The sequence below is a fragment of the Acipenser ruthenus genome, chromosome 7 (genome assembly GCF_902713425.1).
Source record: "Acipenser ruthenus chromosome 7, fAciRut3.2 maternal haplotype, whole genome shotgun sequence".
In the NCBI taxonomy this organism is placed as follows: domain Eukaryota; kingdom Metazoa; phylum Chordata; class Actinopteri; order Acipenseriformes; family Acipenseridae; genus Acipenser; species Acipenser ruthenus.
The window spans coordinates 4911502-5055680 of NC_081195.1; the positions used below are offsets into that span (position 1 = coordinate 4911502).

At 36.3% G+C, this 144179-nt stretch overlaps 1 protein-coding gene across 4 annotated transcripts; it reads left to right on the forward strand.

Moving 5' to 3' along the window:
* The first annotated feature begins 60001 nt into the window (after window positions 1–60001).
* Window positions 60002–120320, forward strand: LOC117414934 (transcription elongation regulator 1-like protein). Of its 4 annotated transcripts, XM_059026176.1 has the most exons (15): window positions 60002–60892; window positions 62211–62515; window positions 64627–64773; window positions 65198–65378; window positions 74526–74720; window positions 103733–103846; window positions 106062–106153; window positions 108182–108270; window positions 111708–111862; window positions 112486–112503; window positions 113448–113517; window positions 114053–114170; window positions 118062–118151; window positions 118918–119036; window positions 119351–120320. In XM_059026176.1, the coding sequence occupies exons 2-15, from the start codon at window positions 62246–62248 to the stop codon at window positions 119505–119507; spliced, it is 1815 nt and encodes a 604-aa protein (XP_058882159.1). In that variant the 5' UTR covers window positions 60002–60892; window positions 62211–62245; the 3' UTR covers window positions 119508–120320. The 4 variants fall into 4 exon arrangements, with proteins under 4 accessions (XP_058882159.1, XP_058882160.1, XP_033880681.2 ...); XM_059026177.1 differs by lacking the exon at window positions 103733–103846 and having other exon boundaries at window positions 60003–60892; XM_034024790.3 differs by lacking the exon at window positions 112486–112503 and having other exon boundaries at window positions 60004–60892.
* The last annotated feature ends 23859 nt before the right edge of the window (window positions 120321–144179 follow it).

Sequence of the window (144179 nt, forward strand, 5' to 3'; positions counted from 1 at the left end):
GGCACTGTCCAAATTCCTTCATATTATCTAAAGTGTTGAAACATCGGAACTCTATGGAAAGTATATAAGGAAAAAATAGTGAATTGATGTATTTATAAAGGAAGGCCTATCAAATAATAGTATCAATAATAACAGTAATCGCCACAAAAACATAAAATCCAATTTTGCTCACATTTGCAAAGTAAAAAAAAAAAAGGACAAAATGTTAACCACAGATGGCAGTATTCAGGCAAAAATGGAAATATCTGATGTAAAAAACCTTTAAATTCTGTCGGTTGCTTTGTTACAGACTTCAACAAAGCAGTTGTAGTTTAAATATATTTCCTTAAAAGGCATGTTTGAAGGAGACAAAGTTGAATCTGTATTTCTATGATAAAGAATTATGACAGCTTCACATAATTGTTATTTACACTGATAGGCATATTTATGCAGGAGTTTGTTTGCTCAATTAATTATTTATACAATTTGCAACTTGCATTTTTTCCTAAAAGCCCAACACATTCCCTACTGAATAATGAAATAAACCTTGTGTTTCTGTAATGACAGTGTAACAGGAGAAACAAGCAGAAATATTAATGTATATACACTTTTTCAAGTAAATCAATATGCCATTACAATAGAATACATGGACCTTAATCATGATGGAAATATGAAGTACAGATATTTAAAAGAGACAGGTATATATCAAAATAAATAATAATAAGAAAAATACAAATTCAATTTCTTGCTCCGAGAAGTGGTGGGAGATTAGAAATGTCTAGACTTTACAGAGTTAAAATGTCTGTTTTAGTATAACAAATTATATTGATACTAATTAGTATTCAGCATTGAGTGTTTGCAACTGTAAGGGGCCTTTATGCATTTGTACAGTTTGTGTATCGCAAAAAGAAAAGATGATAACCGCATACTCAGTTGCAATCCCAAAATAATTTATTGAAAGAAAAAAGAAAAGCCGACGTTTTGACACCGGAGTGTCTTCATCAATAAATAATAATCATCAACATCACCCCCATGCTCTCCGTACATTTAAATGTTGTGAATATTAACTGATGGGCAAACTGCCCTGACCAAAAAGAAAAAAAAAACAACTTCCTGTAACAGTGTGCGTAGGTGGAGGTTGAAGAGGTTTGAATGACAAGAGGGGGTTTGCAATGAATAACTCCTATAAAGTAGATGCATTATGGAATCTTGAGTGTGAAATGAACAAGAGTTCAACCACAGAACTCTACATTTGAAATATAATCCAATCGAATACCATGTGTTCATGTTCATTTGCAAGAAACAATCCCATTTTGAGTCAAGCTTTTAGCCTAAAACGGTAGAGAATGCCAACATTGATCCCAAGGCTGACAATGGTTGGAATGTGTCTGTCGCTGTCTTTGAATGGAATGGAAAATTTGTCCAAAAAAAAGGACTCAAGGACTATATATATATGTATATATATATATACAGTACTGTGCAAAAGTTTTAGGCAGGTGTGAAAAAATGCTGTAAAGTAAGAATGCTTTCAAAAATAGACATGTTAATAGATTCTATTTATCAATTAACTAAATGCAAAGTGAGTGAACAGAAGAAAAATCTAAATCAAATCCATATTTGGTGTGACCACCCTTTGCCTTCAAAACAGCATCAATTCTTCTAGGTACACTTGCACAAAGTCAGGGATTTTGTAGGCATATAGTCAGGTGTATGATTAAACAATTATACCAAACAGGTGCTAATGATCATCAATTCAATATGTAGGTTGAAACACAATCATTAACTGAAACAGAAACAGCTGTGTAGGAGGAATAAAACTGGTTGAGGAACAGCCAAACTCAGCTAACAAGGTGAGGTTGCTGAAGACAGTTTACTGTCAAAAGTCATACACCATGGCAAGACTGAGCACAGCAACAAGACACAAGGTAGTTATACTGCATCAGCAAGGTCTCTCCCAGGCAGAAATTTCAAGGCAGACAGGGGTTTCCAGATGTGCTGTCCAAGCTCTTTTGAAGAAGCACAAAGAAACGGGCAACGTTGAGGACCGTAGACGCAGTGGTCGGCCAAGGAAACTTACTGCAGCAGATGAAAGACACATCATGCTTACTTCCCTTCGCAATTGGAAGATGTCCAGCAGTGCCATCAGCTCAGAATTGGCAGAAAACAGTGGGACCCTGGTACACCCATCTACTGTCCAGAGAAGTCTGGTCAGAAGTGGCCTTCATGGAAGACTTGCAGCCAAAAAGCCATACCTCCGACGTGGAAACAAGGCCAAGCGACTCAAGTATGCACGAAAACACAGGAACTGGGGTGCAGAAAAATGGCAGCAGGTGCTCTGGACTGATGAGTCAAAATTTGAAATATTTGGCTGTAGCAGAAGGCAGTTTGTTCGCCGAAGGGCTGGAGAGCGGTACACGAATGAGTGTCTGCAGGCAACAGTGAAGCACGGTGGAGGTTCCTTGCAAGTTTGGGGCTGCATTTCTGCAAATGGAGTTGGGGATTTGGTCAGAATTAATGGTCTCCTCAATGCTGAGAAGTACAGGCAGATACGTATCCATCATGCAATACCATCAGGGAGGCATCTGATTGGCCCCAAATTTGTTCTGCAGCATGACAACGATCCCAAACATACAGCGAAAGTCATTAAGAACTATCTTCAGCGTAAAGAAGAACAAGGAGTCCTGGAAGTGATGGTATGGCCCCCACAGAGCCCTGATCTCCACATCATCGAGTCTGTCTGGGATTACATGAAGAGAGAGAAGCAACTGAGGCTGCCTAAATCCACAGAAGAACTGTGGTTAGTTCTCCAAGATGTTTGGGCCAACCTACCTGCCGAGTTCCTTCAAAAACTGTGTGCATGTGTACCTAGAAGAATTGATGCTGTTTTGAAGGCAAAGGGTGGATTTTTCTGCTGTTCACTCACTTTGCATTTAGTTAATTGATAAATAGAATCTATTAACATGTCTATTTTTGAAAGCATTCTTACTTTACAGCATTTTTTCACACCTGCCTAAAACTTTTGCACAGTACTGTATATATATATATATATATATATATATATATATATATATATATATATATATATATATATATATGTGTGTGTGTGTGTGTGTGTGTGTGTGTGTGTGTGTGTGTGTGTAAGTCTCCTCCAGTGAGAAATCCCACTGAAGGAGAAATTAAGACAGCAAGTCCCATTTCAATTAAGTCCAAAGCCCCAAGGAATTCTCAATAAAAGCAATAGTCTTTATTTAAAGATATTTAAAACCACGGTAAACATAATAATGGCTTACGCGTTTCGACCCGTAGCTCTTCCTCAGAGCACAATAGGGATTTTGAACAAAGGAAGGAGCCACCTCCCTCTAAATAGCATGAATAACATTTGTGTGGGATAGCAATCAATTAACACAAAACATTTTCCAACTACCATAAAATTCGGTTATTCTTACAATTAGAGTTCAAGGACATCAAATTGCATCCCTCATTCCATCCAAAATGACTAACATTTGGAATATAGATGTCCAGTGCACCTCTCAAAAGAAAGCAATCAATTAATCTATTACTGCAATCAAGTCATTCATTTAAAAAATGTACAACAATTATTAGACTCTATACACTGTCACACCCTTAGATACTATTTTTACAATTCAAATTCAGAAATAGAAAAGTCAATTGCACATTCAATCATAGTAGTTCTACTATTTCTCATTCAAACGCCCTGTACGTGTTTCTTAATATGGAACCGCAATCATTCAGCACATTATCCAGGTGACACACAGTAGAATTGTTACTTTCCGAGGTCTTTCAGTTAGTATGATCCATCAAATATCGCATAACATTTAAATCACAATGACAATACAGTCATTGCGATTTAAATTAGGGGACACAAATTCAACTCCTCATTAAGTCCAAATGGTTCTGGTGCTTGTAATGCAAGTATCCAATGTGCCTCTCAATGCAGAAGGAGGTCAACTAGATTGTCACCCCGAGTAGGGACATCTTAATGAATGTGGAGAAGATCCATGTCCAGCTTTCCTATAATGTTTCGCAATAGAATAATCTTGGTTGCTATTTCTAATTGCCGCTTTATGTTCAGCAATACGTAATTTTAAAGCTCTTTTTGTTTGGCCCACATATACCTGTCCACACGGGCATGTCAGCATGTGAATTATGCCAGTGGTATTGCAATTGATAAAACCTTTAATTTTTAACTGCCTTCAAGTCTTGCTCTGTATTATTATTTGTTTATTTAGCAGACGCCTTTATCCAAGCACAAGGAGGTTAAGTGACTTGCGCAGGGTCACACAATGAGTCAGTGGCTGAGGTGGGATTTGATTTGAACCGGGGACCTTCTGGTTAGATGCCCTTTTCTTTAACCACTGGACCACACAGCCTCCTGTAGACATGGATGGCTGATCAATCAATAAAGTCTAACCACCAGGAACATTTTCTTATGTTCCTGACAGAGCTGTTTGGGTGTTTGTGAAGAAATGCTCAGGATTTGTAAGTAAAATCTGCTAATTTGCGAGCTGCGAGCTGCGCATTTCACTTCAAGCTCTGACTCGTAACAGATAATCTGGCAAACAACAGAACTGGATGGTGATCAACCACAATTTATTATTTGTAATCAAGACAACTAGCATCTACATCAGATGCCACTATGCAATTGCAGTGATTGTGTAACGTGAAAATATGCTGTGGCATGTTTAATCATTCAATAATCTGGTTTAGACAAAAAAATAAGATAAATAGAAGTTGTAGCCTGAAAGCACATTCAGGAAACTGGGATCAATGGAGTGACATGATGAATGTGCATCCGGACCGGTGACCCACTTCAGAATGGTGTCCTACATGGTGTTTTAAGTAATATGTTTTGATAGTGGTGATCTAACTTTGAGAAGAATCGCTACCATTATCCAGCATGAACTAATGTTGAGAGTGACTTCAAGTTCCCTTTTCATTTTCCAGTTTCTGATTTTAAAGAAATGCAATTCATACATCTTGAAATGATTTTTAATGTTGCACGCTAATGCTATGCTACATATTTGCATATACATTTTTAAAGTGTATTGTATTGGACCACTTACTTGGGACACATTTGTTCATGCTACTGCTGTACTTAATAACCAAGGCTTCAATACTCTATGGTACAGTATATTGTACGACTAAACATCCAGTACAGTACATGTCAAACTAGTATTATGTGTTTGAAAATGCTTACTGGTTAATGGCGTCTTCAAGTCAAGGTCCAGGCAGCTAGTCCCATGTGTGCACTGGTGTTGAAACATAAATGGTGCATTGTAATATAACACTATAACACACTGAGAGTTTTCTAACATTCATTTATTGGTTGGTATAAATGGGCTTCATCAAAGTCCAAATGAATATAGTGTTATAGTGTTATGTCAGATTATCAATTACACTAGTGTAGCATTTAAAAAAGAAAGTTGAGTTTGAAACCTAGAGGATTATTTTACCAAATGTGATGATATACACAGTACGTGGTATAAGTATCCATGGTAGTAGACAGTATTCTTTGCATAACACTTCAACCATACTCCTTTGCTTTGGTACACCTTCAGGAAATTAGCCGTAGGGTACATAACATAAGAAATGCTGGGAATGAGGGGAGGCCATGGCCTATGAAAGCTCATTCTTTTACAGTTCATAATTTTTTACCAGGATCACATTTAACTGCTTCTTGCATGAACCCGGTGTCTGAACCCTTCAGTCCTCCCTGATCCACACATTTATTATTACCAGAAAACATTACCCTCTAACTGAGTACTCTGTGAAGAATCTGAAGTAGTAACTTGACATGGCAGCTATACGCTTTAGTATTTTTAGATTTTAATCCGTGATTTTAATGCAAATTACTTTTATTTTTTACTTGTCCTCATGGCTCATACCTTAGATTAGCTAAATTCACTGGTTTTCAATTCAGGATTGCTCATTGAGTAGACAGGAATGTTCATCCGAATAAGGGGAACGCCTTCCAGGGATGGAACATGGAACTGTTTCGCCAGGTCAGATTGGTCAGGTCTCTCCAGTCTGCTCACTCTCAAAATTAATCCTATAGCTGAAATCAGTATTATTTTTAGGTCTGTGCACTAAACTGAGAAACATACTGTATCAAGGTAAATGTGTTCGAGGCTATGTAACCAGTGGTTTAAGAGCAATAAGCTGCTTTTAATACTCTTTTGTCTTGCAGTCTAATCAAGTCCTCTTCATCATGACTGAGTTTCTATCTACATTATCATTAAAGGTACAATTAAAAACTAATCACACAAATCTTCGATTCTGTAAATCATTCAGGGGCTGCTGGGTTCTCGCCAATTTGTTTACTACTGGAGCCATTAAGAGCATTATGTAGTGCCAATATGAACAGCACTTAATGTCATTTTTCATGTTCTTGAAACTTATGCCCAGATTGTATAGGGGATCATTATCACATAAAATGAGCTTTAACCCAACTTGCATCCCTTTTAACTGGCTCTTTTTTAAATTTTTTTATTTTTTACGATACAGCTATCATTTTCAGAGAGATACTGTATTTGGCAAAAGGTTAACCTATATTCACCATGGGCTATATTCTCAAAGCTCTTTAATCCAAATCATGTTAATGCATTTCATTCAGAAAAGAAAATCAAAGAAAAGAACTTAAATCATTTCAGTATATTACCTACAACAGTTATATGATTTTTTTTTTCTTTCATTGCTTTTGAACTGTTGGCAAAACTGAATAATGTTGCTGAAATGGTTGGAATTTATTAAAAAGGAAAACTGAGCAATTCTTTCTGCAAGACTATTGTACTAGAAAGGATTATTGGAACTTTGTTTTTATAAGTCAAGTAGCAGCATAGTATCAAACCTCCCTTTTGCAAAGTAAACACATATTCAAGCCACATCAAGCAGATGAAGCAGGTCTCTGGACACTGTAGCAGTCTGCTGGGCTAAATCTCCAGAAGTCAAGTAAACCGCCACCAGAAGAGGCTGAAGAAACACAATCATCATTAAGACGATTGTTTTATTAAGTATAAAACAAATGATGAAGGCAGTTTGCAGTCCATGAAGGCTGTTCTATTAAGAAAGTACATCTTCAAAACATGAAGGAGAATAAAATGGTTTAGCTGTCTGGATCATTAAGTAACAAGTCCTCTAGAGACCTCTCTCAACATTTCTGAGGCTTTACTGTTCAAATGACCAGTTCATTTAAAAAAAACAAAACAAACACTGCAAAAAGTTATTCCATTTAACATTGATTCCAAATGGCCCATGGGAGTTAGCATAGCACACCGTTTAATGGGCATGAAAATCATTCATGTTGCGTTATACACTTGATTTTTTTTTTTATGTCTATATAATGAATCCTAAAAAGGCCTTTAGAGACTATGGCCTGTATATAATGTGTGAAATGTTATTGTTTAGTTTTTTATAGCTACAAGTACGGCATTGAAGGCAAATCCACTGGAAAGTTTTGATTGATAGCATGGAAGCACAAACGCATTAAACTCACATGAATCAAATATTAATTGTACATCTTAAAAGCCAAGTTTAATGATTTGACCTACAACGACATTATCATAAAACATTTAAAATGACTCACTAAAATCCAAATTTTAATTTTATTCTGGGTACCTAAACTATGCAAGTGCATATCCATAAATTTGGATGATGAATTGTGTCAGCATCTTATCCCCCAGCACAGAGGAAGACATTTCAATGAAATACATTAAATATAGTAATCATGCACAATAAAAATAACATAATAAGGTCATTAACCATAGCGATCTAGTGTGTACATTAACTCTTTATGGTATTGGGGTGCGGGACAGACAGATTGGGTTTGATTTTGTTATTTTTCCTTTCACACACATGTATTGTTGTTACAGCATATAGGAGGCTGTGTGGTCCAATGGTTAAAGAAGTGGGCTTGCAACCAGGAGATCCCCGGTTCAAATCCCACCTCAGCCACTGACTCATTGTGTGACCCTGAGCACATCTCTTAACCTCCTTGTGCTCCGTCTTTCAGGTGAGACGTAGTTGTAAGTGACTTTGCAGCTGATGCATAGTTCACACACCCTAGTCTCTGTAAGTCGCCTTGGATAAAGGTGTCTGCTAAATAAACAAATAATAATAGCATGAAACTTAAGATCTTAGCTTTGAGTTTGTAACACAAGTGTGTTAAACTCACTTTTAACAAGGGTCTTTTTGTATTTCATAACAGATTTATAAACCAGGTATTTGTTCCTGTTTTCGTGTATATTCGATTAATGAAACGTTTATATTTGTAGGCCAGTAAACTGAAAAAATGTAAAACATCAAACATAATGCCTCATTGTAATCTCATTGGCTTCAGATCGTCTCTCACATCTGCTTCACTGCAATCTCATTGGCTCAAGATCGTCTCTCACATCTGCCTCACTGCAATCTCATTGGCTCCAGATCGTCTCTCACATCTGCCTCACTGCATTCTCATTGGCTCCAGATCGTCTCTCACATCTGCCTCACTGCAATCTCATTGGCTCCAGATCGTCTCTCACATCTGCCTCACTGCATTCTCATTGGCTCCAGATCGTCTCTCACATCTGCCTCACTGCAATCTCATTGGCTCCAGATCGTCTCTCACATCTGCCTCACTGCAATCTCAATTGTATATGATAGGTATGAGATTGGAAAGGGGGTGGGGGGACGACCATTCTAATAATCTAAACAGGAATCTAAATACTACTGATATTGCTGATGTTTTCTACTAGTGGTGATTTATTTAAATGCTTCTTACACTCAGTAAAAAACAACACAAATGCAGTGGGAAAAGGTCAACGAAAGCAGAGTTTAAGATAATTTAAAAGTAATGACTATTATAATGCATTAAAGCCCAAGGTAGCGCCAGCTTACTGTGTACTGTATGTATATGACATCCTCCGTGAAAAGAACTATACATATTGTATGTATTTTTTTATTTTTTTTTAAATACATTTAGTGTGCCCAATTATTTTACCCCCAATGTTCTCCCCAATTTGGAATGCCCCATCTTTCTTTTTTTCCATACACAGATCAGGAGACCTGAAGGTTTAGTGGGCGTCCTCCGATCCCACGATCAAGCCTGTTTCCTCTTTACACTGGAGAGTGGATGTCAGCAAGCTACCAACCTCTGGAGGAAGGCCAGCCTTACAGGTGTCCACCTTTGAGTTCATTGGGTGCCTGGCCAGCGCGATGAGGAGAAACAGTCCCTGCCGGCTTTGCCTCCCTAACCCACGGGAGCACCAGAGCCAATGCGACACTCTCTTCATAATCCCCAACGTTCTACTTTTTTTTAAAAGAAAAATTGTATTAAAATGTGTCATTTTAGAAGTAGAGGACTTCAATCACAGTAGAAAATTGCATACCGTATGAGTACACATTGCTTTGAGCAACAACAAGCAACCAAAAAAAAAAAAACATTACTGCAGAAGCAATCTGTATCCTGAAAATATAAATGAGCAATCATACAGAAGAAGGGAGAATGAAAATCCATATCCAAAAAGCATGTGCAGTTATATAGCTAGAAGGGATATTTCTGCCATGAAAAAAAAAATTGATTAGTCTTCATATCTTCTCCTGATTGTATTAAAGAACTGTAAACTCTCAAAAATGATATTACTTTGCAATGTATGTCTGCATATTTCTCTACTGAATAATGTGGATAGCTCATCAAGACATGATTTGATTGTTTTTTCTATATCTTTTTTTTTTTTTCAGTAGATGAGAAAAGTGTGTGGTATTTAGTAGTACTGTGTTACCAATGACTGGATCTATTGTTTCATGTTAGAAAATTGTTAGATCAAAGCATGATTGAGAATTGCCATGTACAGTATCCTTACAGACAGACACATTGTATATTGCAATTACAAAGTAAAGCATTAAGGACTTACTGTATAGCATTAGTTTGTCTGAACTGAATTTTGTAATCACTATTTTTGGAAGTAAATTCTAGAGTTGGGGTCAATTCCTTTTTTCAATTCAATTCCAATTCCACCTCAACCTCAACTGAATCTGGTCAATTCCAATTCCGATTCCACCCATACATATTCAATTTCAACTCCAATTCCAATTCTACTGCCTTCAATTCCAATTCAATTCCAATTATATTTCCTTCAATTCCAATTCAAATCCATGAAATAATACAAATTGTGTAGATGCATACAATAACTCGCATTCATATGATATGTACATCTTTCCTCTTTTGTTGCAATTGTTCTTAATATAGAAATAAATATGATTTACAGTAGTATTATGATATATAGTATCATCATAATGTATATCCATAAGACCTGGGACAATAAGTTGTAAATGTGGTTTGTGAAAAGTAACTATTATTTGAAAATAATTAAATACATTTTACAGAAAATAACTATTATTTGGAAAATAATTAAATACAAAAGTATTATTTGAAAATAATTAAGTACATTTTTGCAGAAATAAATAATTTTTTGAAAATATTTCAATTCAGATTGCAGAAGCTATTATTCAAATTATATTTAAAGACGGTTTGTGGAAAGCAATTATTATTTCAAAATATTGAAATATGAGTAAAGTAGTTGAAATAAATTGAAATACTTTAAACTCTTCAGAAATATGTAACTGTAATATACAGCAATTAAATCCTAATTATCACCATGCATTCTAAGCAGGTTAAGACCTGGGACCTGGCAAATACCTACCGTTCCCCAGTTTGTCAGGAATGAAATATTGAAATATTGAATTTCCGCAGGCAACGGCGGGTACTTCGGCTAGTAGACTATAAATTAAATATAACTTTAGCCAATTCATCACAATTAGTATTGATATAAAAATGGGTGAAATGCATCAAAGTTTATTTTAAAGTACTTCAATGCAACTGATTTGTACAGACCTGGGTGGAACTGAATGGAATTGAAATGGAATTGATGAATTCCACTCATTTCCAATTTCATTTCAATTCGGAATTGACCCCAACTCTGGTAAATGAAGTATCTTCTTCCTACATAGGTTTCTTTATGGACGTTGGTCTCATACATTTTGTGCTGATAACATAATTCACTATTCGTTAAAATATAATTTACTTAGAGAGGTCAACAAGTTGTGTCTTGTTGATTAACATGTGGCCATTATAACAGATGTATTGTAATACTTATCTGGACACTCTCTCAAATGTATCTCTTTGAGAAGTAACAGTTTATTTTACAGAATTAATATATTAAGCGATGAAGAAGAGCAATTGCCCAGACAAACAGATGCATCTCATCCCCTGAATGCTCATGGTTTTCTGCCTGGAATGCTGTTTACTTGCAGTCCAGACTGAAGAAGATGGTAATCTTCTCTTTTGTGAGCAGTTCTTTGGCTGCACGGTGGCTGTTCAAGTCAGTAGCATTTCCCATTCCCTTTTTACTTCTGCTGTGTTGCATTTTCCCCTTTCATACAGCTCCTCTTCACCAATCAGATTTCAATCAGATACTTCTATTTACTATTCAGGGATTGGAGTCTTTTTTATAAACTGTGTACATGTTTATGTAGAAGTATTTGTCAGTCAATACATAAAAAGTTAATGGCTTGCAGTTGGAATTATGTTTGGATTTGAACAATTGATACAGGGCATTGAAGAAAGTGCTTTTGGCTACAACAATAAAATAATAAAAAAGACTTGCAATGGGGGTGAAAAAACTATATTTTAACTTTAATTGCATGGAAGTTAAGTAGAAACTGAAAAACAGCATTGTATCGTTAACCTGGGGTTTCAACTACATGTGCATGATCTTTCAAGTGATTTAAATATAATTTAAGAGTATAAGGGAATTAGTGTGATTATAGCATACATTATTGACACCACTAAATTCAAAATACTTTATAATTATCATTGCAGCACAGTGGAAAATGAAGCCCAATTGCCTTGTTCTAATGTAATTGCATTTATTTTCCAGTTCAACAATTGCTCGTTGTACCATGATAAGGACAGCTATAAAGGTACATTTATATCACATCGGTAACATTTTGTGCATTACCTGAAACATGTAAGCACTCTTAGCACAGCCCAAACCTGTTGTTGCCAACAGTGCTTTTTCCTTGTGTCAAGCTATTATGGTTACATGTATTAAATTCATGAGAACATGTATAAACTGTCCCATTTAAAATGTGTACTACATCATTTAATGACTTAAAAAGATAACTCAATATATTGTTGTTTCCTCCGAATAATTATCAGAACAGTCCATATATTTCCATGAGCTTCTATAAGGCTAGCAGCTCTATAATTGTATCAAAGTCCACCTGATCTGTGACTCTAACCTTAAACCCAATCAAGTATTACAATGAAACAGCTCATTACTGTCCCGTTAATTTACTGAGAGGCAATAATTGCAGTACAAATACATTACCTAAGCCTTATTTATATGCATGTTGTGCAACATACACATACAAGTACCTATATAACTTATCTGCACTCAAAGAGAGCTGTTGGTACAGCCATATCTTTTTAAATCATTGATCCAGCCAAATAGTTTTAAGACATAAGCTGATTCTTTTGTTCAATAGCTGGACCTTCATCAAGATAAATGTGTGCCCAGGTCTAATTAAAGTATTATTACTTTACTCTGTACTGACTTTATTTCCAAAGTAATAATCATGACTTTTAAATGTATAAACAATGCTAGTCCTCAAAAGTGTATCTAAATGTCCCTAGCTTTATAACATGGCACATTCTGCATTTTATCACCGCTGCAGATAGGAATACGTATCTAAGGTGGCTGCTGTAAATGTCTCCATTTGAATCAAATGTACTGCGTTCATTTTTAAAGATATAAGATACAGATGGAATTTGCACAGTTTATATCGGTTGCATTAAATAAAATGAGATATTCTGTGCTTTACCAAGGAGAAGATATATTTTAAGAAGTTCAAAATGAAAGAATAAAAAATAAATTAAAAAAATGTAAATGGGTCCTGTTTTGAAGTTAGTTTGTGTTAGTTACGAGAAGGAGCAGATAATGAACAGCTTCCTGGTACCCTGGAAGATCACATGGTCTAATTGCACAGTTTTACTATCCAATTGCTTGCTTAACTACAATACAGGGAGTGATTAGGAACCAGAAAAAATCAATAGCTTTTCAGCTATGGATCTGAATTTGAAATGGCTGTGTATCCTGAACTAAAGGATAAAAACCAAAAACCCTAAGGATTTTAAAGCCTTGGTTTAAAGCCCAGCCACCGAAGGTTCCATAAAGGAACAATATGCTAATGAGGAAGCAGCACAAATGTTGTCTGTTTCTTAAGAGACAAATTACAGTAAGAGGTACTGGAGGAGATCCTTTACCTTTGCATTGGCTTCAAAATAGGATCCTAACTATTGTCACCATTTTATTTATTGGGGGGGGGGGGGGGGGGGGGGGAGTATTATTAATAATGCCTTCTCCAGTGGTGAAAAGTTGTTTGAAAACTCAGTGATGGATGATTGTACTTCCGAGAGCAAAAATAAATAAATAAAAATAAAATAAAATTACCTATTGATTTATAGTCCCCTTTTATCTATCAATTTAAAAAAAACACACATAATGAGAAGTTTTTTGGGCTTTGAAAAACTCACATAGCAGTTTTCAATACTACAAAATGTTATTATGGCAAGGTTTGGGTTCATTTTAAGCAAAACAATCAAAATAATATAATAGGTAAAATACATTTCATGCTATATAAACAGATTTATTGAGTCCTAATTAAGTTTAATTTTTTTTACTGTACTCAGGCTTACCTGTTGGCAAGTCCTTCAAAAGTAGAATTTTCGATTACATTGCAAGAACAATAGAGAAAACATATAATTTCAAATGAACAAATCCTCTACATTCATCCACTCTGTCTCTGGTGTAATGGTTTCATACTAATGCAATCACAACTAGAATATTCCACTTTTATTGAGATAAACAGCAGTGCTGTATCTTATGCCCTTTCTCTTGGGGCTGACAAGAACTAAAAGTAAAGATGCAATATCAGTTGTTTTTGTTTTCAAATTATAAAATGGTGCACACATTATACTGGAGCAATTCCACTTAATGGATCTTTCCTACTGAACTCTGAGATGACACTTTCACATTGCAGTGTGTTTTGTTTCTTCTAATATGCATTGTGATTAATGTGACTGGAAAGAGGCTGAAGATGCAATCCCTTCTAATTCTGTTTGTCAATGTCATAATTTGGTTTTAAATGAAGACATTTACTTCCTAGTCAAGGTATAAAGAAGGTGTTGATCTTAGAATAATTAAGAAAAGAAAGCATTGACTTTTTTTATCTGGATGAATTATTCTCTCCTTATCCACTATATAACAGCAGAATGACTGTCTGTAGTCTATAATTTAATACATTGCACCTATTCATTAAAATATAATACATGTCATTTATAACTACTCTATATTCAAAGATCATTGACAAAACCAATAGTCATAGACAAAAGTATGAGAAAAAAAATGAGAAAAAACCACAAAGAAAGTGATTTCTATAATTTCTAATTGTTCAATTGAAATATATAAATTAAAGTAGAGATTCAGTTTTATAATAAAACATTATTACATAACATGCATACAATGAAAAATAACATGCAAAAACTAATTTCATACTTTGACAAGAGTATTTGGGCAATCAACATATTTTGTATGAAACCCATTCGTTGACTAAAAAAAAAAACACATGATAATTATAAAATAAATAAATACATAATCATCAAGTGCTAAACAACAAACTGGAAATTTGTGATTTAAAAAAAGCAACAAAAATGGTTAAAACTAAAGCATACAGCAACAAAATGGTAATGATACAACTAAACAAAAAAGGAGAAACTACCAGGAAAATAGCAGAAAGACTCAGTTTACCAAAACGCACTCTGTGGGCTATTGTTGACAAACACAGGAGAACAGGAACTACTGCAACTAGCTCCAGGTGTGGAAGACCAAGAAAGATTTCTGCAAAATCTGGAAGAAGAATCATTCAAGCAGCCTGGCAAAATCCTCGGATTACTGCACAAGATTTGACACAAGAATTGATAGAAGATGGTCAAGAAATTTATGAGCGAACAATTTAACGATACCTTAACAAGATGCAACCCTTTATTAAAAACCACACAAAAGAAAGCCATTGGAGTTTTCCATTGAATGCTTGAAGAAGCCTGATGATTTCTTCAACCAAATTTTATAGTCAGACAAATCCAAAATATAACTTTATTCACCAAGAAAGCGACAATATATTTTAAAAAGGTTCATCATGCCCATGTGCTTGTTTTTCTTCCTCAGGCACTAGAGACTTTTGTATTCTAGAAGGATCAGTGAATGCTGCAAAATATCAAGACATTTTACACTCTCATTTGTTACCCAGTGCTAGAAGGCTTATTGGACGGGAGTTTGTATTCCAGCAGGATAATGACCCTAAGCATTCTGAGAAGTCTACAAAGGAATTTCTGAAAAAAAGGAAGATTACAATAATGGATTGGCCATCTCAGTACCCAGACTTGAACCCCATCGACTCAAAGTCGATTGCTGAACTTAAAGCTATATGTGTTGAAGAATGGGCAAAAATATCTCCAGAATGATGCCAGGAACTGATTTCAAAATACAGAAAAAAAGACTGCAAGCTGTAAAGGAAGCAAAGGGTGGGCACACAAAATACTAATTTAAGGGTGCCCGTTTTGTCGAAGAATGAAATTCGTTTTTGCATGTCATTTTTCATTGTATGCATGTTATGTAATTTTTTGTTATTTTATTATATAAAAAAAAGCTGAATCTCTACTTCATAGAACAATTAATATAAAGCTGAATCTCTACTTCATAGAACAATTACAAATTATAGAGTCACTTTCTTTGTGGTTTCTCGTTTTTTTTTGTTTTTTTTAACTGACCAAATACTTTTGTCTGCGACTGTATAGAAGCCCTTCATAGGTAAATGGTGTGGGTTTTTGGTGTGGGGTTAAAATATCATCTCTGCCAAATCCTACCAGAATGTGGCTGGTGATTAATTGATGATCAATTAAGCCCAGCCACATGCTATAAAAGGAGAGCCAGCTCCTTTGTTTGGAACTGTTTGGAGAAGAGGTTTGAAGGAAAACTGTGCGTTTGCTGAGGTAATTGTTTTGCGGAAAATGTAACCCCATCCCTGCCAAACAAATTCAAAATATATAATTTGTATTCATACAGCTACAAAAACCCACACCATCTACCACTACAGGTATATTGTAAGTACAGCTGAAAAGCAGTCTAAAGCTTTTTTTCTGCATGCATTTGCAGTAAAAAGGCAATGCATTGGGAGAGATTAATCCCAATTGTACAATTACTTGTATAAAAAAAGGTAACACACAACCTGGTACAATTTTGGCAGCCATCTGTGTTTATTTTTATTTGACAGTACTTACAGCATCCCTGTAAATTATCAGTCACATTTCTATTTTCTTTCTTTCAATAACAAGGGACTTGCACAGAAGCATGCCACAATATATGATTCAGAAGGTAGGCAGCAACAAACTGCCTTTGGATCTTTTAAATAAGGAACCTAGTCACAAGGATGAAAATAACAACACTATCTTTACTGTGCAACAATATGTAATGCATCAACAATAACTATCATACCATAATGAGAATGGAAGAAAAGACAGGGGCTGTCTTTAGATCTGAATACTAAGCATTTTGAGTGACAATATTCAAGATAACTGCTTATTTTCCGAGGAAGCGATTCAATGAAATGTATGGCTCACTATTTGTGTCATTGTCCCGCATGCCTGTGTGGCATTATAAGATAAGGACAGAGACATAGGTCTGGTAGCAGCAATGAATCTGTACGCCGCTGTAACAGGAGCAACAGAAGCCCTGCCACTGTGGTTTGAGGGATTTATAAATGGTTATCTGCAGACAGTTTGTCTGCATTTGTTTTTAGATGCTTCCCCTTATGTTTTTCATATTAGATTAGTTATCAGTCTCAGTATCAGACTCAAAATCAAACATTTCCATTGCTGTGATTAAATACCTGTTTATGAGGAATTAGGCTTCATTTCTTGGTACCTAGCATTGTGATAAACGCAGCAAATTGATGACATCGTAAAATGTGAGACATTCTCTAGTGCCTATTACAGACTGCAACCCATTAAAAGGGCATACATAAGTTATAACAAACCAGCTAAGTTACATGCCATTTGAAAATTCTAAAAAAATATGTGAAACGGTGAATGCTGCAGTAGTGAATTCAAGGATTGTAAGTCGCCCTGGGTAAGGGCGTCTGCTAAGAAATAAATAATAATAATAATAATAATAATAATACTTTGCTAATTAAAAGTGTGCCTTCAGCAAATAACATACAAAAAGAGCCACCACCTTGCAGCGTTCCTCGTCCCGTGTTTTCCAGCAGGCCTTGCACAGGTAGCAGTCGAGCACCCTCACACAAGGCTTCCGGCCAAATTGATCTTTCTCTCGGGCCCTGAGCACCCATCACAGTTCATTAAATCATCTGCAGGTGCAATCAATAAATCATTCATTCATTGCAGATTCTCCGTGCTAAACTGTGTGTTCTGTTAAACTTGATTATGTGTTGCATCCAGACTGGAGCTGTAAGGTTTGAATCCTATGTAACACTACATTTTTACATGTATCTAGATAAGCGATTATTCAATCAAGAAACATGGTTTGGACACTGTATGAGCTATTAAAAGTATCAGAATATGGAGTATACAAAGACATTTGTCTACATATATATATAGTAATGTATTTAGACCTTTTCAGCCAGAGTCTGTGTTGTTCTTCAGATAAGTGTCTGTCCTTTTAATTATACATGGTACACTGGAAGGTCTCTTTAAATGCCATGGCGTAATTTTATTAACAAACTGAGTTCACAAACAAACAAAAAACAAAACCTAGCCCTTCTTCAGGCACTAACTAAACAGGTTAATGGTACTCCTATCTAACACAGGGCAGGGTAAGCCTGTTCCCCTATTTAAACCAGTTCCACAAATAAACTAATCCAAATGACCGTCCAGCACTTTCGTTGTCAAAACCCGTACCTTTGTTTCGTTATCAGAAAATCCTTCTTTATCAAACACACCGTTTCCCCCGTTCCCCGTTCCCCGTTCCCCGTTCCCCGTTCCCCGTTCCCCTGTTCCCCTGTTCCCCTGTTCCCCTGCAACCCCCCCCACCTTGAACACACAAAACTGACCTTTTTATTCCCCAACTTGATCAGTTACATCTAATCAGCATTTACCCATTAATTATTCAATTAAGCAATTGTTACCTTTGCTATGATGCAGAGTATGTGGCTATCACCAGGGTCCTAAAGCCTCCAAATTAATGTTCGGTATATACACATCATCACTATATATACAGTACATATATATATATATATATATATATATATATATATATATATATATATACAGTACATATATATATATATATATATATATATATATATATATATATATATTGTAGAAACTTTTTTTGCACAAAATTATTAAACAACAATCTCAAATATTTTCATGAATATCAAACTGTATGTATTATTAAAAAAATCCTTATTTAATCTGTGCAGCATTCATCAACTTGATGCCTTGTGGATGAAATTGCAAGTGGCAAAGAAACCAAAAATATCTGCATGTATAACCTTCCAAATGTGCCTTTCAGAGTCCTCTCTAATGAAAAATATAAAATCTATAGGTATAGCTATAGTATGCAAAACAAGAGGATCCATTTGGCTGTTGTAAAATCAAGGACCTGCCAGCTATTCACGGTGCAAAAAATACAAACAATAAATACATTATTCAAATGAAGGCACATGAATTATATTTGTCAATTAGGGATTTGTTTGGTTCTTTTTCAGAATCTTCTGGTATCCTTTTGATTACGGCATGTCCACCATACCTCTACAGCAATTAATTATCTTCTGGGCCTAAATAATACGTTAATGTGAAATGCACATTTTATATTAAAAAGGAACATATTTATTAATGGTTATTAATATTATTGAATTATTCAATTGTGGTTTGTCACACTTGAGAATTATTGTATTTCTTGTTCTTATTGTATGACTTATATTGTAACACTTGAATGTATTTGTATTTGCTTGCGATTGTAAGTCGCCCTGGATAAGGGCGTCTGCTAAGAAATAAATAATAATAATAATAATAAATTAATACAATAATGAGGGTATGTTTTGACTAAAGTGAGAAATTGTACCTATATGAAACCCTTAAAGAAAAAGCATGTGACTCTAGTGAGTTACTGGTAGTATAATTTACATGGTATCAATGCTTTGTCTTGCTTGCTGGTCCTATATTTATTTCTACTTGCAAACGATATGTGCTGTATACTGCATAAGGCTGTACGTACCGTATGTACAGAGACTTCAACAAATCAGTGCACACCCAATGAAGGGTTGTAGCCAATCATTATCACACTTCTTTATATCAAATAGCATATCAAAGTTTGTTCTCTTAGGATACAATAGAAGTCTGAAGCAGCTCAGCCAGTGCCTGGATGGTATTTCCAATGCTGAATATGTGCAAGAGTTCTAGGATGTAGTTACAATATTACTAAACCACAGACAATCCCTGTTGGTCGATAGTACATGATGCAGAAATTACCATTCATCAGAGCTCCTTAGATGATTACGATGAATACAAGAGCACAGCAGGAGGATGATGATTTCAAGGGCTGCATTTTGAAAATCAATATCACTGGTTCATAAAGAAAGATGATAAAAAAATGAGTCAAGATATATGATAAATATACTAAATACAGAAGAAATATCACCATTAACTTTTAACAGCGTTCTACTGTAAATCTCCCAGGTGTTTCATTTCCCTTGGACAAACAATACATTCAGCACTATATGTAACAACATTTTTCAACTCCTTCATTCAGCACCCTCTCAAATACATTAAAAGCCTCTTTGTTTTCTAAGTTCCAAGGTTTTTACCCTCAGAAAAAAAATAACAGGGTTCGAGCACAGCAAATTATTTCAATGCACTCATTTTGTAATCAATCTTGACATCGTAATCTTTGCTAACAAATACTTAATTGGCAGGAAATGTAAATCAATTAATAACATCATCCGAATGGAAGCCAGTCACCTTCCAGAATCATTACTGTGAAGCTGGTACTACTCAATTGAATTCTCATCCCATCTGTTCAGAGACGTACAGTATTTGGAAATGTAGTTGTATTTTTGGTTCCTGGGTAGTAAGTGTTATTTCCTAATTGCTTATGCCTCAAAAGTATAGAAAATGGCTATTATTCCCCACAAACTTTGCTTTTGTGACCAGGACAGTGATATTTTGAAATGTACCTATTTTCCAGAACATTCCAGATAGATTCAGTGCTGAGTAAACTTGGAGTAACTTCTAGAACTTTCTAGAACTTTCCAGTAATATAAATAGTAGTATAAATACAGGGGCCTTAAGCCCACCAGTTCAGTTTAGTTCAATTTGGCGGGAACCCACTGACCACTCAAGCAACTGTTACTTCTGCATGGTGGACCCTTCCAAACGTCAGACTGGCAAGAATGCACCTGCTATCACGTATCCGGACCTTCCTTCATCCATCGCCCCGGTGCCACACTGCCATGAGCTCCCCGTACCCACTCTTCCGGAGAGAGAGCAGCCGTCTTTAGAAGAGAGCAGCAAGTCAGAGAGCGAGGAATACGTTGTAGATCCAGGTGACAATTTCAGAGGTGGAGCTGAGGAGAGAAACCCATACTACCCCAACCAAAAAGACCTCAACGACTTGATTAGAGACCTTGGTCTCACCAAGTCCAGTGCCGAGCTTTTGACGTCTAGGCTCAAGCAGTGGAACATGTTGGATGAAAGTGTGCAAGTCGCAGATCAGTGGAAGCGTCACCAACCTTTTCCCAGCTTCTTCACCCATCAAGATGGGCTCGGCTTCTGCCACAATGTGACCAGTCTGTTCGAGGCAATCGGAATCGCCTGTAACCAGAATGAGTGGCGCCTCTTCATTGACAGCTCATCCAGGAGCCTCAAAGCCGTGCTGCTCCATAATGGTAACAAGTACCCTTCTCTTCCCCCGGCTCACTCGGTGCACCTCAAAGAGGATTACAACAGCATCAAGACCTTGCTGGACGCCTTGAAGTATGATGAGTACGACTGGGAGGTCATAGGAGACTTCAAAATGGTGGCATTCCTGGTGGGTCTCCAAGGCGGTTTTACCAAGTTTCCCTGCTATCTTTGCCTTTGGGACAGCAGGGACACCAAAGCGCACTACCATAGGCGGGACTGGCCACAGCGGACCGAGTTCTCTGTGGGGAGGAACAACGTCAAGTGGGAACCACTGGTGGACCCCCGGAAGGTGCTGATGCCACCACTGCACATCAAATTGGGCCTTATGAAACAATTTGTCAGAGCTCTAGATAAGGAGTCGGCAGCCTTCAAGTACCTTCAAGACTTCTTCCCTAAGCTGTCTGAGGCAAAGGTCAAAGCCGGTGTCTTCGTCGGACCACAGATAAAGAAGATCCTGGAGTGCAATGAATTCCCCAAGAAGCTCACTAGTAAGGAGAAAGGCTTCGGGGCTTCCTGGGCAATCACAAGGCCAAAAACTATGTGGAGCTGGTTGAGACTCTGGTGAAGAACTACGGCACAATGGGCTGTAGGATGTCCCGCAAAGTCCATATCCTTGATGCTCATCTTGATAAATTCAAGGAGAACATGGGAGCGTACTCGGAGGAGCAAGGCGAGCGCTTCCACCAGGATATACTGGACTTTGAACGCCGCTACCAAGGACAGTATAACGAGAACATGATGGGAGACTACATTTGGGGGCTGATTCGTGAAAGTGATTTACAGTATAATCGTAAATCTCGAAAAACTACTCACTTCTAAATCTTTTGTAGTCATTTTTGTATTACTTTAGTATAAATACATGTTAATTTGGATTCATATGTTGTTTTTTTCTGACTTTATGTGAACGAAAAGACAAAAATCCGCCCGTTTTCTCATTGGAAATAGGTAAATTTCAAAATATCACTGTCCTGGTCACAAAAGCAAAGTTTGTGGGGAATAATAGCCATTTTCTATACTTTTGAGGCATAAGCAATTAGGAAATAACACTTACTACCCAGGAACAAAAATTGTGTTACATAGTGTAATCAAATACATAATCATCGAACCGTAGATAAATACCTTCTTTCATCTACGGCCCTTATCGTTCGTCATTTGTTTGGTCCCCCTCCTCCCCTGCCTCCATCTTGCAGCATGCCTTGTCGGGGGCAGGTGACAATCAAGTGCCACTTGTCCGGCCCGCTGCATTAGACATTGATCTAATTCATATACTTCTTTCATCATAGTTTGACAGCATAAGGGTGGCTAACGAGCTCCAAATATCAATGTCATCTTTCATAGGCATGTTTATCTCTCAAATCAATACATTGTTCATTCATTTCATTGGCTTGTCTCCTTTCTGAAATGCTTTATTCAATTGAAATGCAATGTGCCTGGGCACATGCATGGGGGATGTACCTGAGGACTGGGAACCAGAATGTGTTAACATTTGGCTTTTCTTGATTTTAAAATGAGTCCCAATTGTGAAAAATCTGCCCTCCAACCATCTACTCTGAATCATCATGCTGATCAAGACATTCATTCTCTGGTCAAGGTCACTGAAAAAAACACTACTGTAAAAAATAACTTGCTAAAGGAATGAGATATTTCAGTAGTCTGTACAAAAACTACCGAGACAATCATTCACTGTTTTAAACCATCTATATACAGTAGATATGTATTAAAGTTTAGTGGTGTCCCTTATAAATGTTTAGCATATTTTATTTGCATGGCAATGGTGCAATTTACTTTTCCTTCCCTATGCTGTTTAATATAATAATGTGGTGTGCTTTACCAGATGTGAAGTTAAAGTATTTAAATGACTACCTCTGGTGGAAATTCGATTTTTAAAATCAAAGTCAACGACATCTAATAATTGGTTATTAGCACTGGCAGACTGCTCTCACTTTCCCTTACACTTTCTTTCTCAGTTGCCTTTATCTATCTCATTAAAGGAAATCTCCATTGTATAGTCTAGATGTTCCATTAACCCCCTAATTAGCACCGATGAAGCTGCCATTTCCTTCTCTCAATAAGTGAGATACTTTTTTTTAACTGAAATGATGGTTAAAACAAGTGTAAACTAGACAGCAGTGTGGAGTAGTGGTTAGGGCTCTGGACTGTTGACCAGAAGGTTGTGGGTTCAATCCCCAGTGGGGGATACTGCTGTTGTACCCTTGAGCAAGGTACTTTGCCTAGATTGCTCCAGTAAAAACCCAACTGTATAAATGGGTAATTGTATGTAAAAATAATGTGATATCTTGTAACAATTGTAAGTTGCCCTGGATAAGGGCGTCTGCTAAGAAATAAATAATAATAATGATAAACTTGACCATACTCATATAACAAAACCTAAAGAGAGAACACATACATCTTTGGTTCATTTTTCATAAACGATGGCATACACATCTAAAAGCAAAATATTTAAATTCCAGGTACTGGTACAAAGATTTCTTATGCAGACAGGTAGAACGATATGGAAGATGAATATATCATTTTAATTAGGATGAGAAATTGAAATAGAAATAATGAGATTATAATTGAAAATCCCTTTGTGATCAGAAGTACAAATTTCGATTTAAAGGACAGTAAAAACGTGCAAACTTCCCACATCTCTAGTAATCATTTGCCTGTCTGGATGTCTTGATACTTAATATCATGGATGATATGATAGGGGGGCTGTAATTTACATACATTTAGAACACATACAAATACAAAGGCAAGCATCAAAGACTGAACAAAATATGCTTGCAATATGAACACATGCACATTAAACAAGGGAGAAGAAAGATAACAAGCTAGCTTTCATTGAATATCAGTTGGAATTATACAAGAATGTCTGTTATTCTCATTCCAATGGAAAATATGCAGGGTTATCATGCTATGACGTTATTTCCCATTATCTGATTATCCATCAAAAAAAAACAAAAGCAAAAAAAAAAAAACCCTTCAGATTGGTAAAGAACAATTATCCCATCCTTTATAAGACAGAATAACTATGCAATCTTAGCCATGCTGCTGAGAAGGTGTCTGTCTATAGATTCTACCAACTAAAAGTGCATGTATAGAAGTAATGTCAATGTGAAATGAAGGTGGCTATATGAACACAGATTTAATGTTACTGTCCATTCTGTGTCTTGCTGTATTTTATTACCCCTGGCATTTTGCACAGTGCTGCCCTTCACAAGTATTTCATACAATCTGATGTAACATGACATCTTCCATTCAAGCTGTTTTGTTTTTTACAATTCTGTCACTCAAGACATATAATTCAAGACACATCTATCTATTTTAGTACATATTTTCCTTTTGCAAATAACTCATCTGGACACAAGTGCTGCTCCAAATAAAATAAAGCCAGACACCCACAAACCATTAATGCTGGAGTGCAACTTTAAGAACTGACAGGGTTTGATGATGAACAATGTTTTACGCATCCTCTTGAATTTAAGAAGAAAAAAAAAACATTATTCAAGAAAATCCACGCAAGTTCAGTAACCAGTGATGTATTTGGATTTGCAAGTCAGTTTCAAACAATATTAATCATAACCTAAAAAGGTTCTTCCAACACTAGTATAATGAAAGTTTATATCCAACACTTGATGCATTCAGTTTTCCTGCTACATCTTTAGGCTGTTTGATTCCTCCTATGGAGACAAACAGCTATTATCATAACTAATCCTCTAACTAATCCTCTTCTGGTTAGTAGTTCAAGAATGAGGTGGCATTTCCAAACCTTTTTTGGGAAGACTTCAAATCATTGTCTTTGTTCAGTTATACCCTAGAGGAATATGTATTGAAGATTCCTCCAGGAGAAAACGAACATGTGAATTAAACACGTGATGCAATATAGACACATCTCATCTCCTCATCGTTAATGTTCTTCCTTATGGATAAAAAGGCTAATCGCTGGTGTTTAGAAAATGATTGTGCTCATTATTCAATATGAAAATGCATGCTAGCAGATTTAAAATGCAACTGCAGGCCTACTTGCTTCACTGAACAGAGATTGTTCTCTAAGATCTGCGCTCAGTAATTCTGTCCATTCTGATCTGATACTGAAGGAAACAGATGCAGTATTGGATTGTGTTCATTGACGTAAAAAGTTAATCGTCATATCCAGATTAGTTTGATTTCTTGCAGTGCAGTTCAAAAATGTATTTACTGCATGAAGGTTATATTATGGCCTTGAATCATGTTAAAATGTAAATATTTATTTTTCTTTATAATTCATTAAGTTGTTTGGGTATCAGCATTTGTCGTACCAGATGGTGCGCTTCAGGTATGTAGAAGCTTTATCATAATTGTAGGGTTACTGAAATAAAGGCTTTAAGAAAACCAAGGTAAGGGATGCCCATCCACTGTTTACCTGTTGGGGTCTCCCTGTTTAGTAAGATCCAGACTTTGGCTTACTTTTGAAAACTCACATTGATTTACAATATATACAGTGTATTTAATTTTTTTTTTTTACCAAGCAAAATAGGACTAAATACTATAAGCAAACGATTGCAGTAAATATTTGTATATGATGCTTTCGACTGACTGTATTTTGTCTGTTTCAGCTACCTTACAGACTGCTACTGCCTTTTTTTTGCACTTTCTCTCCCTGATTTCTCCTTTTAGTAATCTTCTGTTCGTTATGACTAAATAAATAAATTCAATGTCTGTTGGGTGTTTCATATTATACCAAGAGGCTTGGTGGTCTAGTGGTTAAAGAAAGGTGCTTGATACCAGAAGGTGCCCAGTTCAGATCCTAGCAGCCACTTGACTTGCTTTAGAACACACATTTGTTGCATGAGGCAGTTCTGCAAGGTACAATAGGTAGGGCATACCTAAGATGACCTTGGTATATATATATATATATATATATATATATATATATATATATATACACACACACACATACACATATATATAAATATATATATATATATATACACACACAGCTGTGGAATCAGTTATCATTCTTACACGGACAGCAAATGTACCAAATTAAACTAATGACCCTTCTACATGTAAACCAGCAGGTGTCAACATTGTATATATGGCAAAAGCAAGATTGAAATAACAGAACAGAAAATGCAGGTTAAACTTTTAAAAGCTTATGAATTTTGATGTTTCAGCTTAAATTGATCTAGTTATATGTGACATTACTATTGATGTACAGTTATAATGATGAATACCATTCACAATTAGGGTTATAGGTTTAAATGACTTATGCCAGACTGAATACAAATGTGTGTTTTGCATTTTGTTATCATACCACTGAGTTTTAGGGATAATAAAGTCAGCACCCAGGAATTAGCTGTTGTGTTGGTCAAACCCTACTCAAGTCAATTGATCTTTTTAATTAAATTTGCTGCAATGAAAGCCTAAGCCCTCTTATACTAATTCTCACAGATCTGCCTTTAAAGATGCATAAAACAGGCTGAACTCACAGAGGATCTGCCATTGCTGCTGTCGAGAAGAATCAATAGAGTACCAGCTGGATTTGTGGCATAAGACAAATACTGAGGTTACTAAATGGTACAATCATCTTTATCGTATTATTTAGCCCATGATTACCTAAATGTCTTTAAGGTTTCTTAAGCCTTTACACTAATACACTAATAAAAAAATAATAATAATAATTTAATAGGTGCAGCTACAAGCAAAAAATAAATATATGTTGTTTTCGCAGTAGCGAGACCTCCTCTGGCTACTATCGCTACTATTTGCCTTTACATTACAGGAATATGGAGTGATTCCCAAGACTCCTGAATTATAACCAATGTTACCCCAAAGGTAGCATTTCTACTAAATTAAGCCTGCAGTAAAAGAACAGCAAGCCATTATCTTCGCTGCACACACTTGTTCCTACAAAATAAGAACCAAAACACAAGAGTGAGAGGGATTGAATGTTTTGGAAACCAGGGCCAAATGATTCAGACTTCTTCTTCAGAGGGAATTGAACTAGTCGGGACATGACCGCCAAACTGCATCTTCAGAATTAAAAGGGTATTGTGTTTGGAAATAGTATTGTTCACTGCAAGGGTGATGGGGACTTAATAACAAAAGACAGTTGGTAGTGTTATTTTAAGGCAGTAATGAACAGTAGTTTCCAGCCAAACTATTCCCAATCTAACCAAAGAAAAAAACAAGTACAGTATAAGAAGAATACAGTACATAGAAGATTCCCCTTTATTATAAAATCTTACCATTTATAAAGATTATTTTCTTCTTTTGTCAAGGAAGAAGAGAATAATGATCCTATGATCTCCCATTTTTAATACATTGTTTAAGCATCTCTTTTGTATAAATCCAGTGAAAAGAACACAACGGATGTGGACTTCTTTTGTATTATTATTAGTTTATTTAGCAGACGCCTTTATCCAAGGCGACTTACAGAGACTAGGGTGTGTGAACTATGCATCAGCTGCATTGTCACTTACAACTACGTCTCACCCGAAAGACAAGGCACAAGGAGGTTAAGTGACTTGCTCAGGGTCACACAATGAGTCAGTGGCTGAGGTGGGATTTGAACCGGGGACTTCCTGGTTACAAGCCCATTTCTTTAACCACTGGACCACACAGCCTCCGCCAAGTACTGTACACATACCAGTATGACGACTCCCAAGTAAGAGTAAATATATGAGCACACTGCTAATCAACACTTCTGTACATTTTTTTAGAGGTGCACAGTGATTAGTACAGGACAACAATTTTATCAATTACTTTTTAATTTGCTTAAGTTGTTGCTGTTATTTGCTTGTATTATTTTTGTCTTAGTTTCGGTCCAGTTTGCGGTGAAGAAAATAAAAGCACAGATTTACATTTACAAACTCAGTCTCAACAGCAGGCTTTTAAAATAGGTCATCAAAATAAACTCTTTATTGTAGTCTTTCCTCCTGTTTCATCATCTTAGTGTTCTTTGTTCTTCAGCCTCGACACCTGTCTGCAGCTTTCATTCTCACTGTTTTTGTTTTGTCAGAATTGATGATAAGGCCTTTGACAAACTCCCTTCAGTGTTCCATGTCATTCTTCATGCTCAAAACCTGTTAAATTGCAGCTGACCTCATGACTTTTCAAATGTTTTCATTGCATGTTTTGCACCCTGGTTCACCGTCCACTCATAAGCACTGGAGAGCCAGCTTTGGCATATTTGGTTTATGTGCAGAAAATACTCCTCATCTTCTGTCTTCCTTTTGACCTTCACAGCCTTTTACGGAATGCTGATACTGTGCGCAACAGCTCTACTAACAGAAGAAACAATATCCACTACCATCCACTAACACTGCAATTCATAAGGTCTAACTTTCATTTTTGATTTGAATATCTCAGTTTTGGCAAATACAAATATAACCCAGCAAGTTGCGTCCTTGAGTTTTCCATCTCCAAGAGTGCCAAGAAAATGAATTCCTCCACCTGGTCTACATTTTACCCATTCAACCTGCTGCACGAGTTCCCCATATTAAGCCTTCTTCATTACCATGATTGACCTGCGCAGAATGACAAAAATAGACAGCTGGTGTTTTGAAAATGATTGTAATGTTTGGCATGGTTACAGAATAGGTACCTAAATAAAACATTACAACTGACCTTTATTACACAGGTTTGACCCACAAAAAAAACACTGGCCTTCATTGAATCAGTTTGGGTGTTTTCTAGTCCTGTAATAAAGGTATTCCCTTACAAGCAGCTGATTGACTGATACCCTTTTCTTCTGTTATAAACTGAATTTTGGCATGAGGGGGACATTAGTAGAATTTCCTCTCAGTTTAACACCAATGATTAGTGAGTCATTTTCTTACTTCCTGTTTAGTTTGACTCTTACACCAATAATAGCAGGGAAACCTTAATGCAAATGCCTACAGCAGCATATACAGTACTTTTTACAGTACAGTGCTTATGCACATGTAAGTAAAGATGACCCTAAGTAAATTGTGCTAATAAAACCTTTGCATGGCTGCAGCAAGCTTTAATCACCAGCTTCAAATAAACAGAAGTATATTTTGAAGTAGAGCTCAGAGACATGCCCCATATTAGCATTTATGTTACTGCACAGTTTAATGGATACAAAGAAAAATGCAGAGTGTAACAACAGCTGACTTTGTGGACTCTTACTCAGGGCAGAAGGCTTTATTTGTTTACCATTAAAAACATTGTACCATTTGGGTACAGTATTACAAAGCAATCCCTACTTGGCAACTGCTCCTTTTACGCGTCAGTAATATGTAACACATTTAATCTAAGTAGCTTCTATTGTACTTAAGTTAACAATTGAGGTTTAGGATGTCTCTTATTGTATAAGAGATGTCCTCTCATGCAGTTTGGGTGAGAACTAAGTTGAATGGTTCTGGCTGCTCAAACTGCTGCTGTTTTAACTTTGGAATTATGCTATAGTGTTCTATCAGATTAAATCTGTTCACAGGATACGATTTTAATAAAACCGTCACAATGATATCTCTGGGGCAGGCTATTAGAATCTATCCCATTTGTAATTGTTTTATACATTTGGGGAATTTTGTTGTTCACATGCAAACACAATCACCTGTGTATGAATCATAATACAAAAAAGCCTTAGAATTTGAATCATAATTCCTTTAAGTTTTGGTTGAGTCTCTTCGCAAGTATAAACAACTCTCAGCCAACGGTTTTTAATACAGTATACATTGCAGAAGAACAGAGTGTTGTCATGGATGAATATCTCTGTAAAATGATCGTCTTCTATTTCAATTATTTAAAAAGTGTCTACTGGTGAACTACTTAACTATGGTTAATACATATATTTTTTTCGAAATATTATGTGATAAATACAATAGATGAATATCATAATTCTTCATTCTTGAACCTGGTACTACTTGTCGACTTGGCGTCTTTTTTGTAGGGAAAAGAAAGAGATTAACGACTACTCTATTTCAAAGATGGGTGAACTCCACAGAAGTCGTATCATAAAAGTACATTGTGCTGCTGTGTGTATTGTCATTATAAGCTCATCTTTTTAATCTTTTCAATCGTACTAAATAGGGATTGGAAAGTCACCAGTGACCCAGCATTGGAATTCTTGTTTGGAATAGAACATGCATAAAAGAATACAAGACATTTCACAAGAAAATAACAGTAGAGATTAGAACAGATGGCAAATGATGTTTTTCCATTCACCCCTCACTCATTTTGTCAATAGCAGCTTGCTTTCATTCTGCCAAACACAGCAGCTGCCAAAAGAACCATATTACATCTATTTCTGTTTTATCATGAGTCGTAAAGTACGTACAACGTAGGTGCTGCTTTGCATTGTTACCATTATAAAATTGAAGTTTGACTGCTACAGTTCCCTTTCTGTAGAGCAGCTACCTGCTTTATCCCACTGCCACCTAGTTATAACCATCATTTGGGTGTATGTAGCCAACTCAATTCAGTTGGAAACATATCATTTTATGCACAGCTGTGTTTCAACTTAACATCATTCTGTTTTAAATCAATATATTTGCATACAAGTTTTAGTTGAAGATAATTATCTCCCAGTAGCACAGAAAGAAAAGAGAAATATGTTGAATATAATAGTTACCTTCATTCACAGCTACACATTACCTGCCAGGAATGCATGTCTAAGACCAAATCATTTCCCCCCTGATTTTCTCCCCAATTTAGAATGTCCAATTATTTTTTGCCTCTCACCACAGCAATTCACCACACAGCTCAGGAGAACTAAAGGTTTAGTGGGCGTCCTCCGATCCCACGACCAAGCAAGTTTCCTCTTTTCCCAAGAACTCGAGGGCAGATGTCAACAAGCTACCGGCCTCTGGAGGACAAAGGCAGGCTTGGGCTCACTATGGGCCTGACCGGTAAGATTCGTTGTAACGCAGTGAGATGAAACCGTCCCTGCCGGTTTTGTCTCCCAAACCTGTGGGAGTGACAGAGCCAATGCGACTTCGCACAGCCAGGAAGCTCACCTGCGCTCACCTGACTGTATGACTGTATACCATGGAGCCACTCGGGAACCCTGAGGATTGAATCCTTGTCTCCAGATTCAGTGACCAAAGCATGCTTTGCCAAAAGAGCTGGGCTCCATTTGCGTATAGCAGTGACAGATGCATCTTTATATTATTCAACTCAAGTCAGCTACTGCAGATAATTCATTATATTGGCTTAGCAGCCTCTAGTTTTGTATTTATTTATTTATTAATTTATTTTATTTTTTATAAGTTGAGTCTACTGATGAAATGATCAATGTGTGAACCAGTGGTGATGACTCAGGTTTCTCAATAACTGACATTGTAATAAAAAGAAGGAAAGGAAGGCATGTTTTGGCAAGGTCAGGAAAAGTCCCTTGGAGTCACAGTCACTTTTTTACAGTACAGCTACATTGAAGCAGATAACTAACAGGGTCGAACAATGTCATCTATAGTTCAGGATTATTTTCAGTACTCTCCTGCTCACCTACAATGCCCTTCATCACACAGGTCCCGAGTACCTCCTCAACCTGCTGACCCGCTATGTCCCTGCCCACAAGCTGAGGTCCTCCGACTCTGGCCTTCTTGTTATCCCCAAGCAAAAGAGCACCATTTAGCTTCATGGCTCCGACTCTCTGGGACTCTCTCCCAGCTTTGGTGCCTGATACTCCCACCGTCGCTCGCTTTAAATCAGCTCTCTAGACCCACTTGTTCTCTCTTGCTTTCCATGCTCTTTAAGCCTGATATCTGCTATTAGCTGCTGTGTTGCTGCTACTATTTCATGTTTTATGCACCTTCCACTGTATTTAATGTACTATTTCATGTATTATGCACTTTCCACTGTATTTAATGTATTATGCATTTTTTTTCTCTGTATAGCATGTATTATACATTTATCTGTATTTAAAGTATTATGGATTTTCTTGTTGTTACTGCATCTTGTAAAGCGCTTTGTGATGGTGGTCCACTATGAAAGGCGCTATATAAAATAAAGATTGATTGATTGATACCACACTTCGCTATGTAACTAAAAATCTGCCATCATCTTTTTATTATACTTAGGTAAATTGCAGGCATTTCTATGTGTTTTTCAGACATTTACAGCCTGATTTTCAGAAGGCGCATTTTTAAAGAGAAAATAGAGGTTGCAATGCATTTGCACTGCAAGCTTTTTTGCCACCTAATTATACGTCTCGATTTTTAACAGGGGCAGGTTAATTTCTCCTTTTCGCAATGCCCTTTGTGAATCCTGCTTATCACTGATTTAATTGAAACGACAATTGATTTTCAGGCTCATTAACAAGCCAATTTTCACATTTCAATAGTCTGGACTTCCATTTAACTGAAACAACAAGGCAGCGCACATGTAGTCACAACAATTGGAAAAAAGAAAGGAAAAATACATTGTTAGCCTCCCAAGTTGAGCTTTTACTCGATGATAAAACTGTTATTTTCAGCAAAAGGTCCGGACCAGTGCTAAATTTAAAATACGGAAGGATATAACCGAAAAAATAAACGCAACCTCTTCCAAAAAGAAATAAAGAAGTCCAAAAAAGATTCTGGGACCTAAAGTTGTGATGCACCCCCTAGTCTCTGTAAGTCGCTTTAGATAAAAGCATCTGCTAAATGACTAAATACTACTACTACTAATAATACTAATATTAATAATAATACAGCGTGCCTATAGAAAAAAAAAATCCGATTGGTAGAACAAAATGAAGGTTTTTCAGGTAAGCCTAGATTTTTTCTGTTTAACAGAAACAAACTCAAACCATGAAACACCAGCTATATCCAAACTGCCTTTCCAAAAACTGGTTCTGTACAGTAATTTCCGATTGCAGATGAAACACAAGCTTTCTGTTGACCTTGCAATTTTAAAAGCCATCTGTAAAAGGACATCTGTTTTGAATGTTGCTGATGTTTTGCTTAATAAGCTGTTATCTACAGATTCAGCTGTACCAATTATGTCTTATTCGGTGTGCTGTTAGAAGTGATTTCCATCACTCACAATTGGGATGAATTGTGAAACCACATTTAAGTGTTCCAGCTTTCACTGAAGAAATTGTAAACGTGGTTGCTTTTTTGCAGGAGAATCCGCCCATAACCAACACGTCATCAGCAAGCGCATGTTATTTTCTCATGTCGATTCTTTTGTTTTGGCCGCCAAGTCACGCGCTGGGAGGCTGAAACAGGAGTCAAAAAGTATTCAACCACGGACTAAGGTTTCCCACGACATCAAAAATTACCTTACCTGAGTGCTGAGTGGTTCGTATTTAGTTCTGCGGGGTGCGTGGCAGGCTGGAGAGGTTGGGCTCTTTCCCCCTGAGCGCCCATCACAGCCATCGGGCACTGAGCACCCATCACAGTTCATTAAATCATCTGCAATTGCAATCAATAAATCTTTCATTCATTGCGGATTCTCTGTGCTGAATTGTAAACTTTATTTGCTTTTCTGCAGGAGAATCTGCCCATAACCAACACGTCATCAGCAAGCACATAAATAATCCATGTGTTATTATCCCATTTTCCTTCTTTTGTTTAGGCCTCCTCCTCCCCAGCCACTACCTTGCAGCGTGCAGATTCTCCATGCTGAATTACATATTTTCATCCTTTCAAAAGGGACTGCAAAATTCTATTTATTTTGGGGTAAAATATATTGCTGAAGCAGATGACATTTACATTATCATGGCAGCTTTATAAAACCGTTCTGTCTGTTCTTCCTAATTTCTACTTTCTGTCCTAATAACAGTCAATACACACTAAGAGAGGAGTTTACATTTTTATCTTTACATTTACAGGTTAAAGTACAAGCTAGGGTATTGTTATTTCTATTATTGCCTCTAACATGTATCAGCATTTCACCTATTTAAAGTTAAATCTGTTGACTACATTTTCTGACGCAATTGAAGTAGCCACATGCAATCAGTGGGTGTAAAAGATGTTGTGAAATTCCAATGTTGACCATCCCATGACAAAGACCTGCTTGTCATATTCAAATATATAAAGTTGGTTATTTGGGGGATCCAGGGGGAGTGCTTCCCTGAGGTTTATCTGTCCAAGAGGATTGAGATAGAACTGCTGTGGTTTGTGGAGGTATCACAGTTAATGGCATTGATTACACCCTTCAAGCCATACTATAATACAGTAGCACACACATACACACATTCGAAGATTTCCCTCACTTGATCCAGAGACTTTAGCCACAATCACATGGATGAATTAGCAGAAAAACATTCCTCGAGACAATATGCAGTGAAGGTTCAGTGCTTTCATTAATGCTCAGGCTGAATACAGCATGTCTAAGCCTTAATAACAATGTATATTTATCTCACTAGAAAAACATTTTTCTCACAAGACATTTTTTTTAAAGATGGTCAACTATGAGATGATCATAACAGTTAAAAGAGGTAACAGGCAAACACAAAATCAGTGTAAACTTCATAGAAGTGAACATGGGTACTGCTATGTGTGTGTCTGAGTGCATTCCATTGCATACAACATGCCTGGGTTCCGCTATGTGTGTGTCTGAGAGCATTCCATTGTGCACAACATGCCTGATTTCTCTAAAGTTTCTGCAGCATATTGATGCAATGGATAATGCACGGTCCACTCTTTTGTAGCACACCTACAAATATGATAAGAGACTTGCAAGAATGTTGTAATATGTGGCAACAAGTGGTTTCAATTATTGGCTATATCACCCCTTCAATGCTTTTTTTAAGATAATGTCATTGTTTATTTAAAGTGTTTAAAGTATTGCATAATTGCTTCCAATTTTATATTTGTAGATCACAATTTAGCTATTTAAGAATTTAAGTTATTAATGAAACTCTTGATATACCAGCTGCAGAAGTAATCCTTTGTCTCCTGATGTAAAATATTCCTTTTGTAGAAACATGGGGTTGCAACAAATTAGTTCCAGATCAAAAGTGCCACTTGGTTTGTAGGTTGATGAGCAGTTCCACTATAATACATGTAGATATCTAATTTGAAAGGTTATAACCTTAGACAGGGAAGACTTGTGTTGATGATGATTAACACTGTGATGTACATGAATGGCTAGGATCAGATACAGAAGTGACCTTTTCACTAAAATTCTTATTGCAGATTTAAATGTTGAAACTTAAAGCATTACTGATATAGAACTACGGTATTCTTGACCATTCCAAAAGCTGCTACATGGTCTAATAATAGATATGTATTTCTGTACTCACACCCCAAGCTTGACCAATTCAAAATAATTGGAAATGCACTTGTTAGAGTTTTATGTTGGATTAATAAGGTTCTGAAGAGGAAATACTTTTCCAAACAGTTATTTTTTCCTGCTTCAAACAGGGGGAAAATATCCAAGCAAAGAAATGTAATATATTGTTCTGACAGGCAGGGAGCCAAGGAAATTAAATGCTTTCAGTCACTAGACTGTTCTTTCATGTTTGTAGCCATGCACAAAAGGCAACAGCACTATACAATGGTTATTTTATTTCATTGCCATTCCAACAGTCATCAATTGCTTATTTCAACATTCACTTCAAATTCTTCAAAGTTATTTGTTTTTAAAAACAAATTATGTATGATTACATTTTTCATCAGTGCACTAGGTATTTATTTTTGTGGTGTATACAATACTGAAACTGTCAGGGAGCAATATATAATGCAGAGAATATTAAACAGGCATTATTAACTCAAAGTGCAGATTGAACATATTTTGTAAATTGGCATAAAACCATGTCAGTTAGCAGATTAAATGTCTCTTTTTATTTTTCCAAACACAACCATTGCACGCACTGTACTCTGTACTTTTACTGAAACCAGTTTGAGAGTGGACCCCAGGCAAGGTTGAGCAGTGTATCCTAAATTTGCATCATTTTGCTCGAGAGCATGAGGTTCATATATAGGTTGGATGCTACAGGAAAACATGATGTGCATGACGAGCCACCTGCAACTATTTGTAGTTGATCTCCCGGCAATGTCAGTGCTGAAAAGTGATGTGCTACAGCTATATGTCTTCCAGGATTATCTCACTTTGATGGCAAATAAACACTGGTATGTTACAGGAGTAAATCAATAATTAAAGTCTAACATTTACATCAGGGTATTGCCAAAGCCTTATTACAATATATTGAACAATACATTCTTCGGTTTTTCCATTATGACATGTTGGATGTTAATATTAAATTAGTGCTGGTTACTATACATCTGATTGAGGGGAAAGAGAGTATTAAATACATTTATAAAATGGCTTGGAAAAATTAAATGCTGTGATTGGCTGAACAAGATCACGTGAGAGTGTAGTAAGATTTGGCTTATGCATGGCTAGGGGTGAATCACCTCTGAAGATCAAAGTGTGTTTGGGTCAACAGCTTAAAAAAAAAAATATCGCCGATTTAGAGCTAAATAGATATTCAACATTTTTATATTCCTTTTTATAGTCAAACACTAACATAAATGAAATAGAAATGTAAAAAAAAATAACAATTCAAAGATAAATCAACTGCAGTGAATTTATTTTCTTTACAATCTCAAAATGTTAGAAAATTGTCTATTCTAGCAACTCGATTGCCAATCGAAATTTTTTTGACAGCTCGGGTTGTCAGTTAGTGACAGATGGCGTTTATTGTCAATTTGAGTTGCTAAGAAAATAATGATTAAAAAATTGCATATTACAGTACATACACTGATATATTATGACTAGTTTAAGAGTGTTGAATTACACAGGGTATTATTAATCAAATTCCCTAAAGGAGTTATTTTTTTTCTAAAAGGACAGCTTACTATGCCTTAAAGTAACTCTTACTTAAAATTGACTTTTGAATTCATCTTAAGGAATTGTTGTTACTCAGGATATCCAATCTAGCAATCAGCTTGGTACACACGAGCATGCTACATTTGTGAACTGCAGTGATTTGTCTATGAACTACATTTTTTGAATTGCAGTGAAAATTTTATAAAGACAACAAGGCAAGAATATGTTGCATATAGACACACTTCAATAGTGTGCTGTGAGTCATATCTTCTTTAATCAAACACCCTGTCTTGACTAGAAAGAACTAAGAAACTGAAGAATAAATATGTAATCCCAATGTTCCCAAGAAGAAAGAGTATATTTTATATTTGATCTCAGTAAAGAACTACCTTGTCAATGATTCTTTATTCTTAACACAACAAAGGTTTTAAGAGATCTATGGACTGATTAAGAATAAATGATGCACTACCATCAGGGCAGCAGTGTGGAGTAGTGGTTAGGGCTCTGGACTCTTGACCGGAGGGTTGTGGGTTCAGTCCCCAGCGGGGGACACTGCTGTTGTACCCTTGAGCAAGGTACTTTACCTAGATTGCTCCAGTAAAAACCCAACTGTATAAATGGGTAATTGTATGTAAAATAATGTGATATCTGTATAATGTGAAATAATGTATAATGTGATATCTTGTAACAATTGTAAGTCGCTCTGGATAAGGGCGTCTGCTAAGAAATTAATAATAATACCATCCTGATTTTGCACCCCCCCTCAGTGGACACCAAAGTATTTTGTAGTTATCGATAGAAAAGGTATATAATAATGAAGGCTTTATCTAAAATAATCGTACCAACTTTAACACCTCGTGAACCCCATATTGTTTTGGTATAGCTTATTTTTTTTTATTTTTATTTTTCTTTGACTTTCGTGTAGTTCATTTATCTCTCCATTCACTCCCTTTGGTTTCCTCTCCCCATTCACTTCCTGCAGTACAGGTAACAGTCCCTTCCTGACTGTGCATCATTGAACTCTGTATGGTCCTAATAACTGTGACATAGGAAATAAACTTCAACAGCTGATTTCACAGACCATGATTTGCACTTGTCTTGGACTACCGCCTTACCTAAATGAACAGTGGCTAGTCCAAGAGTAGTGATAATTGTTTTTACTTGTGGTGGTAAAAACAAAAAAGGATTTGTGAGAATGTCATCATACAAACAGAAAAGCCTGGGTTAGTACACCTTTAAAAGCTGTGTGTGTGAGTGTGTGTGTGTGTGTGTGTGTGTGTGTGTGTGTGTGTGTGTGTGTGTTAATTCAATCTGGCATCACCCAAACTATTTAAATATCCTTCTTTTATTCCAAAAGCTGTTCCAGATACCTTAATACTGGAGTTGTGCCGCATTTGAGAATATCGCTCAGGGTTAGAACAAATCTCTGAGGCATGTTTTGTTATGCTAAATCCTTTGCTGGTACACCAAGTAATAAAGCTTGGAGCTACACTGAGACCATGCTATATTGAAGACTCTAAAGTCACTTTTATATGCAGGGGATTTAGAAAACAAATAGTTTATTTTATTGCTGGCAGAGGGGGAGCTCACAAGAACTGCAGTCTGCAGTTATGTATTTCATTTAAAGGAAGGATCCATTCTTATCTTATTTTTGAAAAAAAAAAAATTTTCTTGGGTTTGAAAAATGACCCTACATTATTTTCTGTCTTCAGTTACATGATACACATTCCAAAAAAAGGTCAACAAATACTGGTCCTAAGTGCCCTAAAATCCTGAAAATAACCTTGGCAATGCAGAACACCTTTCTAATAATGTGTGCTTGGCAATGCAGAACACCTTTCTAATAATGTGTGCTTGTGTAAATACTTATGTAATGTCTCTGCTCACAATTCCCTTTTGTGACTTCTCATTATTGTTTACCCTACCATCCTGATTTAGTTCCCTCTGTTGATGACCTTATTGATTAACTTCTATTGGGCGGCACTGCGCAGAATTACTTGTTACAGGAAATGCTTTAAGTTATTAGCAATAACAGCATTTTTCAGTTCACAGCTATGTGCACAAGGAGAATATTAATGTTTTAGAGTATACTGTATATATGGTACTTAAAATGAACATCACATTTATGAATAAACTCTCTTGTATTTGACCATAATATAAAGATGATTACCAAACAAAATATGTTAACCTTAACAGTTCCCTGTGCTTCCTAATATGGCTAAGACAAACTGTTACCATGCCAAATAATAATAATAATAATAATAATAATAATAATAATAATAATAATAATAATGAGGTAGTGTTGAAAGATAAGATCATAAGGATCTTGTTGTATGTTTAACTCATGTCTCCTGCTGTGAAGGCCATCTGTTATGGTGCAGAAGACAAACAAATTACGAAAGAAGAAATATGTGCAGGAATCTGCCTCAAAGTCCCACAGCTATGTGAAAGCACCTATTGTCCTTTATTGGGCTCAAGGCTTGCTATTGTAACAAAATTGATGGCAATAAGACTGCAGTTAACAGCCTCCATTGTGTAACATTTTTCAATATATTTATGGCAGGGACCTATTAAGGTGTGGCTATTAAATCTTTATTATTTTTGTTTTTAAAGGATAAAGTACTCCTTCTATATATGTGGTAGGTATCTATGGAACTGTGGAAATATATTATTTTGTGAATGTTTAAGAATTCAGGTAAACGTGGAATTAACTACTTTGTTATTCTAGAAGGATAAGACCAGACCATGTTTCACATTTTAACTACATTTAACATTATTATTTCGATACAATACTTGCTACTAGTATTAACAGAAATAGGCAATTGATGAAGTTACCCAACCCCTGGAAAGAGCCCTCAGACTGATTCACCAATGGTCCACGATGATCCTGGAGGTATTAGAGGCTTCTCTGTCTATGTCACCTACATGCCAGGCTTTTATACCAGGGGTTTAGGACATACGTGACTACAGTTTACTTTTGTTATCTTACTAACTATCAATAGAGTTTAGCCACTTACTGTTACTCCATTCAAGTGCAACCGACCATCAACCAATCTCTTTTACAAGGTTACCATGGTTAATTGTTTACTATATTTTATTCCATATATTTTTGCACATGCTTTGTCTCATTTTAAAGTTGTTCTACCTATGCCAGAAATCACCTCTATTAACACTAGCCATACATTTTAGTCTCATAGGATATTTCCAATACATTTTCATCCTACACTATATTAGAAGAGCAATATAAATGTGATTTAGAATGGATTGAATCACATAATTTCTAACATACTGTAACGTTTTAAAGTATTAAACACACAACTTTGCTGGCTCTTAAGGCTTGCTATGATATGCATTATTAAATATTTAAAGTGTGAATGAAAAATGCCATGCCGGGTTACAAATACAAATATTAAACTTCTATATAATACTGACAATTAGACCTGATTATATTACAGTTTGGATCTTTGAAAACTAAGCAAACTGTTTTAAAAATAGAATTGTATTCCTCAAGAATATATATTTTTAATCGATTTTGTATAATAGAATTGTGGTGGTATACAGTTTCATTAGTAACATTTCTTATTGTTCAGTCTGACAATTACATTGTTTGTGCAAGGACTAAATTCTTTACACCAGTGGTTTTCAGACTTTTCCTTAAAACCTGTCACATCTATGAAGGACAAGCAACTAAGCCACACAGGGGGTGATGTAAGGATACACACATAGTGATTTTCAGGTTTCAAACCCCCCATAATGCTGCCGTAAATCGTGTTCAGCAGCCGTAAAGTCTGATTTTACCAGTCGCTAAAAATGCAGCGTATGTAAAGAATGGTGTTCACCTGGCGTTCTGCATCCGCTATCAAATTTGCATGGGAGCTGGGGCAAGATCTGGATACTAAGCTGGCGCAAATATTATAATGTGATGTAAGGATTTTGCTTTGCACTTAAGCAATTGATGACCCTCCAAAAACTTGACACCTCTTCTGCACCTATACTTACATCACCCCCACAACAGTGTTTTGATTCTCCCGATAGGCGGAAACTGCTGTTATTGAGCCATTCATTTTTTTCATTAACCACTTTTGTTTTTCAAATGGCCTTATCTTAAAAAACGAATGAGTCTAAAAAATCTATGTATGGCTGTTTTATACCTAATAGCCTACATAATGATACACAACATTTTACAACCACTTACATGGTTTAATAGCCTCATGTAATTGCTAAATACACTTCTAGTAACCCCTTACACCTGAGTATCAGAATATAGAAATATAAAACCATTGCATTATTCACATACAGTATACCAGTACAGCTATTTTTCAGGCTAAACCTTTTTTCACAATATGTTGCTCTGCAGTGCAAGTCTATAGTTTTTTGCTCTCAAAGGGCAATTAAAATTCTGGAATGCTACAACCTTACTGCACAATTCTTAAATGATTTATCCTGTTTAGAATGTTGTTTCTTCTTGGATTGAAAATAAATAATTGCATAGCCTTTATGGTTAATATGATACAAATACATTTAGTTGAGGGCTTATCACAGGTTACGACAGGGGCTCGGGGTCATTCATGCTGCTTCTATAATCAGGTCATTTATAATCTCAGTGTTTTGTTCACCATGTGTTTTTTTCTGTGGTTCATTGGTTCTTTTGTCTAGGGCGGTTCTCTACAGCAGATTCAGGGAGATGTGAATGATGAAGCTCTGCACACTGAGGTATTTAAAATGATTGTGTCCAAACTGTGCTGTGAAAGCAGACTTGGTCAAAAACATATGGAACCTATTTACCGCTTAATTGATTTCCAGTCTAACTATTGAGGTCTCTTTTGGAAGCTACAGAAAAGTGGATAAACGGTATTCATTCTGAGAGTTGAAATATGTGCAGGGGCAAGGACTCTCAGGGTACAGTATCTTGCAGAGTGATGGATTTTGGTTCAGGCATACCAGTACAAGCCATGGAGAGCACGTTGAAGCCCATATGATCATATCACATGGTTGTTATCTTTTTCTATACAGATAGACATATACAATATTATATTAGAGATTATTATTACATGAAAAACTGAACAGGTAAAAGTGGTGTGTATGGAGTATATGTTGTTTTTTTCTCCAGCTGCAATGTGACATTCCAAACTGTTCATATTAATTTTCTTTCACATGATTTATTTGCACTTGAGATATATATATATATATAGCTACCCAATATCTGTTGGACATTAAGACAAGAGCAATGTGTGACAAGCAGCTGTTTATAAAATGAAAAATGCATCCTATGATTTATTAAGGTCAATGTACGGTGAATAACTGATGAAAGCAGTGAGGCAGTAGCAGTTTGAAATAAACTTTTGGTTTGTCTCACATTCAAGGCTGGGACCTACAAAGCTGAGGTTGAAGTCAAGGCCTAAGAGTCCTGAGGTTGAATTTGAGGCGTGGGCCGTGATCCTCAAGGCCAAGCAGAGGCTGAGGTCAATATCAATGTCGTGAACTTCAAAGTTGAGATCAATATCAACAACAAAGTCTAACATACACTTCTATGTATTAGATAAATTGAGGGTAAATGTCTTCACATAAAAGTATAAATAGTATATAGTGTAGCTAATATTAACCCTTTGCTTTAGAGTTGTCTTTTCTAACTTATATATTCCTCCTTTGTTTTTTGTAGTATTTCTAAAGAGACTTAAGAGAAGGTTACAGTACGGCTGGTCATATTTTGTTAACTTAAAAAGTAAGTAGCGGGATTCCAAAAAATATAGCATTATACGTCCACACTGGTTGCTACAACTGTTTAAATAACATACCTGTATTTTTTTTTTCTTTTCATTGTTAACATACCTGCCAAGTCTCCCGATTTTGTCTATAAAGCATGATCTCAAGGAGACTCAAGGAATTCCTGATAATTTAGATTATCAATTGTAATACATTATTACCTTAAGTTAATTTTCTAAAACAAGCATCACCCTCCCCTTCCACGCAGGACGTAGCGTTGTGTAGATGCCCGTGAAAACTTACGCTGGGTTGCAGCCTCTTTACAGTGTCAATGGGAAGCAGACTTCTCTCGGAAAAACCTCTTAAGTAAAAAGTACAGAATACAGAGTAATGAAGCAACTTCTTGTATTGCCGCACAGCAATGCTTATTGTGAAAGTGTCCTCCATCACAAGGAAAAACAGGATTGAGGCTCGCAGCGAACTTAGCAATGCAGTGCTGAAGGGGCTTTTGGCAACCAAAGTGCTGTCTGACTGTGCTTGTTTCAAGTGAAAGCCCAGTGATGCCTTGATAATGAAGGTCAAGTCTGCCACACACCATGCTCTACAGGGTAAACAGTAAAGAAGGTATGAATATATCATAATGATTTACTGTATGTCTAAGAATTCTCATACAGTATAATACTTGTTATTGTCAGATGCTGTAGCATATGACTGATCTGCTTATAAACAGTCAGTCAGTATCCCCCCCCCCCCAAAAAAAAAACTCCCAATTTTGTATTTCCAAAAGTTGGCAGGTACTTGTCAACATCCTGATATCTTTTTACACTTATAACTTTAAAGTCTGTTTTCAAAATGGCCGCTCTAGTGCACTGATAGTGTAAGGATTATTGCCCACGTTGTCAAACAGGTAACACAGCAATAACAATCCATGACGTGGTACAGAAAAGAAAAGCCAGAGCACTTGTTGCTATATTTTTTGTTTTGTTTTTAATCGCTCTTCTTGCAGTGATTTAGAGGACAGATCTCAAACCCCAGTGCACAAGAGCAGCCATTTTTAAAAGAGCTTTGGAACAGACTTTAAAGTTATAAGTGTAAAAAGTTGTTAGGATGTTAACAATGAAAATAAAAATGACATGTACATTATTTAAACAGTTATAGCAACACGTGGGGGTGTATAACACTATATTTCTTGGAACCCTGTGACTTAACCTTTAAGTGAAATCTATTATGAATAGCAATTACTTCATACACATACAAATGAAAGCACACAGTATGCTGTAGTAGTGAGTCATGCTGTATACAATATGTATGTGAAAAGCAAACAACTCTTATAATTTCTATAGCTGTTGATGTCACATGTACAGTATTTGTTACAATCCCCTACAATTCGTTACAAAAGGAATTACAGGTATTGTAAAGGCTACATTTGTCTTGCCTTTACTTGGCTTTCGTATCTACTCATCATCAGTTCAGATGGATATTTTCAAAATTTGTTTGTGCTTTGAAATATTTCAGTTAAATAACCTCTCTCTTCTCTGTCTTTGGTTCAGTGCAAAACAGGACTGAGTGATGTTTATATTCCCTGCAAATTCCTCAGGCTTTGCAGGCTTTCTTTACTCTGCTAAGAAGTAATGATTTTGGAACATACTAAAGTCAAATGTAAGGTAAAGAAAATGGATTCCAAAAACACTTGGAAGTACACTACAGAACATTTTTGTAATTTATGGAAGCCCTCAATTCATCCTTGCACAGGATAATAAGTTATATCTTAATTTACACTGTTTTATTCCTTGGCACACATTTTGTAAATAAAAGCATTAAAATAGTTCAGTGTAGTTTGTCAGCACACATTTCTACAATAAAGCTGAGAACTCTATTAAATTGCTCATTCAGACCCACAAATCTATACATTTCTACAATAAGGTATGCAAATCAGGTGATTCGGTGTTTCTGAAGTAGGTAACACTCTACAATCATTAAGAAATACTAAAATAATCTGATACAAATATTTCACTAATGTTTTGACTAAAAGCCTATCAGTTTCCTTTACTATTTCTGCATATATTATGATTGAGTATTTTACAGTTCTAGACTCATTTTATAATTATTTTCTTTTTGTTTTTATTGAAAATATGCCTTTTGAAACCACATTTTATTTGATGGCATGTTTGCTTAGCAATTTCAAACCACTCAATAAGTATCTATCAGTTTAGTCACTTGATTTGATTTGCATTAAATTATTTTCTTAAACAGACTGTAATGGAGTCTGATTTCTAGTCAGTCTAGTCAGTGTTTCATACTGACTGTCAGCAGCCTATATTGTTGATATATCGCTTGATAATTTACTTGGTCATTTTGCCCGTGTACCCTATGCTTAGTCATTTAGCGTAAGGGATAAAACGCTTAACATGGTATTTAATCTGTCAGATGTGTCAATATATCATGTATATTCCTATATAACATTGATCTTTGTTGTTGCCAAATCTAAAAGGGTCACTATGTTAATCTAGTATGTAGACTTTCTTCTGGCTATTATGATAATCTTAAAAAGAATGTCACCAGGCTGTTTTAATGTATGCTATGGTTAGATAATAGACTAGTCGATCAGCCTGCAATGGGAAGTCATCTATCATTCTGAGTCAGTTGATTCATTGTGTGTCAGTCTACTTTCTAGCTATCTCGCCATTCAATTCTATTGAAGGCTGATCAATCTATTCTACATTGAGTCAATTTACCAGTATGTCTTTAATATGGTGCATTTTCTATTATTTTACTTATAACAGTTGGAGGGGCAATTACAATTCATATAGCAGCCTATTTGATGAATGCATATCTTCTTAGTTTATTATATTCTTCCCAAAATAACCACACGATTGCTACTCATTTCATTCCTTCCTAATTATGTTTTCAAACATGCTGATCACGCATGATTTAGATAGTGTGAATATGTTACATAATACACCTTTACTTGCCCAGGGTGCCTTAGGAGTATTACTAGAATTATTTAAACTTTGTTGTATTCACATTCCAGTTTGACACCCTCACTCTCAGCACTGGGAGATTTAAGTTACCAGGGAGTGCTTCATTTACACATTCATGTTGCTTCACAGTTGCTTGACAAGACTTGGCTTGAGACCAAAATAGAGCCGTGGTCATTGGTCACTGTTAGAATGTGAGTCATCTACATTTCTGAGTGAAAGTTAAAAATGTCCAAGTGTCCTGTAGCCAGCCAGAAACATGAAAAGATGTTGAAGGGAAGGTCATTCTTTGGCCGTTGTAGACGAGGGATGAATATAAAACAAAACAAACTGAAAGGCAATGGAACTGTTTTTTATTATCCAAGAAGATATATTTTTAACATGTGTGAGCACAAGTCTGTTTTTTTTTGCCTTCACTGAGAACTATCCTTTGAAAAGCTGTGTGTGTAATGTGAGCATTTGTTCTGAATCAATTGTTACTTTATATTTTGCCTTAGTCTTCATGTGTTAATGAATTACTGTCTTAATGCATAAGGCACATGAAACAAAGCTGTGATGATTGAGTTTAACTTCACACTAGCTGCCCTGTACAGATGTTGCACTTGTAGACACTGATGAAGTTAATTTCTTACTGCCTGTATCTGGGCCACGAGTTGCAAAGAGGGATCCATTTTAGTAATCAAGCTCTTGACTGGAGCTGTGTTTCAAGAATGTGCTGGCCCTCTTGAAAACCATTCTGATTTATAAATACAACAGCAATTTAATAAGGGAACCATTTGCCAAAATTGCATGTATCATTATATTAGCAATTTAAGACTTATTTATATCAAAATACATGCTGTTGCTTTTTTTTCTTCACAAATTTCTAGATTGGCCTGCCACTGGGTCTTTCACTTAATTAATACAGGTTTTAAATACATTCACGCAAAAAACATATTACAAATATATGTGGAGAGCAGACAAAATAAACATATGTTCTTCCTATCTTTTGTATTGGCATGAGCTACAGTACCTACGCCTAGATGAAATACATAGAGCTTGGTTAAGGATAGAGTTCCATATAAAAAACTACTACTACTATCTCCACTAAGGAATTGGGCAGTAGCCATTTGTTTTGAGAGATGTGTTTTCCTTGCTGCAAGTTCATCTAAAAATACTTGTTTTAATTATTGATAAGAAATATTATTATCTGTAGTGCTATACTGAGATTTATAATCCAGGGCTGGCAATGGAACGTGAAACAAGCAATGTGATTGGTTGAGCAAGGTTCCAGCTGTCCATATATTGGATGGATATGCACTGCCTCACAGAATTGAATGTATCGGTAGACAGCTTGCTTACAGTTACAAATGCATGTAGTAACTATGAAACTGAGTGACCAATTACCTGTACAAAATACCAAAAGTAGTAAGTAGACATGCCGATTTGGATGAAGAACAATTAAATGAACTGGAAGATAGCAACAAAAAAAAAATTGCAAAAATACAGATGTACTTTCTTTTGCATGTTCCAATAAAATGTATTTACTCAGCTTAACTTAGTGTGTAGTTCAAAGTTATAAATGGGACTACTTTATTGGCGTAAGAATATTTAATAAAGAAAATAATAATTTGGTCCTAAACATGCTTTATGCTTTTTTTTCCCCTTTTTTTCCCTTCAAATCCACTGTTTTGACTAAATGCAATAAGGCCCTTCAGGGCATCCATATATCTTGAATATACAGACTTCTCGTGGGTTGGAGGCACTCGACTTTGTCTTGTGCCTCACAACGCCCGAGGCGTCCGTATATTGCATACATGAGTGTGGGACTATAAATATGGTTCAGTTATCCTGCAAAAACAGTAAAGCTCAAACAGCAAAGCTTAAATATTTAACTTACAATATACAACTTAATGAATAATCCATATTTTCATGATGAAGTGTGGGGATTGAAGAAAATAGAATGTGAACTCCCTTAGGTAACATCAGTATTGGAGAATGTTTAACACTGTAGCAAAATCAGCATTTAAATATCCCAAGTGACACAATAATAGGTTAATTAGTAAAACTGAGATATATTAGTTACATTTTTAAGTGTATATTATTGTTTATACAAAATTCTTGAAATGGTTTTTAAAATGAGATATTATTGGAGCCTATGAAAACATATATATTGCATTTTGTTTACAAGTGCTGTAAACATTCCGATTATTTGTATATTACACACTACCATACACAAGTATCGAGAGAACAAATACCAATGCAGGATTGGGTGGGATATTTGTTCTTTATTTTAGCCCCCAAAAGATTAAAAGTGAAACCCTGACAGTCACCATTACGGAAAGTCATTTTTGGGCTAAAAAAGGAAAGTGATGTCCCAGCTCTCAGTCGGCCCTCATTTCTAGAAACTGGATAACATTGTGGGTGACCACTTCTCATGTGAGAAAACGTGTCTATTAATATCTTCTGCATATACTTTATTTGCAGAGTGGGCAATTATCTCTTCAGGGAAACCGAGATAATAAGCAAGCAATCAGTTTGAGAGGGCTACAAGTACTCTGCATTAATTCACCTGCCCAGTGTAGATATATTGTTCATAATGAGTTGTGTTAATGTTCCTTCTGTTTGTTTGGTTTTTATTATCATTATTTTCGGGGACATGTTCTGTATTCTTGTCTCACTTCAGTCCCTAGTGGTGCTATTAGTGCTGGTTCTCAGGACTGTTTCCCAATAACAGCAGTGCAACCTTCAAGATTAATCACTTGAGTAAAGTGCAACCACTACTGATTGATCTTGAAGTGCGTTTTCCAAAAACCTAAGGGGGAATTTAACATTATTATTATTATTATTATTAATTTCTTAGCAGACGCCCTTATCCAGGGCGACTTACAATTGTCACAAGATATCACATTATACATTATTTCACATTATACAGATATCACATTATTTTACATACAATTAACCATATATACAGTTTTTTTTTGTTTTTTTTTACTGGAGCAATCTAGGTAAAGTACCTTGCTCAAGGGTACAACAGCAGTGTCCCCCACTGGGGATTGAACCCACAACCCTCTGGTCCAGAGTCCAAAGCCCTAACCACTACTCCACACTGCTGCTAACATATGGTTAGAGATTCACACAAGCATTTGCTTTTCTTCACTCACAAGTTTCTTGGGAAACATCCATTTTCACATCTGCAGGTGTGCATATTCTCTCTGTGTATTGGAGTATAATTAAACTACAGCAAACAGATTGAGAATTGTAATGTACCATACAAGGAGAAGGTATGTACTGGATTGGATGTTGCATTACAGTTTGGGAAGAAAGAGCTATGCTGCTCAGAAAGAGTGCTTTTCTATGTAGGCTACAACTGTCCCTCATATGATTGTTATTTTAAAAGCATTATCAGTAGAAATGCAAAACAAATGTCTTTTATACAATTCTTAGGATGTTTCTTATTTTAATATTGCAGAAAACTTTGGGTGAAGAATGGAGACACGCTGTGCTGGGAGAAATGCATGGACTGTCCCACACAACCTACTGATCTAGCTCATATTGAAGTATCATGTGATGGACAAGAAAGACAACTGGATTCTAGGCAACCACACAGCTGAACAGTTGTGGCTGTCTCTGCATGATGCGCTTGGCTTGAATTGTAAATAGACTTGAAAGCTGAGTGATTGAATGGCATGTACTGTATCTGCTCATTCAAGTCAATAATAAATTTTACATAGCTTGTACATTGTTTTAATGAATTAGTCTTCTGACCTTCGAACTTAGAATTACAAATGAATTAGAGAGTATGGAGGAAATCACTGACTTTAACAGAATCAGTTTGCATACTACTGTATTGTTAGAATTTAGTCAATCTTCCCCCATATGATTGGTGTTCTCTTGTTTGAAATGCATTATCAGTAGAAAGGCATTTAAAAAATGTCTGTTATACTGTTCTTGGGGTGTTTCTTATTTTACTTCAAAACTTACGGTATATCCCTACTATATAAGTGGGCTTTAAAACAATTAAAAGACATTGCATTGTTTGTTTGCTGTTTTTATCAGAGTGATCTTTTTTTCTTTCTTTTATTATAGAATATATTCCTGTAACCCCCCCCCCCTCCACCCCAGGAGGACAGATCAGTTCAATTCATATTCAATTGCAAGCAGCTTTTGAAAAGAAGAAAATCAATTACCCACTGGTGAACAAAAGTTTTCCATTAAGATCTTGCTATGATATACTGTAGAAATAAACTTTGTTGTGGCAAAATACTGTATAGATGTGATAACATCATGACTACACACTGCAAGTATTGTTTTCTAAGTATTCTTAGAAAAACAATGCGCAACACGAATGTTCCTAAATATTTAAATGTTTACCCAAAAAAGAGTAAATGTTAAACTGTATAATATTTAGTTGTTTTTTTTTATGTCCACCTTTTAAAGACATTTTATTTTCACCATCAGACAGGTGAAATGTCCCCTTCTTATACTGGACAGAGCGATCTTTAGCAGAAATATTATAGATCTTTGATGCAGCTGGTCTCTTTTTCATTGAAGACATTTTAAAGAAATCCTGCAGCTCTATGCAGTGTGTTAAATAATTTACTGGAAGCAAACTAATCAATCATTTACCCAGTTGCCAGGTTCCTTAAATGCAGCGTAAAAAACAGGTAGTGTGTCAATATGGGAAACATTTGCTGTATTTATTTTTAAATGTTAAATGTTAAAAAATATGTATATCTACACTATTCTTTCAGGAATTGGAATTTTCATTGGAAAATACATATTACATGGCAATCGATACATTGCATGGAATAGGCTGCATACTGTAAAATAAAAAGAGCAACTAGAAGATTTAAATTGTTTTTTAACCTGAAGCAAAGTTCATTAAATGCATTTTATAACAGAAATATTGGGAAGAAAAAATATTTGCATTTTTACTTTAATTAACTCACCCTTTCATAATGCTAGCACTAGTTACGTGAAAAGTAGGCTAGCTGGCATCTCTTTTAGGATCTGTCATGCGTCTGAGTAATTCAATCTGTTTTCTACATCAGGTTGCTGCAAATCGTCATGATTGATGAAGTTATAAATCCAAGGTGAGAGTTGCTAATAATGTGTGAAACAGCAGAGAATTCTGAAATAATTTTTTGACATTATCTTTTGATTAAGATCAAAGAGCTGAACAATTAAAAAAAAAAAACTATAAAAAGAACAAGACTAATTACATTGCAGTGACAATGGTGTTGGGATTTGGCACAAGACCAGGCCTAAGGAAATCCAGCCAAAATTAATGTGAGCAAACATTAAGCAAACATTAATCCATGATTTTGTCGAGCCTGTGGCTGTCCATGATAACACTTTCATTTTCATGAGCAATTCATTTTTGATTGGGGTATAATAATAATAATGTCTAAAAATGATATATGAAATTAATTCTAGGTAATAATATTGGGGTTTTCTTTTTCAGTGCATGTGCCTGTAAAAGTTTAGTCTGTAAAAATATGTAAAATGCCAAGGATGGTCCTTTTTTTGATGATTTAAATGACCACAGTATTTGGAAACCTCACATCGCACTTGTATAGCATATTACAAATTGAGAATTGTGTCACAATGTTTACGTTCCAATATCATACATGGGTACAAGATAAATAATTTGATTAAGGACTGTGATAATTTGATGAGGTACCATGTTGCATTCTGTAAGTAGGGAACACATGTATAAAGCCTATGGCTAAATGGTTGACAATATCCAGGAAAGCCTAGGTAAAATCCACAACTAGTGTTCTGAAGTTATTATTATTATTATTATTTATTTCTTAGCAGACATCCTTATATATATATATATAAATATACTCACACAGTTGGAGTCACTTGATTGTCCTTGTGATGTTTTCCTTAGTTTGCGACCATTGAGACATTCCCCATGCAATACTCGACCTATGGTTGAAATGAAAAGTTCACTTTGACTATCTTTGGCAGTCGGATTGTTATTAAGCTTCCTCACAATTCTTCTATTTGTTCTTGGTGAAAGAACCTTCTTTCTTCCAGACCAAGGGAGCATTGTGTATACCCGGTCAGTAACTGGGACCACAACTTTCATTTTCAGGTTGTTTACTGTCCCTTGTGTACAGGGTAGAGTATCTGTCTCTTGTTTCTTTGGGTCATAGTCAATAAGATTTCCTATTGGCCATTAGCTAAACATTTGAAACTCATCAGGTACACCTTACAAGTTAACTGGATCAATGATAACAATGTTGTAACCTTTAAAGTAATATTAAAAAGAAAGGACAGTACATGTTATCGAGCCACCTTTTATAGGAAGTGGCATTTTAACCAATTGGGATCTATACTGTCTAAAATAACAATTAGTTGATACCAAGATCCCAGTGCTGTACATTGTATGTAATGTTTATTTCTGATAAGTTGAACTTATATGACTGATTGTTTGAAGCTATTGGTTTAACACAAAGGACACCGGATGTTTAATAAAATGAACAACACCTCTACTATTCTGTGCAATGTCCTGTGGTGTTTATAGATCTTATAATTACTAAGGGGAGTTCAGACTGAACATTTCCCTATTCAGCAATTGCATTTTGCCTGTTTTAATCTGATGAGTTCAAGTTGTCTGTTACACTACAGGGGTGGTGGTCAAAGGTTAATGAGAATGTAATGCACAATACAAGCTACTCTGTATCCCACGTAAATCATGGAGGAGTTTGAATATATGCCACTCAAATCAAATATTGATTAAAGTGGCCTTTTAATATTCAGTCTAATAGAATGTAAACACAAGGATTTATGAATAAATAGACAACAAATGGCAACCAAACAATACAAGAGAACACAATTATCCGCTTCATTGATATTTTACTCACAAAATATAATCAATTGCCTAGCCGTGCTCACCGCCGGCTCCAACTTCAAACACATCGTCCAGAATCATAAGGTCACTGGTTGACAAAGTCCTAATTATTTCACAAAATACCCCTAGGAAATTAGATGTCCAATTACAGAAACAAATCAAGAAAGACTAGGGAAAAAATACACATAGGGACACCCTAATTGTGTTCTAAATAGTGATTGTAAGGAATAGAAATATCCAGGGCATATTCTTCTATTACTCTATGCCTGTGTTTTTAAGTAATTTAATTTCCTTGACTGTTCCCTACACATTTTCTTACAAGTTTATTTGATACATGACTTAATGATTGTATATGTTGTTGTATGTTGTATTGTATTGTGTTACTGTGGTATGTAAGATGGAACACAGTTGTTGGAAACATTTACCACCACCACCAAGTTAACACTAGTTTATTTTATGTTAAATGCTTAAAAAAGGAGTCCCTACTGGCTAGGCGTCCCTTTGTCCTGCAGCGGCCCTTGTGTGGTGGGGGGATCGGTGGATGCCCTCTGACCTTCCATTCTCCTAAGCTGTTGTGGAGAAATTTCTAAGGTGAAGGAACATGATTAGACATTCTAAATTGGGAAGAAAATTGGGAAGAAAATAATTGGGAACTAAAATATATATATAAAAAAAGTTCCTTTAAGATAACTGTTTTGTTCCAGTTTTGTTACATTTTATTTTGAATTTTACTGGTTCATAAAATATGGTGCAAATAGCATGGTGAATATGGCCCATGTGTCTTTAGGTTTAACCAAATGTTTGCTGTGCTTTGCCCACAACTCAAAAAATGTTCAAATGAATTGGATTTGAAATCCTGGTACATATCTAATTACTAAGAATATGTTTTAAAGAAATCATGCCCTATTTTATATCTGTTGTATCGCGCTACCTGTAACATTCCGGGCAATGTCTGAACTCCTTGGAAGTGAGAATCAGAAACTGATACTGTAAAATCACAAGGGAAGTAATGACTGAAGGGCTGTATGGATAATTGGTCATTTAATGGGCTCAGGTTATTCATGCTTGACTACCCAAGACAAAAATAAAAACCCAGTGGGTAAAGGATAGGCAATGGCAACCAGGGAATGTTTGAATCATCTTCTATTTTAATTTTGAAACCACATTCTGCATCATCATTTATCAGTTAGTAAAATGTCAATGTAGTGCAACTTTAGGACTACCCACACTAACTGATGAACACGATTTACACTTAAAGTGTTTCAAGTGTACAGATATGAGTCCTTCTTGGAAAACGTCACTTACTGTAGCTGACAAATGATGTGCCTTTCAATTCATATTTAAATTACAGAGGCATATGTTCTAATTGTATTTGATTTTCAGCCTTACCTTTCATTACAAGTGATTATTGGCCTGTACTGATTGTATGCACATACCCATTACCTTACCCATTAAAACCCATTAGTTGCTTAATAACTCATAAAAGACACATTATCACGCATTGATAGACAAAAATAACATTTGTTCCCCCACTGCTGCCACTTTAGCACTGACCAGTCTATTATGCAAATTGAGAAGCAACCTACACATCATTTATGAATCATGTTCCAATTACCAGAGAACATGCAGGGTAGATTAGGTGCTCTCTCACTTTAACATTTAGCCTCTGCTTTGTCTTTGTAACTCATTAATTATTATTTTGGAGAAATAATCTAGAACTTGGACCAGCCATATCATGTTAAAACCATAACACCATGCTTTTTAATGGTTCAGACTTGATTTTTAACATCGTCAACACCATGTCTAGAATATGGCAAGACAGCCAAACCATGATAATATTTCCCTTGTAACACTGTGCACATAAGGGCCTCGCTTATACAATAGAACACGTACGTACACTCACAGTTTTAGACATACTGTATGTACCAATTGTTTGTCATGACAGTTCTTTTTTATTGTTAACAAGCCGCAGTAACTTTATTAACTATCCTATCTTATATTTGATGTGATTGTATCTTGCTGACAGAGTTTTGGCAGAAATACTTTACACTAATTGCAAATCCTTACAATTGGTACCAGTGGCAAAACATGTCACAGAGTTTCACTATATAGCCACCACAAGGTATTTTAACTAAACTGGTGATTCATTATTTACATAGCAATAACCTATTATAAACAAAAAAAAACATTTAGAGTTGAGAATTTCAACATACATTACTGTCAAATGCCAAACTTGTAACCTCCATTTAACATGTTTATGTTTCGTCCAGATGTTTAGCATTCAGATTCGGAATATTTGAAGGCAGTCTTGCCCTTAATGTTGCAATGATCAAATACGTGCTCTAAATAGTAACAGGTTTTTAATTCAAACAGGCTGCTTCAGTGAAAAACAGATGTTTAAAAAGAAAGATTGTTTGCTTGTGAGCAGAGCTGGGTGTAAGCATTGAAGAAGTTGTAATTTAACTAAGTCTCATTCCACATTACTTCACGTTAGTATAGACGTGCCTTGTGAACTAGCTTTAAAGCAGTTCTGACTCTTTGTGTTCTGTGTGGATTGAACTCCTCTCAAATGAATCAGTACAGCTGCTGTACACCTGCTGCTGTTTCACTGCTGATTGACACATATCTAGCTTTGGCTGAGGTGTTTAATTTTCTAAAGACTCCTGTGATACCATCATTGATTTATTCATCCAAAAAAATCAATTAAAAAATACAAAATTCCTGCAGCTTTCACTCAGTTCTGGGAAGTGATATTTACACCATTTCTGTTTTTAAAAGCCACATATCTCCTGTAATGGATATTATACACAGTATTTTAAAAGCATCATCCACAAAACACCTGGCAAACTCAATGACTTTCTTTTTCCCCTTTCAGTATAACCACATTCCTAATTTCTCAAGGATTGCATTGTTTCCTCAGTGTCTCATGCACTGTAAATAATAAGATTTTGGAGGCTTAGAAACAGTCAGCATGTAGTATTTAGCTAAGTGCTAAATTGGAGTGAAAGGGTCTGAATGGAATCATTATATACAAAGTGAGAGAACTTGTTTCCTGTAGCCAACTGTGTCATACACAGTATTGTTAGTTGATGAAGAGCATTTTAAGCTCCAATGCTACCAAGCTGGTGGTCTTCACTCGCACAGAATTTATCACAATATATACAAAACAAAAAAAAAACTTGCTTACATGAAGTAATATATATATATATTTTTTTACATTCTATATATTACAATATGTTAAATTGAATTTACAGTTTAAGCTCTGCTGGTATGCAAAGGGTCAGTTACTGGTATTATCACTTTGTCTAAGCACTGCAAGAACGCACAAGGTAGCTGAAATGCCTGACATGAAGTCACTTGGGGTATGTACAATCCAGCTGTTGCTTATCCATCCAAAGTAGAGTATTAGCAAAAACAAGCCATGGGGAACACAATGATGCAAAACAAAAAAAAATGCCCACAGAGTGCACTGTTGAAGCCCATATCACATGGTTAATTTACAATGAGTGTAAGCATCATAGGGAATGAGTTGAGGCCTCACACAGATTTATAGCTTCTCAGATTTAATTAACCTTGAGATATGCACATATAGGATTCAACAGCAGCCCTTATTTGCCCATCATTGTGTTTTAGTACCAAAGTTCAGCACTCAATGATGTCTAAGGAAGCCACTGCGTGATGTGTGGATGCCAGGTCTTTGAACTTTATAATACCTCGTACATCCATTAATAATACACAGTAACTGTGTGTAAACAATAAACATCATGTGCTTCTTTGAAAGTTCTCATGTTGAGTGTGCAGTTTCTTCTCATGCACTGTTTGTTGTTTTATGCTGTAAGCTAAACAAATAATTGTACAATTAATTAGCATGTTAGTCAGAAAGGGCATAGAATTTTTGCTGAAGTGCCTTCAAGACTTCGTAAAGTACAGTTCACAAAAACTGCACAATAGATTATTAGAAAAGAAATGAAAATGGGCTGTGTTTATACTAAACACAGCCTGTGGTACAGACGCTGTTTGGGGTTAAGAGATTACTGTTATACTCATGTTTTTCATTGGCAACACTAGCTTTAAGTACCCTTTATTTTCTATGCTGCTCAATAAAGAAATTGAAGTATCAGTTATTTTCCCAGAGCTCCTAACAAAATTAGAGGAAGCTTTTATGTTCCATTAGAGGCTATTTTCTAGCTAATGGATCAATAAAGTACAACCTGTATTTTTTTTCATCATCAGTTATGTGTCCCTGCTTGAAAGTTATATGTACTTTTTTCTTTAATAACTATTCAGCAATTATTAAGTGCTGCGTTGTTAAAATATACTCAGCAGCTAGATAGCTGGTGTCTGCCAAAAGAAAATGGAGAACTTTAAGAGCGATCAGAAGGCTGTTATACTGTAGGTATGAAAGGCTTCTTAAAGGTGAAATACCTTTAAATGTCTAAAAGGCATCTCCTCTGCCCAGATATAGGCTTGTCCATAATAACAACACTTGGGCAGAGTTTACATTTATGGTTGTTGTAGCAATAGACTTTTTTCACATTTTTAAATGTTACAGTTTTTAACCAGCTGGAGAGATACAAAAAAAAAAAAAAAAAAAAAAAAACACGATGCAAAATGAATGTTGTTCTAATAAACTTCAAAGAAATCACTGAAAGACAGGATGAACACAAGGCAGGCAAGATGTTACTGATCTGTTATAAAGGGAATACCGAAACTGAGACTGACAGAATGTGTCATACAAAGCTTGTACAGCAAGTTTAGATGAGATGCTGGGCCCTATTCACAAAACTGGAAGACTATCCCCTTTTGATTCACTTAATAAAGTCTGCTGATTCATTAAACCTTTTAAACTCTATTTGTTTGTATATAAAAAAAACAGTACATCAAAATAACATTCCTTAAAGCACTCCTTATTAAAGTCCTTAAAGCCTATTGAGGTAAAGCAGAAAGCAATATCCTCTTGGGACATATTCGCAAAGCTAACTCACAAGTTATTTAAAGCTTCCTTAGCAACAGTCTAGAACAGTTTTTATATCAAACTGTATTTTATTCATAATTTTTTTTTTTTAATTAAATAACTAATTATTTAAAGCTTTGTGAACAATATGTAAAATGTATTATTTTTGTTTAGCTTTCAAAGACAAATGTTTATGTGACCTCAGCTTATCACATTCTGAGCTGTGGAGAAAACCAGGCTATATTCACAAAGCTTTCCTCTCACCAGCTGCCCATTGATTTATGGAGCATAAATTCACTTTGGAACTCCCACACACAAGGTAAAAATGGATGCACTGTAAACCTGAAAGACTTTTATGAAAGGAATGATGCCCCTAGCCAATCAATCGATTAAACAATGGGACCAGGCAGTCATGTCATTGATCAGCCCTCCAAGCCCCTTTACTCCATCTTGCAACTGCCCTCAATCCAGAAGACAGGAAGCCAGGTCACCTGCATGTGGAAACTTTCATGCACAGCCTGAGTCCCGTGCATATTCAGTTGCAGGTCATTGTCATCTAAAGACGCAAGACTTACTTCAAACACACAATAAGCCTCATGTGCCTGTGTAATGTGGATCTGGAATCGCAATACAAAACCCATTCCCATAACTTACTAACTGCCTAAGAAGCATCTGCAAAATTCTGTTTCTAAAATGTATTTCCAATCAATCTGACATAGGGGCTCGTTCACTAAAGGGCGGTAGCGTTTTGGCCACGTGATAAACTGTCCTAATGTGTAGTAAAATACTGCGTGGTGGGATATGCGAATGAGGTATTTTAGCGAGCAATTTTTTTCCAGCAAAATATTTGATGAACTAACTAGAACAAAATACCACACAGTACAGAAACAGTTAACACACAGTAAAAAGGAAAAAAAATACCACCCTTTAGTGAATGAGGCCCATAGTGTCTTTTTTTAAAAACATTTTTATAACACCAGATACACTACTGCATCTTGATATCTTTTACTTAGATCATATGATCTGATTGCAGCTGGACCACTGGAGCGTGTTTGAACTGTAACACATGAAGTGACCAGGTACCAACAAGCAGCAGGTACATAGCAAGTGCTAATAAGATATAAGAAAACTGATTTTAAAACCTGGGTGAATACTTCTTTAAGAAAGTTTCAGCACTGCCTACATTTTTCTTATATGTTAAAGTTAATGCATCTTAGTGAAAGAGTAGATCAAGTACAAAAGAGATGGTATAAAGAGATGGACCATTTGTTGGACTAAAAGGTGGTTAGCTAGTCCTTTAAAGCAACTCAAGCGATAGAGCAATTTGATACTTAAAAGATTTGTACCTGTCTTACCATTCCAGTACCTTGTGTTTTGTAAAAGAACAAAGACGCAGCTGACTACTGTCATTAAATTATTCAGTGAAAATACAGTGGAAAGGATGAGTTTTAGGGCAGTGTTATTAAGATGCTCTCCAGTTTAAATGAATAAAACAGACCTGCTAACTTTTATGAATATGGGTCATTATCTTTAGAAACCTATGTCTCATTAAAAATGTCATTTTCTCAGAGGAACAAGAACCACTCTTCCTTGTATGTTCAATGGGCGTCTGAATACTATTGAAATTGGTTTTGAAGCCTTAACATTATAAGCATTATATTAGTAACCATACTGGCAAGTGACACTTGACCTTGGAAGGAAGGTTAAGTGAGCCATAACAGGTTCAGTCAGGTGATGTTAGAATCAATATGGAGCCTGTAAAACAGGCCAGAATGGGTTATTTCTCCCATTCTAATTTCTGGGTTTTTTTCTAATTCTGTTTATTAGTTTTATAATTACATAAAAAGGCACCACAACAGAGTCAATGCATTCACAAGTTACAATGGATTACTTCCTGCTCAGTAACTGCAGCATTTCCACCACAACCTCTCCCCAGCCCTCCTCCCATTCCCTCTCCAATAGTGGTCAGAACAGAGAGACTCCACCTTATAATATAATTTACTAGAAAAAAGAAAGGGAAAGAGAAAGAAAAGAGAAGAGAGAGAGAGAGAGAGAGAGAGAGAGAGAGAGAGAGAGAGAGAGAGAGAGAGAGAGAGAGAGATGTTCATATGTGGTTACAGAAGTTGGCAATGGGTTTGGAGGTGAAAGCTTCCAATTAATAAAACCAGACATTTGGCCAACAAAGTCGCAAAGGCCATGGTGTCAGATTAGCACCTTGGATATGAGGAGATCGCTCCAAAAGCAACAAGGGGTGCTGGGTCAATAGGCAATTGAACAATTTGAGAAAACGTCTCAAAGACAGAGCCCCAAAAAGGAACCAGGCATAGTTCAGTTCCAGTTCGGTTCCATTGCACACATCAGAAATGGGATTTCCAGATTTAGCCCTAACGTTCCCTCTGGTGGTGAAAATAAAATTTCACTTTCGTTCAATTGATATGTCAAATTTTACATTTTAATGGAAGGTCAGTTGCAGTGCCAGATAAAGGCATATGTCTTAATCTAGTAACGGGGCTTCTTAAAACGCATTGTATCTCGATTTTGTGCATGTTATCACAAAATACATGACTAGTCATGTTTAACGTGTATACTGCACAACGCGGTAGTCCATTGCAATGTACTTTCCAATGCACAAAGTGACACAGACATATAAACACACACACACACACACACACACACACACACACACACACACACACACACACACAAACAATAGCTGCTTAATTTCCGGGTATTTGCAGATTGTATTGTGCCTTTATTAGGACAGTTTTCGTTTGATCGATATTTTGCTATTCAACTTCAATAACTTCAATGTAAAATGCTGTTATATCTGTCCTGTTAAAAAAAGGCTATCAATGGATTGAATAATGTGTGCAGTTACTGCAAATCGTTCACTTATTGCATAGCACGAATAGAACCTTTAGTGCACAGGCTGAGCCTCCTGCGCATTCAGTTGCAGGGCACTGTGGAGTAAAGACGCAATACTTACTATAGCTTACTTCAAACAGACAGTATATCTCATGGCTCTATAATTTGAGTCTGGATCGTACCTAAAACATTATTATTATTATTATTATTATTATTATTATTATTATTATTATTATTATTATTATTATTATTAATTAGACTTTCAACTAATTCAAATACGTCTTCGATGAAATAGCGGTACACAAATCGCATAGCCTAGCTTCGTGTTCTTTCTTTGCTGATGCTGGATGTGAAGAGCGGTACAGTGTTCTTTCTTTGCTGATGCTGGATGTGAAGAGCGGTACAGTGTTCTTTCTTTGCTGATGCTGGATGTGAAGAGCGGTACAGTGTGAGAGGTGGCACACTTTTAAGGCAGAAGTGGGAAGTGAGAGATCGCCTGTTTATCATCACTGAATCGGGGACTGTGAGTGAACAGCTACTTTGGCTGATAGCTGTAACCTCATTTCCCCAACAACAGCAGCAGATTCTACCACGGACCTGATAAGGATGTATATTGGAAACGTGATTTTTTTTGTTTTACTACATTAGTAGCATCTGATTATTCTATCATTGCTGAGTGAGTGGGGGATCGAAATCACACTAAGCAGCAGATGGGTTTTGGATGTTGAGGCTTAAAATGTGCTAATTTCACGGGAGAAGTTGAGCGAAAATGGAGCATATGCAAGGATAGTTGCCTGGGCAATTGATGAAGCACATTTAAGGTAAGTTATATTCTTTTTTACGTTCTTTTTTTAAAATACAAAGTTGCATTTTGCATAATTTTTATTTTATTTTTATATATTTTTAATGTTTTATGATATTTAGTTATTTTCAGATTTAATATGGGCGGGTTACACTTGCATAGATATGCTAATATATATTTCAAACATTAAATACTTTGCTGAGATGTATGTATGTATGTATGTATGTATGTATGTATGTATGTATGTATGTATGTGTGTGTGTGTGTGTGTGTGTGTATGTATGTATGTATGTATGTATGTATGTATGTATGTATGTATGTATGTGTGTGTGTATGTATGTATGTATGTATGTGTGTATTTATTTTGGCAGAACGGTGGTGGAAATGACAGCATGTTTTATTTTAAAACATGTTTTTGCATGTTTTATTAAATTTGGAGCTAGACGTTTAACACTTCAAATATAATATATAAATAAGCCTGAAATCATTAGACAGAAATTATTTGCAAGGTTATTATCACTTTGATATAAACACTTATTTGGGCTACTGTACTGACAAAATCAAGTTCAAACTGTTCTTCCAAACAGTCATATTATGTTACCTGTAAATCCAGACTCGGAAAACATTGACTCTGCTACTTTGAGTTCACGCATGCCTATGTTGCACTTTTGTGAACAGACTTGGTCTGTATTTCCATGCTATTAAATAGGGTGGTAAAGTGGCAGTGGCTTTATCTGGGGACCAACCACTGTGGTATTGCTAGTTTACTAGAGTCTCTTCAGAATGTGTACAAAATAAGGGGTACGCGAATGTATAGCGAATGCTGAGTGCTTACAGAGTGGGAGATGCGTTTTGCTGCATACTGTATTTTGAGAAGAAATCGCATTGTATGAACTAAATACAACAATTATCTTTACATGCTCAAACATGTTGCATTTGGAATTCTAATTAGTTGTTATTATTAGTGATTATTGGTTATTTCTTCTTCTTTCAAAATATTATAAACACAATTTTAGCATTTTCTAAGTATGTATACTGAACATTGGACTATGTATATATATAGTAGCAATTGCAAGGCACCATTATTTTTTACATTTTGTGGGTTGTATAGTAGTAAATATAAAATGAATTGCTATAATATGTGATCCTGCAATACTTACAGCCAATCCAGAGTAAATGCTAATACTTACATGTATAGTTATTATCTGTGGAAGCACAGCATCTGTTATATTAACCTATAGGCATGTTTTGTGAGTTCCATGTAAACTGGTTCAGCTGTTGTCTGGTCTCTTCTGTGTGCAGATTTACATCTTTTTTTTTGGTAATGTTCCTCAAAGGCAACCCACTGAGTCCATTGGGTGTAGGATGTAGAATGATTCCTATTCTGAGATTAAAAGGACAGCCGCAGCTGTGGCAGATGAACGGAGAACCCCCTCCCTGGATTTGGAGGATCCCAGCTGCATCTAGGCTGTACAGAATCGGTGGGGCGCCCACTCCTTTCTTAGTCTCTTCTCATCACCCCCCTCCTCTACTGCAAGCTGTTGCTGGTTGGCAACTTCCTTGTGATCCCTTTCTGCCTTTGATGCCAATGCCCTCTGCACCAGAAGCTGCTGTTCATCAGTTCCCTGTGCCTAATGTTCAGGTGCGCTAATGTATGGCATTGCTCGTCTATTGAAATGTTCCCTTTCTTTTGCATTCAATTAAGAAACACAGCTTTTTAAACAGTGAGTCATACTCTACCTTATCATTCCACTTACAATAATTTACAAGACTCATATGCAGCTCTTTCCTGTTTGCTTTCAAAACTTTGTATGCTTCCTTGCTCATTCGGGTGCAAGGCAAATAGCAATGCATACATAAGTAATTCTACACTGTTATTTTAACTATTGAGTAATGCAGTTTGTTACTTGCATAATACAGGTATAATACCGTGCTATATGCTGCAAATGACTTGTCATGCCACTGATTAACCACTAGAGGTGAACATATTCTCCCCGTGGCCTGTCACCAACTGCAGCAATATTTCAAGGGGAGGTTGGAGATCTTTAACATCACATTTAGAGGGAATTGGGGAAGATTAGACCTTGATGTTTTACTCAATTTCTCTGATGAATAATCAAAGTTATTTTAAGGGTTGACATGGCAGAGTGTGTTGTATACTTCAATGCTCACATATCTATAACATTACATAATGCAATAACATAATGAAATTCTGTTTTTACAATTCACATCAATCTGCTTCCTCAATTGCCATATATAATTAGGGCTTCTGATTTTCAGTTTTAAATGATAAAAAATGATAAAACACCCCCGATACAAAACAAGTGAAATCAACGTATTTTCACAGGTAATAGGGCCACGTTGTGCTTTAGCCTAGCAGTCAGATGATGATTATACTTTCATGCTATCCCATCATTATATTACAAAAAGTGCACTAAACACCAGTACATTTTTTATTTACATGAATTCTAGTATTACAACTGTGCCTGTTGTAAACCCATTAAAAATCAGCAACAACACAAAATCTAAGTCATCTATTTCATAGTGTAATGTGCACTTTATACATATTACTGTGCATGTGCAAAATTCTTATCCACCGCAAAACATTGCTTTAGTGATGGAATTACTGGGAGTAATGAAATGAAAAGGATTTAATATGCTATGGTTGTTTGAGGAAATCCTAGTAATCTGCTGTTTCACTATGGCAGTCCAGGCATATGGACTTAATCATAGGATTACGCGTATATCAGATAAAATAAATGAAGTTACAGTATGTTAGTATTCGGTATTATAGGATGTGTAGCCTCTATTATATCCCTTTAAATATCCCTATAACCTAAACAGTGAAGTACAGTTGAATAGATTATCACAGTTTTATTACTTTCTTTTTTTTAATCCCTTTGATTTGGATATCACAATGTCACTGGTAATGTACTCTGTTCGATAAGTAGTTTCCATTGCATTCCAGTTGTTTTGACAGTTGTGCATTACAGCAGTAACAAATACTAATAAAATAGCTGAGTTGCAGTCTGAGATGATGTAATTGTATCTAATTACATACAGGTAATTTTTTAAGAGATGTTGTGGCCCAAATGGTTTTCAATAAATATATTTTGTGTTTTAGAAGATCACTACCTTATAGGTCTAAGACTGGGGAAGAAAACAAAAGCGCAACCAAACATCTCAGAGCTGTAAAAAGAGCATATAACCTCTTACTCCTGCAAGTATTCAGATATGGCTCAAAGGTGCAGAGGAAGATATTTGTAGACAAACTGAACTGATAAACTGCTTCTTGATTAAGGGTATATTAAAACATGTCAGCATCATATTCTATCATTAGATAATATTACCTGTTGTGTACTTTCAATGACCTACAAAGTTCACGTATCACCACTGATCAACAATTAAGTACAGCATGTCAGTTGAGATCCTAGAAAGGTATCCCATATCATTTAAAACATAGTTGTTTTAAAACTAACTGCATGTGCAGTATTATGTCATGTGGTTAAAATTCAATATCAGCAATTACCACTGGCATAAAGATAACCATGAATATATATATATATATATATATATATATATATATATATATATATATATATATATATATATATATATATATATATATATGTTTTTTTGTTTGTTTGTTTGTTTGTTTTTTAGCATTTCAGTTTAATGGATGGTGTGTTAACATGCTGAAGTGATGTTTACTGTCTGTCAATAATTCATAAATATGTTTCCATGCATTTTTAGTGGGAACTGACTTCTCGACCACCAGTTGTGGGATTCCAACGTTCTGCAAACATGGATTTACTTCCCATATTCCCCCAAGTTTACACATCAGTCCTACCACCCTATTTTGGGAAGGGATGGATAGAGAAAAGGATACCAGAATACAAGGTAAACTAGAAAATGCATTGCTTATGCTTGAAATCATATTGTATGACATGGTCAATTAGCAATACACAAATACATATTTGGACACGCATGTATTCTATCAGTATGAACTTAAACTAAAACCATTGTGTTATTACATGTTAATAATGGACGATTATCGCATTAATGTGCAGTAAACAAATTATTTGTAGCAAAACGGATGTTCACGAACACATAATCATACTTTCGTTTGAGAGTGTTTGAAGATAGCTAGTGTTCAAGTATATTTTTAGTGAACATACAGTCAATATTACATTAATATTAAGGCTCATTTTGTTTATTGCTGTTAACAGATTTTATGGTTTAGGTTTACATAAATGATAACTTAACTTAGAATATTGAAGCGTAATGGACTATTACCACTGCTAATTCTTTGAATGTGTTTCAGGTGTACCTAAATAATTCACTTGCAATGGATACAACATGGATACATCCTGAAGAAGTAAGACTTTTCCAGAGGCATGAAAAACCACTTCTGATAACAAATCAAGTAGCAATGAGTAGATCTCGACCAGCCACTGCCTCAACGAATCTCCACACACTTTTGGTAACACCTCAGTCTCTATCAGGTTAGTATTCAATCTCATTGCATTTAACATGTCTACCAGCTTAGAGCTGGTGAAGTTCTCTCTTTATTGTGGAATGTAGTGACAATTAACATTACAAATGTTGATGCTGAAATCCTTTCTTTAAAATAACATGCATAAAATGTATGTTGACTGACGTACATAATTTATTCTGAAACTCAAATACATGGGTCCGTTCATCTATATTAACAAATGGAAATGCATAGCTGAACATTCCGTTCATGCTACTGCAAACATTCTATATTCATGATTTGCTGCAATTGACAAATCAATTACCAATAATAATATGGTGTATAAAATAACAGCTTTTATATCCTGCATCTGTTTTAAAAAAATAGCAGGTTGAAATGGTTTTGTTTTGGATCGTGTGGCTAATGCTTGGAGAGTATACTATGCAGTTTTATTCTGCTAACCTCCTTGTACAGAACTGTGCTGTCATCCATGACCCTTACTGATTTCCATGAACAAAGATGCATAAGATCCTCACAGAGTAATCCGATCCATTGATTTTTGTACTGTTGTTTAGACCCTTGTTGATTTGATATTAGGAGGTGTAAAACAGTGCAATCCTACTGAAAAAAAAACATCAATAGATAGCCCAGGCTTGAAGGTTTCCTGTCGAACATTGTTGTTTGTGTTGTTTTTTTTAGCAGAAAGTCTGCTTAGTCTCCCAATAGCATGTATTGTGTTTGCCAGAAGGGGTGCTAATGTCATAGTTAATAAATCATTGGCTCAGATGAGGAACAGCCTTTTCTTTACCTATTTGTATAAAGATGTACTCTTAAAAAAGGCAATCCACGTGCACCCCAGTTACCCTTTCACTCCCCAGCACTCAGCATTGTGCATTGCCAGCTGCTTCATGAAAATGACAAATCCTTTCAAATGAAGGCAGAACTGACTTTGAACCAGTAACCTTCAAATTGCTCTGTGGTGGGATTATACTGATCTGTTTCGTATCAATACTTTGCTCTGGTTTGAAGAAAAGTTTGAGCCAATAAAGTCATATTGCTAGTCACATGTATGTTTTATAAAATAAGCAATAGAATTAAGTTTATTGTTTTAAGGATTAAATTAATGGAAGATAGCAATGCTTTTTTGGAAAGATTAATCAAGTTGAAAATGCTGTATCCAGCACTGATTTAAATGATTGTAAAAACTGTACCTGTATGCAGTATATAGCTGCTATTAGTCAAAGTGGACTGGTTGGTCTAGCATAAGACCTTGTGGCAAGGTGCCCCCCCCCCCCCCCCCCCCCCCCGTGTGGCTTTTGTGTTATATGTTGTATGTGGCGTATTATTGTTGGTGAAGGTATTGGTACAGTGTGGGTTATGTAGCACAGGTGGTATAAAGTGTATATTTGTATTTAGGCATGGGGACTGCACAATCATTTCATGTGCAGATTAAAATGGGTATTAGTATGGAAGCACGGGGAGCACAATTAGTTCACGTGCAGATGTACCGAGATTCCAATTGAATGATTGATTAGCAATCGAGTCTCTGTACAGCTGCATAAAAGGGTTAGTGCTCCACGCACACAGGGTTATGTGTTCGAGAGTGGAGAGGAGAGAACTAATCATTTTTAAAAAGAAATAACAATTGCTAAGCATGCTGGCTTTTAAACCAGCACAATACTTGTTTGTTCGTCTACTGTTTGGGGGTTGGGGGGTAGTGCTGTCCATGGTCCTGAAAGTCTTGCTTCTACACTGTGTGTGTGTGTGTGTGTTTGGGGGGTGGGGGGTGGGGGGGGGGGGGGGGCTGTCCATGGTCCTGAAGGCCTTGCCTCTACAGACAGCACATTATTTGGAAGTGAGATGAATAGGAATGTTCCTATATTCATTCTAATAAAAAACAATGAAAGATTGGAATAGTGGTTAGATCTGCACAGAGTAAAGAGTAAAGAGCTGGACCACAAGCTGCTTTACAGCAGTGGCTATGAATATAATATGTGCACATTTTCATATATTCCTAATTACTTTTTTTTTGCCAGAATTTAAGTCTCCATTATAATTCATTACATTAAATGCTGAATGGGGTTTAAATCAGGTGGAAATACAGATCAGGTCAGCCCATTGATATTTCTGTGCTGCAAGAATGCTAGTTTTTCATAAGATGGGTGTAAGGTATTTCTTGTGCCTTTAACTGTGGCATGAAAATGTATAAAAACAATGACTTCAACTCTATTCAATTTGAAATAACATGTTAGAATTTCTCTACACTTCAGTCTTAAATCAAACATAAAGGACAATGCTGAATACATTGTGCATTGTTTACACTAATATCAGTTTAATGGGTGATTATACATACATTATATATATATATATATATATATATATATATATATATATATATATATATATAGTGAACGATTGCACCACTGACGGGTCCATGCCCCTTTAAAATTACGACCCAGCACAGAGAAATTGAGTTTTTAAGCGCGGTTGCGCTATTTTTAATTACACAAAATAAACAAACACCTAACTCCGATTTGGAGCGCTTACTAAACAGGTACTTTCCCTGACTAACTTGCAGGATGGCTAAACCGTTTACCTGGCACCACAGAACACACACGCTTACACAGCACTTACTTTTCTGACTGCTCGGAAGCAGAGCACCTCATCTGCCTCCTTCTACTCAGTAGCCTTGAGCAGACTGACTGCTCCTCTTAAATACCCTGCACCTGGTCCCAATTTAACAATAGCTACCAGGTGCAGGGGATAATTAATAATAAAACAATTAACAAATTAAATGAAACAATAAAACAATACAATCAAACAAACCAAAAAGGTGCATTTTCTCTTCAGGGAGGTTTTAACCCCCTCCCTGCTGTCTCACACAACCTGTTGCCTTACAATATACAGTGCCTTGCGAAAGTATTCGGCCCCCTTGAACTTTGCGACCTTTTGCCACATTTCAGGCTTCAAACATAAAGATATGAAACTGTAATTTTTTGTGAAGAATCAACAACAAGTGGGACACAATCATGAAGTGGAACGAAATTTATTGGATATTTCAAACTTTTTTAACAAATAAAAAACTGAAAAATTGGGCGTGCAAAATTATTCAGCCCCTTTACTTTCAGTGCAGCAAACTCTCTCCAGAAGTTCAGTGAGGATCTCTGAATGATCCAATGTTGACCTAAATGACTAATGATGATAAATAGAATCCACCTGTGTGTAATCAAGTCTCCGTATAAATGCACCTGCACTGTGATAGTCTCAGAGGTCCGTTTAAAGCGCAGAGAGCATCATGAAGAACAAGGAACACACCAGGCAGGTCCGAGATACTGTTGTGGAGAAGTTTAAAGCCGGATTTGGATACAAAAAGATTTCCCAAGCTTTAAACATCCCAAGGAGCACTGTGCAAGCGATAATATTGAAATGGAAGGAGTATCAGACCACTGCAAATCTACCAAGACCTGGCCATCCCTCTAAACTTTCAGCTCATACAAGGAGAAGACTGATCAGAGATGCAGCCAAGAGGCCCATGATCACTCTGGATGAACTGCAGAGATCTACAGCTGAGGTGGGAGACTCTGTCCATAGGACAACAATCAGTCGTATACTGCACAAATCTGGCCTTTATGGAAGAGTGGCAAGAAGAAAGCCATTTCTTAAAGATATCCATAAAAAGTGTTGTTTACAGTTTGCCACAAGCCACCTGGGAGACACACCAAACATGTGGAAGAAGGTGCTCTGGTCAGATGAAACCAAAATCGAACTTTTTGGCAACAATGCAAAACGTTATGTTTGGCGTAAAAGCAACACAGCTCATCACCCTGAACACACCATCCCCACTGTCAAACATGGTGGTGGCAGCATCATGGTTTGGGCCTGCTTTTCTTCAGCAGGGACAGGGAAGATGGTTAAAATTGATGGGAAGATGGATGGAGCCAAATACAGGACCATTCTGGAAGAAAACCTGATGGAGTCTGCAAAAGACCTGAGACTGGGACGGAGATTTGTCTTCCAACAAGACAATGATCCAAAACATAAAGCAAAATCTACAATGGAATGGTTCACAAATAAACATATCCAGGTGTTAGAATGGCCAAGTCAAAGTCCAGACCTGAATCCAATCGAGAATCTGTGGAAAGAACTGAAAACTGCTGTTCACAAATGCTCTCCATCCAACCTCACTGAGCTCGAGCTGTTTTGCAAGGAGGAATGGGCAAAAATTTCAGTCTCTCGATGTGCAAAACTGATAGAGACATACCCCAAGCGACTTACAGCTGTAATCGCAGCAAAAGGTGGCGCTACAAAGTATTAACTTAAGGGGGCTGAATAATTTTGCACGCCCAATTTTTCAGTTTTTTATTTGTTAAAAAAGTTTGAAATATCCAATAAATTTCGTTCCACTTCATGATTGTGTCCCACTTCTTGTTGATTCTTCACAAAAAATTACAGTTTCATATCTTTATGTTTGAAGCCAGAAATGTGGCAAAAGGTCGCAAAGTTCAAGGGGGCCGAATACTTTCGCAAGGCACTGTATATATATATATATATATATATATATATATATATATATATATATATATATATAGGTGGGGCACACTGCTGCTTTACCCTTGACCTAGATTGCTCCAGTAAAAACCCATTTGCCATTTCTAGGAGTCTATTTTAATGATCTAACAAGTGGCAGATCTCAACACAGCTGTCCATTAATACAGTATCTCTAAATACAATGGAAAGCGGTCTGTTATAGAGCAGGGTTTTCCAGTGGTGCTATTAACACCTAAAACTGCTTTGAATAAACCCTTAGTATCTTTTTTCAATAAAAAAATATTTCAAGAATGGATCTGAAAAAGCAAGATACTACGTTGAGGTCCTTAGGTATTCTGCTGCTTCTGTACAGTACACAGCATGCAGTTAAACACTGAAAAGTGATTCAATGGACTGTCTCAAAGGAATTATTTTATAACAATAAATCTAAGTTTAGAGCATGACTGTGGTAAGGAAATCATTAACTGCTTTCTTCCATCAGTGAATTAGCCAAGAAATTGTGTTTTTAATATATAGCACACAAATTCTCTAATACTGCAGCAGATATAACAGTAGGAGGCTGTGTGGTCTAGTGGTTAAAGAAAAGGGCTTGTAACCAAGAGGTCCCCGGTTCAAATCCCACCTCAGCCACTGACTTATTGTGTGACCCTGAGCAAGTCACTTAACCTCCTTGTGCTCCGTCTGTCGGGTGAGATGTAATTGTAAGTGACTCTGCAGTTGATGCATAGTTCACACACCCTAGTCTCTGTAAGTCGCCTTGGATAAAGGCGTCTGCTAAATAAACAAATAATAATAATAAATCAGACACATTACGATACCATCTTTAATACATTTAAACATATTTAGGTTTGTGTTCAAAGGTGAAGCAGGGTTTTCTTAACACAGTGTGGAAGATTATTGCTCCTATTTGTTTATCAGTCAACATAAGTATATTGGAGGGGTTCTCATATTATGCCCACTATGTACACATTTAAATTAAAAAGGGGCTACATTATAGGTGATGGTCACAAATGTAGCCAACTTACATTCCAAAACCAAAAGAAAATGAAAACTGATCTGCTACCATGTCCCCTAAGAGGTTGGTCCCTCCAAGCCAGGCATGAGGCCTAGCCCAGGGCAGTGTAGGGAAGCTCACACTGCTACTCCCATCATCACTTTTCTGTGGAATAACAGAGACGTATTCAGTCTACAGGGCTGCCACTCTTTAGACATTAATATACGTTTCCTTGGTTCAGCTATCTGACATTTTGAAATTTGATATTACTTTATCAGTCTCACAGATTGTTTCCCTGTGAGCCTTTATATTCCTGTGCAGTAATGTGGGCACTCATTACTGTCCCTGCTGGAGAGTTTGTAACTATCTGGCTCTGCCCTGGAAGACATTTAAGAGATCATTGGCCTGGGACTCATTGCCCAAAAATCTCAGCAGGAAAACAAAGTACTTCCAATGAACGAATAGCACTATGTTTAGTCTTACATTGGATGTAATCCTGTCCCATGCGTAATGCACACCAGTCAGGATCCGGGCAACTTTTCCTGGCAACTAATGAAGCAACATTTAGGTGACATTTTAAAGCAATTTTCAGAATCTGAATAGTTCAGTATCTAAACAATCTTGATTTGAGCAAATCTGTTTGCATATTTGCTTGAAAACATTAGAGAAGGGCCAAGTAGTGTGGAGTAGTGGTTAGGGCTCTGGACTCTTGACCAGAGGGTCGTGGGTTCAAACCAAGGTACTTTACCTAGATTGCTCCAGTAAAAACCCAACTGTATAAATGGGTAATTGTATGTAAAAATAATGTGTAAAAAATAATGTAATTGTATGTAAAAATAATGTGGTTTCTTGGAACAATTGTAAGTCGCCCTGGATAAGGGCATCTACTAAGAAATAAATAATAATAGTAAGTAAATAGAATGTCATATTACTTTCTCAGTATGCTGTTTCTTGCATTATTGATGGTGAGAATGTATTTGAATACATTCACATATCGTGTGTATTATAGTAGCCTGCTAATAATAAAGTGTCAGTTTGTAATTACTTTATTGCTCCTACTCCTTAATCATTTAATTTTACATTAAGCCAATATATATATATATATATATATATATATATATATATATATATATATATATATATATATATATACAGTACTGTGCAAAAGTTTTAGGCAGGTGTGAAAAAATGCTGTAAAGTAAGAATGCTTTCAAAAATAGACATGTTAATAGATTATATTTATCAATTAACTAAATGCAAAGTGAGTGAACAGAAGAAAAATCTACATCAAATCAATATTTGGTGTGACCACCCTTTGCCTTCAAAACAGCATCAATTCTTCTAGGTACACTTGCACACAGTTTTTGAAGGAACTCGGCAGGTAGGTTGGCCCAAACATCTTGGAGAACTAACCACAGTTCTTCTGTGGATTTAGGCAGCCTCAGTTGCTTCTCTCTCTTCATGTAATCCCAGACAGACTCGATGATGTTCAGATCAGGGCTCTGTGGGGGCCATACCATCACTTCCAGGACTCCTTGTTCTTCTTTACGCTGAAGATAGTTCTTAATGACTTTCGCTGTATGTTTGGGGATGTTGTCATGCTGCAGAATAAATTTGGGGCCAATCAGATGCCTCCCTGATGGTATTGCATGATGGATAAGTATCTGCTTGTACTTCTCAGCATTGAGGAGACCATTTATTCTGACCAAATCCCCAACTCCATTTGCAGAAATGCAGCCCCAAACTTGCAAAGAACCTCTACCATGCTTCACTGTTGCCTGCAGACACTCATTTGTGTACCGCTCTCCAGCCCTTCGGCGAACAAACTGCCTTCTGCTACAGCCAAATATTTCAAATTTTGACTCATCAGTCCAGAGCACCTGCTGCCATTTTTCTGCACCCCAGTTCCTGTGTTTTCGTGCACAGTTGAGTCGCTTGGCCTTGTTTCCACGTCGGAGGTATGGCTTTTTGGCCACAAGTCTTCCATGAAGGCCACTTCTGACCAGACTTCTCCGGACAGTAGATGGGCGTACCAGGGTCCCACTGTTTTCTGCCAGTTCTGAGCTGATGGCACTGCTGGACATCTTCCGATTGCGAAGGGAAGTAAGCATGATGTGTCTTTCATCTGCTGCAGTAAGTTTCCTTGGCCGACCACTGCGTCTACGGTCCTCAGCGTTGCCCGTTTCTTTGTGCTTCTTCAAAAGAGCTTGGACAGCACATGTGGAAACCCCTGTCTGCCTTGAAATTTCTGCCTGGGAGAGACCTTGCTGATGCAGTATAACTACCTTGTGTCTTGTTGCTGTGCTCAGTCTTGCCATGGTGTATGACTTTTGACAGTAAACTGTCTTCAGCAACCTCACCTTGTTAGCTGAGTTTGGCTGTTCCTCACCCAGTTTTATTCCTCCTACACAGCTGTTTTTGTTTCAGTTAATGATTGTGTTTCAACCTACATATTGAATTGATGATCGTTAGCACCTGTTTGATATAATTGTTTAATCATACACCTGACTATATGCCTACAAAATCCCTGACTTTGTGCAAGTGTACCTAGAAGAATTGATGCTGTTTTGAAGGCAAAGGGTGGTCACACCAAATATGGATTTGATTTAGATTTTTCTTCTATTCACTCACTTTGCATTAGTTAATTGATAAATATAATCTATTAACATGTCTATTTTTGAAAGCATTCTTACTTTACAGCATTTTTTCACACCTGCCTAAAACTTTTGCACAGTACTGTATATATATATATATATATATATATATATATATATATATATATATATAGAGAGAGAGAGAGAGAGAGAGAGAGAGAGAGAGAGAGAGAGAGAGAGAGAGAGAGAGAACATCAACTACTGTACATACACAATATAAATAAGAAGAAACAAGCACACTCATTTATAATGCTGCAGAACTGTTGCTTTGCAAGAATGTGCTAAGACAAGCAACTCTCCTGACAAAGAGTTTTATCTATAGGCTTTGTATTGCTCCAGGGCCTCCAGCCTGTGATATAAATGGGTATGATCTATTGAAGCTTGTATGTGGTGAGTGCATATGTGCAAGTTTATAAATTAAAAAAAAAAAAAAACACAAAGTCTGTAATGAGGGGGAGCAATGATTTGTATCTCTTGGCCCCGTGCAAAATATTGTAGCAATGAAATCACAAAACGTAAACATAAAAAGGTAATTACTGAAAATGTCTGATTTAAATGCTAGTCTTTAACAGTACTGACATCCTAGTCTTTAAAATCAGATGACCTTGTTTAGTACAAAGTGTGCTTTGCTTGATATACTGTTTAAGTGTAATAGAGTGATAGTTATTTTTTATATATAGTTATATATAATAATGTTATAATAATCAATTATAAATATATACATAAATATATATACAGTATATATATATATATATATATATATATATATATATATATATATATATATATATATATATATATATATATATATATATATACATGTTGTGTCATTGATGCAAAATGTCATTAACAATACTTGTATTATACTGTATTATACTGGCCTTGAATATTGGAATGAAATTTGCTACATGTGTGTGCAGCACAGTTTGTGAGGTGACAGAAATGTGTTTGGATGTTTGACTGAAAACTATCTCTTTTGCAGGGGGCTGTCCAGTTGCTATCAAACAGGTTGGAAGCAACAAGAGGTTTGCATTAGCAGCTGCTGCAGCAGCCACAGCGGCCATGGTGGCAGTCGAATCAGAAGCATCTCAGGGGCCATCTTCTGCCAGCACCCAGCCTTATCATGTACTAACACTGTCTCCAATCAAGATACCACTTCTGTCTACCCCTGTCTCAGGTAACATCTTGCACCTTCAAGTGCTAAATATCAATGATGATGAATAACTGTGGGGAAGTTCCACACTATTTCACATGAAGACTGACACAGATACTAAATTAACATAAAGAGGTGCTTACTGTGCATTTCGCTTATTGTGCACCTACAAACTTGATATAGGCTGCTGTCTTTTAACAAGAACTTTGTTAATTACCGTTAATTTCTGTAAGGCTATACAATTAATTAATACCAACTGAATCATTTTAAATGTCACATCCTGTTTTATGTGTACCACAGCCAGCTAATGAGATTTCCCAAGTCACTATGTATTTTCAATTAAGAATGACAGGTATGTTAAAATGTAGCTCATTGATGCCAGTGTCCTCGGCCTGCTCCAAAACTAGAACACCTCTAACAAATAACAGCAACATGTAATACCACAGCGCGCCTTGCTGAATCTGTAATCATACAGGATGTGCCTTTTTCACTCCCTTATGACCACAGGAAGCTTCTCCCTTTTTATTATTATTTACTTCTTAGCAGACATCCTTATCCAGGGCAACTTACAATTGTTACAAGGTATCACATTATTTTTACTTACAATTACCCATTTACACAGTTGGGTTTTTACTGGAGCAATCTAGGTAAAGTACCTTGCTCAAGGGTACAGCAGCAGTGTCCCCCAGTTGGGATTGAACCCACAACCCTCCGGTCAAAAGTCCAGAGCCCTAACCACTACTCCACACTGCTTCCCTTAAAATATAGCAAATGGAATTGTCACGTGACAGCAGAAAATAAAATTCTCTTAGCCTCAGTGTTTTGTTTAAACATGTTTCACACATAATTTTTTAAAAAAAACATGAGATGATGAGATATGCATTAAGTGCTAACTTATTTTAGAATATCTTGGTAATTTACATATACATTAAGAAACTACAAAAGGGGGGGTGGGGAGTGCCTTTTTCTAATATAATTCTTTGTACTCTGGCACACATTCAAGGCTGTTCTGCAAACATATTCTGCAGTAATTTATTGAGTAGACAGGTCAGAAAACAAGTCATTTGCATTAAGCATATTAATTTCAGAAATAACTTCAGAGATAAACAATCCTGCTAAGATTCGCTACTTTCACTTTCAATATCATGCCCACTTTGTTTGATTGGTAAAGATGATAATATCTTTCTAAATAAATGAATTGCACCTTCATCACTGATGTTCTTCTCATTCAAAATCACAAAGTACCTCAACTATTAGCCTTATCCTTGCTTGGACGAAAGCCTGCAGCTTTCTCATGCAGTTAAGGAGTGGGATCAGTTAATCTTATTTTGTCAATTAGTGGGTTGGAGAATCCAATATCCTTTGATGTTAAGGTATCATTTAGTTTGCTGAAACACCAAGAGATTTTGCCATGAGGCTGTGCTATCAAGAGTGAAGACAGGGTTTTAATCTGCAGATTTTTTTTGTAATGTGAGAACTTTACTCAGCATGGCTTCTTCATCCTGGCTTTGTGTTTGTGTGTGTGTGTGTGTGTGTGTGTGTGTGTGTGTGTGTGTGTGTATATATATATACAACTGTGCTTAACTTGAACATCTAGCACCCAGTCATGTTTAATACCTTCAGTTTTTGGAATCCTTGGAATCATTTATGGATCAGAAATTCCCAGTGGGCACTTTGACTTCTGAATTTCATTCAAAGGCATTTCATCTGTTTTGTAAATAGACAGTAAGCACCTTGGGCCAGATGTGTTCTGTTGGCAAGATTGGGAAATAATTAGGTTATCTTGAATGGCAGTAGTTAATTATGTTGGCAGTTTGAGATATTGCACTGCCATGAAAGACAAAGCCATGCAATACATGAACTTTGTGGGAGGCAATTAGATTAATGAGCATCACATGTTTCCTTGTTTTGAGCTCAATGTAAACGTCTTATTGCATTTTATTACAGGTTTTAAAATGCTGGCCTCATTCAATTAAATGATTGTGCAGTTTAGATGAAGAAACACATTTAACACACATCTAATACACATATACTTGTTTATTTTACATTGTAAACTTACTCACAGTAGTTTGCAACTTCATAATAACTGCAGCCTCTTGTCAAAAAATTACAGTAAATATGTGCACTGACTACCTACACATTTCATAACCAGAGGGAAATGTGAAATATTCAATGAATTATTTGAAAAGATAATAGAATCATATAAAATGGGTATTTTAAATAATCTATCCTGATTGGTCAAAATAGGTCACATGGGGGTATTGATAATACAGCATATCACCATGGATCTGCACTTCTTTTCAAAAAGGGACAAATCACTAGTAGATATCCATACGCCACTAGAATTTTGAAAAAAAAAAGAAAAAAGCAGCCATATTGTAATTTATCGCAATAAACATAACTGACGAGATTTATGTAGATGTTGAACTTTTGGGAAAAGATACTGAATGAGTCTAAATTGGACACCAATGATTAATTAAAGTAGTGAAAAAAGCAAAAATAAGTATTCAGATCAATTAAAAAAGTAAGTATTCAGATCAATTCCTTCTCCCTGAACTACAGCATTTCCCTGTCCCATTCTGAAAAAAAATATCTTAAAGTTTCCACTTTTTACTAAAGATTGGGTCACTCTTAAAAGAGACTTTGGTGGTTAAATGGATGTTTTGTTGCCACCGGTCTGTCCATTCTTCTCCTCTGATGCAGAATATTTATTATTATTATTTGTTTATTTAGCAGACGCCTTTATCCAAGGCGACTTACACAGACTAGGGTGTGTGAACTATGCATCAGCTACAGAGTCACTTACAACTACGTCTCACCTGAAAGACGGAGCACAAGGAGGTCAATTGACTTGCTCAGGGTCACACAATGAGTCAGTGGCTGAGGTGGGATTTGAACCGGGGATCTTCTGGTTACAAGCTCTTTTCTTTAACCACTGGACCACACAGCCTCCTATTGTTGAGATGCATTTATAAATGCATCTCGACAATTCCTGCCGTGCATTCGCTCCATAAGAAAATGTCCAGGTACGATGGTATCATCTCCTCCTTCTGTGCCCAGCAATAATTTAAATGGTTTCTTAACACTGGCCCAGTAGTTCTCCATGTTGTCCAGTCGTAAGCTGCATCACATATTGATGCCATTGAGGTGCTTTCAAACTCAGAAGTATGAAGCACCTCGATGGCATCAATATAGCCTTCAATCATGTCTAACCTGTAAATACATCTGGTATACCAGACAGTAACCATTTACTTGCCCCACTGCCCCTAGTGGCTATAGTAATACATCAGCAAGAAATACCACATTTCTTACTAGGTGCAAGAGTCATGTTGTACAGGGACAGGTAGGGGTGTTCAATTTACACCTGGAGGCTAGACATGATTATGAAAGTGCTATTGCTGGTCACAAAGGATTTTTTAAAAGTCATCAGGATTTGTTGACTGAAACTGGAAATGATGAAAGTGATTCTAAACTAGTTAAGAGAACTATTCCATACCTACACCAAGTTGCTCTTCAATAATAATGCCGAATATATATATGTATATACACATGGATTGTATTTGTATTTTTGCACTTGAAAAATAAGATTTATCACTAAGTAACTGTATTTCAGTTATTACTAGAAGGAAATTCCCTTTATTATGTAGGTCTTGATTTTGTATTAAGTCTCTGTTTCTGTGTCATATCTTTGACCAGAAAAGCACATTGTTCTGAGTATCCAGCAAGATATGTGAGATGCATGAACACTGAATGCAAATGGTACAGTAAGTGCACATGTGAATGCGTAGTGTGCAATGGAGATGCATTAGTGATTAGTGAACAGGGCAAATGTCAGATATAAACTTAGACTTTTAATGACGTTCCCTGTTCACTAAACGGGAGCAGCACTGTTGTTTTGAAAAGGTCTGCTGACATCATGGAAAGGGCTTCTGTTTATGTTTGGAAAGCAGGGTGATAGTGAAGCTGATGATTTCTTCAATTACTGTTCATAATGTGCTTTCAATTATTTGTAAAGAATGCAACACATCTGTTTTTATGAGGCCCATTTACCCTAATTAGTTAGGGGACTTTTCACAGTCTGGTACTGGTAGTGTGGCATGCCAACCTTGTCACATATTTTAGACTGATTGGGCTCAGTGCACTGAGGCAATTAGTTTTAAAGGTCAAGCTGAATATTGACTCAGAGAAATTCTTTGGGGTAAGGTCATCTGTTATTCTACTTATACCATCACTAAACAAAGAGGCAGATACAAATGTGAAGTATCTATAATATCAGTAGAATGCAGTATATGGACTCCAACATGGGTGGTATTAGGACACCCAGAAATGAACCTGGATGATCATGGGTCCATCATTGTGTATTTCCACATATGTATATTATTAAAGTAATACAATATTTGATTTACTTTAAATTATTGATTTGTTTCATTGCAGTCATATAGGCGAACAATTCTGACTTGGGAAGATTACAGCTGATTTTTATTGGACTGAAATCTGAGGCATGCAGTTATTGCTACAGCATTTTATTAATATGTCAAGGTAAAAACAGTCCCATGAGACTGATAAAAAACAGCATATTTCTGAAGAGCTTAATATTAACATTTTCTATTATAGTTAATTTAATAGAACCCAAATATAACATTTTGTGTTTACATTGTACGGAACTGGTTATCATGCACAACTTCAACCCTCATAAGGTAACCTGGGGTCCATTCGGACCCCACGGTGCTTTAGTATCAGTTAGTATGTGGATCAGTGACTTGATTTTTGTTTCCTTTGAGGTAGTTGTCAGGCACCCGTCCTGTTACACTTTGCAAAGGGTAATTCTAGTCCAGGTAGCCTGGTTGAATTTCCCAAATTGTTTTAGATTTGGGGTTCGTATGGACCCCAGGCGTAGTGTATCAGCAAGCCCAACCTTCTTGCGTGAATATCTCAGACACCATAATAGCTAGCTCAAGGCTTGTTTGAAAGTACAGAATTAGAGCTTTCCAATGATGTATCTTATGTCCTGGGCACACGTTCCTAAGCGAAACTACAGCAAACCGAAACTTAGGCTTGAGTCATGTGACATGAGTCAGTCCCTAAGTTTCGTTTGTTGCCTATTACTCACTCGCTTCAACAGTGTTCCAGTTTCAATGTCATTTAAAAGCGCAGGCTTTGCGCTTTCCATTGATGTCAGGCATGCCTGTATACATACTTTCCACCACCCCCTCAATCAGTGCTCCAGTGCTGTGACGCGCAGCAAATTGGTAGGTGTGTTCAAGTGTCTGGAGCTCGAAAATGGAAAGAGCTAGGCACACAATGGATGAGGAGGTTTGGGGCTTTCTAATGATATCTCACGTGCCTGTGACATGTTCCTAAAATAAACTGCAACGTCCAGAATACAGTGGTGCCTTTGCTTGCTAGGAGACAGCTGTGCGCATTGGGCGTCTTATCCATTTTGCATAGCATAAACAACACATTATACCAAACGATGGCTAGAAGTAAAAGAAAAGCAAAATAAAGTGTTCATATACACATTTTCATTCATTCATTTAGTCCAGTTCTTAGTTATGTGTTGTTTTATTGCTGGGGTCCGATTGGACCCCAGGTTACCAAGACAGTCTGTTTTCCGACGTGCCCTTATGAGGATTCTGTGCTAATAAAACTATAAAAGCAAAATCAATTCACAAACCTTTCTGCAAATGCCTGCCATATGCCTAATCACTTTGTTCTCAATACATTCTCCAGGGACTTGCTTCACAACAGATTCGACGTATTGTACATGACTTATGTGCACCTTACTACTATCACTAAATACATTAGCTTTTATTGTTGGTTACATTACTGTGTAATGTACGTGTTCTCACTGTAAGTGCCTTCATGAACAAAACTGCTACATCACTTGCTTGCATTTCAACAACAACAGGAAACTAACGCTAGTGAGCTCAGTCACCTCGCTATGATTAGCTTGATAAAAAAATAACAATAGGCTGAACTGATTAATGTATACAAACGATTGCTAAAAATATAATCATCTTAGGAGGCAATGAATAATGATACTGTAGTTAAATACGTAAATAAGTCAGTTACGGTAATATGTAATGGCCATAAACAAAACTCAACTATTCACACTTGCTAGGGACAATTCCTGTCTACCCTTAACTACCCCTTGTGTATTTATATATACCTTATATTATTATTATTATTATTATTATTATTATTATTATTATTATTATTATTATTTATTTATTTATTTATTTATTTATTTATTTATTTATTTCTTAGCAGACGACCGACCCAGAGCGACTTACAGTGTATACAAAAAATACATATCAAGAATTACAGTACAATTAAGAGTAATATACAAAATACAATGACTTCAGTCCTAATATATAGACAATATGTAATTAAGCAGGAACATAGTAGTCTATTTTAAATTAAATTAGAAATAAATATTGACATGTTACAAGTATTTCAATCTATGATAAACTTAAAGATCATCAATCGACTTAATGACATCCATATGGAAACCTTTACATTCAGGAAAACTCAATGCTGACAAAACAGAGATGCTTTTGAGCTGATAACATTGACAATTTGACAAATGCTACGTAATCATGATATTGAAATCGAAACCACCCTGATCTAAATGGAATCTTGATATAAAATTGAGTCATCCAGTAAATCTGTCACCAGTTTAATTAACCGTTCATTAATTAGGAGATCCTGTACCAGACAATTGAAGCTACTTTTTCATAGTTCATCGATTTGGTCACAACATGTTCTAGTTCAAAACATTCCCATTTCAGCCACTGTTTTAAAAATGTATTTTTTTATTTTGTGTTTTAACATTTAAAATTATATTTAAAATGTTGATACTATTATAGCAAGTTTTGAAAAGCTCCATTCACTCTAAGGGCTAGATTATCAAAGCTATTTATTCCAAATCATCAGAAGCTGGGACTCAATGTTAAAACTTTTGTTTAAGGCCATGTTTTGTACAAGGTTGTGTAATAAGCACTTTCTATTTATCCTCTGCCTTTCAGAGATCATCCTTTACCTTGTTTCCCCTGTCTTGTGAAATACAGCATCCTGTCTGTTTAATAAGTGGAGACACTTGAGTTTCGAAATGTTTGCTAAAGACACATCTGTTCTCCTCTCACTGACAGCTTTCTGCAACGGCAGTTGATTGTTTGGTTTTGTAAGAGCAGTGTTGAATGCACAGATGAGTGCATGAGTCTCATTATTTTGCATTCTTCCACTCTTTTTCCAGCCGATACACACATTAGAAACAGTGCCTCACTGATGCTTACCAGTGTTCAGGTGTGTAATACACATAGTATAAAGCATATTTATACAAATAGTTACCATTCTCAACTCTACATCAAAGCTATTATTAAGGTAAGGCTGTATACAATAAAACACTGTGGATTTGCATCACAAAGCAACTGTTTTCATCAGTATAGAAAATGGTCATAACTGGTGAAAATACTGATGGAAAGCAATGTTATGTATTGCATAATTGTATGTATGCATAAATCCGTTTTTTTTTCTCACAAATTACCATAAGTTAAATGCCACTGGAGTTAAATGCTCATGATAACTATTACACTATAAAGGTTCATATATGGTCTGAAATCATAAAGTTATTGCACTGACGGACCTGCAAAGTAGTTGCTGCATGTATTATGTATATAGTATATTCTGTATCTGTTTGAGTTCAAGGAAGCCTGTCCCCATCAAGAGTCAAAGAGTAGTCTAGTGGAGGAACGTTTCAACAAAAAAAATCTGTCATGAGAAACATAATGGTTCCTTTTGCAATTGATTTGGCTCTTCTGGGCCCATTTTATTTATACCTGGATTTATAAGACATTCGTTTATTTCTGATTTGAATATAGCATTTACAGGTATAATGGTAATCTCTGTTGGATGAATTATATACACTGTAATCTGATACTATTCCAAATACTGTATTTTACAGTATGCTAACATGGATGCCTTATTTGTAGTATTCAGAATACTCACGTATTCTAAATACCCAACAACTTTTGCACTTTGCTGTTTTTATTTTCTCATTTTATAATTTTGTCATGTGAGTACCAATTTAGAATTTCTGGAGGAATGGAAACTGATTTGAATAATTCTTGTGGAAGTTATATGAATCTGCAAATCTGCTTTTGATCATATATGAAAATGCTTCAGGAAGCTTTGAGGGAGGCATTCCCTACAGTATATAGTGTCTGATATGTTTCTGGATTTCAGTGTTCTCTTTGTAGAATGCATACTATCAATATGCTTTCTCTATGAAATGTAGTGGCACATACCAGTGTCCATAATATTACTGATCTTTCCACGCATGCTATAAATTCAGTGTTGTGTATATACAGTTATTTCCATGAACTTAGGTCGATATTTAGCTGAGGCATGCAGTAGTAGATACAATAATTAACAATCCATTACCCAAGGACAGCTAATTACACCGTGGTTACACAGTGTCAGATACAATACATTATATTTATGAGCACCGATTAACCCTTTACCATTGACTGTGTGAAACGTGCTTGAGAAGCCATGCCAGAATACATCAAGACAACACAAGTATCTGTGAACTGCTCGGGTCAATGAAAGGGCATAGCCATTCTTAGGAACATGGGGCATTTTTAACAACACCAGGGGCAAGAATCCTTAATTGAAACTGGTACCCAGTTAAGAAGAAAGGACAATAGACATACGCCCTGCTGATAGATATTATTGCATCACTCTAGGCCAACGAAATGTTGGAGCACAGAGAAACCACATGAAGCTCAGTTAGACATCAGGGTTAAGTAATGACACATCTTTGAAAGACTTTTCTCACTTTAGGATTATTTGTGTTATTCATTTTAAACTCTTAAAATGGAGTGGTTTGGGGAATAGGAATATCTATTCAGCACAGATGGATTTTATAAATGTAGGAGTGTGGTTTGTTCCTATGCTGCCAGTATAGTATTTCATGTATAGATAATAATATTTTTTGATATTATTAAAGGTGCAGTATCCTTACCTTTCTAACTGCAGGTGTACCATGCTCATACAAGTATTACCTGTATTCCCAATTACATACACTTTCCTGACTTGAGAGATTATTGGTTTAAAAAAAAAGAAAGATTGTAGAAATGTGTATTATTTTGTTTATAGGTTCAGTGTAAGCAATTGAAAAGTGGAAAACTACCAGAAAAGCGATAGAAAAGTGAGAATTTGTATTTCTATCCATTTGGTTTTGGTTGGTGATGTGGTGAATGGGAATACCTTCTTTTAATGATTCTTAGGTTTCTGTAGCCAGCACACGCTAATTTAAAGCATCAGCTGCCAATGAGAAACAATAATGTGCAAGCGTCAGCTGGGCCAGTGAACCATCAAAAGTTCCTTAGTCTGCGGCAGGGAGCTGAAAGACAGCCTGAACAGCTCAGAGGAATACAAACAGCTTAACCGTGTCAGCAGACGGCTTGATTGTTGCTTCATACTCTAAGTCATGTTAATAACTGGGGATGGTTTTGGATGATACTCTGCTTCACTTGATTGCTTCCCAGCATGTACAGTTGGCTAGCACATTTGAGCCTTTCTGTATTAATTACTATTATATCCAAGTTCACATGTCTTCTAACTTGACCCTGGTTGTTTCTTGCTGGTTTTATAATATAAAAATATTGAAAAAATGGAGGCACTGGTGCAAACAGAACAACAATAGGGCCTAGTGGAATCACAGTACAGTCTATGTCATCAGTAATGCCTATTATATTGTAAATTATGACTATTCATAGGCTGTTGGTAGCAATGCCATAATGTTGCATCGTTCTGCTAAAATTTTACTATAAGTGCTTCATATAAATATATACTATTATGGGTAATCAAGATAAGCAAATGTAGCAGGCTATATTATAGAGCAATTTTCATCTTTGTGCACCTGTTCCAAATTACACTGCATGACTGGTCTACAAGTCAACATCACCTAACCCTAACCCTAACCTTGTCTACAAATCAACATCACCACTCATGCAAAGCACCGCCACAGGATATACTTCAGGTTTAAAGTATTGTAATGTGGAACATATTCTTTTTTGTAATTCTTCATTGGAACTTAATGGAAGCTGTTAATTGTCTTTACAGGATTCAGAGGCTGTCATTTAATGCAATACCATTCTATGTATTCTTTGCTTTGGATCATGTGCTACATTAAACATACTATCTGACTGAGTGAGTGGACTTAGAGCAAGCATTTGGATTCCAATCAAATGTTCAGGCCCATCTTATCGGTACAATTCTCCAATAAATGTAATAATAATAACTTGAATTTATTATAGCGCCTTTCATTATAAAAGAACTGTAAGTTTGAATGCCAGACCATCTCAACATCAAATGATCTGGAGGTGTGCCCACGAAACAGATGATGCTTCTCATATATATTGTGATTGGGTGTGTTTCAGGAAAGGTTCATACTGAACTTTGCACACCATCGATTGGTAACATGTGTCTCTGGAATCCAGAGCTATTTTATATTAAGAAGATATTGTTTTTGAAGTATATTTTGGACTTCCTTTAGGCAATGACTTGAGCTTTTAAAACGGCCTGCTTACTTATTCATGTATAATATTCTTTAGTTTAATTTTGTATTACAGAAAAAAACTTGAAAGGCCTTTGTAGAAATGAAAAAAAATCAGTGTGTACAATTTCAATCTCATTTCAAAGAAATAGGGGATCTTAAAAAAAAATGTGTGTTACTATTCTCCATGTTAACTATAATTTTCATTTTTTGGGTTGACTCTTTCTTCATGCCTTTACAGTCTATTTTATTAGTCAGTGGAGTCTGGTTTGACATTGGTCTTTGATTGCTGAGACCTATTACGATATGGCTTGTAATGACACGCCAAAGAAACTACATGTTATGTTATATAAACTATGGGCGTGGTAGAGATTCCAATCCAATAAGATTAGAAATTCTAGAAGTAGAGATACCAATTGGAATGTGTACTGGTACATACTTAAATCCTTGATACAACTGTAACAGCCTGAAGGGAATCAGGTAAGGAATGCATTTTCCCAGGATACAATAGTCTAAAAAAGAAGGCGATGGACTAACACACATACATAGCACACCGTTCCACTCTCAAGCATATTGTGTAAATTAACATGAAATGCTTTAGTCAAGCCATGTACATTTTCACAGTTATTTTGAATGATTATGCCGTGCATGTTTCCACTGTGCTGAACTGCAATCTTGCTATGCTTTTATCGCAATACTCTTTTAATGGTATGCAGGGCAAGCGATAACTTTAGAATCGTTCTCAACAACAACAAAACATATTTTTCAAGGTAGTGTACATGAACTTACATTCATAATGTATTTGTTTATCTTTTATCTATTCATATTCAAAAACACATTTACGCTTTTTACCTGCAATATGAACCCAAGACAGCCTAAAAAAACAGGTGACTGATTCTAAATAATGGCAAAAGAAAACTGCTGTGTTCTTGAAAGTTTTTAGTAGGCCACTAGAGACCTTTGCTGTTAAATTATTAACTTTAATGTACAAATCTTTCCAAAAGTGATTGAGTCCATAGCAGCTATGCCTAATATCTGCATCACTCAGGGTAAAGTAAATAAATGGTAACGGCTTGAAACATTTTCATTGTGCACTATAGTTATCTGTGCTGCTGTTTGATTTGTGTTATATTTCACATAGGCCACAATTCCAGAGACTTTTATTATTTGGTTTACGTTTGTATGTGTCTTTTGTATACAAATCCATACAGCCAGAAAATGCATGAAAAACATATGTGGATGGAAAAGTCCATTATGAGTGTTTGTAGGGAACTGTAGACAATCATTATCTCTATAATACTTGATTCCAGTGGTGGATTCTCACTAAATTATATAGAGCACACTAAGTACACATTGGGAGGCATGTAGAATCAGCAGTCTAGAATTGGTATTTTCCTCAAATATGAAAGAAAGCAAGCATTGTGTATATACCCCCTTTCAATTCTAGTGGTAATAAATATGTTTGTGTAAGGGAGTATTTGGAAGGTGACAGAAAAACACAAACATCGATTATACTTTTCTGTTGCTATCAGCTATCAGCTCTTTAGAATTGCCAAAAATAAATAAACATCACATTGTTCAAGTGCTGATTGGTTTCTATAATTTCAATATTTGTAACCTTTTTCTTTGCTACCAGGGATTCAGTGTCTAGAAAGCAATGGCATAATTTCTGATGTGGTCTGGTGTGTTATATAATAACCCAATAGGTCTTTTTATGTTTACAATACAAAACTGATGTGAAATGTGAGTTATAGATGGCCTAGGGAGATACTAAATGGACCCTTCTGTACTTTGGTCACCATAGAGACAGAGCTCAGTGAAGATTATAGGCTAGAGTTTGCAGCTTTGTATCAGCAGCATTTGAGGTAAGTACAATTATGTGGTAGCTTTGAAGAGAAGAGGAGACAGACTAGGAAACGTGTTAAGTATAGAAGTCTTGTATCGTGATACAAACCTGTGGTTATGGAGAAATATAATATTGCTTCACATATCTTAACCTGGTTTGGTTGCACTAGTAAAATCCATTCTTTAAAAAGTGGTATTTCAATTGCATTCATGTACAATGTTTACCATATGCACTCCCTCATGGGTTAGAATTATTAAAACTGAGCCAAACTGTGCAAACTGAGCCATGCATCGTAAGATTCACAACTGTGACACATTTATGGTCAACCAGCCAAATTAGATGTCAAAGCGTGGCACTGCTGACCCTCTCCTAGATTTCTCCATCTGGTCTCTGAAAATGCTCATCCAATAGAGGACTCTATGAGGGGCAGGGGCTGTCCAGGCAGAAAAGGTTTTTATTTAGTAGTAGTCATGCCAACAAATAAAACAAAACATTGATGTTACAAAGCAAGCTGTTTTCTGAATACGGTCCCTTGTGTTTTAGACATTAGAAGTACAATATTCAGGTATTGTGCCCAGAACACTGTGATATATAGATGTAGGCTTTACATTATTATTATTATTTATTTCTTAGCTGACGCCCTTATCCAGGGCGACTTACAATTGTTACAAGATATCACTTTATTTTTACATACAATTACCCATTTATACAGTTGGTTTTTACTGGAGCAATCTAGGTAAAGTACCTTGCTCAAGGGCACAGCAGCAGTGTCCCCACTGGGGATTGAACCCACGACCCTCTGGTCAAGAGTCCAGAGCCCTAACCACTACTCCACACTGCTGCCCCATTAAATGCAGTATTCATTATTATATTTCTCTTGCACGTACTCCATTTGCGCACAGTTTCTGCCGTGTGTTATTTCCCTGTGACAGAGTGTTTGTAGGTGCTGACTAAATTATATTACTGTCTGCAGTGCAAATTAACTACAGTACCGCAAAGGGAAGCTTTAATAAAAACATCGCTTTGGATTTTTGTTTTGTTTTAGTCATGTGTTTATTCAGCAGATCTGAACAGGATGGTTAACACCTATCCTATGATCAACAGCTGTATATATACAATTTTATGTTTATCAAAATGTGTTTTACCAAGGAAAATAGTAGGAATGTTGTAATACAGTAGGTAGTAGCTAACAGAGTAACACAAATACATATTTGGAAAAAAAACAGCATTGACATTATGGAAAGTAGAACAACTAGAAAAAAAGAGAAAAATCATTACTATAAACGGAAAATATTTTTTATATATTACTTGTGTACATGCTGATCAAGTGCTTTTGGCAGGAAAGTACTGTAATTTAATTAATGAGGTAAATTAATGCACTGCGTCTAGAAACATTTTCACAAATGAAACCCACACATAATAAGTAAATTAAAAAAACTATTTCCAATGAAACACAACTAATGCGTTTATTATAAATGAAACAGAAAAAACGTCTCTCTGAAGCTGTAAAATGAAAGACAATCAGGAAAGATCTGCCCGTGTCACGCATTCGGTCTTTCCAGTGGACAATTCAGAGACCGTTTAGCTTCTCATACCATGAGGCTCCCAAAGCTTTGATGCCTAAATCAGTCTGGGACAAACAAAGAAGGTATTTGTATACATGTTGTTTTTTTTAACCAAGATTCTGTAGGGACATTCTAGATACATTTGTCAGTAAAACTCAAAGACAGCTTGAGTAGAGCAGGGACAAATGCTGCAAGCAGTAAAGATAAACCAGGCAAGGTGGTAATGTGTTATGCTTTTTAGCAAGGGATTCAATCCATTTGCTATTAACTCTCATTAAAAAAAGAAAAAAATGATTACCATGGATATTTTTACCTTAATCTAGATAAAATGTAATCATTTCCATGTTTTTTTTTTAATTTAGAAAATAAAATAATTACATACAAAAAATAGGAGTTGTTTATTGCTAGCTTTGAAGTATCGGCATTTTTATTTTGCATTGGAGGTGTAAACTTTGCATGGGAGGATAACTTCAGGAAAGCCGACCCTTGGAGATTAGTGAGGTCAGCTCCTGGGAAATTATTACAGTAAGCAGTTCCTAATTTGGATATTGCCAATTACAACATGTCAACCATTCCATGATTAATTCTATAGTAAAGAATGCCAGCAGTAATTTAGCAATTTGTCGTTAATAGGGATTTCTGCTATCTTTTATTGATATCCAAATGGCCAGATAAAAGGCCCAGTATATAAAGGGATTGTGCAGGATCAGCATTTCTTACAGTGTAATGAAAAGTGTATGACATATTGATTTCTTAGTACTGGACAAAGAGGTTGTAGTACTGTATAATAAGTTGAAAGAGCAGGGATGAAAAAGTCATTGATTTTCTAAGCCTGTTGCTGCTTGAACTCACCTGGCATTAGAACTTATATATGCTGTTAGGGGAACACAGTTTCAATGCTCCTGCTCACCATCTGCTGTTACCTTCCTATTCTATGCGATATAATGTGTTTGTCTTTTTTCCCTAAGGGGTGACAGCAAAGGAGGAGCTTGTTAATATTTAATAAAATGCAGTTCTGTCTTCAACTTTAGATCCTTTTATTCACAGGCCTGTCGTTGCCTGGTAGTCCTTCTCAGAGAAAATAAGATCATTCAAAATGTCCCCTTACCCAGGAGAGTGAATGCGAATATTGATTTAGAAATACATTACCTGTTTGAAATGAAACATACTACAACTTCCAGGGCAGGACTTTATTTTCTAAAACGTTGCAAGGATTATGCAGTGATTTAGAGATAGGACGAATTTACTACTGTGTCTTGAACTGCAACATCTCTGGGTCCATATTACAAAAGCATCCTAAGTGACATTCCTATCTTATCGTCAGAGATAGAATGTCCTAACTACAAGTTTAGGAGAGTTGATATTACAGAAAATGCTCTCCTAATTTATTTTCTTACCTTTCCTATCTGTCGGTTAGAAAAAGAGACACTGCTGTAATACCAAGTTAGGAAAATTCCTATCCTAGCCATGAATGATAAGATAGGAAAGCAAGTTGTTCTGTAATATGGCCCCTGGTTTAGATTGGGGCAGGGTGTGTTCATCATGGAATTCAGTGTCATTATTTCAGTGTTCTGCTGCCATATTTGGACTGCTGTGCCATTCTAATGCCTCATGGAAGCTCCTAGTGAACACAGCAAGCACACACTCTGCCTTTTAAGCTATCCACCCACACAAGGTTAGATAACAAGGTTAATGTCATGGATCTTCATCTTGATTTAATCCAGCAGTATAAAACAAATCTTCACTTTAATTCTCAGGATAGACACACTGAAACGCAACGTATTTGAAAACATTAAGTTAATGTAGTTAGGGAATTCATCCAGGTAGTCAGGGATCTTTAATACCACATGGTGGACTGAACCTTAGTCAACGTTTAGGATTCTAAATATGTGTCAGAATTGCCCTGAAATTCCTGAAATGCCCAATATTTTCCAAGGACCATTACAGATCTGCCAGTAACGTACATCATACTATCACTAGGAGTGAATTTCTTTCTTCTTCCAGGGTACTTAGAAATCTAGTGCTTTTTCTTTGAATGTATATCATTATTCATTTTTTATTTGTGCAGTAACTTCATTTGCGTTTTTTTTCCTTTTACATTTAATGTATTGTTATACATTATCTGCGAGATTCAAATTTTATGCTATGCAAAAAAAAATAAAAAATCAGACTTAATTGAATCTATTAACAATAAAGTAAGGGTTTTCTGTGACTGGCAACTGAATAGCCTTTTATTACTTTTAGCTGTAAGCCTTGGATTAAAATTTCATTATAATTTTTAAAGAAATTAGATTGTTGGACTATTTGTCATGATATTGTGTCTTGTAACACAGATCAGTAATTTCCTTTTTATGATGCCTGAAGGAATGCACTCCATTACTTTTGTTCATAACATGTATGTGACTGACTGAAATAATAATAATAATAATAATAATAATAATAATAATAATAATAATAGCCATCAAAGACAATTCTTATACTTGTGATAAAAAAAAAAAACGGTTAATTTACTGTTTATAAATCATAGTACCCTAAAACAAACAAATAAATAAATAGCAAACTCAAATGAAACTAAAGTGCTGATTTCCCCTTGTATGCAGGTATGTAAAACCCTTGTATTTTTTTGTCATTGATTTTTGAAGTTCTAAAAAAAAAGTTTTTAAAAACACTAATATACACTGCCTGGCCACTTTATTAGGACATGTGGTATATATATATATATATATATATATATATATATATATATATATATATATATGGTTGTTCTGATCACAGTCTTGACGCAACGTGGCAAAGACTCCACTAGGTACAGTTTGTTAATTAATATTTCACACCACTGGTGAAGAAAGGTAGGCAAAGGATCGTGAAGTCAAATGAGTCAATGGATGAAAATTATCTGCAAAAATGCTTAAAGTAATTGTAGCTAATACAATTGTTTTTAAGAGATACTTATTTTCATTTTAAACACAATAGCTGGTACTTCACAAGGTTAAAGACATCTCTGTTTGCAAGCCATGCCTTTAGACGGTCTTGCATTTCATGAGTAATTTTACCTGGAGGATGACATTGTCCCTATCTTCTTTCCTGTCAAGAACCAATCAGCTGCTTCCCCTATTAACTGACACGCTTTCTTCCAATAACATGCTTTAACCCAGGAGATGCTGCTGGGGTGAAATGACCGAGCAGGAAAACAGTAGTAGACTTCCTGGAAGGCCAGGCAAGCAAACTGAGAACTTTGTGTAGAACAGTCGGTGCCACTTAATTGGAACACTGATAATCGGGATGTCTGCTTAAATGGGACAGAACTCTGGGAGATGGTTCTTCCCAATGCTATTTGTCATTTAATTGGGACGCCACTGTGTTTAATTGGGATACAGTATTTTCAAATGATGAACAGAGATCGCTTTTCAGAGCAAGACAGGTTTGTATTACGCAGTGCAGTGATGAAATCATTACACTGTAAAATTGCGTAAACCAGTGGTTTTTGCTTCATCTGTCATTTGCCAGTTGTCATCATGGCTGAAAAGCGAAAATGAGCCGATTTCATTTTGTTTAGGAATTTAAAAAAAAACAAAAAACAATTGACTCATATTTCAAATGATGCATTTAACGTTTATTCATGATTTGAGGTGATTTAATTATTTTTCATTTCAATTAAAAATAAAAAAACAGCAATTCATTTGTTAAAGAATCAAAAAATAATTGACTTGTATTTTAAATGATGCATTTGTTCATTATGTGATGTGATTTCATTCTTTTTCTTTTAATTTAGAAATAAAAAACAGTAAACAATACATCTCCTCTCTTTTGCATTTTGTAAATGAGGAATGTAAGTGTGACTAAGGTCCTCTCAAATGCCCTTTGTTTAATTGGGACAGCTGCTTATTTAGGATATATTTACATCCTCTGAGGTGTACCGATAAAGTGGTGCCAACTGTACCAGATGTCTGTTTTAAAATGTAAATATATGTTTTCTATAACATGACACAACTGCAGAGTTGAGACATACTGTATGTTCTAAGTGAGTAAGATTGATGGAATTATTTTCTTATATTTGACCCATTGGTAAACCAGGAGAACAGCAGGGTGATGCCAAATCCAAATGAGTAGACAGGTCCTAATAAGGTGGCCAAGCAGTGCACTGCATGTGATTTTGTTTTGGGGGTGATGAAATGACTATCAAAAACTCAAGTACTAATGGTATGATGACCCTGACCTGAACTGCCGTAGCTATAACTGATTATGCAAATTTGACACCATAATGGCACCATAATTTAGATTTAATCACAGCCCCAATAGCTGAACATCAATTCTCTTGTGCTGTATGGGCATTATCCTTGTTTAATATTATTTTCAACATTATCGGTAATGCAGTTGTTTACATATTTGAATATTACTTGATATAGAGTACCTGCTGGTTCTACAGTATGACCCTGTGCACATTGTATCATAAACGGCTTGCTTCAAGCTCACACTTTGTTCCCTTTCTAGACAGCAGGGTACACAACGCTATATTACATTTTGTGTTATTACATTTCCCACTGTTTGGTATTAAATTTGGGTTAGGGAGGTTATTACATTACCTCACTCTTACCTCAATCATTTCGTGCCGATTGTCACATCCGTGCACTGCTTTAATTCTCTAGTAGAATAAGGCGAGGCAAACAGGAGGGCAAATGAGATTGAATAAACTCCTATAGTGCATTGTTCGTGTACTTGCTTACAGATTTTCACATACCCAGACAACACTTAATCAAGAATAATCACACACACTCAGGTATTCAAAGTTTAACAAATCAGAGTATATTTACTCCTTTGGTTTATTAACTCTTAAATGGATTGAGTGATCTATTTCAACTCCTAGCTCATAGACAATCCAGGCAGTCTGCAATGTGGTTAGATCACATTCATTCAGGCATTCTAAAGGTGCCCATTTACACTAAATGCATGCAATATAGCAACATCTCTAAAGATAATAATAATCCTATATTATAGTATTGTGCTTCAATATAGGTGAGATATAAATTCAAGATTACGCTTACCTTCCTTCAGAGAGGTATGTCTTAAAATATAAAACAGAACAAAGAAAGGACAGGCATCCAAACTCAAGGCTCTGAGTACAACACCAGCAGTCAGCTTCGCAGTCTTGAAAAGATGGTCCAATTAAGTTTGTAATTTTGCTCCGATATTTATATGACTTTTTCTCTCCTTTGCGCGTCAGTAGGCTTAATTAAATTTAAACATCTGGTCTGTTAGACAGTATTTATCTCTATAATGAATAATATACTTTCTGGTTTCAGGCCTTAAAACTAATAATATGTAGTAACAGGCTTTTCCCTATTTTTCTAAGTCAAGGATATATGAGGTCATCTCTGAAATTAATAACATATCCACGTACCATGGAGTTCTGTCACTCCCTGTGGCAAAGTGGCTGGTAAGGGGAACAGGTGTAGCGGTGATGCAGTGCAGGAGTGATAGGCAGACAACGGTAATCCATTGAAAAAATGCTTTTATTTTATTTCCTGGTCTAGTGACCGTAAATAATAAGCCCCGGCAATACACAACGATGTGTAGAGCGCGGGGATGAAAACACAGGTTACAGTCCTGAATAAAGAAAACAAAAACACGTTCACCCGTCTCGGGTGCGTGCAGTCATGCTGGTGGTGAGTGAATACACTTTATTCTGTGACAGTTCGTGATGTGGTGATCCGGCTTGTGCTGGCCCACGGCGACAGCTCCGGATGTGCTTTAGCTTTCTGGTGATTTAAAAAACACAGACAGTTATTTTACAGCGACAAACAAACACAAACACACACACACGCAACTCTTTACAGAGTAATACAGCAGCTCTCTATTATGTCCTTCTCGGTCCTTGGCTTAACCCAAACGAAGGAAAAGAACAGCGTTACCCTGGCCCCTATATGTAATCCTGCATGATATCTAGGTAAACGGTTGCAGCTGCCTTATTACTTGCAGCTGCCCCTCGTTTACCTGTCAAATCAATACGGTCTTACAACAGGAAACGAACTGTCAGGCCAGCCCTTCCAGATACTTCTCCTCCCGTTCTTTAGCGCCCTCGCTATTTCTGTCACACTCCCCTAAGATAAGAATAAATAGCCAACCTGTCTTTAAGTTAAAACATCTGTTAGGTCAGTGACTTCTGTCTTGGTTGCTAAAAACATATCTTCTTTTACTATGTAAATTCCAGTACTCCCACAACAAGAGTAGTGAAGTGAGAATCACTCATGTTCTAAGTGGCAACACCTTTATTTGATGAGCTGAACCACACACATCATACATTCAATTCTCTTTAAATTGTCTGTTTTAACATTCAAATGATAAAAGGATCATCCTTGTGGATCATTACATGCATAATGATTCTACAATTATTTACCATATGAGTATATGCAGGACATTCTCCTTGTGTCAGACCAGTTCTACATCTTTTACATCCACATATTAGTTTAAACCAGCAGTTTTCAAACTGGGGTACAATGTTGAATCTCCTTTCAAGTAAAACCACAGCCTTACTGGTGTGTGTTTCCTTTCTGTTGGGCGAGCTTAACTCTATAAACACCCAGCTGTCTATTGACAATGCACTGAGTGTTCAACGCACACATGGCTAATTTACATATTTAAATAGCAGGGTGTTGGTAACTGCAGTCTGTGGGCTAAAAAAATATATATCTCAAACATTGTCATTGTATGATATTTCTTCAGTAAAAAATGTGTAGTATTTACTAGGTAAGTTTATTTTCTGAAGTTTAAATGTTCAATGTTAATCAGTTTAGTGTTTTATCTACTTTACATTTTTAAATAACAGTATTATTGAGTTATTATTATTATTTAGTCATTTACCAGATGCTCTTATCCAAAGCGACTCACAGAGACTTGGGGTGAACTATGCATCACAACTGCTGCTGCAGAGTCACTTACAATAGGACTTTGGTTTTATGTCTCATCCAAAGGACAGAGCAGGAGGTTAAGTGACTTGCTCAGGGTCACACACAGTGAGACAGTACTGAACAAACTACTGCACTGAACACTTTAGCATGTAAGCATTTTGCTAAAAGTAATTTTTGACTGCCTGATATAAATATCCCCTTTCTACTTTCAAGAAATTAGATTTTGGAAATATTCACTTCAAAACAATGTCCTTATTCTGGCTGGATTCGATACTGCACAAACACATAGCATTTTACATTGTCTCAGCTCAAGTGTTCAATGAAAAAATTTGAGTTCAATAAAAATAAAAAATAAAAGCCTATATTTGTAAATTTAAAGAAAATCTGTTTTCTTGCTACACTTCTGCATTTGTTGAAAGAAATGTCTTTTGTTGAGAATTGCTTTTTGATTTTGTTTTAAATTGGAACCTTAGGTTGGTTTTTCAGAAGCATAACCTGTTTTTGGACTCTTAATTTGGACTCGTTTCGGCACACTTATTGGGGGTCTGGATTTTGAAATAATTTTATATAGCATTTTCAGTTGGTGCATTTGCACCCTGAATAACTAATTGTATTTTATTTAGTTAGTTTCTAACAGCAGTATTCCATTTACAGTACTTAATCTAGTAATTAGAAAATACCATATTTTTTCCTGTTTTCGTAGGTATATTATGACCTATCTCAGATGGGGGTACGTGGTAGACTAGATTATTTGCAAAGGGGTAAAGGGCCTAAAAAGTTTGATAACCACTGGTCTAGACACATGCCTGTCTATCCCTCTTTTCAGAGAGAGAGTTTCCCCAGGGAGTAATGGCTCTGGGCTGATAACTATTTTGTTTATACATTTCAAATTGATCACAGAGGGCTACTTTATTAGGTTTCCCTTTCATCCAAAATATGAGTTGACCAGAATTCATTATTTTCCATATCAGCAGTTTCCCAGGTCTCATTATATTAAGGAATGCAATATCCCACAATGTCATTGTAATTGTCTATAATAGAGATGTTATGTCCTCAATCTAGTTTGCTTTTGTTATTATCTGTTTTTGAATGAATGTTGTTCTTGTTAATAGCTATTATCTAATCCAAGTCTCCTATTTCACTGTCACATACACAGTACACCAGTGGCGTGCTGTCAGGACCTTCAAGGTATTGAAAAAAGAAACAAGGACCAGGGGTCACAAATGGAGATTAGATAAAGGGGCATTCAGAACAGAAAATAGGAGGCACTTTTTTACACAGAGCATTGTGAGGGTCTGGAACCAACTCCCCAGTAATGTTGTTGAAGCTGACACCCTGAGATCCTTCAAGAAGCTGCTTGATGAGATTCTGGGATCAATAAGCACTAACAACCAAGCGAGCAAGATGGGCAAAATGGCCTCCTCTCGTTTGTAAACTTTCTTATGTTCTTATATATTCTCTGCTGACCAGACAGTGCCAAGTAAACTGTCAGTCAAATGACATTACGTTGCCTCACTCACTTGCGTACAGTGTGATTGCTTCTACTATGAAACATACTACTCTAATTATTATTTGTTCATTTGTCTGACGCCTTTATCCAAGATGACTTACAGGGTTTACTAGAGATTTTTTATGAGTCTAGGGGTTTCCTGAAGGGGATGTGATCAGCCACTAAGAGATCTGCATTTCTCCTGCATAAGTCTAAAACAACGACCAAATGCTAGAAAAAAAAAACAGTTGAGGCTATTCTCCAATTCAGTTGAAGGTCTTGAGTGAGTTTAACCAATAGGCGAGTCGAAGAGGCGGGCCATAAATCTCCCTGGGTATTCTCTGCCTCACTTGAAGGACCTGCTTTAGCAACCAATGGGAAAGTCAAAGCTCTGACAGCTGACCAATCATTAGTGAGCAACCCCAACACATGAATATTCCTTGGTTAGCACTGCTGCAGTTAGGAGGATTTCACACAATATTGCTTATAAATATACATTGATAAATACAAATAACTTTATAACATCTAATTATTTCAAATTTTATTTTACACTAAAATAAAGAAAATGGAGACATCATAGTCGATTTGGTTACGAATCCTTTTTCAAGGAGAACCTTCTTTGAAAAATTGGAGATTGTTAAAAAATGGTAGATATACACCACAGATCCCCGAGCTGACACAGGAAGGTAAAGGATATACTCGGCACTTTCAGAATTCAAATTTTGAAAGGTATCTGTGGCTTACAGGTAGCTGCCACTTTAAAAAAGGAGGGGGGTCGGCCGCGGGGGGGGGGGGGGGGGGGGGTTGTGACGACTCTGCTACCCCAGTCCATATTGTCACGGCACACACACTTACACACTTACACCTATCACAAACATCTGCCTTTACACATCCAGTCATTGTATACATTTTTATTTTGTTATGACATTTTTCATTGATATGTTCTTTGTGATATTCTAATCACATGTATAAAAAAGGGTACAAAAAATATGCACTTGACATTCAAAGTTTGAAAGATTTTGCCTCCAAACATATAGGAGAACCTGCTTTGTGCATTGAAAACAATTATAAATCATTCAGAGTATCAACTTGGAGGACATTTGTCAGTTTTTGTCTCTCAAGCTTCTTATTAGTGAAGACATCCACCCTCCCCCTACTTTCCAGGTGAACAAAATGAACAAATAAAACAGTTGAAAATATTCCCATTGTAATCTCTTTTGCAGCTGTATCATCAAAGTGTGAATGAGTGCATTCAAATAGCAGTACATTTTATACTGATGCAATCACAAGGCTGTCTTTGACAGAATCAGTCTATGATGATGCACTCAATATTGTTATATTTGTTATGAAGACAGAAACACAAAGGGCTTTGATTTTTGGATTTGAACTATACCCCTCACTCTGTCAATAAAGGCTTACAGCACTTTATGTTCTAGATTTGATCTGCTTTTCTCAGGCAGAACATGCTCTTGTGAGCTTGATGCCTATGGTAGTGTGAAAATGAAAGAACTAAAGGTTCCCAGGAATAATAATAATGGATTTCCATCCAAATTAGTTTGAAGTATATCTCCGAATTTTTGTACCCAGTCGTAAAGCAAAATTATATAGTTTAAAGAGCAAGGCTTGAGCTACCTGTTTTCTGCGCACCATGGAAATCCTGCACAGGGTATCACAATTATTTAAGCAACGGTTCGTTTTTAGATCTGCATATGGCAGGGGGTAGGCACTTCATGAAATTGTATTTACAATGTAATGAAAAGGCATTGCAGGAATGGGATTGCCTATCACTGTCCTATAGTATGAGAGTCTGAGTTACTCAACCCAGATCTCTTGCTCCCCAAAGGAAATCAGGAAACATGTTTGTAAATGATTAACATGTAATCCTACACAATTAATAGTGTCTACCCTCCTTTGAACAATGGGAATGGTACAGTTGAATTTCCAAGATCACACTTAGGTCAAAATTTGTTATAATGGAATGTTTGGGAATCCAGCGCTTTGTTAGACTCAGTGATTATTTATAGAAAATAACACGCAACCTGCCAAAAATAAATAAATAATAAGAATCTGAAAGATTTCCACAACGGTGCATATAATGCCTTCACAAGAAGTCATTTTCTATACTTGATCATCAAAATCTCTCTCTCTCTCTCTCTCTCTCTCTCTCTCTCTCTCTCTCTCTCTCTCTCTCTCTCTCTCTCTATATATATATATATATATATATATATACTTTTTAATATTTCTCATAAATCTGGTGAATTTGAGAGGTGTGAAATCCTTAGCTATACATCACACCAGTCTTCATTTATTTGACAAGGTGACTTTTTTTTTTTTTAGTTCATAACATCATTGAACTGCAATATGAACTGAAATATGTCACAATTTGAAGTCTAAATGTGATTATGTGTCTGGAAGACCTAGGTTTTGCAGATATAACTCATATATAAAATCTTATTTCACATCCTAAATGAATATTCTTAAATCTATTGTTGACTGGAAAGTATGTCTTAGTTCATATTCTTATTACTGGCCCTCTCTATTTTAGATTTGAATGCATTAATAATGTTAACGTAATCTGTTTCCAAATATCCACTGGCACAGACAACCCTCAAATACCCTTATTGTACCATATAATAAGAGAAAAAAATACTTTTAAAAAGAAATTACTTATTAATTGAGCAGAACTGCAGTTTATATCCTCCAGTGCGCTTTGAACCTTTTAAATACTGGCAAAAAGTAAAGCAAGTACAATAATAAATGAATCCTGATAGCCCTGCAGTTCCAAATTCCTTTTTAAAATTACATCATAAGTACAATTTGAGATTTCTTGGCAGACAGAGGATATATTGGCTCAGAGCAAAACTGCTGAAGGATGTTGCAATTGTCCATCTAAAGACAATCGTTTCAGTAGTTTGAATGTGAAATTGGATTTTAGAACCATATATAAATCCATTACCATATTGCCCCCAGACTTCACACCTTTTGTACATATGCTGGATCTTAACGGTAATAAATTACATACTGGAATACAATTTCAGAAAATCATAACCATTGCGCATCATGTTACCAGCAGCACTAGCATTAATATGTCTGGACAGTGTGCAACTCTTCACAAGATATTACACGTTATTTCTACACGTTTCTATTTCAGATTATAGTTTCAAAAGCACAGTCCAAGGCTAAGGATCAGTGTATTTAAATTCTCAACAGTGGCACTCCAGAGACTCAATATCTGAACAGGTTGGAAATCTGTGAATAATGTTCTCCTGTCTCCTTTTGTCAAGTCGCTTCAGTTTTTAATAGGGCTCAGAAATCCGAAGTCTTCTTTAAGTAATATCTGCTGTTTATTGACCCTAAGTCCTTGTGTTGAACCCTCCCTTATGATGTTTGGGTCACGACTGTAGAAAGGTTTAAAATTGCTGCCAATGAACATTTCATGGAACCCTTTTAACTTTTTTTTTATTTTTTATTTTTTTGCTGTTATGGATCAGTCACTTGGCAAAGATGTTAGCAATCAGTCGAGACAGAAAACATTCTGTCTGTTGTTAAGCTTCAGTCACTGTGAAGAGTATGCCCAATACTTATATTGACATCACAGCATATATTAGCAACACCTTAGCTCTGTCAATAGTATGGGTCCTTAAGGGCAGACAGGGCTGCACTGATTCAACATGATGAGTCTGCAAGGCCTCAGTATTTTATTCAAAGCTTCTAATCTAACAGGCCAGGCAAGTGTCTATCTGTGGCACCAAAGTAGGGGTTACCACTTGGTCTCCGTTGGACCTCAGTGAAAAATATCAATTAAGGCTGCTGTAAGGTTGTTGGCCATGTGTATTCTAAACAACTGAGAAACAGATGCCGTGTTAAGACTCACACTGCCAGAGCAGGATGAGATCACTCTGAAAACATAAACAACAATCTTAAATCAGCCAGAAAAAAAAAAAAAATCTGGAAATGTTTCAAAGACTTAATTGAGCCCCTAGTTTTTAATCAGTGCTTTTTTGTCTCAGTACCCGAGGGCGAACTATCAGATCCAACTGAGACGACAACTGTTTCCAACAGCTACTCAGTATGTAAAAACCTACTGTACCTGAGTGGCTTTGTTCCAGCTGGTATAACTAAGAATTAATGTGGTTCAACATGCTTGTTGCTATTTCCATAAGGTGGTCTACAGAGAACTACAATCAATTCCCTCTAATAAAAAGGTGGACCTCACAGAATTATTATTGCAGTTATTAGTAATACAGTCACTATTTTGCTCATGTGATTTAGGAATGTTTCTTGCTTCCTTTAAATAAAACATTTCTATCTCACTATATAAATTACTTTGCAATACTAATGTTTATGAAACCTAATTTAAAAAAATCAAGACCAATTATTATATTTATATTAGTCTACTTTGTTTTAGCTATGGTAACAGCTGCTTATTAAAGATTCATTCCTAGCCTTTTTTTCCATAGAATTTTGCATGACATACCATCATTGTACAGTTTACACAAGACTGTCTGATGTAAAAAGGCTAATCAATAAATTAATATTCTAAAATAGTTTAAATTGCATGATATTTACTTTAGTTCTGACAACCTTTATTAAAACATTGTGAACTTTACTTATCTGCAATTAATAAAATGTTAATAAAAAGACAACAGAATGTAAAAAAGGTTTTATGTTGTCTCATAGTGAGAAAACAATAAATAAACTCACAGCGTCTGACATTTACGAGACTCATTCTGTAAGATGACCACCAGGAATTACATTATTTTGGTTTATTCCTTTGTTCAAAACTAAAAACATTTAATTTCTCCATTTAATGTCTGCCCCTTCTGCAACTGTGGCAACTGCGAGTGAGTAAATGGAATATATCTTTCCAACATCACAACAGCAGAGAATGATTGAAATTCATTGAAAGTATGGCATTTAACCAATATACATACAGTACTGTTTATGCAAGGCCAAGCATTGCTTTGAAAAATTAATTGTCATGAAAAGTAATAAATCACTATGATAAAACACTTGACTCATGTTTCTGCTATGTGTGTAACATCTTCGTTGTAATCAGGTGTGTGACTTATTGCCTAGGCGTAGCAAGAAGGGACGGTGATTATAGCATTTGGCAACTCTGGATAGCTCAAGCACCCTTCTTCTAAACACTGTCTGATTTCTTTTCAAAGCATGCACCACATTGTTCAGGACCTGGTGGGATTTGCAGATTTGCCAGCACTTCATTACATTTTGTTCTGCAGTCTGTTTTTCACAGCAGTTATGGGTTATGAAAAACTGAACAACAAAACCATTCTAGCAAATAAAAATTTGCTATTTAAATGATGGCTTTAAAGTTTTGAAAAAATGCAAATGATGTATTCTCTGTTTAATTTTGTAGGAGACTTGACAGATCCATGGGAAGTGTGCATAGACAGATTGCTCATTCAATGTATGTAAATGCTTTCTATTATGATAAACAAGTTTACTTTGTGAAGGCACAGCCAAGAGCAAATGTGGGTAAAGTCTATTGCTCCCAAGAGGTGTAGGAAAAACACAGATCATATCATTACGGCACAATATTTCATTTTCGTCTAAATCTTTTGAAACGTCAGTGGCATGTTATTTGAAGACAGAGGGGAGCTGTATGATAAACAAGGCATCAGTTCTTACATACAGTACAGTGACCCGTGGTGATGAATCTGTAAAGCTTGTGGCTACATCACTCAAACTGGGGTTGGTGATTTAGTTAAAGTTGATTAAACCTTCAGTTGACAAATTTTTGCAGTTTGACAAGAATACACTCAACAAGACAATATGAAGTCGCAGGTAATTTCCATAATTATACCTGGTGTATATACAGTATAATGCAAATGGCACTTAATCAAAGAAACTGTCAATTCCAAACAGAAAGCATACTACATCTGGTGGGGTTTTTTTCTACTAATGGCTACCAGGGTAAGCAGCATTTGACATGTAGTTATAGTGGACAATACCAGAAAGATTACATGAATCGTTCTTCTGTGTGAAAATCTATTTCTGTTTGTTAGCATTTTCTGTGGTATTGCTTAACTGAAAAAAGATGACATGAAAAAAAAGACATTGTTTTTAACTGTTGTTCTTGGATTGTGATTTTACATTAATAACAAGGAACTTGATAAAAGGTCCTAAAAATAGGTAAACATAAGTTATTTTATTTTAAGAGCAAAAAAAATCTGAAAGTGGCATATTAGGGAAATATGAACAAACTAAAAAAAGAAAAATGACTATTTCTAGCCCTTGGTAGTTGAGAGTGTCACAACCTCACACAACAATAGGGAATTCTATATGCCATGACAATGTAGCTAAAAGGCTGCATTTAAAACTTTGTGTAAAATGTATTGTGACCCACTTATGCTGTGATTTTCTGCTCCAGTGGCAGGGGAATTCAAACAGAGCCATGGCAGTGCAATGCTGTGGTCTGACATGGGGATTGATGAATTCGGACCACCTTCTTTGATCTTAGCTTGGTCTGAATAAAGTTTGTATAGAAAATAAAGTTAAATAAAAGCTGGAAGAAAAAAATATCCGCTGACGAAAGCTTTTCCACAAAGTGTAACTTGCTCAGTGATTTTCACGCCACATTCTATTTCATCCAAGACATTATTTTATTAAAAAATGATTGAACTTTTCCTATATCGTCTGTATGCAGCGGCTAGTTCTAGGATGGATGGACAGTTGCCAGCACAAGTCGCCAGGGTTACGGCAGTCTCAGCTCCAGCTGTGTCTTTCATGGCTAGTGACTGGAAAGATCAAACACCAGCAGGTATGATACAAAAAAATACATTATTAGGCACATTGTCAAAATACAGTCTCTTTGCTAAAAGAAAACAGAATATGCCAGAATCATAGACCTTTGTCTACTCAGAAAGAGTAAAAAGACACATTTGTAGTTGAGTTGGGTAACACAATTATGTAGATATTTAAAACAAAATATATCATAGCCTGAGATAAAACTCACAGTGAGTTTAAATTAAAAAGAAATACAATTATGCGTTTTAAAAAAAAGTACTCTTGTAATACTCTGGGCATTTAATTCGTTTTCAACTACATCTGCGTTTGTATTGATTGATAGTATCATCTTTGATAATAAAACTGTTGTACTGTTTGTGGTTGAGGATACCTGCTGAAAGGAATGCCTGTTATTCGAAACCTTAACGTCTGAAGTGATTTGGGGAAACATGTTAGCGTTAGACAAGTGATTTAAAAGTGAGATCAGCACCAACCAGAGGAACACTGCTGTTGGGCGTTGTAAACAAGAACTAGAGTACATTCATTGACTGGCACTATAGTTGAGAGAGCAATGAAGAGTTTTCTCATTTCCATGTACTGAGCTGTTTGATATTCTTTTACCTCACTGAAGATTTTACATGTATCCAGGTATCAATATTTGAGCAGTTCACCATCTAATCCCCTTTACTGGTAGATGCCTTTCTTCTTCCTTTTTTATAATTTCATATCTATCCAGTTGAGATCAATGAAATACTCAAGGGTTTCACTTAACCTAAAAATAAGTGCATATTTTGGTATTTCTCCTCTGCTTAAAGCAAAGACTATTTACACCCAGGACATGTGCAATGCTTTTTAAAAATGCACAACATTCAGATAGTCACATCTGAACTCCATGCTCAAACAAATTAGCTCTGTATCACTTTCTTATAATCTAATTCACATGGTATGAATTATTCTAGTTATACAAGGACTTCTAAGTCTTTATTTGCATAGCCTGGCAGTCACACAAAGCAGTTCCGTAGTTTATTAGGTCTGTTCCAAGCTGTTAACTGAATATGAAATATTGCTGAACTATCGATTTAACTTGTACTGGGTTTGTATAAGTAGTGGTTCTTTTTGTCTACCTTTTATAATGATTTATGTAGCCATTACAGTATGCTCTTCGTTACAAGTCCCCTGTGGCACGTGTGTACACTTAATAGAATTGATTTGTGCTGCCTCTGTTTTAAAACACTGACACATTCAAATGCCACATTCATCATTTCCTTTTCCTCCAAACCTAAATATTAATCAATAGCTTGTTGATAGCTGACATACAAAATATTTTGTTGTCAACTTGTGATTATTTTGTAGAAAAAAATCACCACCGCCCAAAGCAAGTGATCAGTTCATATGTCATGCTTTGTGAAAAGAATCAAATGAACAGTTTCTTTTTTTTGTCACTCAGAAAAATTATGCATGACTGTTGTCTTTGCTTTCAGATCTAACATTTACTTAACAAGGCCTTTGAATTAATAAGCAAGTGCCAAATGCATAATAAGTGAAAAAATAAACAAACAAGCCAAAAAAAACATACTGGTATTTAATTTAACATTGCATATTCACTTCAGGTTCAAAGCCTACAGTATGATTAATCTATCAGAATAATGACTAATTCACAATGCAAGTGTTGGCCAATGTTTCCGAGACCTGTGTGAAATAATTCAGGTCTGCTTCATGAATCACCTCAAGTGTCACCAAGGACTTCAACATATACGTCAATAGCTTCATAAAAAGAACATTAAGAGAAAAAATAAAACGTTGAGCTACAACCAATAGTCCCATTCAGTATAACCTTTTGCCAGTCGTAACCAAAGCCTGCAGAACACCCGCAGATCGGAAACATGCATCCATCACTTGAAAGTTGAAACGGAGGCCTGTTGTGGTTGATTCATTGGTTGATTAACTCAAATGGTGATTTGTAGAATCAACTATCAGGTCAAATAGAATTCTGGTTTGAATTTGTATTTAATCAAACAAATCAATGGGTTTTAGAACAAGTTCAAATTAAAGACAGCAACTTATCCAGACGTTAGGCGTTTTTCAATTATTAAATAATAAAACAAATTAAATAACACTGTTGTATGAACTGCTGTACTGTGACAGGCATTTCTTAATGTACCCAAGTGGTTTTGTGTTGTTTTCTGGTTGTTTCTATTTGTTTTGTCATTTGTTTTAGTAGTTAATATTTTCTCCATTTACATTTACAGATAAGAGCATTGAGGCTAATACAACTTTATGCACGGGGACACTAATTTTGCATACAGATCGGCAGACTAAATCAACTGAAAGCAAAAATGAGGTGGGTGAGATCAGCACGTATTGAAAGGTGGTGGTTAGATGGCATGGTGGACTGGCAGAGGGATGTGAAGCAGTTCAACCTTTAAGTCCAGAGCGTGTGAAGTTAATTCTGGTGCGTTTAGCCCTTTTCCAAGTGAACAGGTTTCTATGACACCAGTCTGTACCCAATTCAGACCAGTGCTATTTCTAAAATGACATGAAAACATGCCGTTCACACCTCTGTCAGGGATGTTGAGAAAAACACCCTGTGCTGCTGCCCTTGCAGCAAACAGCTGGATGAGCTAACATTTAATCAAATGTGACAGACATCTGTGATTCAATTTGGTTTTTTCAACACTTTATCGGTCTAACACTAGAGTGATGTGTTATCCCCAGGTGCTCACCATGTGGTCTCTTTGGCAAGCATTAGCAAGATTAAAGGCTCCTGCCTGGACAACGACGATCCTACTGTATATTCTGCCATGAAACACCACCTATTTTATGCCGTGGCCAGCCTGATCTCCTGACCCATCCCCAATGAAACACTTGTGGGATGTTTTGGAGATGCGCTTGATAGAGCCATCCTAACGAACCCACACTCTGAACTGAGGCTTACACTGTAGTTGAAGTGGAAGGCCATTTCTCTTCCTCAGATCCAGGATATCATCTTGAAGATGCAAAAAAGGAAATACAAAAAATGCAACAAATGTGTTAAGTTGGCCCCATGTTTCCACCATGTCCATCCTCTGGGTTTACCTTCATTTAGCAGCCTTGAGAACCTGTAAAATGTGATTGAAAAACATTAAAAACATTATTCCTCATCTACAGTAATAGGTCTATCAAGGAAATACATGCTTTGTTGTAGTTTTGTTTTTAAAGAACAGTTGGTAAAATCAAAACAAGCACATTAGTTTTCTGATGTTTCCAATGAATACAATTAAGCAGTCACATCTGAAAAATCTAAGGAAGCAGCAGCATGCTGACAATCAATCTGACAAGTTATTTACATTTTCTTTCTGAAGAGATTGATTGTTTACATTCTCTAATTCCCTGCAGCGAAGTATGTTTTTCAAAGACTGAGACTGTTTCGTTTGAAACATGAGTCATGTGTTTAGTGTAGGATAACCTTGCTCCCTCTGCTAGCCTTCTGCCAGTTCTGCTCTGCTGCCCGTACAGCTACCTTGAATTCGGGAGATCAGAGCAACAGCAGTACACTTTTAAAAATTTAAATCCAGTACCTTAAAAAAAAAAATAATAATATTATAGCAAGAACTACTGTGCATGTCTAGTAACTCCATGGCAACCGTCTCCCTGGCAAGTGTGAAGACCATGACATGTCTTGGATTTTATCTTCTTGGAGGACTGTTCCCTCACACACTCAATGAGCCATAAGAATGTTTACAAACGAGGAGGCCAGTCGGCCCATCTTGCTTGTTTGGTTGTTAGTAGCTTATTAATCCCAGAATCTCATCAAGCAGCTTCTTGAAGGATCCCAGGGTGTCAGCTTCAACAAGACCATGTAGGTCATTGCCAAATAATTGTAATGACACTGCAGTAGTTGTGATATTTCCTGCAAATATACATAAACTGCTAAACATTAAACTACATCAACATTTTTTTGACTGATTTTCTTACACTTTGAGTTAAGCCCTATTGTATAACAGTAGTTTCAATGGGAACACCACAGGCAAAGAGATATGGTCAAGACAGGAAGGTATACAGCAATATGTATGCATTAATCCAACTGTAAAGGACTGGAATATCAGTGATGTAGTGTACTTATGGATATAAAATGTCATTACTAAAAACCTGAATAGATTAATTACAGTACTAATTTAAAGGGGCATGTGCATCATCACTGCATTACTCCACAGGCTTTAAAACAAAACAAAACAAAACAAAACACCACACACACACTACAAAAATATTTTTAACTAAGTTTTTGCTACTCTTTTTCCCCTATGTATGTTATATGCGGATGTTTACACTGCTGCTGTCATTGAGTCGTTGTTCAGTCCTAATTGACTTTTTAAACCCCCTGACATTTTAGGAGGATTCTAGCAAAATGACTATTGAAGAAGAAATCACTCCCAAGGATAACAGACCTGTGGCATCTACTCCTGTTCCCGGATCACAATGGTACGTTACTGTATCTTTCATTAACCTTGGTTTCCTTTTAAGTGGCTGTGCCATCAAAGGAGAGCATTTACATATTCAATGTTTAATTAGAATGACATTTTGTTATTAGTGGTTTTGCGAAGGTCAGAATTGTCATGCATCACTTTTGAAAGAAAGTCAGCTTCCCCCATTCCGTAGTTAGATGTTGGGTGTCTCTGGACCATCTGGTCAGCTAAACATATACACAGCTTGGTGTGTGGGCGTATTTCATTGCTGCAGGTGCCATCTCTCTGATGAGATACAACTTAACTCTTGTCTGCTTTGTAGAGGTCAACATCCCCACCACATATGTCAGCAGCTTCTGTTTCTCTCTTTAAAAATAATTAAAAAACTATATGTAGCCAAATCTGAAAACCGTGTGTTTATGGCTGCTGAGAATGGAGACGAGGGTAGTTTTATTTTTCTTTTTTTTTTTTTTTATCACCGAGAACAAATCTACTTTCAAGGTCTATGCAGCATGCTTTTACACCATCCATGACGTTAACTAGTCAACAACTATTAAACATCCCACTGTTTAATAAAGGACTTTTTTTTTCTCAAATTGTTCTGGACAACAGCTTCACATAGGACTTAATGCACATATTTAAAGCACAACATATCACACTAAAAGATTATTTTCATTAATAGCGATAGCCAAAAATATAATTTCCTTTTTGTGAACGTCTTAACAGCAGCATTACTAATGACACTTCTGGCAAAAGGGAGCATGGTTTGATATTTTATCAAGGCAGCAGCAACACAATTCAGCTTACACAGTAACTCGATTAAAGGAAGGTAACAGCAGAAGATGGATCTTTATTATTGAAGTCAAACTGCAGATATTTCCAAGACAAATTGAAAAGTAAATTGTGTCTGTATTTATATTAGGTTAACAGCTAGCCCTGGGGTTAGGGAAAGCGATAACACACACTAATATATATATATATATATAGGGATCTTGGCTCTTTTGAGCAAAAACAGCAGTTCCGGCATAATTTTCCTTTAAGGTCTCACTAAATCGACACATTTCAATTGAAAGCCGGATAAATTTTTAAGTCACACAATTGGGTTGTGCTGTGTGTGTGTAATCTCCAAAGTGCTTTCAATTAAAAACAAATTGTCACCTTTTAATCTGTAAACAGGTGAGTTTCGTGTGGCCGATAAGCATAACAAGTGTGCAACGTCATAAGGACGGGTTTTAAAAAAAATCCCTCTTTACAATTCTTCAATCTATTGATGGTTAAAAGTTTTAAAATTGAGATGAGGCAAAAATACATGATGATAATTGGCCATTTAAAAGCCGACAATTCCCATTGAATCGAATGGGCTCTGTAGAACCTAATGACATCATTTAAAACCATCATAGGAGACTGTGTGGTCCAGTGGTTAAAGAATAGGGCTTGTAACCAGCAGGTCCCCGGTTCAAATCCCACTTCAGCCACTGACTCATTGTGTGACCCTAAGCAAGTCTCTTAACCTCCTTGTGCTCTGTCTTTTCGGTGAGAGGTAGTTGTAAGTGACTCTGCAGCTGATGCATACTTCACACACCCTAGTCTCTGTAAGTCGCCTTGGATAAAGGCGTCTGCTAAATAAACAAATAATAAAACGTCACCATGTTCAAATTAAATGTCAGTTCCATTTTTTTTTTTCTTTTTTAAACCTACATCAAAACATTACACACTATTGTTATGCTTATGTGTTTATAATGTGGATATGCATCAGCAATGCGAAACCTACTTGTCTACAGCACTTTGGAGATTATACACACAGCACAACCTAATTGTGTGATTTAAAAGTTTAACCGGCTTTCATTTGAAATGTGTTGGTTCAGCGAGACCTTAAAAGGAAAAAATTATTGAGAACCGCTGTATTCATCCCATCCCCAGTTATTTTATATATATATATAATATATCCCATCCCCAGTTATTTTATATATATATATATAATTATATATTGTGGTAATGTGACTGTCGGTCAAGGCTGGCCAGCAGCAGAAATAGTAACCCAGACACAATAACTGCAGTTAAGCACCTTTGAGCACTTTTAATGTTTACAAACACAATCAAAACACATAGGAACAAAATAACAGTTTGAACAAAACATTCCTAAACACACACAGCACAAGTACAACACCCAAGCACAGCTATCCCAGTGTTCTCCGCTTACTCACTTTTTTACTCCCAGCACACCCCTTCTCCCCTTCTCTACTCCTAACTCTCCTACATATCCCACATCAAAAATTCATTCCTTTGTTCTTTTATAGAGCATGACCAGAGGTAATTGGCAACCAATCATTCCATTACCAGCTGGCCACATTCCACTATCACTCAATTAAACACAATTTCCATCACCACACACCCAAACACACGTGCACCCATGTGCAGAGCAATTTTAAAGTAGTTGATTTGATTATAATACAAATTAATGTTTGATTCAGAGTCACGTATTTCATTTTTAAATTACACCTGAGGCTTCAGTGATAAGTCCATTCTGCCACCTGTGTCTGCTTGTCAAAGCTCTCCTGGTATAAAGCAGTTGGCAGTTAAAGCCAACACTAATTTACATAAGGGGGCATACACATTTTCTATTTTATACATACAAAATTGCCTGGAAGTATAAAATAGTTACAGAAAAATTGCAATTAACAAACCACTGATACAGTACATTCTTTATAATTAGGTTATTTTATCTTTTTCAATGTTTGTAGAAGCAGAAAAGGAAAAGGTGGTAGGGAGGGAGGTTATAGCACTGAACCCTCTCACTGCCAGTGGGAATGGGTGTGTTTGTTTGCTAAGGTTGGGGATTTGGGCACCTATTGGGAATGGGCTGTACTAGCGGTTATATTGTGTGGGGAAATACCCCCTGCAGTGCCTGCGTATTGACCAGGTTCTGGGTTCTGAGCAACCCCTTGTGTGTTGAGCAGCCTGTGGAAATGCCAGAGGAATCTAACTAACACTTCATAGTATGTTTTTGCAAACCCAACATGTTACGATACTTAGTGTTGCTGGCACATAATAACTGCAGTAAATCAATGTGCAGTACTATAAATACATGTTGGCTATACAGAATAATCACTTGGCCACTGTGGAAGCCATCTGTCATGAGGTGATGAGATTTGCTGAGAATGTCCTTGAGAGTGTTGGTGCCCTATCAAGCGATGCATGGAATAATAATTAGAGGTACTGACTCCTCCCTTTGGTCCTGACTTCATATTCACCCTATATAGTAATAGTTTTAATGTTTTTTGGGGAAGTATTTATTAATTTATACATTCATATACAGCATTATTTATTTAGCAGAACTTTATTTACAGCACTGATACTGATTATTCATTGCAAAAAAACCCTTGCAGGTTTAATTAAATTAGACCCCTAGAGTTTAATGCATATTTTCTGTATATTTTTTGTTCATATGCACAGGTGTGTGGTCTGGACGGGGGATGATCGAGTCTTCTTCTTCAATCCCACAATGCAACTGTCTGTATGGGACAAGCCAATTGACCTTAAAAGTCGGGGAGACCTCAACAGGATTATTGAAGACCCACCGCACAAGCGCAAAAAGGAAGCATCACCAAGTAAATAACATTAGAATTATTTTGTGTTAAAAAAACCTCAAACCAAACATACAGTCATGTTATTTATTTAATTATTCAATTATAGATGTATTTACTGTTGTAAAATGCAGTAGGTTTATCTGAATTATTAATAATAACAACAGATTTGGCCAAATTCTCCAGTAAGAACCTTAGGCTCATATATAACTTGATAACCAATTAAAAAGATTCCTGAAGGTTTTTAGCAAGTTCTCTCTATCTTAGCCAGACATGGCAGATGATAGATATGCTTGTTTGCTTGCTCTCAGTATTGGGTATCTCTGCCCCAATCATTCACAACATTAAATGCAGCTGGTTGGAAGAGAAGAATAGATAGCAATCTGGTGCACACTTAACATGTTCCATGATGTTTCAATGAAGAACATGAGTTGTTCAAAAAATGTATTATAATACCACTTTAGGCACAACATACACATATGGTACTGTATCCCATTCCTTTTATGCATTGCTTTTCATCCTGTGTGCCTTTAAGGCTAGATGATAAAATAGTAAATATTGTAGCTCTCAATGCAACTTTAATGTTTGTTTTGCCTTTACTATCGTTCTGATGCTTGAATATTTTGTGTATTTCCATCTAATTACAGTAGCATTCAGCAAGCAAGGTATTTGAAGCTATTTGCTTTTTATAATTCTATGTGGCTTAAGGAAACTAAGACAATCTAATTTATCTGAATGTAATGTGTGACTGTTTTCTCATGCTGTGGTCTTGCTGAACCCTTTACACAGAATAATTGCCAATGCGATCATGGGTGATGTATACAGTTTTGAATGTCAATGGATGTAATTCATTAATTCAGATTTTTCTTTTTTTAAAAAGGTCAAACCATTAAGAGTATAAATACTGGAGCATAAGGTCTTGCAAAGCAGGCAACATTGAACATGCCTAACCAGCAATCTATTTAATTAGTATTCCAGGTCAAAGGTACTTTGTAATGTTTAGTTTTAGTATTATTCCAGTTACTGGGTATTATTTTTAGATCACCTAAAGTATTTTAATGTGACTGTTCAAACAGTCATTTTCCAAAGTGTATTTGCTGCCTTCAACATGGTCTTGCCAACAAATGATCCCACACCACAATTAATCAAGAATGAACAAGGACAGAAAGTGTGCAATGACAGTACAGATTGAAAGAAGCAATAGAAACATTACCTCCTGGGAGCTGAATAGTCAGGGCTTTAGTCAATAGCAGCATTTCATAGCAGGTGCCACTTTCATTGTTTCATTGTTGAGGGTCAGTCATTTTTCCATGAGTCCTATGAGAAGCAATTCATGAATTTTAAATACATGTAATGCTACTTCACAGGATTGCAGTCTATTGTAATACAATTATAAATATATACACTAATCATTTAATACTTGCATGCTTTTTATATACACTGTAAACCATAAGCTTTTTGATGCCATTACCAGTTTATAATATTTATACCATGTTTATAGGGATACACATCTTACAACAAATGGATGTTATGAAGTGTATAAACCATTGCTGTATCAGTTAACTAGATTCCATAATGAATGAATGTATTTTATTTGCCATTCCTACAGCAGATAAAAGCTCGAATTATCATACAGAAGACATAAATGAGGAGCACACCACCAAAACAAAAAGAAACAAGTACGTACAATGCATTTGCTTTATCTTATCAACATATCAGAAAGTGTGTAAAATAATATTACCAATACTACCTGAAAAAAAGCATTTTTTAAGTTAGCCTGTTACTTTCACTCACACCATCTCCATTTTACCTGCCAGATAAATCAAGAGGTCCATTAAGCTTAGGATTTGATTGGTAGCGTATGAACATTAATTATTAAACTGTTTGCTAGCACTGTTGGTAATGAAGTGTGATTATGAGAAATTCAGAGTGCGAGATGACATTCACAGCAATATGATATGTGTAGTTGTCACTTACATGTTCTAATAAGGACATGGCAGATAATTACTACAGTATGCAAGCTGATTGTTTTATCAGCTGTTCATAACACTTACTTACTTGGAGTATTCAAGGACATGCAGTATTAAACCAATTCACCATATGTACTGGAAACATGACTATCACAAAGATGTTTGCAAAAGGGATGGCTATGGCATACACGAATCCGATGGATAATGTACCGTTGTCATGCAGTATTTGCTTTTTCTTTATAAGAACTGAGCAACCTGTAGAAGATACTGAAGAGAAACCCTTCAAAGTGTCCCCTCACCGGACCATCCTTCCTTTGGAAGTGCGCACCGGTCACTTCAGAGATATGCTTCTTGAGAGAGGGGTCGGTCAAAGCTAACTAATCTTGAAATAATCATGTAATATAATCATGCCAGGTCTGCTATGATGTGTTTGCTCAGTATGTACAGCAGACTGCTATTCGACTTTTCCTTTTTAGAGCAGAATTGACATAGCAGAGCAATTACAATTGAAAGAGTAAAATATCTGCTAAGTAATGCAAATCAATACAAGATTTGCATATGTATTTGCAAAAAAGAAAAACTTTAAAAAAGATATTGGACAACAGCATGTACAATGCACCCCAAAGAACTTGCCAATGTTACCTTTTTTTACATGAGCAATGTTATGTGTGTATATATATATATATATATATATATATATATATATATATATATATATATATATATATATATATATATATTATTATTATTTATTTCTTAGCAGACGCCCTTATCAAGGGCGACTTACAATCGTAAGCAAATACATTTCAAGTGTTACAATACAAGTAATACAATAAGAGCAAGAAATACAATAACTTTTGTTCAAGCAAAGTACAAGTGTGACAAACCACAATTCAATAATACAGCAGATAATAGTGATAGTTACATCAGGATATGATTAAATAGTGATAGTTACATCAGGATGTGATTAAATACAAAGTACTACAGGTTAAACACTTGGCAGATTACACTATTCTGAAGTACAGGATTAAATGCAGTAAAATAGGGGGCAGATAAGAGCAAAATAAAGCACATTTAAATGAAGGGTGATAGTGTCCCAGGATACAAACAGAGGAGTTCTACAGGTGCTGTTTGAAGAGGTGAGTCTTAAGGAGGCGCCGGAATGTGGTCAGGGACTGGGCACATATATATATATTCCCTGTAGCAAGTATTTTAAAAGTCCATGACCAAATTGGAAGGTACAAGTAAGTTACATGATTTTTGGTAGGACACTTATGGGACAAACTAGACAACATGTGAATCTTAATCCTTACATGTTGTGAAGTAATCACAGCGGAGATTCCCTGACTGTTCCCTCATTTTAATCTAGGTTCCCTTTTCAAATTGTGAGATACACTTAAATGTATTTTTGGTGTTCTTCTATTTTTGAGAATATTATATTTTGTTTAGAGACCTACATGTTCCATTTACCCAGCTGCTCTCTTTCACAGGAGTCATGCATCTAAAGCCCCTTTCACACTGGCATGCTGTACCCAGGTCAGGACCCGGTGTCATGCGGATTGGCTACGCAATTTCACACGTCTTTTGATAAAGCAGGGTTGACCTGGGTGACAGATACAAGTACACAATGCATGTATCAATGCCCCAGAAGCAGACAAGCCATTACTTCTCAAACAAGCCATTCGCCTCGTAGAACCCATCTCTCAAGTTCTACTTGCCAAAAAAGGACGGGGGCCTTCGCTCCATCCTAGACCTGAGACACCTCAATGGATTGTTAAAGGATGCGTATTTCACGTCCCTATTCGTCCTGTGCACAGGAAATACCTCCAGTTCGCCTTTCAAGGAAGCGTCTTCGAGTTTTCCGTGCTGCCATGCGCACGTTCTCAAAGTGCGTGGATGCCATCCTAGCCTCCTTGCGGCTGCAGGGTATCAGGGTGTTGAATAATCTGGGTGACTGGTTGATCTGCTGACCTGGTTGACCACGGCGATTGTGACAGAACATCTGGCGAGGCTGGGGCTCATCCTCAACAAGGCCAAAAGCCAATTAATATCGGTGCAAAGTACGGTTTGCTTGGGTCTCCAGCTGGATTCCCTTACGATGCGAGCCTACTTGTTGGATGACAGTGGCCGCCATTCACAACTGTCTAGCCCTGTTTCAACAGGGATCCACAGTACAATTGGTGTTGTGTCAGAAACTATTGCTTTATTATTACCATCCAACTGGGGTTACTCCATATGCACCCGATCCAAGTGTGGCTCATTGCTTTCTGGCTACACCCCAAACGCGACAGACACCATCGGCTGACCGTGTCTTGCGTATGCTGGGAAGCCCCACGCGAAGGCGTAAGGGTGGGAGTGATCCACAGATGACAGGTGGTGACAACAGACGCATCCAACTCGGGTTGGGGTGCGGTCTGGGCAGGCAGAGGAGTCCGTGGGTCCTGGTTGAGTCGATGGACACCCCTTGCTCTTCCAGCACTTCCTCCCAGTGCTCCAGAGGAGGCATGTCCTTGTCCACATGGACAACAAGTCAGTAGTTGCTTATGTCAACCGCCAGGGAAGACTTCAGTCCCCAGGGTTGTACTACATAGCCTTTCGACTATTGATCTGGGCAAAGAGGTACTTCTGATCCTTCTGGGCTGTTCATCTCCCTGCAGTGATGAATTGGGCGATTCCAGGGAAGGTCCTCACCCATCAGAATGGCAACTCGGCGGCTACCTCCTCCTAGGAAGGACGTCCTACCCGAGTGGAGTCTAGATGTGGTATTGAAGGCTCTCACTAAGGCCCTGTTTGAGCCTATACATTCCATAAAGTTGAAATATCTCTCTATGAAGACAGCCTTTTTGTTAGTCATCACCTCCACTAAGCAGGTTAGTGAGCTACAGGCTCTATCAGTGCACAGTTCCTGGATGTGTATTTGGGATGATGGAAACAGGGTGTCATTGTGCACGAACCCTGCTTTCCTCCCCAAGGGGGTTACGGCTTTTCACTTGAATCAATCAGTGGAACTAGAGGCTTTCTATCCCCCTCCTTTTTCTTCGGAGGAAGATCAGAGATTGAATTTCCTCTGCCTGGTTCAGGCATTGAGATGTTATATGGATAGGATGAGAGCGCTGTGTCAGTCTGACCAGTTCTTCGTCTGTCATGGTGAAAGGACCCTGGGTCAAGCCCTCTCGAAGCAACTGTCCCATTGGATTGTGGACACAGTTTCAGCTGCATATACTAATGCCGGCCTACCCCGACCTGGAAGGGTGGCCGTTAACTCTACCAGAGGAGTGGCTACGTCATGGGCCCTCTTTAGAGGTGCCTCATTGACTGATATCTGTACGGCAGCTAGCTGGGCTACATACATTCACCAGGTTCTACTGACTAAATGTGGTAGATCCCTCTATGCCTTTATTAGGAACAAGGGTTGTTGAGGTTGCACGCTCATACTACAAAGATTAGTTTGGGGTTAGCGAGACCTCCCTCAGATGCTGTCCGCTCACGCTCCCTCGTGACGGCTCTGATATACTTTCCCAAAAGTATTGTTGTTGGTCATCTTCGAATTGAAAGGGAATGTTAGGTTATGGATGTAACCCCAGTTCCCTGAAAGAGAAGACGATCAACAAACCTTAAAAGGTCGCATCACTTAAATTCACGGGTCAGATGCAAAAGAGAACGTAATCTCTGTGGAGTGACTACTTAATCTCTCGGTAGGCGGGACTGAGGACATCACTCCACGGAGGGGCCTATCGGCAGCTCTGACATAAAATGCTTAGTAAATACCTGACCTGTGGCAGGCATATCCCAAAAGTATTGATGTTGGTTGTCTTCTCTGACACTTCAATCTAAATGTTGATTAGAGCAAATGTTTATTCATCCCTGCTGCAATCTGGTTAATGGTGTGTCTCAAGCAACAAAAATATGGCTAAAAGGAATAAACAGAAACGTTCCTGGCGGAAGTTAAACATTCACGCAGGCGTGGCTTTGTTATTTCGTTGGCTTATGAATGGCCATCATGGATTTTGTCTCACTCAACCCGGGTCAAAGCATGTCAACCCACATCCTGAGGTGGATCGCTGGGACCCGGGTCAACCCGGATGTGACCCAGGAACGTGGTTTCACACTACGCAGGATTGTGACCCAGGTAGGAGTGCCAGTGTGAAAGGGGCTTAATGCATGTGTGTGTCAAATAGGAATATAACACGTATTTCTAAAATAAATATTTACATTTTTGTATTTGTTTATTTATTTAACTGTATATATTATAGGTTTCAGCATTTTCCACTTGGGAAAAAGAGTTGCACAAAATAGTTTTTGATCCTCGCTATCTCCTGCTGAATTCAGAAGAAAGAAAACAGGTAATACCCATTAAAGTAGGGGTCTCCAATCCTGGTTCTGTTTATTGTTCTAACTGTACACTAAATTAATGAATTGGACAAATTAAGCTTATAATAAGCACTTAATTGGTCCATTTAAGTAATTTAGGGTACAGTTGGAACAAAAACCATGAGAGACACCGGCCCTCCAGGACCAGGATTGGAGACCCCTGGATTAAAACATTACTGCTAATTTATATCAGTGATCTTTTTTGTTTCAATATTATTTTGTTCTAAATATAATGATTAATTTGTCATATGTTTTAAAATATATTTTTTACATTAAAAATAGCTACTGTATATTCTGCAGTCATCCAATAATACTATTAGTTATAAAAAGACATGTGTGTCCACTCTGCAAATTGAGCTTGGCTCTTCTAGGGCAGTAGTCTTCACATTGGGTTTAAATCCTCATTCACTGCGTCAATAGTTAAAATTGATCAGGGACACGGAGGTGAATCGGTCAACCAGTCGAAAGACAAAAAAGTTGTCCCCTAAAATAAAACAGAACACATAAACATTTCAGATTGTTTTATAGCATGTGATTACTGGTGTTTCATTTTGTTGTATACTGTTGATAATTCAGAATAATTTTACATGGGTGCAACCTAACTTTAGCCAAGCTTACTGATGGTACATTTTCTGAGTCTCTCACAATACCCATTCTCTGCAGGTACAGTATGCATATATTTATAACATATGAGAAAAAACATGTTTTTTTATATAAATATTTTCATTCACACTCAAGGTATTTGAACAGTTTGTCAAGGCCAGAATAAAAGAAGAATATAAGGAGAAAAAAAGGGAATTACAGCAGGCCAAAGAAGAATTTCGAACACTTCTTGAGGAATCTAAGATAACATCCAGGTAGTATTGAATGTAGTCATATGTCTGTCCAACTGTATAAAAATGAACTGTAGTTAAACATTTATAGCACTGTTTCCTGTTGATTTTGATAAATATTTGTTTCACTGATACAGCAGTAAACTAAATAATAATACAAAGATATGTGTGAACAACCTGCCTAATCTTTAACTATGCTTTGGCAAGATTGGCTAAGTGTTTGTGATGGATTTTACAAATACAGAATATATTGTACTGCTACAGTATCTTTCTCCACTATATCCTAAGCTGATGATCAGACAACTTGTTCGAAGCTTTTGCTTTTTTGTTTTCTTTAGGTCAACATTCAAGGAATTTGCAGAGAAATACGGCAGAGACCAACGTTTTAAAAAAGTTCAGAAAAAGAAAGATCAGGAACGTTTCTTCAATCAGTTTATAAACAGTTTGAAAAAGCGAGATAAGGAAAACAGACTAAGACTGAGGAAGATGAGATGAAATGGACATCAACTCTGCAACAGAGGATTCCAAATACTGTGACAGATAAGAATTGCAGAACACTAAATCCGATCGTCTGTTCTATAAAATCCCAATCGAGAATCCAGAGACTGGTGCAACTGATCATGTTACTTTCAAACTTCTAGAAATTCCACTCTGTTTTCAGTTTTCTAATGGTAATGTGTGATTCGGTTGTACACGATATGAAGTAAATCAGTTGTCAGAGATTTAATCTGTTTCATATTGAAGCTCTTTATAAAGTCAGTGTTATGCATTAAAATCACTATAAATTATGTATCAGTTATGCAAATCCCATTGTAATATATGAAAAACAAATTATAAAAATCTCCACTCTAGGTTTGTAATTAGGCAGACACTATCGATGTTTTTAAAAAAAAAAATGAACAATTGATCTTTGATTCTCTGCAGCATCCATAATAATTCCTGAGAAAACAACAGCATTTTGATTCGCTCATGTTGCCGTCTACTAGTGCATTGTTAAAAGAGTTATCGTCATGTGATCAACTCCTCTCAATGTTTTCCCTCATTTTTTTGGTGTGTGGACAAGAAGAAACTGTTGTTTATGATATCAACCATAAATGTTCAAACATCAACCAGTGTGTATGTAATAGAAATGGGTTATTAACATTCTAGTAATTGTAGTAATGTTTTAAACTTGTGGTTTGTTTGTTTGTTTAACTCACAGGTACGATATAAACTACTTGTGTTATTTAGTAGTAAAATACTTTTTTTTATTGAAATGCAAAGTTGTTGTGAATCTCACATTTGACTGATTAAAAGTAACAGATAATCTGCAAAGTGTTTTTAATACCAAAACGTATTTACTGGTATTTTGTTTGCTGAATACTCCCAGTATTCAGCAAACAAATTGTCACCCAAACAGGCGAAAGCAAAGCAATCATATAAACAATCTGTAAACAATTGAAATTTCACAATTTAACAAATCACAGATATAAAGGATACTAGATGAAGGTTCTTAGAGTAGCGTGGCTTGTAAGCACACATTCAAATACGTTTGCATTGTTTTTCTGCAACAAATACAATGTATGGAAGTATGTTTAAAATGAAACGATAGGCTGAAATCAGAGAATGTCTTTGCTTCGCATTTACAATGTTATTATTCCAGAAAAGAGACTTGAAATAAACAATTATTTATTGCATTTCACAAATGACCATGCCCATAATGAAAGGCAATATAATTTGGCCCATGGCCTTGTCCATTGGAGCTTGATAGCTGCCCCTATATGCTGGCCGAACTATGATGTAATGCATATTGACTGAATGATAATTAATGCCAGCGGGCAGGACAAGTGGCACTGTGGACCAGGGCCGTACCAAAGGGGGGTGCGAGCAGTGCGGCTGCACAGGGTGTCGACCAGAGGGGGGCGCCGATTAATAGGCTGACGAATAATAAGTAAAACAAATGTGTGCAATGACAATTCAAAACAAAAATTACAAAATGAAGGCGCTTTATTATTCGTCAGCCAATAGGCGCCCCCCCCTCATGTCAGCATCCGACCTGAGGGGGCGCTGATTGGCTGACAAATAATAAGGCCAAATAAACAACTGTGGTTTGGGCTATTTTTTTCCACCCTACGCTAAATATTTTTTGTTGGGAACGGGCTACACATTACGCTATCAATCTGAAAAACTGACCACTGTGTTCATATTATGCGGCTATGTTTTCGCTCATGCAATTTTCCGGAAGCCGCGTAGCAAACAAAGATCTTCAGTTCATGTAAAATGTTTGGGTCAGAGCAACACGGTTGCAGCATATTGCTAAGTAGCTGTTTTACAGTATTGTTTGAAAAATGCGACCAGATACAAGAAAAAAATCATTACAACCAGTGTCAGACAGATGAAACACCATTTTTCACACTCCATCGTTATTTTATCTTGAATAGTAGCCTATTTTATTTCTCACCAATACTTGTACTGTGTGTGCTCTCTGGCTAAACAGTAGTCTACTGAAATTGACGTGGCAACTGTTTTTAAAGGGTGATTGCATTTTAGTTTTTAAAAATAATGTAATCACATAACGTGTTGATTCAGTTGTGACATTTCTAAAATAAACTAAGTAAAAGTTAGTACAATAGCTGACCTTGTTTTTTCCCTTCCAAAACTGACAAACTAAATACTATCCGATAACTCTATGAAAAACAGCACACAACACTGTTGTCAACAGGCAACGCCTCCCTCATCGATCCTTTGTTCCTAGCAAGATCTCTCGATTTGCTGAAAATAATTGTGAAAGCTTATAATACAAAGCGAAAATTGGGGTGTTGGATTTATATTTTGCACAGGGCGCCATCAGTGATCGGTACGGCTCTCCTCTGGACCCCTAGACAAGGCGCACTGCAAGGTGGAGGCAGGGGAGGAGGAGGACCAAAAAGGCGTAGACGAGCGGGCTATTTAAAGGAACAGTTTGATTAATTATGTGATTAGTGGGTGGATTCCCCTTTCAGAAAGACAACATAGTTTCCAAGGCAAATGTAATTCCTAGTCATTCTAAAAATAAACTAGTTAAAAAAAAAGGTATTCACTCTATAGTGTTGAATACGAAAAAGCTATTTGGCAAGATCTATGTATAATGATAGATATTTTCTTTGACCTTCAAATCAGCTGTTGTGAGAACAAGTTACCAGGCCAGGTAGAGCAAGTAAGGTACATAAAATGTCTGTAATGAACACCATGCTTTGAGAAATATAAATATTTTTGAGACAGTATATGGCACATCCTGACATGTATAATGGTGTCTTATAAAAAAAAAGGAATAGATTAATGTGAGAACCTCAACAAAACGGTGGAAAAACATCTGCTACTGTATGTCGAATGATTGGTAATTTAAAGAATAAGAAAGAGAAATGCTATTTCCTTTAGTTCAGTGTGCAGTTATTTATCATCAGTGGTGTTTCAAATCAATAGCTAGGAATGACAAGGATTTTAGGTACTGTACTTTTATACTCCAAGAAGACACGTGAATAAAAGAAGGCTTGTATTCAGGTAGGTGGTGAATATACAGTCAGAAGAGTGTATTCTAACCAATGTAAGGTGTCTGTGCACACACTTTATTAAGCCTCCTTTACAATCAGTCATTCTGTATTACCTTTTCAATAAACAACACACTGAACAGATAATGCATGATATGACTTTGAAACAAACCATACTGTCAACAATTTAAAATGAACAAAACCCCCATGCCTCTGTGTCTCCAAATTCTCAGATGATCAAAACAGGAATTCCCAGATTGATTCAGGGTGTAACCAAATAAGCCAGCCATGCTTTTATTTTATTATGAATAATATCATTGGCAACATGTCTGAAATGGATGGCCTCAAGTGCCTTTGCTTTTAAAACTAATACAACTGAAAACAACATTAAGTTAATGTTGAAGCCTAGAGCCCCTCGTAATGCATAATGAACTAGACTATGGCTGGAAATTATGACCATAACTTAATGTTCCTGTTAAACACAGTCAGAGCTCAAGGGACAGCTTAAGGCAGAAGGAACCCTATAAATCTATTGTTCTACTGTATGTCCACAGGAGACTTTGCCTTATGGAAGAAACTATCACTTTAAAAAGTATTGGACCATCTCTGATAAATCTTCAAATACTGCAAAAAGCACATTAAAGACTAGACTGCTACTCCAGAGCTTCTTCAGCAGCGGCTGTGCCTGTACCAGAGGGACTAGATTACATGTCCTGACTTGCATATTACACTGGACGTGTTTATTAGTAATGCAGCATTTCCCAGCTATAACCCATTAAGCAAATTCAAACAATTAGATGTAGCTAGGGATATGCAGCATGCTAGCACACTTTCATGTATCTTTCTCAGTATGATTGTGTTGGTTTCCAGTACTATGTTGCAAACCTGGATGTGCTATATCAACTTCAACCTACCAAGAGTTCTGTTTTTTGGTACCGGTGATTGCAGTTGTGAGTGGGACTAAAAGTGGGTTTGAAAGGATTATTTTCTATCATGTGCATTTTACAGGTCTGTTAGTTCTGAACAGGTTTATATTGCTTCCTGTTCTGTCTGCTACTGCCAATATTAAGTGCACGAGCTGTAGTGCAGTGCACATACTGTTTTTATATGTTGTATAAGAGGCTGTGTGGTTCCGTGGTTAAAGAAAAGGGCTTGTAACCAGAAGGTCCCCGGTTCAAATCCCACCTCAGCCATTGACTTATTGTGTGACCCTGAGCAAGTCACTTAACCTTCTTGTGCTCCGTCTTTCAGGTGAGATATAGTTGTAAGTGACTCTGCAGCTGATGCATAGTTCACACACCCTAGTCTCTGTAAATCACCTTGGATAAAGGTGTCTGCTAAATAAACAAATAATAATAATGGATTTCTGAATGCTTGTTTGTTAACATGTGAGTCTTCAGAATGATTTTTTGGATTGATCTTAAAATGTGCATACATAATAGTGGGCAACAAAATACAGTTATTAATTGTTATACCTACCCCCCCCCCCCCCCCCCCAAAAAAAAAAAAAAAAAAAACCTATACATTAACATTTAACAAATCCATGTACGTTATCATCTGTGAGTGCACATTTTTTTAAAAAGAAAATGTCACAGGTGCTAAGCTAGCACATAACTTGCTTTAAATGGCATTTTAATTTTCCTTCCTCCCCCTTTAACCAACCTTTTCTGTGACTAACACTAGAGTAGTGCTTTGAAACCTTAAGGTTTAGTACTCCCACCAGTGTCATTGACTACAAATGAATACATTAAAAGTCGGGTTGACATTCTTACACTGAGTAGAGAAGTATGAGAAAGGAGATGTGCAGGAAGATAGTTGGCATCATGGTAGCTAGTGACTGAACATTATATAGGAGACTTAGGGGTTATTTATTGTATATTGCTTGGAAATAAGCTTTGGTTTCAGTGTGAAAGCTATAAGGTAGTTTAAATGCTGTGCAGCACCAAGAATATATTTATGGGGGAGGGATTACATGCATTAGTAGTTCAAAGGTACAAGACATGGTAATCAACATGACAGATCCTAAAAGCAAAGAGGATTTTACCAGGATTTTAAAACTGAACTAACAAATCTCTGACTGTGTAGACAGAATTGTAATGTTGATCCTCAATGAAGCCCAGTGTAGTTACAGTAAAGGGATTATTGCTAATGAATAAGTTGCCAAGTTATCAATTCTGGATAATTATGGTCAAAAGGACAATAATTTATCAAATGGGCTGGCATGCACTGCCTTGTTTTGTTTATATATTAGGTGAAACTGTGAGCATTTTTAAAACATAAAATGGAGTAAGATACAAAAACAAAAATGTGTATTTGTAAAACATATTTTTTTTATAATGGAAAATAGTTTGCCATTATATAAAATATAATATCCAGTCCTATATGTTGCATTCATAACCATGTAATAACATGGTAATAACTATGTAACTCCTTACGTGGCCTGCTCTTACAGGTACAGTAGCTGCCATGTCCATGTAATTACACAGCAGTAATCGTGCAAAAGCAGTAACCATTTGTAATTGTCCACTTAGTACAATGTAATTCATAGTCTATTCGTTCCTCATACAAAGAGGTGTATATCCAGATGACATCAGCTCGATATACACCTTCTGTGAATTCGTCATTTATTCATTCGACAAGGGTCAGTAAAGATTTTCCACTAACAATTTATTTAAATCTGGAGCACAAATGCAATACCATTTGTCTTAAGCTGTATAGAATGTATGGCTTATTTTTGCTAGGTAGGTCCATCTAAAGTTTCAGCTGTTTTACACATGGTTCGTTATAAAAGGAGATGGAGAGGATTGAGACATACTCAACGTTTATTTGGAGACTGTTGAGACCCACTTACCATCAGCCCGATGTTACTGTACATTTTAATTGAAATGATTCTGCTCTCAGCCAGTCCTGCTATACAGGTATTATTCTTGTAAACTATAATCCACTGTGGACTGGCTAGGGAATCAGACCACCATGCATTTTACGTGATCCAATGCTTTCTAGATGGTATGTTTTCAATTAAACTCACATCTTACAGGCCCTATTTAAAGTTACACACATGTTCGCAGAAGAGGTGTCAAGTGAAAGACTACCACTTGTATCTTTTCCCTTTGGGAATTTCTTTTTTTATGTGAATAACAAGATTAAGAAATACAAACGTATTAAATCAAAATAGTGGAATGATTTATGGCTTGTCAAACGTATAATGGTTTCCTGTCAAGCAGCATCACAATTCATTGCTAAAGGTGGAACAGATGCAATTATTAGAAATTATAACATCTTTAAAAAAACAAAACAAAAAAAAAAGGTTTTACGTATAAGTGAATTCTGAGCCTCTGTTAAGTAACATATTTGATATTTTCTACTAAAATCAGAGTACATAATGCATGAAATATATGACCAGGTTTATGAGCATTTCTTTTCAGCATTTTATGGAAATAATATATTTGCTAACTAATTCTAATAGGAAGAGGTGCATATATTTATCCCAAAAATGGCAGGAAGATAATGACCAATTTTATTTGCAAGAAGAAATAACAGGGCCTTAAAAACTGAAGTTAAATTTAAGTTAACATATGAGCCCAACATCATGGATAAACCAAAACATTTCTAACACAAGAAAAGAGAACTAGTGATAATGCTGCTAATGTTGAAAGAAAATGGATTATAAAGGAGTGCTAACCAAGGCTTGAAATATTATACAATGAAAGAAGATGGATGTTAAAACCTTAGCACTCCTTTAAACCCCTGGTTAGCACTCCTTTGACATCTAAAACATCAATTTCTGCAATCATACATTTAACATGGACATGTATTTAACTTAACAATTTGAACTTTGAATATGTTGAACTGCTGTGATCATCTTACTACTTTAATTACTTATTTACAAAATAGAAGATGCTAATACTATCACAAGTAAACCACTCAGTTCATCGGTGCAATGGCACTGGAACTGTGCATTTGTGTTGAGCAGTCTCCTTTACCTAATACCTGACTTTCCCGTGCTGTAACTTTTAATCCAGAGAAGCTATTAAGATTGAATTTGATAAGTCACCCTCCATGCTTCATTAATATTCCAATCAGTATGACTGAAGTTTACACAGAAAATAGATTTGTATGCACTGTTAACACATGTCTGCCATCTACTGAGAATGCCATCTCAGTAGTAATGCCAGCTATTTTGTGAGAAGAGTTCTATAACACTTTAAATATTAAAATATTGATCTGAGGATGAAAGATCATAATAATAATAATAATAATAATAATAATAATAATAATAATAATAATAAAGTAAAAAACAATGTGATTTGTATATGTTCACATTTATGAGTTCATGAGTCTAAGTGTTTACTTTCTACTAGTGTGCCATGAATCAGGCCATTCCAGAGTAAAGCATCTGTTCTGGCAAAGCCACATTGCTGCTAGTAAGTATCAGGATGACCCTCAATGTTTTTCATCTTTCTTTTAAAATTCTTCACACAGTCTGCTACTGGTAAGCTATATGTCAGTGGGTTGATTGCAGCTTCACTCCCACACTACCCTTTCATTCCTCTGATCTCATGCTGCGTGTTCGCACTGAAGGTACAGTACTAGGGCTTTCAGTCATTGTGCTCATATGATCTGGAATTCTCTACTCTCCAGTGGCCCGGGAACTAGGGGTGTTGGGGGTGTGGCAGCACCCCCGGGCATGAAGTAAAGGGGTGCTGTGCACCTCCTGGTGCAATGATAAATCCTGCCAGTTTCGTGAATCTTATGAGCTGTGTGTGCAGCGCACTGCGCCTTTTTACATTGCTTTGGAACACAAACAATAATAGACCATTCAGTGCTGACTGTCACAATTCACAAGAGGGCCAGGATATTTTATAAATCACACAAGTGCGATCTCACGAGAGTCGGTTAGTAATTGGAACGCATTAGAAGCTTGCATACAGTAAACCGGTTATTGAAACTGTCCCAAAAAATGAATTTGGGCCAAGTTACTGAATTGTATACAGCTGGAACTAACATGTAGTATGCCAAACGCATTGAGTAATGGAGGCTTCATCTCCAAATGTCTTTTTATTAACATAGTTTCTGTAAGTATTACTGAAGATGTGCTTGAATTCACTGGTCTCACTGGAAGAGTTAAGCAATCAGCATAGACAGCTGGTAACATTTCAATTAGAAACAGAAACAGAGATGAGGTGACATATAGTATTTTTCTCTCCAAGGGTGTGCTTTGTGACCAGTCACTGTGTACAATTGTGTTGATTATTAAACCTGTGACAGGGTCATTTTGTTTTTTTTTGTATAATAGTTGATGGAAAGAAGAGGCGAGTGACCTCATGTAAAATCTATGGCAGCAGACTAACCAAAATGTCAACACTGTAGGCATTTTGCCTTCTGTACGCTAAGTAAAGGTTTGTGAATTTGCATTGGTTTGCTTTGCTAGAATGCATTTTTCTTCTGTGTTTATGTAATCGATATTGTCATGCTGCAGTGTGCATGCCACTGCCTTTAAAATGATTAAATACTCCTGTGACATAGCAGCTTTTATGCTGAAGACCATTATTTACAACAGGTCACAGCGAGTATACCCTCAGGGTTAGTTTTCTTCTGGTGACAAAATTGATTTCTGAGCTATTTTTTTGTAATTTATTCTCTCCCCAAAAAAGGGTACACATCAAGCACAAAAAATAAACCACAGTGCTTCTTTGTATTAATTTGAGGTCTATTCATTTTTTCTCTTTTTTAAAAATGTTTAAAATGTAAAAGATGAATAGTGCATGGGTGCTATCACATTATTTCACTTGATGGGTAAAAAGACCTGACATCAGAATGTGATTAGATTCAGAGTGAGAATTCCTAATAAGCAAATATTGAGGTCTGCACACCAAGATCGCTGATAGAGCTCGGAGCAAACAAGAAACTAAGCACACCATTCAGTGGGTTATTTCACTGAGCTTCTTTGTGCGGCTTAGTTACTTATCACACCCAGTGACACTTATGTTGGTGCTGTGACTCACAATGGGTAATTTACAGCATTAAATTTAAATCGTAATCTATGATGTACGGAAATATTTTCTTTGTTGATACCTGTTAGACACTTACCCTGTTTGTTTAAGTCATTTTAGTCATTTAGATAGGAAATTACAGGTTGAATTATTGCTAGAACTTTCTAGTTCAATTTGAATAGATTTAAAATGTAATTTACAGCTAATCTGAGAGCCATCTCCCAGTTGTATGAATGTTCTACTTTCTCAGTATTACCAGTAAAGTAATGCTTATAATGACATTTAGATACAAATGAAACTGGACCAGAGATGTTTTAAGATTAGATATACATGTAGTTGCGTAGTACTTTATTACAGTGCTACTGTTGAGCACCTAATTGTTTTAATCATACCCACAAGCAGCGTCTTCATTTCATCACTTTAGAAAAACTAAATGGATAGTTCTTGTTTGGGAAAAGAACAAAACAAAACAAAACAAAACAGCAGAATCTGGAGTCCCTCTAACCTGATTGTTAAGCATGTACTGCCACATTGATAAAACATTAAAAGACTTCTATGTAATGTGGATCTGAAATGTAAATAACATTCATGCAGGCCACAAATGCATTTCATGGCTGGTCAAATTGGATGCCGAGTGAAACGGGCTTGAATAATAGTGGATCCCAGTTGAGGAACTCATTGTTAATTGTCTGCTACATTCCTATATTGAACTAAAGTCCAAATGCTTGAGCATCATCTTACCAATCCAGTTCAGATAACAGTGTCTTGCCTCAGGAGTTGTGAGCGAAGGAGGATTTTACTTGGTATGAATGAGCAGTATGCCTCAAGGCGTGTGTGGATCCAAGAATAGGCATTGCGCCTCCAGGCTTGAGTTAACCGGAGGTAAGATGGTGCACCTCAGGGATTTGTGGATCGAAGAAAAGACAGGTCTCCTTAAGGGCATCTGTTACTGGTGTAGAGGGGATGCCTTTTGTGGACTCATCCTTCGAAAAGGCCTAGTTATTTGCAGCCATTGTGCAGTTCGAGATAGAATGATTGCCAATATTAATGGCCAACATTTACCTTATAAGTCTTGCCTCTTCCAGTTTTCTACTGTTCAAGCTGGGTATTGCTGAAAAATAGAATATGACAGTAAACTAACTGTGAACCTGTCTTCAGTCAGTTTTTAACAAACCTGTAAAAGACTCTAAAGGTCAGGCATTAGTGCCTAATAGACATGTTCATCTTCAAATAATTTATCATACAGAACCAGGGCTTAATCAACATTCTGAATGTTTTCACTGTACTATTAAACTCATACACTGACTTGAACAGACACTTGAATTGTCTGTTGAATCAATGTTTAGAATATATATATATATATATATATATAATTGTTTTCTACTTAAACTAAGCCAGCAGTACCATTAATTTGCTGTACAGAGCCTCCTACTTCACTGGTTTAACAGGTTGCCAAATCAAGGGGGTAATCACTTGCTGGGAATCTAAACAGGAAGATTGTTCATCCAATGATGAGAAAGTAGAGTGGTATCTGCTGATAAGAAACAGCTTTAAGTATTTTATATATAAATAAAGATCGCACGAAGGTCACCTTTGCTGATATAGGATGGCCTTGATAATTAACACATTAGCACAACAAAATAGTTGTACCAGTACCTTATTCCATGACACATTGCAAAGGGTTCCAACTTCCAGAGCTGAAATACAGAATGAAATATCATGAATAAATAGCCATGTTCATTGATTTTCTCTGTATGATTCAGCAACAAGTCCTGTTATTGCCTTGAAACAACCGGTGTACATGCATTCAAGGTGTCCCATAAATCCTCGGTGCAGCTGACATCTTGTGACCTGCTGGTGATCCTGATGGCTGAGCATCTTGTCATGTCCTGCATGACACACTTTTCGCATTTTTTATGGGTGCATACTCCCTCTTTAACATGCCATCATCTTTGGGGTATGAACTGTTGCGGCTACACATAAAGATGAGCACAGTCATTCTCGGATAGCTGGAAATATCAGAATGCATTTACACAGAGATGACTTTACATACCCTGAGGTAGCCTCTTCTGATTTCATGTGGCAGGTCCTACTGTTTATCCGGTCACACTGTTCTTCAGGGTAAGAAAATATGTTATCACTAAACAACAAACTGTATTGAGTTCACTGTTTCAAAGATTACCTTGGAATGAGTTTACAGAGTTCATTTGAAGTATGCTGTCAACTAAATTAGTGGTTTTGCTGGTTTCGCATTATGTGCTTTGTTACAGTGCCTGCAGTAAACTCCTTGGCAAACCACTGCATAACACTGCATGCAGCTGTGCCATTTCAGGTATCTGATTGAGTTAACTTTACAATTCTAACACAAAACAAGTTTAAAAGTACAGTTTAATGCATTCAAGGATGGTAGGTGAAATGGAAATTTAGAAGCTCTTGGATTACTACAGCATACAAAAAATGCTTGCAGATTTACATTTTACAAAAATGTATTGTAACAAAAAGGTGTTGTTCTATCCTGTGTGGCTTGCCGTACTTGGAAGGCTAGTCAATTATGGGATGGCAGGGGCCATCTGGTTTTGTTGTTGTTCTGCTGCAGTAAGTTAATAAAGGAAACTGCTGTGAACTCACGCCTCTGCCTCATGTCTGCTGAATCTGGAATTTAAAATACAGTATAGTATCGTCTCCCTGAAAATAACAAACTGGCAACAAGGACAATGAACCTTCGCCTACACTGCCACTCAAAGAAAGAAAAAAGGAAAGCTTTTACTGTGTGGCTGGAGCTGTTTCTGCTGTCAGGGGAAAGTGGGAGTAAAACTGAACAGGGAAAGGGAAAGTAAAACTTGTTGCTGATAGAGTACATTTAGCACGATTTGGAGCATGCATGGGTCAGAAACTGAGAAGGGGGTGCACTCAGCAGCTGTGTGTTAGTAAGGCAAAATCTTAATGAAGGACTGGATTGTCATTGTGACTGATCAAAGAAGTATACTGTTCATTGAGCATTGTTAATTAGCAGGAGGATTTTTGACTGAAGTTACCAGTGAAACATATTGAGTAACTAAATCAATCATGATAACGGCTGCAGTAGTAGGGCCAATGGGACATTTTGATGGAAATGTGGAGCAGTGGAGCTCATACTGAACGTTTTGAGTACTTTGTAGTTGCAAATGCTATTGCAGATGATAAGAAGGTCACAAAGTGACTAAAGTACTAAAGAAGGACATCTCCATTATGCTCTTAGGGGATTTATTTTCTGGTCTTGCTACCAGACAGAAGTTCAGTACTGTGTCAGGTATATTTACAGATGCATGTCACAGGAATTGCACCTTACCTTCAATCTACCAATGTACTGGCAAAGAGATTTGTTCAGACCCTGGAACAATCTTTAAGTTCAACACAGGGAAACTTCTATTGGATAACTTTTTGTTGTCCTACAGAAATACACCTCATGCTACTACCAAGGTGTCTCTATCATTTCTAATATCGCCTATGTCATTACTTTCTTCAATGGTGGTAGCTGCATGAGTGTGTCCCCTTAATGAACAGGTTACTGCACTGTTATATTCAAAATATAACACATATACACTGTATAACACACAGCCTTGGGTTATATCCCTTGTATAATACACACTCCCTATACGGTATAGTTTATATGTTCAGAAATTCTTCTAATATTTGAGTGTGCATCTGTATTCAAGTACAATATTAAATCTTATCACCAGAACTAAATACAATTAAAAACCTCTTCTTTTTAAATTGTTACTAAATATGGAACTCCTTTCTTGTTGTTGTTATCACACTCATTGGGGTACAGCTTGTCAAACTGATCGCCATAAGACTTAAATACAATTTCAGGTATGTATCAGGAGAATATCTATCTCCTTTTCATCTATTTCAGAGCAGATGATCACAACTCTGAGCCCCCTAATACATCTTTAGCTCCAATTTCACTGCTGCACTGCACCACTAAATAGAATACCATACTGCATGTTGAGCATTTTAGTATCATATCAGTCTTTCTTTTGTACTGGTTTTCATTGATTTTGTTTTTTAAAAGGCATAAATACCTGACTCATTATTCTAAAGCTTTAAAGCAAATAGTTTTTATTTATTTATTTATTTAACCATTAAGTCAATTGCAGCATACCAGTGATTTAGTCCACATCAAGGGGACTAACTTAATCCTGATTGCAGTGTACCAAACAGATGATCCCGGTAATTGGTTTAACTGATCGTAACAAGTGGAATAAGTTAAACTGATAATAAGGACTAACCTATAGCTATGGCCAAAAGTTTTGCATCACCCTATACAACACATTTTGCATCGAAAACCGAATTAAACCTGCTGAATAATGTTACGTTAATATATTACATTACATACCGCGCTGTAGTTTTCCATGCACTTAAAGAAAAAACTAGCAAAAATTAAAAAATCTGACATTTTGAAATCTAACATGAAATACTGTACTATTGTACAATTGGAATTGTATTGCTTTAAACTGAAAACGGTAGCAAAGGTACATGCATAAAATGTTTATTTTAAATGTAGAGCCTAAATATATAACCTTATTGTGTGAGGTTTTATTACACTATGTAACACAATTTTTGTTCCTGGGTAGTAAGTGTTATTTCCTAATTGCTTATGCCTCAAAAGTATAGAAAATGGCTATTATTCCCCACAAACTTTGCTTTTGTGACCAGGACAGTGATATTTTGAAATTTACCTATTTCCAATGAGAAAACGGGTGAATATGTGTCTTTTCGTTCAGAAAAAAACAACATATGAATCCAAATTAACATGTATTTATACTAAAGTAATACAAAAATGACTACAAAAGATTTAAAAGTGAGTAGTTTTTCGAGATTTACGATTATACTGTAAATCACTTTCACAAATCAGCCCCCAAATGTAGTCTCCCATCATGTTCTCGTTATACTGTCCTTGGTAGCGGCGTTCAAAGTCCAGTATATCCTGGTGGAAGAGCTCGCCTTGCTCCTCCGAGTTTGCTCCCATGTTCTCCTTGAATTTATCAAGATGAGCATCAAGGATATGGACTTTGAGGGACATCCTACAGCCCATTGAGCCGTAGTTCTTCACCAGAGTCTCAACCAGCTCCACATAGTTTTCGGCCTTGTGATTGCCCAGGAAGCCCTGAACCACTGCGACAAAGCTGTTCCAAGCCGCTTTCTCCTTACTAGTGAGCTTCTTGGGGAATTCATTGCACTGCAGGATCTTCTTTATCTGTGGTCCGATGAAGACACCGGCTTTGACCTTTGCCTCAGACAGCATAGGGAAGAAGTCTTGAAGGTACTAGAAGGCTGCCGACTCCTTATCTAGAGCGCTGACAAATTGTTTCATAAGGCCCAATTTGATGTGCAGTGGTGGCATCAGCACCTTCCGGGGGTCCACCAGTGGCTCCCACTTGACGTTGTTCCTCCCCACAGAGAACTCGGTCCGCTGTGGCCAGTCCCGCCTGTGGTAGTGCGCCTTGGTGTCTTGGTAAAAACTTGGTAAAACCGCCTTGGAGACCCATCAGTAGTGCCACCATTTTGAAGTCTCCTATGACCTCCCAGCCGTACCCATCATACTTCAAGCCTCTTGATGCCATCTCAGAAAAATGCAGATATGTATCCACTTAGGCAGCTGGAACTAAACTGAACTGGTGGGCTTAAGGCCCCTGTATTTATACTACTATTTATATTACTGGAAAGTTCTAGAAAGTTCTAGAAAGTTCTAGAAGTTACTCCAAGTTTACACAGCACTGAATCTATCTGGAATGTTCTGGAAAATAGGTAAATTTCAAAATATCACTGTCCTGGTCACAAAAGCAAAGTTTGTGGGGAATAATAGCCATTTTCTATACTTTTGAGGCATAAGCAATTAGGAAATAACACTTACTACCCAGGAACAAAAAAAAAAAAAAAAATTGTTACACGGTGTTATCACGGATCTGACTGCCCGAATGTGACGGACATAAGAAATGTACAGAATAAAGTTTTCAGATGTACTAGTCATTTCAGGGGAAAATGCAGCTGTCTCTGCAGAACATTGTAAGCAGTAAATGCTTAGGACGAGCAATCAGGATCTTTAGTCTCATTTAGCAGATGATCCACCTGTGATGACTAACTTCTGGTACGTTGCAATCGGGATTAGTAAGTGTAATAACTTTAGTCCAATCAAATGGACTAAACCTGCTTAATCCACTAGTTTGACGCATCAAGTGGACTAAATGTGGTAGGCTGCAATTGACCCAATGTATTATTTCTCATAATAGTAACTTACCGTTTTTGTTTAGTGCAGTGCTATATGTTACTAAAAACACATCACTCAAAGATTGATTGTAATGTCTGTAAAATGCTAATTAAGCCAGATTGATCCAGGTGTACAGTAAGTATGATCATAATGAGCTCTCAGTTTGCATGTGTTGCCCTATCAAGCATGCCTAACAGGCTGTTACACAGCAGGGCAGCATACATGGTTCTGTAAAATTGATTGCTTCACTCAAGGTGGGATTGTGGGGCAATCAGAAGTTAAATATTCTCAGTGTGGTATCTGCAAAGCTTTGAGAATTACGCTATAGACTATAATTTGATCATTATCAGTGAAGTGAATACTTAAAAAATATACCTCCAAGGAAAAACAACTGCTACTGAGCATGTCAAGAGACAGCAGTGATGATATGTGATAATTCCTTAAACACGTAATGCAACAGGTACAGTTGAGTGGATTATTGGTTGCAGCTGTCAGTTAGAATTAAACCAATTCAGGCAGTTCAATAACATTAGTCAACTATGGATGACTAACAGGTTATGGTACTGTCCATATACAAAGGGAAGGCTCTCTCTCCTATGCCTCTACCTGCCAGATACTTGCAGACCGCCTGAACTAATCTTTACAAAAATGGAACCATTTAATTTTGGGGGACTGGCATGGTAGATTACTGACTTGTCATTTCATCTTTTTTATTTTCTTCATAATACTAGCTGCTTCTTTCTCCGCTCAGGATAGGCTATTGTACTGTATGCAATGTAAACCCAACTGGTGCTGAACAAGGTGTAATGCTTGCTCATAGCCCATCTCATTAGCACTGAAAGAGTTTCGCCTGGAATGTCTGCAACTAATTGTGAACTATTGAAGACTATTTCCATAAGATTCTCAGTCATCTCTATACTATCTTAGATATGTGTGCCACCCTATATACATTAATAGGGCTTCAGTAGTTCAGATGTAAATGATTGATAGAAATAGAAACCTGAGAATAGAATGCAGAATTCAAAAAGGAGGTACTTTTTATATCAACAACTTTATATTGGCTGTCAAAGTAGGATACTCATGTGAATAATGAATGCTGACACGTATAGTAATAAAAATGGCAGACCAGAGTACACTGTAGTAAATGCATGGGTTAAAAACAACATGGTAAAACTGCATAAATGGATTGCAAAAATACCGTAATGAACTTTTATAAGGGGGGGTCCATAGGAACCTACTTGTCTCATATGGCTAAATTGGCCACATAATTGTATTAAATAAATTAGTGAACAAATGGAATCAGAAACCCCTACAAATCCAAGCACTACTTAGACTGAGCAGATTTCCCTGGTTAGCTGTTAGTTTTATGCTTCAGCACTTCTTCCTTTTTCAAACACTATCTCCTTCTAGCTGTTAATCCTCAGGAGAAACACAACTCTCAGTATTTTGGGAAACGTCTCAACCCCTCTCCTACTTCCGCTGCTGCTATCTTTGGAATTGCTAAAATGTTGTGTCAGACAGCACTGGTAAGCTAAAGCCAGCAGCACACTCTCGCATTTGCTAACTATTGAATGTAAAAATGACATTTTGTATAAATGAATTATTGAACATTGCTAATGAGGATTTTATTTAAATACTAAGAATTTGCTAGTGCTATTTTTTGTTTCATTACACCCCAACTGGTCCTTTCAATGCAGTGCAGTCAATCAGCCGGGCTTAAATGGAATGCTGCAGGCTACACTGTTCATAATTTAAGGCTCCCTCTGTTAGCTGACCTCTTGAACTTCAACAATGTTGGAATTATGTAAGCATGTTACTTAACTTGATGTTGCACATGTAGGTGCATGAGTTTTGTTTACTAAAACACCATGATAAATAAAACATTTGGTCATTATTCATTGTTCTGTCATCTAATGTGCCTTAATTGTAGTACCTCTGAGATATGGTTCAGAAATTATTAATTAGTGCTTCTACTGTAGATTTGTAAATCTCCATCTTAGCATTTTATTTTTTATTTTTAACATTGTGTTGACTGTTTAGAGTCTGTAGAGGTTTGGCACAAGCAATCAGGCACATTTTATTAACAAGTTGTCACTGTTGATTGCTACTCACTAATGCTCCTTCCTAAGCTCCAGCTTCAATAAGACTGACTGACAAAATGTCATGACTTGTTGCAGCCCTTTATACACACCTGCATCCTTTAAACCAAATGAAATAATTAATTCCAACCACATTCTCACATGGAAATTGTATTTAAATCAAGGCTCCAACTTAACCTTTCCCTGGGTTCAGTTAATAAACACATGTAACAACAAAGACTAACACTATAAAAATAAAAAAAATGATACAAGAAATGAAGTGAACACTTAAATGTGAAAAATGGATAACAGTTATTGATGTAGTTGGTGGAATAATTATGCACATTTATACTGTAGAATATGGAAGTGAATAAAAACAAGTAAGCTATTTAACATAAAATAAATCACAAAAATAAGCACTATTTACATGTGAGGGATTTTCACCCTGTTACAGCTTATCATTAATAAAATTGGATCCTTATGTGCTGATTGTGTACAGCAGTCTGTCGCTACATGGTGAACTGCCTTGGTTTTTGCACCAAGCTTGTATCACAAACGCCTAGCCTCCAGTAGATATCTTAGATTGCATTTAGCTATAATCCAATAAACTTCTGATTTTGTACAAATATTTTTCACCTCTCAGGTACGAAAGCAAATATTCTGTACTGTATGTGCATGCACTAGTTTACTTACAAAGCTGAGTGATCAGTATATTTCTATTATGTTTATAAGAGCTACAATTTAACATGTTCCCTGGTAATCCTGTTCCGAGAATTTTGTATTCTTGAGATCCTTGTGATAGAAGATGTTATAAAAAGTGCATTTTACTGTATATAGCTCATTACATGACAAAGAAAAACAGTGAAAGCTCCTTGCTCACTAATTCAGTGACATGTGGATGTAAGTTTACTGTAGTGATTATACAGCTATGTCCTTCAACAGTGCAAAGGGGGCTAATCAGTGTTGTGGGTTGATTACATTTATTCAGAAGTGCAAGGTTGTCTCAAAAAATGTCACACCTTTAGATCAGCCTGACACTAAAAAAGCCTGCTAGATAGAAGAGATGTCCTTAAAAACAGAGTTTTGAGTTTACAACTGGCATACCAGATATTTTGATAAAATGTGATAAAATGATCACGTTATATCACATTCTCGTGTGCATTCCTGTGAAGTCTCTCGATTTCGTCGGGACATTCCCGCGTAAAATCTTCTGCCTCCGGATTATTTAGATCGCCAATCTTAACATAAACTTCAACTTTATTTATTATTATTTTCCCCATCTGACTTCCGAAAATGGCTTTGGCTACTTTATGATGTTGATGTAGGCTGTATCAGATTCTAACGGCTACAAGTTAAGATAAAAAGTATTATTTACTGTATATGTAAGAATTATTATATTGACTTGGTCGGAGAAAGTTGTGCAGTAAGTCTGAAAACGGAGACCTCTGGTTCTCGTGTTTTCATAAGTTGACAGGTATTACTGTACTTGTTTTGCATGTAAATTGCGGCTGATATAAATATAAATGCAATATAAATGAAGCGCAAGACCAACATTTCTGATCTGTTTGATTTAAGATGGGCAAACATCCGAACCGGTAACATCGCTTTCACTTCTGTCCTCCATCTACTGCATTTGTTTACATTAGTAAATGTCCTGGTGTGACGTCACGCGCGTGCGCTCATCCGGATAGAGGTCTCGAAGATTTTTGACAACGGTCTATCCACAAATGTGCCTGTTTTTCCCACTTTGTAAGTAACGAATGTGAATGAAACTTTCAGGACATGTATAGAAAGTTTAGCTGCACTCAACAATTACTTTTTATGTAATTGCACCCCACCTTTAAAACAATATCAAATCACAGAACAAAAACATCTAGTAAAGACGTTATGTTGCTCAAACCTCTTAAATATGATATGACACACAAAGCAAAGAAGATATAAAAAAAAGGATTGATGCACATTTCAAAAACTGTACAGGGAGACAATTTAGAAAGAAGGACAGTAAGAAACACTGATATATAACTGCGTACTACAGAGTAAACCAGTCGAATCGAAATTGTAAGATAACTGCACCAAAGAATGCAACAACAATTCAAGCGAGATGTGGGCTTAGGTTATTTAATCTTTTTTCTTTTTTTTTTTTTTTTTTTTTTTTACATAACAGAGGATAGAATGCATAAATATATTAGCAAATTGCTTGTTTTTGTTTGTCATTTATTATCTCATGAAAATGTTTCTACACAGCTGTGCCAGCTCCGTGAAGTTCCCCCTCCCCCTTCTCCCCTCTCCCCCCTCCCCCCTCTTCCTACAAACGGGACAAAACGTTGAGTCATATATCATTCGTTTGTGCCGGTTTGTGCCATTCCTGGAACTGGCAGACATTTGATTAAAGCTTTTAAACACCTGTGCAAACGCGGTGCAGAGGCAGCCGAGCGAGTCGAGTGCACATATTGAAAGTTAATCGTACTGTCCATCCTAACTAATGAATACTAGGAGTTATAATATAGTGTATATGTTACATTTTATCACTTAACAAAAAAGGGCTTCTGTTTTAATATTTTGTCTAGTGTCTTCTTTTGAGGTAACAATAGCGAAAAACTGCCAGTCAAAGTAATTTTTATTATAGTCTGTAGGTGTTCAACAGTTACAAAAGTAACTGAAAAATAGTACATTTTCTTACAGAATAAAACATACGTTGTAAAACTGAGTTCTAAGCTTCATGTCCTTGAGCCACGTGGTTGTGCCTGCTGCCTGGTTACTGCATCACTTCAGATGAAAAGTGCCAAGTATTAAACAACACTTTATAAAGAATACAATGATTAATTTTAAGAAATACAAAAGAAACACAGAACCAGTACCTTCTGTAGCAGGACCAGTATTACAAAGGTTTATAAAGCCATACTAAAAATGTACTACAGTACCACAGAAGTACTACAGAACAAGTACCACAAAAAAAGTACTGTAGTTTTCTATAGAATCTGTCAAAAATCATTTGAAATCTTACTTTTGCAAGTACCCATTTTTAACAAAGATAAGAAAATATCAGGGACATTGTTTACCATTATTGTATCTTGTTTATTTACTATAATATAGTATTTGAAGCATTTAGACATGTGAGGCACAGTAGGTTAAGACATCCAGGACATAAAGCACTCAGTCACAAAATCATGGAAACAATGGTAACAGTCTGCAAACAAACGTTTCAACTTTAACAGTCTTCTTTGTGTGGGACTATTTGTTCGGTGACAGTGACGGAGATGAACATTTTCATACGATAAGCCACGATATCCTGTGCAAAATGATGCCCCCTCCCATTATTATTATTATTATTATTATTATTATTATTATTATTATTATTATTATTATTATTATTATTATTATTTCTTTCATGCTAGCGACTTTCTTCCATTGCTATTCATATTTATTTTGTTAGTATTCACTTGTGTAAGCAGCATCGCTTACCAAGTGACATATTCTTATCAAATAAGTGTCAGTACATATTGAAGGAAAGTAGCAGTAACGCAGCACAAACGAATATTTGGTTTGAACCGTTATTATAGGGGAACTGTGACGTCACTCGCCTAAAAGAATTGTGAATAATACCTTGTTTCCATAGTCAAGCCAACTCGAGCAGACGCCGTAATCAACAAGGATATAAAAAAATTGGCATATATATGTATCACTCAAAAAAATTAAAACAGAAATGTCAAATCCGGGGCTGAATGTAGCAGCCAATTTGTGCCAGCTTCAGTTTTATAAGGTAAACGTATCAGAACATATCCTAGAAAGCCTGCATTGGGTGTACTTCTGATCTGCTTTCCAGAGCGACAGAGCCCCAGATATCCCCTTGAAGGAAGCTGAACCCAAATTAATGAGCAGCAAGTGAACTAGCTACAGGCAGAATGTACCCAACTCTCAGACAATATACAGTATAATAGAACCCCAGCTACATAATTGTATGCTTTTACGATTTAATATTCAGTATAGCAAAGTAGAAGAAAAAAACCCACTGAGATGCAAGTGAGTATTTTTGTCCTAAATAAACAACATGATTCACTTTTCACAAGCAAACGTGTTTATTCCCCAGGAAAGGACTAGATGAAAATCAGAAAAATATAAACTTATTTTACAAACTCCTAATCTCATCAAAGTAAACACTTGCAAGACGGGGCTGCATATGGGAAATGCCCTTATTAACTGTTCAAAACAAATGATTCTATAGGAGTCATCTGAGTTTCTTCCCGACTGTTTTAATGACACAGATTTCTTATTGTTTATTCAGAAATAGAACTTAGGCTAGCATCCTACCCGAGCCTTTGGATTGTGCAGGGCTAGGATAATTGGTGAGACATGTCAAATTCAATGTGCCTTGCAATACTAGAAATGTAGCTGCACCAAATTGTCATCCAACAAATACAGAAATAATAATAGCGGGTCAGTTTTGTTTTGTAGTTCTGTATTGTTATTGTTTCACAGTATGTTTTGCCTGAATATGTAGCATTAAAGTATTTGAGCAAATCTGCATCAGATCAAAAGCTTATTCTCTAGATCTTTAGACACTGCAGACAAGTATACAAATATATAATAAAAGATGGTGAGTTACAGACTTGATGTAATGAATCAAAATTTGCTTTAAGAAACCAGTTCTTAAAAAGGAAACCCATAACATGAAGCATTAATGTCCAATACTGCAGTGATTACCTGCTGGATAATTGACTGTGATGACTATCCCAGGGCGAAGGTGGTGGCACTAAACTACAGTTAATGGTTGTTGTGGAGGGTATTAATGTTATAATAAACCAAACAAATTTTTTTTTTGTGTATGCAGACATTGTTAAATGTGTTTTGAGGTTATATTTTGGATTAGTAAAGTTCTTACAGCTTTTATAGAGCATCTACAATATAGAATAATGACTGCTCTATTGACTGAGAGTATCAGTGAGATTTATAATAGTTATGTGATTATTAAAAAATGCAGAATAGAATAGATTTAAACTGCCTTTTGGGTTACTGTGCACTTGTGATTTCTTTAAAGTTAGCACGTGTACAGCTTCAGTTGTGTCATCCTTTTTGCACATATGCATATATTACTCCTGGTTTTAATTAAGATAATTTTTAAAGTGTAACAGTAAAGCACTTGCTTTTTTATTGCATAGAAATGGAAACTCCATGCTAGAGTCTCAAGTCATTTAATCTCTTTGTACAACAGAAAGCTACACATCTTGGATGACATGTGTCACTATGAATGTGCATTTTATATAAGCTCCCTGTTCAGTGTGGAGTGATGCTGACACAATTTGCAGTTTACAGATTTAGTATTTTTATTTTGTTATTATTAAAAAGTTTGACTAATCATGGCATAAATACATTAAAGAAATCCAATCCATTTCATACTGTACATACATATAAACAAAATTCACTGCAATATTTTCATGTGAGAAATGATTACAAGTGCATTTAGCCATAGCAAACCCTATGCCTGCAGTACCAATTCATATTGCTTTAAATAAATTCTGAGCTGTTCTGTATATTGTGTAGAACAAAAAGGATAAATACTCCACTTAAATTTGGTTTCAGAAATAAAAATAAAAGTGGCTTGGAGCTTAATGTTCCTTAAAATGAAGACTTCATACAACTTAATGGCTTTATTATTCTAGTTGACAGTGCATTGGTCATCTAATGAAGCTACATGCATTTTTATTTCTGGAATGCTATCATAAAATAAAATAGGATTATTTTTTTTCATTTAAATTGATGCATTTTGCATACAAAATAAACAATCCAGGATAAATGCAATTTGTGGTTTGCTCAGCAGACAATGCTAACTATTAATGATTTTTAAATTGATATTCATGATTTAAATGATGTTTCCATTTGAATAGGGCTTCAATGTGAATAAAGGATCTTTTTTTAAGGTTCCGTTAATTCTAAGGAATTGTCAAACAGATTGTATTCCTTTTTAACCTGGCAGACAGATGATTGATCAAGTCAACCCAGAGCTAATTAGATCCAATAACTTTGACAGTTTGAATATTAACTGCTGATGGTCATTTAAATTACATAATTTGAGATACCAGGGATGATGCAATGTTATCCAATGGTGATACAACGTAGTCAGAATTTCCAATATATATATATATATATATATATATATATATATATATATATATATATAAAATGTATTATATATTATAAACCTTGACTTGGGTGGACTTTGAGTGTTTGTTGTGGAGGTGCTGTATGACAGGCAGCACAGTAGAGATACTGGTCCCAAATACCTAAGGGCAGTTTGGTACTAAGTGAGGTAATTACCCTAATATTTGAGAAAAATAGGTCAATTTGCTGAGCACAAAGGAATCTTGGCAGTTTCAAGTTCAAGAACAATGCCCGACTTCCCCTCTGAAGCATGTAAGTTGAAATCAGCACCTTGGACAGAAACCAATGCAGAGAGCTCTTTCAGTACTACAAGCTTTAGTATTGCAGATTCTAGGTTGCTATGCTCAGCTGCCACACTGTGCAATGGCCTGCATCATACTTGCAGGTCTGTCAGCTCAAATACATCACAATGAACAAACAAATGATACAGTCAGCACAGCATGGTCAGAAAGACACCAACACAGAGAAACAATGAAAACACAACTAGACATCAATTTCTATGAAGGAGATGGTCAAAAAGTCCAAATTTGCTGTAATGCAGTGTGTATTGGAGTTACTTTCAATTGAAACAGAAAAAAAGAAAACTACTGTGAGTTGAAACACAGTAAGTGGGAAATCCCAATAACCTCTATAACCCTAATGAATGTTGACAAGATGCTTTGTGTTTTCATTCAGTTTGTTTACTGTGCTTTCAAAGTAGAGAATATTAATTGTATGTGGAATATAAGTTACCAGTAACATTAACATTTTCCTGAGAGCCCACAGCTTGGTATTTTTTTTATTTATCATTGCAATTGTTTTTTGTGCTTATGAGCCGTAACCGGATCTCAATAATGCAGTGGTTAGCATCCTCCCCCATATAGCATCTCATACTTAGTCACAAATAAATGCTGACAAGTGACACACATTTATGGAGTACTTCCAAGCAATCAGTAAAGATACTGAAAGTGGCAATGGCAGGCTAGGGGATGAGACTCACCCTGCTGTAAGCCCATGTCTCTGACATGTAATTGAATAGCATTCTTCTTTGGTGAGAAAAACTTTGTATTATAATCTCGAATACCAGCATGCCTTCATCTATTGCATTTTAATGGCATTTTTTTTGTCTCACTTCATGAAACTGTCATGTTTGACATGTTATATCTGAGTTGCCAATCAATGATCTGAGTTATTTATTATTATTA

What these genes read in the sequence shown, in the direction of transcription:
- LOC117414934 (XM_059026176.1), top strand. Translation starts at nt 62,246, where the DNA reads ATGATTCCTATTCTGAGATTAAAAGGACAGCCGCAGCTGTGGCAGATG. An exon ending in AAAGGATACCAGAATACAAG is followed by an intron (nt 64,774 to 65,197) that starts GTAAACTAGAAA and finishes AATGTGTTTCAG; the next exon opens with GTGTACCTAAATAATTCACT. An exon ending in GAAAGATCAAACACCAGCAG is followed by an intron (nt 103,847 to 106,061) that starts GTATGATACAAA and finishes TTACATTTACAG; the next exon opens with ATAAGAGCATTGAGGCTAAT.